At 33.6% G+C, this 139860-nt stretch overlaps 17 protein-coding genes, 2 long non-coding RNA genes and 1 other non-coding gene across 37 annotated transcripts in view; 12 read left to right on the forward strand and 8 right to left on the reverse strand.

The window, feature by feature from the left end:
• Positions 1-16028: 16028 nt before the first annotated feature.
• Positions 16029-16696, reverse strand: LOC103868410 (putative high mobility group B protein 11). Its single transcript, XM_033292596.1, has 3 exons — positions 16512-16696; positions 16334-16412; positions 16029-16254 (listed from the first exon to the last, which is right to left on the reverse strand). Exons 1-3 carry the CDS (start codon positions 16694-16696, stop codon positions 16048-16050), a joined length of 471 nt encoding a protein of 156 aa, XP_033148487.1. The 3' UTR covers positions 16029-16047.
• A 6222-nt stretch (positions 16697-22918) lies between these two features.
• Positions 22919-23025, forward strand: LOC117134552. The gene has a single exon (XR_004458736.1). It is a non-coding gene; the product is annotated as a small nucleolar RNA R71 (small nucleolar RNA).
• Positions 23026-25002: 1977 nt separating this feature from the next.
• Positions 25003-42094, forward strand: LOC103868388 (probable WRKY transcription factor 10). Its single transcript, XM_009146491.3, has 6 exons — positions 25003-33495; positions 33667-34034; positions 34370-34496; positions 34630-34789; positions 34873-35025; positions 35114-42094. Exons 2-6 carry the CDS (start codon positions 33672-33674, stop codon positions 35559-35561), a joined length of 1251 nt encoding a protein of 416 aa, XP_009144739.1. The 5' UTR covers positions 25003-33495; positions 33667-33671; the 3' UTR covers positions 35562-42094.
• An 8357-nt stretch (positions 42095-50451) lies between these two features.
• Positions 50452-53490, forward strand: LOC103868391 (E3 ubiquitin-protein ligase SIRP1). 3 transcript variants are annotated; one of them, XM_033291143.1, is made up of 3 exons: positions 50452-50562; positions 51959-52071; positions 52257-53490. In XM_033291143.1, the coding sequence occupies exon 3, from the start codon at positions 52268-52270 to the stop codon at positions 53270-53272; it is 1005 nt and encodes a 334-aa protein (XP_033147034.1). In that variant the 5' UTR covers positions 50452-50562; positions 51959-52071; positions 52257-52267; the 3' UTR covers positions 53273-53490. The 3 variants fall into 3 exon arrangements, with proteins under 3 accessions (XP_033147034.1, XP_009144743.1, XP_033147033.1); XM_009146495.3 differs by having other exon boundaries at positions 51959-52037; XM_033291142.1 differs by having other exon boundaries at positions 51959-52037; positions 52263-53490.
• A 2385-nt stretch (positions 53491-55875) lies between these two features.
• On the forward strand, positions 55876-57086 carry LOC103868392 (transcription repressor OFP5-like). The gene is made up of 5 exons (XM_009146496.2): positions 55876-55935; positions 56012-56126; positions 56203-56312; positions 56473-56671; positions 56758-57086. Exons 3-5 carry the CDS (start codon positions 56305-56307, stop codon positions 56905-56907), a joined length of 357 nt encoding a protein of 118 aa, XP_009144744.2. The 5' UTR covers positions 55876-55935; positions 56012-56126; positions 56203-56304; the 3' UTR covers positions 56908-57086.
• A 6236-nt stretch (positions 57087-63322) lies between these two features.
• On the forward strand, positions 63323-65812 carry LOC103829778 (TATA-box-binding protein 2). The gene is made up of 10 exons (XM_009105475.3): positions 63323-63580; positions 63918-63997; positions 64107-64194; positions 64422-64493; positions 64598-64648; positions 64758-64802; positions 64924-65016; positions 65113-65214; positions 65306-65382; positions 65478-65812. Exons 2-9 carry the CDS (start codon positions 63921-63923, stop codon positions 65378-65380), a joined length of 603 nt encoding a protein of 200 aa, XP_009103723.2. The 5' UTR covers positions 63323-63580; positions 63918-63920; the 3' UTR covers positions 65381-65382; positions 65478-65812.
• On the reverse strand, positions 65675-66008 carry LOC117133939. Its single transcript, XR_004458011.1, has 2 exons — positions 65823-66008; positions 65675-65759 (listed from the first exon to the last, which is right to left on the reverse strand). It is a non-coding gene; the product is annotated as an uncharacterized LOC117133939 (long non-coding RNA).
• A 323-nt stretch (positions 66009-66331) lies between these two features.
• LOC103829780 (ruBisCO large subunit-binding protein subunit beta, chloroplastic) lies at positions 66332-69969 on the forward strand. 2 transcript variants are annotated; one of them, XM_009105477.3, is made up of 15 exons: positions 66332-66572; positions 66932-67154; positions 67226-67351; positions 67435-67572; positions 67650-67745; positions 67828-68070; positions 68144-68378; positions 68465-68634; positions 68720-68797; positions 68888-68959; positions 69040-69144; positions 69213-69305; positions 69380-69472; positions 69557-69680; positions 69776-69944. In XM_009105477.3, exons 2-15 carry the CDS (start codon positions 66939-66941, stop codon positions 69787-69789), a joined length of 1803 nt encoding a protein of 600 aa, XP_009103725.1. In that variant the 5' UTR covers positions 66332-66572; positions 66932-66938; the 3' UTR covers positions 69790-69944. The 2 variants fall into 2 exon arrangements, with proteins under 2 accessions (XP_009103725.1, XP_033146999.1); XM_033291108.1 differs by having other exon boundaries at positions 66420-66532; positions 69776-69969.
• Positions 69970-70047: 78 nt separating this feature from the next.
• LOC103829781 (protein MET1, chloroplastic) lies at positions 70048-71914 on the reverse strand. Its single transcript, XM_009105478.3, has 7 exons — positions 71434-71914; positions 71179-71285; positions 70993-71087; positions 70826-70902; positions 70630-70750; positions 70497-70556; positions 70048-70414 (listed from the first exon to the last, which is right to left on the reverse strand). The coding sequence occupies exons 1-7, from the start codon at positions 71811-71813 to the stop codon at positions 70274-70276; spliced, it is 981 nt and encodes a 326-aa protein (XP_009103726.2). The 5' UTR covers positions 71814-71914; the 3' UTR covers positions 70048-70273.
• Positions 71915-72879: 965 nt separating this feature from the next.
• LOC103829782 (KIN17-like protein) lies at positions 72880-74660 on the reverse strand. Its single transcript, XM_033291139.1, has one exon. The coding sequence runs from the start codon at positions 74206-74208 to the stop codon at positions 73030-73032; it is 1179 nt and encodes a 392-aa protein (XP_033147030.1). The 5' UTR covers positions 74209-74660; the 3' UTR covers positions 72880-73029.
• A 2573-nt stretch (positions 74661-77233) lies between these two features.
• On the forward strand, positions 77234-78911 carry LOC103829784 (putative methyltransferase DDB_G0268948). Its single transcript, XM_009105479.3, has 4 exons — positions 77234-77595; positions 77716-78342; positions 78429-78522; positions 78622-78911. Exons 1-4 carry the CDS (start codon positions 77446-77448, stop codon positions 78684-78686), a joined length of 936 nt encoding a protein of 311 aa, XP_009103727.1. The 5' UTR covers positions 77234-77445; the 3' UTR covers positions 78687-78911.
• An 8495-nt stretch (positions 78912-87406) lies between these two features.
• Positions 87407-96351, reverse strand: LOC103829785. 5 transcript variants are annotated; one of them, XM_009105481.3, is made up of 6 exons: positions 96104-96345; positions 95901-95945; positions 88299-88513; positions 87930-88200; positions 87771-87848; positions 87407-87685 (listed from the first exon to the last, which is right to left on the reverse strand). In XM_009105481.3, exons 3-6 carry the CDS (start codon positions 88505-88507, stop codon positions 87635-87637), a joined length of 609 nt encoding a protein of 202 aa, XP_009103729.1. In that variant the 5' UTR covers positions 88508-88513; positions 95901-95945; positions 96104-96345; the 3' UTR covers positions 87407-87634. The 5 variants fall into 5 exon arrangements, with proteins under 5 accessions (XP_009103729.1, XP_033147040.1, XP_018508767.1 ...); XM_033291149.1 differs by having other exon boundaries at positions 96325-96341; XM_018653252.2 differs by having other exon boundaries at positions 87668-87685; positions 87771-87835; positions 96104-96351.
• Positions 88379-96075, forward strand: LOC117133940. The gene is made up of 3 exons (XR_004458012.1): positions 88379-88605; positions 92658-92660; positions 95830-96075. It is a non-coding gene; the product is annotated as an uncharacterized LOC117133940 (long non-coding RNA).
• An 8122-nt stretch (positions 96352-104473) lies between the features above and the next one.
• On the forward strand, positions 104474-104917 carry LOC103829788 (arabinogalactan protein 21). The gene has a single exon (XM_009105484.3). The coding sequence runs from the start codon at positions 104559-104561 to the stop codon at positions 104736-104738; it is 180 nt and encodes a 59-aa protein (XP_009103732.1). The 5' UTR covers positions 104474-104558; the 3' UTR covers positions 104739-104917.
• A 1054-nt stretch (positions 104918-105971) lies between these two features.
• On the reverse strand, positions 105972-116673 carry LOC103829787 (mediator of RNA polymerase II transcription subunit 13). Of its 3 annotated transcripts, none has more exons than XM_033291093.1 (23): positions 115241-116673; positions 115012-115088; positions 114779-114918; positions 114601-114687; positions 114420-114507; positions 114253-114330; positions 113974-114051; positions 113799-113878; positions 113306-113384; positions 112895-113221; positions 112618-112677; positions 112138-112372; positions 112015-112063; positions 111791-111939; positions 110236-111576; positions 109918-110095; positions 109675-109777; positions 109427-109514; positions 109245-109323; positions 108803-109101; positions 107619-108696; positions 107097-107462; positions 105972-107002 (listed from the first exon to the last, which is right to left on the reverse strand). In XM_033291093.1, the coding sequence occupies exons 1-23, from the start codon at positions 115262-115264 to the stop codon at positions 106422-106424; spliced, it is 5664 nt and encodes a 1887-aa protein (XP_033146984.1). In that variant the 5' UTR covers positions 115265-116673; the 3' UTR covers positions 105972-106421. The 3 variants fall into 3 exon arrangements, with proteins under 3 accessions (XP_033146984.1, XP_009103731.2, XP_033146985.1); XM_009105483.3 differs by having other exon boundaries at positions 109675-109789; XM_033291094.1 differs by lacking the exons at positions 114253-114330; positions 114420-114507; positions 114601-114687; ... (1 more) ...; positions 115012-115088; positions 115241-116673 and having other exon boundaries at positions 109675-109789; positions 113306-113404.
• A 261-nt stretch (positions 116674-116934) lies between these two features.
• Positions 116935-122436, reverse strand: LOC103829914 (respiratory burst oxidase homolog protein C). Its single transcript, XM_033292597.1, has 8 exons — positions 122100-122436; positions 121229-121385; positions 121069-121117; positions 120680-120793; positions 120363-120584; positions 119775-119827; positions 119068-119618; positions 116935-118875 (listed from the first exon to the last, which is right to left on the reverse strand). Exons 1-8 carry the CDS (start codon positions 122434-122436, stop codon positions 118754-118756), a joined length of 1605 nt encoding a protein of 534 aa, XP_033148488.1. The 3' UTR covers positions 116935-118753.
• A 504-nt stretch (positions 122437-122940) lies between these two features.
• Positions 122941-125808, reverse strand: LOC103829790 (serine/arginine-rich SC35-like splicing factor SCL33). Of its 2 annotated transcripts, none has more exons than XM_009105487.2 (6): positions 125689-125808; positions 125080-125257; positions 124681-124758; positions 123851-124021; positions 123625-123747; positions 122941-123536 (listed from the first exon to the last, which is right to left on the reverse strand). In XM_009105487.2, the coding sequence occupies exons 2-6, from the start codon at positions 125235-125237 to the stop codon at positions 123116-123118; spliced, it is 951 nt and encodes a 316-aa protein (XP_009103735.1). In that variant the 5' UTR covers positions 125238-125257; positions 125689-125808; the 3' UTR covers positions 122941-123115. The 2 variants fall into 2 exon arrangements, with proteins under 2 accessions (XP_009103735.1, XP_009103733.1); XM_009105485.2 differs by having other exon boundaries at positions 123625-123756.
• Positions 125809-128401: 2593 nt separating this feature from the next.
• Positions 128402-130470, forward strand: LOC103829791. Of its 6 annotated transcripts, none has more exons than XR_625614.3 (6): positions 128402-129038; positions 129183-129289; positions 129563-129604; positions 129678-129788; positions 129907-129985; positions 130147-130460. XR_625614.3 is itself a non-coding variant. In XM_009105490.3 (6 exons), the coding sequence occupies exons 1-5, from the start codon at positions 129006-129008 to the stop codon at positions 129929-129931; spliced, it is 318 nt and encodes a 105-aa protein (XP_009103738.1). In that variant the 5' UTR covers positions 128406-129005; the 3' UTR covers positions 129932-129964; positions 130147-130460. The 6 variants fall into 6 exon arrangements, 4 of the variants coding, with proteins under 4 accessions (XP_009103738.1, XP_033147044.1, XP_009103736.1 ...); XM_009105490.3 differs by having other exon boundaries at positions 128406-129038; positions 129907-129964; XR_625615.3 differs by having other exon boundaries at positions 128416-129038; positions 129922-129985.
• Positions 130471-133679: 3209 nt separating this feature from the next.
• LOC103829794 (transcription initiation factor TFIID subunit 7) lies at positions 133680-138552 on the forward strand. Of its 3 annotated transcripts, XR_625623.3 has the most exons (7): positions 133680-134026; positions 134424-134557; positions 134672-134791; positions 135061-135126; positions 135221-135495; positions 135585-135607; positions 135782-138552. XR_625623.3 is itself a non-coding variant. In XM_009105493.3 (5 exons), exons 1-5 carry the CDS (start codon positions 133912-133914, stop codon positions 135413-135415), a joined length of 630 nt encoding a protein of 209 aa, XP_009103741.1. In that variant the 5' UTR covers positions 133680-133911; the 3' UTR covers positions 135416-135743. The 3 variants fall into 3 exon arrangements, 1 of the variants encoding a protein (XP_009103741.1); XR_625621.3 differs by having other exon boundaries at positions 135585-135800; XM_009105493.3 differs by lacking the exon at positions 135782-138552 and having other exon boundaries at positions 135221-135743.
• Positions 138553-139113: 561 nt separating this feature from the next.
• LOC103829795 (F-box/kelch-repeat protein At1g55270) overlaps positions 139114-139860 on the forward strand; it is a 2068-nt gene continuing 1321 nt past the window's right edge. Inside the window, exons 1-2 of the mRNA XM_009105494.3 lie at positions 139114-139411; positions 139578-139860. The exon at positions 139578-139860 is cut by the window's right edge and continues 1321 nt beyond it. Of these exons, the coding sequence (XP_009103742.1) occupies positions 139346-139411; positions 139578-139860 (349 nt within the window). The 5' untranslated portion in view covers positions 139114-139345. The remainder of the gene's footprint in view (positions 139412-139577) is intronic.

Raw genomic sequence — 139860 nt, forward strand, 5'->3', positions numbered from 1 at the left:
CACAATTTCACTTCTTTTCTCCTCACTGGCGGATGTGGGACTTTTGTACAACTTGATTAATAATCGAAAATAAATAAAATACAAGGCCGGAAGTCGAGGTCGGGTTGATCGGAATCAGTACAATGGTCTCGGCAACTAGGATACATCGAATCGTATGTTCAATCGCGCACATATGAGTATATATACAATATAAATATAATATAAGTACAAAACTAATCTCCGATTAATCCCCGCTTAATCCCTGATTTTGTGGTAATTCGCTAGGTCCAGGATTGCCGCCCGACTAACGCTTAGTGTAGTTTCAAACAGGGATAAATACATATACCAATTTAGAGATATTTTTTTGGTTCTTAAAATGTTTAAATAAAAATTTTAAGTTTCGTTCTACGGTTTGCCTGTTCCGGCGTAACGGTAACCGTGGCTTGGAGCTGAGAGCACGGCGAGATGGAAAGGTCGTGGAGAAGCCGCTGACAACGACTGGTGCTTTGAAGAGATCGAATCGCAGAGGTTCAGGTGACAGAGCGACGAACTAGATGCGAAGGTGATACGGAGGAGACGACAAGTCTTTTATTAAATAAATGTTACATTCACCTAAAAAGAGATTTCGGCTTGTGAGATATATATGAGAAATATATATTTTATGTTTCTTTATAACAACATCAAGAGATTCTTTGATATGAAAACAACTATAAACGAAAGACTTACTATAAAAATATTTTAGTTTGCTATGAAAAATTTACTATAAAAACATCAAGAGATAGACTTACTATAAAAAATTAATGAAAACATCGAAAGATTCTTTTCAGGAAAAATTGCCAAATATGACCTATAATTTGATTTTAAATAAAAAATATTCCAAGTCGGACCAAATGCAAAATTAACCCAAAAGCTTAGTAAAATTAATAATAGTTCTTTATGACCAAACAAAAAAGTCTTCTCCCTAGAACACTTATAAAGCTTCCAGAAAATTTTCAGGGGTTATATTCGTAGAAGTACATTCTATTTGTTTTATTGTCATAAAGATATATTCATTATTTTACTAAACTTTTGGGTTAGTCTTCTCATATTGTAGATCTTAAAAATAATTGATAAATTCTATTAAAAATATTTTGATGGAGAAAAAAATTGAAATTGTGTAGTTATAAACATTTGGAAATAATATAAATTAAGATCTAGTAAAACTGAAATTTTTTTAACATAAATGAGTGAATGAAGTGAGTCATAGTATTCTTTGGTTTACATTTTGGTAACATATGTTGTAGTATTGTTTGTATTTTTAGGATTAGATTTTGGAAGCTTAAGATTTTTTTAGAAAATTAAAATTTGACCTATGTGTTTAGTTTCATGTATATTAAACACTTTTAAATTATATTTTAAGTTTAGTGAATTGTTTTTTTTTCTATTTAGTTAGTTATTTAAGTTTAGGGTATAAATTTAGGGCCTCGAAGACTTCCTGAAAGTCTTCTGGGCGAATAATATATTTAGAGGTAGAAGACTTCCAAGAAGTCGTCTAATAAAAGACTTACCTGAAAGTCTTCTGAATTGAAAATATTTAACCTAAATGAAATTTTTTGTGTCCATATATAAAGAAAATATATACATTCTCTCTCTTTCTCTCAAATGGCTGCAACAAAAATGTAATGATTCTAACTAAAACTTTACAACCTCTCTCTAATCTCTTTGAACTTGAAAACTCAAACTTTATATGAATATTTTATTTTTTTGTCCCATCTCACTAATTTATCTTGTTTTTACAGATTTTTAATCACATGGTTCTCATCTTCCACTACTTTAGTAGGTAAATCTATAAATTTTGGATATCTATTTTTTCGTGTTCTATAAAGGTAGATATATATATATCTAATCTTCCACTCATTTTTTTTTCTTTTTGAAGCTATTTAAACGTTTTTGTTTATGCATGTTTTTCAGATCTCGGTCAGACACTCAAAGACTTCTGAGAAGTCTTCTAAAATATTATGCTCCAAAAGACTTCTTGAAAATCTTCTGAATTTATGGAAGATTTCCTAAAAGTCTTCTTTCATGACAGATCTGAGCATTTTGGTAAATCTCTATGTCTGATTTTTTCCATTTGGTAAACTCTTGTTGCATAAAGCTCTTATCTTTTCCATTTGGTAACATCTTTTCAATATCTTTGAACTTTAAAAAACCAAACTTTTTATATGCATGTTTTTCAGATCTGGACCTGACTCTCGAAGACTTCCCGAAAGTTTATTTTGTGTGTTCTATAAAGATAGATCTATATAATTTTCCACTCATTTTCTCTGTTTTGAAGCCATTTAAACGTTTTTGGATATGCAGGTTTTTCATATCTGAGTCAGATTTTGAAAGTCTTCTAAAATATAATGCCCTAGAAGACTTCCTGGAAATCTTCTAATGGAGTCTTCTCCCATGTCAAGTGGAGTCCGAGCTTATCTTTGTGTAGAAATAATCTCTAACTCCATGTGTAATAGTTTTATTTATTGCATGTTTTGTGATTTATATTTCTTTTGTAAATTTGTAGAGATACTAAAAAAATATTATCTTGCCAAAAATACTTGAATTTGTTGAAGTTATTGATACAACTTCAATAGCAAAACAAAATAACACAAACATTTAATCAATCTTTACTAAAACAAAAATTATAACTAAGGGAGAAAACTTACTTAAAAAAATTACTAAAACTAAGGGAGAGAACTCTTCTAAGAAAACTTAGTCAAATTCACAAAATATCAAACATTACATAAGTTCAAACATATAACACTTTCACTAAAAGTCTTTTGGGAAGTCTCCAGAAGTCTTCCAGGAAGTCTTCCCGGAAGTCTTCTTAGACGACTTAAATTTTAAGTGGGAAAATAAAATATAAGCGAGAAATTAAATTTTAGGCGGGAAACTTAACTTTTTAAGTGAAAATTGAAATTTTAAATCACATGAAAATTAAAAATATATCTTATGATCTAAGAAAACATATTAAACCATATAACTTGATAATCTTGAAGTTACTTAACACTTTTGAAGGTTAAAAAACCATCTTAAAATTACTTAACAAGTTTACAAAAACTAACATAGACGAAAGTCTTCTAGAATTGGCAAGAAAGATTAAACATGAATATTGCTAACCTCATAATTAAAATCAATTAAGTTATGAATTTTATTCAGGAGCACCAATATCGATTAGTATACATGAATTAACAAGAAAATATTAAAAAGCTTTATAGTTTTAGAGAAAATGAAAGTTTATTAAACATTGACATATGGAAGTCGTCTGCCAGAAGACTTCCAAGAAGTCTTCCATTTTAGTTCAATTTTGCAATTGAAAATTTACAAAGGAAGACTTCCATAGAAGTCTACTCTACATCAGACTTTTTTGGAAGTCTTTCTTTGTAAATATCGGCTATTTTTGTTTTTGAAAAAATCTCAAAAATACCAGAGAAGACTTACCGATAAGTCTTCTAGGATAAACATGTTAGTTTTGCAATTGACCGGACTGTGTCAGAAATTTGACTTTTCCTAGAAGACTTACATGGAAGTCTTCCACTAGAAAAATAAAACTTCAATATTACATTTAACTAGACGACTTCCATGTAAGTCGTCTCAGGTTACTTCTGGCAGAAGACTTACACGGAAGTTTTTTGTGATAACCAAAGTTTGACAATAATCTCGGAATAAAATTCTGGAAGACTTCCGTATAAGTCGTCTTCCGGAAGATTTACATAGAAGTCGTCTAATTAAAGTTAAGTATTTAAGTTTTATTTTTCTATTGCAAAAGTAACCTGAGACAATTTTCGCCGACAGTGAGAAGACTTCCACCGAGAGTTCGGATGACTTGCGGAAGACTTTCATGTAAGTCATCTAGAGAAAGTCAAACTTCTAACACAATTTGGTCAATTGTAAAACTAACTTGTGTATCCTAGACGACTTACCAGGAAGTATTCTCTGGTATTTTCGAGTTTTTTTGTTAACAAAGAAAAGTCGGAAGACTACCACATGTCGTCATTAAAAACACACATCAAGTCAATTGCAAAACTAACTTCTGTATTGACCAGAAGACTTTCGTATAAGTCTTCTACGACCAGAATACTTATACAGAAGTCTTCTGATGAACATATCTGGAAAAAAATCAATTTCATACTTTCAACCAGTGAGATAACTTGATTAGCTTCTCCTATCACACAGAACTTCACCACCAACAAACCCACTTGTTAATTACCAAGAATCATGAGTTTGAACCTTACAAAGTTTAGAATCAAAATCTTAGTTTTTTTTAATGAATATAGAGAGAAAGTGAAAGAGATGTAGTTTGAGTGCATAAGTAATGAGATATGAAGAGTAAAAATCGAAACATTGGTGCATTAAGAGCTTCAAATTGGTTGTTCAATTTTGGTTGGTGTATTCCTGACAATGGCTATATTGTAAATAATTGATGAAGATGATGATGATAGAGTAAAACACTGATTTTCGGAAAAAAAAAAATAATGGCATTTTCGTGAATAAACCAAATTTTTGGATGACAAATGAGAGTTCCAAAAAAAATCATGAGTTAGTTTTGTGTTTGAATTTTTGTTTTGAATCATATTTATAAAAACTCTTCTTTTCATCAAGGTCTTTCATAAGACTTCTTAAGAAAGACTTAATATAAAAACATCAACATAAGGTTTATATACTATAAAAAAATCAAAGTCTTTTCATTAGACTTCTTAAGAAAGACTTACTATAAAAATATAAGAAAAACTTACTATAAAAACATTATGATATTCTTTCTCACCAAGTCTTTCTTACTTTTTTGAGTTTATTCTTTAATATCAATATCAATAAAAAAGAAAATATCAACATCCGTCAAATCAAAGTTGAGTAATGAAAATTGTTTAGACTTCTACAACATTCACTTATTCATTGAATATGTTCTCCTTTGACGTATGGAACTTAGTCCAATGCTTTCTTACAATGACACATATTTTCATGAGTCACCAAGTGAGAAACCGTCTAGAATAAATCACTTGTGCATTAGTTAACTCACTAGAAACTAAACTCCTTTAATTAGCATTGTATTGGTTACTAAATGTCTTTAGGGTTTAACAATCTAAATTAAGTTTACCATAAGACCACATAATGGTATAGAAATATTCTCATGCTAATGAAAATACTTCTTACATTCTCCCACTTGACCATTGATATAACTCATTCTATTTTTTTATTGAGAATCATAAGACTGGTATTATTTGTTAAGCCGTTTCTTTCATTTGGTCATTATGATTGGTTTAACTAATCTAGTAATCAATGAGAGTCATGGTGGGTACATATTATCTTACAACATGATTCCTTCCATGCACAACTACATTGATTACTTTTAAAGTTAGAACATAAGTAGGAATTATCATAATGGTCTGTTTTATGTGTCTTATATAAAGATTCATTCGTTATCATAAACCCAACAACAAATAATTGGTGTGCACCTTAGAAACGGAATGTAAAGATTCAAAAGCCAATAAGAGATCATATATATTGTCAAATATATGCTAAAAATAATCAAACAACTTTAATAGCTATCCATTAGGCTCATAATTATAGATGTTCTTTAATGTCTTTAGATGTAAAGTTTTCGTAAATATGTTTATGACCGTAAGTTTAGTGGATATATGCATAATGACAAAATTTCTCTTGTGACATATTATTTTAATAATGTGTATCAATCTTAATTTCATATACTTGGATCTTTTAGATATCATATCTTACATACAAATACTAACATAAAGAGTCAAACACTTACAATCTCAAACTCAGAGATAATTCTGCAATCGTGATTTACTTTATTGAAGCCTCGTAAAATTTACACATACTCAGCCTCTTTTTAGTGGACGTTTAAAGCAATTACAACTATAGGTATTTCAATAAAACGTCATCTCTTTTGATGAGATACACACTGCAAAATTTGTAATGCTTAGAACCATTATGTGCACTAAAAACGGAGGTTGAAAATCCAACCACCTGCAGGCGTTAATTTTTTATATGCGAGCATGTGATTTCTTGTTCCTTTAGATATCTTAAATTTTATTCCAGCTTTTCATTTCTTTATGTTCTATTTCATTCACTGGATATTGTGTATCCCTTTATACATAGAAACAATATTAGATGAATATTTCAGCATCTCAAATCTGGCGAGAACTTTATCAATATATATATATATATATATATATATATATATACTCTTTATAAGAGAACCCTAACATGTCAAATAATCTATAATGGAAATTATAATTCCAGTCACATAGGTTTCTTCATTAATATTTAAAGCTATTAAAGAGATATTTCTCAGTCTCATGTAATGGACCGAGATGACTATTTCTCAATAATATATCATTGACATACAACACCAAAATTATGAACTTACTCCCACTAAAACCGAGGTATATATATATAGATTTCTGTTTTCTTAGAAACCAATTTCCTTAATGGTTTCATCAAACTTTAGATACCATTACTTCAAGATTTATTTCAGTCCATAAATTGATTTCTTTACTTTGTAGACCATGTTTTCATCTAAGCTGTAAGTCACCAGTAAGAAAGACAATCTTCTAATCCATGATGGAACTCAAGACCGTACTGAGCTACCAAGGCCATGCCAATCCTTATGTCGTTCAACATTTTCATTATAGTTGAGTTTCAATCTTCTAATCAATTCATTCTTTTTGATTGAAACCTTTGGCTACACGTCTGGCTTTATGTCGTTCAACATTTTCATTATAGTTGAGTTTGGTCTGAAAGATCCACTTACACTCAGACTATTTTATCATGGAGTATGTAGTCATTCATTGGATTTTACTCATTGTTTAATATTACAACAATATGAAAATTTTCAACATTCATAAATACATGGCAACATATTATTTACCCTTATTTATTGAATGATCATTTCTTAAACTTTATTAGTCCCACTATTGTTGCTATTCCTATAAAGTTGACATTATTGGTTTCTATTATTACATACTATGGTTTGGACAATTAACTTAAATCCTTTAGAATTCTCAGGGTGGCTTTATGAAGAAACCACTGATCATTTTGAAATATAATTTATTTTCATGCGGATTATATATTCTTGGTTTAGTTGGACATCCTTATACTTTTAGATGTGTCATACTAGGTTTGTAGCCTTTATGCAGTTCAAAAGAAGTTTTGAGAACTGGTTTGCTGGGAACCATATTCCAGATATATAATGCAGTACATAATGCATCCATCCACAAGGATATACATAAGCTTTCATAAACTCATTATAAACCTAACCATTTCCATAAAAATACGGTTATGCCTTTCAGCTACACAATTATGCCATAGAGAACCAGGTTTTTTCTACTAGATACAATTCCTAATTTTTAGAGAAATTTGGCAAAAAGTCCAGGACATTGTCTCTTTTCATCATAATTGCCATAAATTCTTTATCTTTATATGGCCTTATGTTTTTTCACTTTATATATTATTGTCTCTCTACTTTAACTATGAATACTCGTAATGTATATCCAAAATTGAGACTTTCATGCAACAGATATACATAAAATAATGTGAATAATCATCAGTAAAGGTAGTAGAATGCTTTCACCTATAAAAGATATAACGTCAAAAGGTCTACAATATCTGTATGTATAATTTCAGAAAGCTTTGTATTTCTTGTGGCTCATTTCTCAGTGTGTTTCTTTTTCTTATCCTTCATGCAATTATTATATATTTCATTCTTGGCAAAATCCAGATTTAGAAAAATTCCATCTTTTACCAAGCTTTAGATTCTTTTATTAAAAATATATTTATCTCTTTTATGCCACAAGAGATATTTATCATATGTAGATGTTTTATGTTTTAGTTTTCTTTTAATGTCCAGAACTAGATGTGTTTTAAAAGTTTGATTAGCCACTGTTACCTAATATAGGCTATCAACTAATATTCCTGAACCGATTCAATAAGAGTTCAAGAATAAATAAAAAAACTCCATCTCTTAAGTAGATTTAAAAACTAGTCATCAAGTTTTCTTGATGAAACTAAAACTTATGGGAAATAGAAGGAACATAAAGTGTTTGGAATCAATCCAAACAAAATCCACTATTCGTAATGAGGAGTTTCGATGCATTCACCTAGCACTTTGTTTCTGATTCCCATAAATAAGTACGTAGTTTCACTTGAATTAATTTTTGGGAAAATTACTAAAATAGAACAAAAAAACAAGATTGTTGTCCCTTTAGTATAAAACCAACATAAAGTTGTCTCAATAGTATAATTTTTCTCATAATCCCAAAACTAACCCTATATTTAATCTAATTAAACACAATTTAAAAGTTAATTTGAATTTTAAAAAAAAAAAGTTAATGGAAAAAAGGTAAAAAACAGTTGAAAGGCAATCGAAAAAAAAGAGGTATAGATATGCATCATAGAGAACAAGAGTTTGTGAGAAGAATCAAAAGAAAAACTATGGAAAAACCATAGATTGATGAAGAAGAGAAGGAATAATCGTTTTTTTAAAAAACAATTTAAGTAAAATCGACCATAACACGTTTTAGAAAGTTAAAATATTTCTAAGAGATTTTTAGAATATTTTCTTAACTGAAATTTCATTAATTTTCGCAAAAAATCAAGTATTCTTATCCGTAGAAGGCGACTTCTAAAAGTTTAGAAGAATGATAAAAATTCTGAATACACTTTCTACTTTGAGTAGACGTAAGATTACATTGTAGAAAGCACATTCCTCGAAATTTAGAATACTTTATAAAAGTAGAAGATGCATTCGGAAGGAAAGTGGATACCTTTACGATTAGTAGAATGTGCATTCCTCTTTTTTAGAAATTTAGTAAATAGTAAAATGAACGTTCTAAAAGAAGTAGATGAACGTGTTTATTTTAGAAATCGTTTTCTACTATACCATTTTTCATAGAAGACGCATTCTACTTTTAGTAGAACGTATTTTAAAAATCTTATTTACCAAGTTTTTGAGCAAAAGAAAATTACCAGCTTGTGTATATGGATGTTTTATTAATTGTTTATATTTTTAATAATTTTTTTGATTCATAAAATTATTTATTTCATTAGTTTTCAGAAATACAAAGGATAAAAAGGAGAAAAACTAGACAAAATTAGTTTTATACTCAAGGGACAACAACCTGATTTTTTTGTTCTCTTTTGGCAATTTTCCCTTAATTTTTTTGATCATAAATAATCTATGCACGAAATTATTTATATGTACACTAGAACCATCATTTATCCATCAAGTTTTAGAAAAAAAATATTATTAGATTCAAAAACAATTACGGTAATTAAAATGTTACCTTTCTTTTCTAATTATTTTCTTCTTTCATTACAATCTCTCTGAAGTGTCAAGACCTTTTATGACTTACTTAGGTCTACCTTTTTGAACATAGTTGACAACTTTAATACTTTTAAAGCCAAACCTAGCCTACTATTGAACCATTTTACTAGCCAATTCATTCAACATCCATCTTACATAAGTGATGTTAGATTTGGAGTCATTTTGCTCAAAATCCATAGAAAAGTTGGTAATTAGCTATTTGCCTAAAACAGTGCAATTTGTGTATTACTGTAGCAGAAGATTAGGCTGAAATGACAATTTTGGGCTTCGTAGGTTTCAAGCTAAAATAATATGTATGAAGGGTAGATCCAGCTGTCAGCGAAATTAAATAAATCTAAAAAATATCTTACACAGATTTTGTATGATATACATTCACTATATATTAATTAATATATGTGTTATTCTTTTTCAACCGCCATCATAATTTTTCTTGAGAACAACCCCCACCATACTTATCATCGATTATATCACAACTATCACTCACCATCGTTAATCTGGTTACAGTTTATGGTATGCACCTTTCAATTCAGTATCTTTCTCATACAGAGACTAAATTAATGTGGCGATGCTGCAAAAAGATCCAGAATCCGTGAAGCCACCGAATAGGAAGAAGTTGCAGTCGTTGTAGAAAAAAGAAAGTGCAGTCTGAAAAAGTTTTGATGATTATAACGGTATCCGATTTTGTTTTTGCCGAGTTGACCAAGTGAGCTGGATTTGAGTTAGCTCAATATACTGACTTAACTAAGTTTGTTCAAGTTAACCAAATCATTATATTTAGATTGTTATATGCAATAGAACATACCAATGGTTTGTTTCGTACAACTAAACATTATCTTTCAATGAAAAATACTTGTTATTAGCCATGGCTTTGACTCTTTGTGCTCACCACTTCACCTTCACATTATCACGTAAGAGTAAAAATCGAAGAAGTTTCAATGAATCTGTATACAATATTTAGTTTTGAACGATGCCATTTGAGTAGCTAATTTTTAAAGTTTACAAAAATAAAAATTTGTTATTAGCTATTATAAATGTTAGCAGTCTAACTTTGATTTGACAAACATCATATAAAGTGTCTGATTGTAATAATATTGTTCATTGTTAACAACACTTCTATATAGGCCAGGGCGTTCGGTGGACCGTTCGGTATAGGTCCGGGTAATTCGGATTTTCGGATTTTCGGTGTTATGCTCAGAAGTACCATTCGGGTTTTACTAATTATTGGATCGGTTTCGGTTTGGTTCCTTCCGGATTCGGTTCGGATTGGATGTAACCAATGTTTAAAATCGTCCAAAAATATATTTTTTTAAACCTTAAAAATTGACAAAAAAAATTTCAAAATATATAAATTATTTACAAATCTAATTAAAAATTAGTTAAACTATCTAAATGAACTAAAATGTATTCAAAATAACAATTAAAACAAACTAAAAAAATATTTTGAATATCCTAAAATATCTAAATCATCTTAAAATATATAAAAACATTAACATATTTAACTAATTTCGGATATCTTCGGATCCTAGTTCGGATGTCGGTTCGGTTCGGATTATAACCAAACACCAAAGTACTAAGCTCATAAGTCCTGTTCGGATATTTTTGTATAACAGTTCGGATTCGGTTTCGGTTTTTCCGGTTCGGGTCTAGATAGGTACTTCGGATTGAGTTAAAAACGCCCAGGCCTACTTCTATATAATACTTGTTATTAATCTTGAATGTGTGCAAATTAAAAACATTCAAATTTTAATAAGATAAATAAATTGTTATATGTTATTAGATACATTAGTCGTCTAACAAAAAAATTCAACAAGTAATTCAAAGATACATATAAAATACAATCAATTTGCTATATGTTATTAGATATGTTAGCAAGTTAACAAAAAATCTCACAAAATAATGCAAAGAAAAATTTAAATATATGAATAGGTTGTTATTGCTATTAAAAAAATTTAGACATCTAACAATAGATCTTAATGTTATTAAATGCTAGCAATCTAACAAAGAATTTTAAATATAATTTGAAATATATATAAAAATGATATATGGCTAAAACTTTTATTATCTAGAATAAATATGTAAGTGACTTTCAACTTTTTGTTTATCGCGCCAAAAAGATATCTTAACAAATTAATCAAATCTTTAACACATAAATACAAATCACTTGAGGAATCTAAATTGAGTTGGAGTCAATATCTTCCATTGCAGCTCGAAGAGTGATTTAAAGCTCTTCCTCCGTTACTATCTTTGCGCCAATTATGTCTGCCACTAAAGATACACTCCTTTCTTGATCCTTTTCGTCTCTATGTGGTGATGGTATCTAATACAAAATGAGAGAATTCCGACATTGCAATCTCTTGAAACATCTTAAAAGATTCAACATACCAGAATAAAAGGCTTCCTTATTGATGGCATTTGTTCTTGGAAAGTAATTTATTTTCGTTATGTTGAAATGGTTAGTTAGATGTCTAAATAAAATATTAGCCAAACAATAATTTTGATACCCCAACTACAATATATATTAGCCGGACAATAGTTTTGGCAATATGATCAAGTAATGCTGGAGATGTATAACATTATTATTGCCGTGTAATGTTGATAAACTAGCCGAGAATCAAAACTAAAGCTTTAAATAATTGGGACGATTATCTAAAATATTTATGTCATCCTCGTCTCCTTGATCTCTTATTCTTCTTCAAATTGTATGGCGTGAGCTCTTTAACCAAGGAGCAACCTGAGAGCCCTTTTTTTTATCAACAACGTGAGAACCCTTAAGATGGAGCAAATGTGTGATGCGGAAGAGGAACAACTTTTGTAAGAGATCAGTTGATAATGATACAATATTTTGCATGAAAGAACAAGGAGCATCAGAGTAAGAACTTGCGGCAGGTCAGCCCTGTAACAATAGTGAATTCACGAAGAGAGAATCTAACAGGTGTACCAGCAAATAAAAACCATGCTTTGTGCTTCTTCGCAACCCTTAACAGTCTCGATGTAATAAAAGGACCAAAGCGCCTAGAGAAATCTTCACAATCTCAACAAGTTTCTCGAATGGAAACACTCTTATAACTTTGACGTCATCTTCATACAGCGTGTTCAGTATTTTTCTGATTGCACAAAGTTAGTGATAACTGATAAGGGGTGACCATGAAGGAACATCCTCTCTCAGAGATATGGAGAGGTGGGTTTGGTTCTGCGCCAGACTCGATTACAAAATACATAGAATCTTATCCTTCCGCTTTAGGATTAGCCCAGCTTTTTCGAAACGGACGGAGGCGTTCCGGGAAGTCCTACGTTCTCTACAACTGGTAGCCCAACTCTTAATTGACACAAGACTCACAGAAAAATTCAAATTAGAGACTAAACGAAGAATTCAGATTTATCTTTTTCTTTTTTTTTTTTAATTTCAGATTTGCAGGTAGAAAGGGAATTCAAAATTTGAAATAATATTAGGAGAGGGGAGAGAGTAGTGTAATTATTAAATAAGCAACTTGTCTGACATATCTGAACATATCTCTAAAAAAGATTTTATTTAATATATTTTATGTTTCTAGTGTCGTAGTGGTAATAGGGACAACATGGTCAATATGATTTTTTCAACAATGATGAACAGTGTAATTGTGTATGCAGCTAATTAGGCAAAAATGTACGTGTTGAGAGTGCAAATACGCTTATATTTAACTTGAAATATTTTATACCGAAAAGACAGAAAATTTAGGATAAATTGAAAAAGAAATGAATCTTCCACATTTTTTCCTAAACTCTTTAAAATGGCCGAAAATAGGTCCCTTCAATCCAATATTCATGCATAAACCTTATGTCATTATTTTATTGTTGCAAGATGTACCATAAGTTTTCCAACTAAAGATTTTCTTGCAGTCTTAAACCATTCTTCTATATACAGTACTATTTAAGACGTTTTAGCTTAATCACCTGTCATAAAGAAGGTTTTAATGTTTATAATTATTGCATCTTAAGATCATAATGCTCAATCTATTCAATTACACCCAAAAAAAAAAATTTATACCCAAGCTTTATGGAAATTATTTTTTTCCTCAGTACTATCATTTATTAGTGAATTTGACTCATCATTGAAGAGTGTCAAATTCAAGTATAATACTATTAATGTGAACTCAACATTCTCTTTCCACACTGGAAAATCAGTACCGGTAAGGACTAGAATAAACAAGACCTTATATGACAATTTTTCAATTTTTTTTTTTTGGGATACAACAAGTTTAAATTAGGCTTTTAAACATAATCAATACGTAAAAAGTATTCACTACATATGCTAACAAATTATGATGTTTATGTGGGTAGAAACAATGCATATTTTCATCAATAATCATAGTATTTGAAAAACATTTATAAGTGGTGTATCACATTACCTAGACTAGGTTATCTGTGCATATACTTAGTCGAAACAACAAACACTCTATAAGTCATCTGATCGTATTTTGTGTTCATAAGTCATCTGATCGTATTTTGTGTTCATAGTTTACATCTGGGTAACTATTTACTACACAAAATGATCAATACTTATATAAACGTTAATCTTTCATTTCAAAATCGCTTGTTTCTAACATTCTTTATCCTAATTTTACTCTCAATATAAAATATTATTTCACTATACAAATAATGCATAAATTAGTTCATTTGATTTTATACGATTTATGTATAAAAAATTTTTATGCCTTCATTATTTCTAATTTCGGAGATCTAAATAGATTTCGCACATATAAAGTATGATTCATGATTCTGAAAACCTTGTCGTTTTTTACGGAAAAACTTAAACATTGATTTAGATCTAAATTTTATTACATAAGTATAGATCTACTTTGATTATTTGAATCATATATCTATTGTACTGTACAGATAAAATAGATGGTTATAACCATTAGCTTTGATACCACATGTAAACATGTTTTACATGAACCCTAATATCTTTAACATCTAGACTAATCACATAACAGAACTATAAGGAGGTTTAGCGGAGTACTTCCTTTCATCGTTGCAGAAATCTTTTTGAACGGTTTTGACTACAGAAGATGATTTCTTTATCTTCAAGTTGGAGTTAAAACTTCTCTCCCCTTTTCTACAACCTTTCTTTATGTGTTTAATTCTCTTTAGGATTTTCTTCATGTTGCTTTGTGATGGTCCAAAAACAACTATTTCGAGGTGGGGTGAGGGACCAAACTTCCTCAAATTTTTTGTTACTTTCTTACCAAGTCTTTCTTACTTCATTGGCAAGTTTATTCTTTAATCTCAACCATCCATCAAATCAAAGTTGAGTAATGAAAAGTGTTTAGACTGTTAGAACATTCATTCACACATTTAAATTGTTCTCCTTTGATGAATTGAACTTAGTTCAAATGCTTTTCTTAAAATGACACATGTTTTCATGACTCACCATGTGAGAAACCTTCTAGAATAAATAGCTTGTACATTTGCTAACTCATTAGGAACTAAACTCCTTTAATTAAAATTTTATTGATTACCAGGTGTCTTCAGGATTTACATATCTCAATAATTTTAAGCTTAACATACGACCACATCATGGTACAGAAATATTCTCACTCTAATGAAAATTCTTCTTACATAACAAACTGAAGAAACAATATGATGCAGATAAGTATTTGGAATATTTCCAAATATCTTGTTATTTATTTTATTAGTTATATTAATTTAGATAATTATCTTTTATTTGTATTTTCTATATTTTAATGGTTTTTCTACTTTAATTAAGATTAGGGTTTTCCTATCACTGAAACAGCGGATAAATAGGTTGAACGGTCAATCAAGGAACCTTTAGGGTTCTTAGAGATCTGTTCTTGGATCAATCAAGAGTTTCTTTCGATATCTTCTTGAGACCAACTTCCTACTTGATGAATTTAATCAAATCGAACAAGGTATAAAGCAAAACAGCTAGTTTATTAATTATCAAAGTCTGAATACAACTTTAGGCTTGACTGCCTATTTATAATAAATCCTTAAATCTAGAAAACCCTAATCTTAATTAAAATATAGAAACCATTAAAATATAGAAAATACAAATAAAAGATAATTATCTAAATTAATATAACTAATAAAATAAATAACAAGATATTTGGAAATATTCCAAATACTTATCTGCATCAGAATATAAGGAAGAAAACAAATTATTGTTATGTAAAAGTTGCCAAGATTCCAGATCGAAATCACTGGACCCTTCTACAACTTATTATTATAAAACAAATTTATTTTGAAAAGAAATAGAAAAGCAGAGATGAAGTTTCAAACAGAGAAGACAACAAGAACAACAATCAGAGAAAACACTACAGGCTCTCTTTAGCTTCAGACTCAGTCCCAGCCTCGTCACCATTTGCGGCTGCAGTCGCTGCATCAATCAGATATACACTTTCCGACATCTCTGTGTTGAGCCCCTCATGTGATCCCGTCTTCATGGTTACAAAGTATCTGTTTCCGAACTTCCCATCAGTGAACCCCTTCAGAAAAGTACAAGGTTGCAGTTTGGAAGGCCTGAAAGTTTTAGAATACAAGTCACAAATGGAACACAATCAAGAAACGAGAAAGGTGACAGCCTTAGCGAGTATTTGAGTACCTATGTCACGATTTGAATATTCGTTAACAAGGCGTTTAAATGCTTCTTCTGCAAAAAAAAAAAAAAAGGAGAAGAGGTTGTGTTTTTAATCTCAGATCTTCACGTAGAATTAGATAATAAAGAAAAAGATGAATGTTGTTAATGTCTCAGATCTTTCTCCTAGAAGAAAAGACATTGGCTCTTTGAAGAAATACATATGCTCCAACTCAAAGAGCATTTTCAGATAAGTCTTCCTTAAAACATATGCTGCATTTTTCACTTCTGTCTTCAGATTAAATGTTCCAATCACTTCGTTGCATTTACAATCCCTGATCATCTAGAATCAACAAAAAAGCCAGAACAGCATTATGTATTTTAATACTTAATGTTCAATTGAAGCACTAACTTAGAGATACTTTTTCAATACCACCTCGATTTATGACCTCGATGAAAAGCTGATGCAGATCCAAAATTTCTCCACCCACATTAGGATCCCTTTTACAAATTAATGTGCAACAAAAACAGTCATGGAAACATTAAATAACACAGCAATAACAACAAGAAGAAAAGAAGAAAGGTATATGCAAAACTCACTTGACAATTCTGCCAGAATCTTGGGGCAAATCATGAAGCTTATCCCGGAACAAATCAGAGTTCGCAATGAGATCTAGGTAAGTAGTCGTACCAGAGGAATCAGCATCACTCTTGTTGTCTGAAGAAGACCCATAAGTGGGAACTAGTTGAAATTGCGAATATGTTGAATTATCATTGGTCGACATCATTTTTGATTATCAAACTTGAATTTTTTATTTTTGTTTAATAGATTTTAGTTTACCCTTCAAATGTTAGTGTTAAATTTAAAATTTCATACAAAGATGTAAACTTGCATGTCTATGATTTAATTTGAGTAAAAGAAATGTAGTATTTTCTTCTTACAAGGAATTATGTGCTAATATTTATACACATTCTTACATTGGTCTACACCAATTACCTTGTGCCTTTTTACATATTCCATTTACACATAAGTAATTAATTAAATTTGATACATTTTGGTAAAAAATTAAACTGTAGTCAGCGGATAGATTGCATAGTTATTTAGAAATTAGGTCAAATAAATAATTTTGGTATTGAATTATTTCATGTATAGTAAATAATTAATTTAGAATCTATGACTCGTACTGATGTTGAATTTGTTTTGATGTTTTTGGTAAAAACTTAAAATATAGTCATTGAATAGAGTTGTATCTATATTTATAAAATAAGTCAAGTGCATAGTTATGTGATTAGTACAGTCAATGTATAGGTAATTAGCTAAATTAAATCTGTCATTAATAATTGATGTTGAATATGTTTTTAATAATAACCACAGTTTGACCCGTGCACCCGCACGCGTGTTTGTTTTAATACAATAAACATATACAATTTTCCACAATATAAAAATTCAATGATTGCACAAACACGCGTCTATATGAGTGTTTGTTCGATTTTTAATATATAATATTTATGATAGATCGATGGTTTTAATTTTTTGTAATTTGTTGATTGCACACAATATTTACTATTTTTGTTTTAAATATATTATTTTGATAACATTCCTTATTTTAATGATAAATTCATTATTAGGAAAAAATCATTTGTGATTTTGATATTCGCCATGTGCAAATACAAATTAACTTATTTTAGGTTTGGAATATGATTGTTTAACATTAAATATATATATAATATTTAACATAAGTATTTTATGTTTTACAACATATTTTCAATGATGCCTTATCTTCCATCTTAACTTTAATATTGTAATAATTTTTATTTAGATCAATATTTCTAATAAGAATTCGGGAAACTGGCTATAATATTAGTCATTAAAATTATAAACTAAATATAAAATAAACGTAAAAATGATATTATCCATAGATATTGTTAATATGGAGTGTTAATATCTATTTATCAATTAAATATCTTAAATATCATGATAAATATACATATTAAAATATATTTTGTAAAAAATAATAGTATATATATATATCGGTAAAATAAGTTAATGTTTATTAATTATCTTAAATATCATGATATATATATGCTAAAATAAAATTTAAAATAATAATAATAATATTAATTAAATTAATGACTTATCCTAAAATCATGAAAAAAATGACAAGTAAGTAAATTTAAATTCAAATTCCTACCGTACAGCCCAACAGCTCTGATGTTAGGAGTTTTCAAGGCTCCTAAGACAAATGTTGTAGTATATAAGATTGTCGAACCAGTTCTGAGGGATATCAAAGCACTGAGAATGCAAGTACTCACTTAATCTAAGTGCAACCAATGATTTAGATGGGTTTTAAATTACTACTAAACTAGAAAGCAAATAACAGAATGATACTTTCTTGACTAAGGGAAAAGAGAACTCATGGGCATAGGGATTAGACTTTGGGTGATCAAGTATCGAACTAAGGATGGCAAATGATCAATCAAACTATCAACCTTAAGCCTAGACACAATTCTAAGCAAGCTCTATGTCTAGATGAATGCTCATTTGCTAACATATCTCAAACATCAAATGTCTTTGGTTGAATAATATGAAAGCAATCATTACTAACAAGTCTATTAGCTATCTTAGCATCTTTAACAACAAATGTCTTTGGCAAAGTATACTAAGAGCCTAGGAGAGTTGTCTCAGGCATTTCATCAAACACCTTTTGGGTGGGAAATGTCTATTGATCAACTTTTGAGTGGCCAACTCAGAAGATGCATTATGAATACTCTACTAGCAAGGAACAAGAATGATCTACACTAAAACATCCTAGAACTAACCTAATCACCCTTAATCTCCCTAACCCATGAATTCAAAAGGTGATTACTCACTAATCTCCATGATTCCTCTTAAACCCATATTGGATTTCAGATTAATCATGTAAAGAAATAGATAAGAAATCAACAAGAACACAAGAACATAACAATCAAAATCCAAGAGATGAACTTCTCAAGAGAGTTCTTGTGTCTTTCTCAATAGATCAAAAGATAAAAGATAATCTGCCACTGGTGGCTACAAAAGATGTTTAAAACATAGGTTTTTTTCAAGTGCAAAACGTCCAAAATAAATTGCAAAAAGGTCCTTAAGAAATCATGATTTTCGGCAGCAAAATAACGCGGAGCGACTTGCAGGTGTCGCTCCGGGAAGTCGCTCCAGGGCCGATTTTTGGTGTCTCCGGGCGAGAGGTCGCGAGCGACTTTGGTGTGTCGCTCCAACGGGTCGCTCTGGATCGGGAGCGACCTTGGTAGGTCGCTCTGAGAGGTCGCTCCAGGCTTCGCTTCGTGTCGTCTCTCCATAAAGACGCGAGCGACCTCGGGGTGTCGCTTTGGGAGGTCGCTCCGAGAGGGGTGTGAGATGCGAGCGACTGCACGGGGTCGCTCTAGCTAGGTCGCTCTGAGAGGTGCTTTGGAGCGACCTCATGACGTCGCTGCGGAACCTCGCTCCCATGCTCTGCTCGTCCAATGATCACCTGTTTCACGTCCTTTAAGCTCCAAATGCATCCAAATGTCCCCAAGAACTCCATGTGGCACTCCAACACCTAATGAGGACAATGAATGCAAAATGCAACCTAGACATGGCTAAATCCTAATCTATATGATGAAAATGCTAATGGATGAATGGATAAAACAATGCAAATATGCAAGATATCAACTCCCCCAAACTTGTTCTTTTACTTGTCCACAAGTGAACTTTCTAGAACTCATAGGGAGAGAGGTTGAAGGAGGGAGCACATAGCCAAAAGAAACACAACTAGCACACTCTCTTATTACACTCTAGCTTCTCTAGGCCTATCTTAACTCTTTTTGTTCTTACACTCATCATCAAGCATCCACACATTCAAATCAACCAACTCTCACATTCATTAAGCACAAAACATCAGGTGAATTCTTGCAAATGGTCAGTTGGTCCAAGTCATTTGGTTGGGTAAGGGAAGGCTTTTATTCAAGTGATTCAAGAGGTTCAAAACATATGATCTTTAAGGTGGTTTACTCTCAAAACAAGTAGCCTTGACATTGCACATAATATATCTAAGAAAGGGACCAACTCATGCATACAATGCTCAATCTCCATTGTTCTACCCTTTTCCCAAACATACAAATCACACAATCATTTCCCAATGTCAAACCCTACTCACATCTCTCACCAAAAGATCCTAAGAACTTTAACTCCTTCTCTTTGAAATCTACAAGGGATTTTTCACAACCTCAAAACATTTCTTAGCTCCTAACAACTTTGCTAGCCCCCCTTTTTCTTTTCTTTTTCTTTTTTTTTTTTTTCGATTTCTTTTTTTTTTTATATTTTTTTTTTTTTTTTTAGGTTGGGGGCCAAGACTTTTCAAAACTAGAGCTAGAGGTTCTCTACTTATCCCAGAAAATCGATTCACTTAAGCACAAAGAGTCTATCCTTTTTATTTTTCATTTCTCCCAAATCATGATCACAACACTCACCCTCCCACCTATAGCTAGACAAAAGAGTGTCCAATCTAGCAAAAATGAAGATCAAGCATTGTCGTTCCCGATACTCTCAACATTATGCGCATGTAAGACTTTCCGAAGAAGGCCTCACTCATCAAACAATGAAAGCTTAAAAGGAAGGAAAGGTTTTGGGAGTGGTCTACCACTAGAGTTTGTCAAAAAGATTGGCATAAAAGATGTGACAACTCCAGTGTGTATAGCCATGACTCAGTACACAAGGGACCCTAAGCAAGAAGCATTAAGTTCATTCATTTCTAATAAGGTTGTAGTTGGCTTCAAAGACTGAGTTTCAGCAATCAACAAGTTTCAGGAAGAGTTTTCAAGGCTCGAAACATACAAGTCTTTTTGAGAGGTGCAAAAGCTAGTCAAGTGCAACGTAGTGTTCTTTACAAGGCATTCAAATCATTGCTCCCAATGCAAGTGAATGCAACCTATATGCTCTAGACTCTCCTAAAAATGCAAATGATGCAAACTAAATGATTGATTTTTTTTTTTTATCTATGCAAATAGGTATGCCATGCATGACTCAATGAAACAACATCAAAGCAAACATGATCAAATACTTGGTACCTCCCCCAAACTTGAGTGACACAGTCTCTGTGTCGTCAAGTAGAGAGAGAGATACCGAAAAGAAGACTAATATGCAAAAATGAAATGGTATATACAAGGGAGTGTGGTGGGTTACCTTCTATAGGGAATGAGTAGAGGGAGATGCTCCCTCCTCGTCGTCCTCAGGTGGTAACTCTTCAAGGTGCTCATCAGCAGGGGTGTCCATCTCTTCAATGTAGAAGGCTTGCCCGAACACAGTTGGTTTCCTCATTTTCCTCTTGATGTCAAAGTGGAGGATGTTCTCTTTACCCAAATGGAGATCAATCGTGCCTTCCTTCACATTAACAATAGCTCCTGCTGTAGCTAAGAATGGCCTTCCTAGAATCAATGGATCTTGAGCCTCCTCACCCATCTCAAGCACCACAAAATCTGTAGGTATCTCATACCTTCCAATCTTCACAGGGAGGTCCTCTAAGATGCCCACAGGGTACTTCACTGAACGATCAGCTAACACCAGAGAGAGTCTACACTTCTTGTACTGAGTGAATCCAAGCTTCTTTGCAACAGACAAAGGCATCAAGCTGACACTAGCTCCCAAATCGCAGAGACTTTTCTCAAATACCATAGGTCCAAGAGCACAAGGTAGTGTGAAGCTTCCTGGATCCTCTAATTTCTCTGGAACATCAAGCCTCTGGATGATGGCATTGCACTCATGGGTAAGATTCATCATGCTTTCCATCTCCTTCTTCTTTGCAGCTACAACATCTTTCAGGAAATTGTTGTATTGAGGAATCAACATGAAAGCATCGATGATGGGCATTGCAACCTGAGCTTCACTCATTTGCTTCTCAAACAGAGCTTTGTATTTCTCTAGCAGCTGCTTCTTGAATCTACCAGGGAATGGAAGTTTGGGTTCATAGGGAGGAGGAACAAAAGAACTTTCACTTGCTGGAGTAACAACTTCACCATCCTTTACTGTCTTCTTCTCCTCTCCAACCTTTCCTTTACCTTTGGCTTCCACTATCTTCTCCAAGATCTCGTCATTGATCTTCTCATCAACAATCACCACTTCATCATCTATGTTGATGGCAACCCCCTCACCTAATTTCTCAGCATCCTTGGTGAGGGTTCTAGGAGGTAACTGCTTACCGCTCCTAAGGGTGATAGCTTTGGCCTCTTTGGGATTTTGGTCAGACTTTCCAGGTAGAGATCCTTGCTGGCGATTCTGGTGAGTGTTCATGGAAGCAAATTGATTCTCTAAATTCCTGACTGTAGAAGCAAGGTGTGAGAATTTGTTGTTGAGCTCATTGTAGCTCCCATCAATCTTGGAATGAAGGTTCTTCAACTCATAACCAACTTGCTTCTCACTTCTAGTCTGAGACTCCAAGATTTGCTTCAGTAAGGTATCAGTGCTGCTCTCTTGAGGAGCAGAGGAACCAGACGAGGGGTTTTGCTGAGGCTGATAGCTGCCTTGCTGGTTGTTTCTTGGCGGATAGCCACTCTACTGGTTGTTGGAATAGGACTTCTGTTGGTAGTTGTTGTACTGAAAGTTGGGTTCTTTCTTGTACCAGCTACCATTGTTGTTGATGAAACACAGCTCTTCCTGACCTTCCAAACCCTCAACTTCATGGACAATAGCTGGTGTCTCTTGGCTTGGGTTGCCGACAAAGTGCAGCTGCTCTTGGGTAGCTTTATCAGCAAGGAGGATGTCTATCTTATCCTGTAGAGCTTTCAACTCCTTCCTCGTTTGCTTATCCTCAGTTCTACTGTTTCTGTCGTGGTCTCCACTGTAGACTGCATCACTCTTTACCATGTTGTCAACCAGTTCTTCTGCATCCTCCTCAGTTCTCCCCAAGAAGAACCCATTGCTAGCTGTATCCAGTCTGGCTCTGTACTTAGGAAGAGCACCACGGTAGAATGTGCTCAGTAAGCTCTCCTTAGAAAAGCCATGGTGTGGGCATTGAGCTTGGTAGCCCTTGAATCTCTCCCAGGCTTCACTGAAGCCTTCCAAGTTCTTCTGTTGAAAGCTGGAAATCTCGTTTCTCAGCTTAGCAGTTCTTGAAGTAGAGAAGAACTTCTCCAAGAATGCTTTCTTGCAGTCATCCCAAGTAGTGATGGAGTCACTGGGTAGAGACTTCTCCCACTGACGTGCCTTATCCCCCAAAGAGAAAGGGAATAGCTTGAGCTTTAAGGCATCTTCGGACACACCATTGGTTTTTGACAACCCACAGTAGCTGTCGAACCTGTCCAAGTGATCAAATGGATCCTCTAGAGCCAGGCCATGATACTTGTTGTTCTCAATCACGTTGAGGAGTCCTGATTTGATCTCAAAGTTGTTGGCTGCCACAGCGGGTGCTCGGATTCCCAATCTATGACCATGAATGTTGGGGCGGTCGTAAGTGCCAATGGGTCGAGCTGCTCGCTGTTGGTTTTGAGGTATGTCTCCCATATCAGTACTCAATCTCTGCAAGTGAGCCTGTTGCTCTTCTTCTCTTCTATTTCTAGCACACTCTCTCTCTAAAGCTCTGATGTCTGCAGCTATTGGAACTAGGTTTGATGGACCCCTGCTCCTCAAGTTCATACACCTGTAGATTAAAGGGAGGTGAAGAAAGAGAATCAGTAACAAAAGAAAATAAAAATAACTTAGTCTCAAGCAAGTGACTAAATCTCAATGTTCAATTTGATGTTAGGAGTTTTCAAGGCTCCTAAGACAAATGTTGTAGTATATAAGATTGTCGAACCAGTTCTGAGGGATATCAAAGCACTGAGAATGCAAGTACTCACTTAATCTAAGTGCAACCAATGATTTAGATGGGTTTTAAATTACTACTAAACTAGAAAGCAAATAACAGAATGATACTTTCTTGACTAAGGGAAAAGAGAACTCATGGGCATAGGGATTAGACCTTGGGTGATCAAGTATCGAACTAAGGATGGCAAATGATCAATCAAACTATCAACCTTAAGCCTAGACACAATTCTAAGCAAGCTCTATGTCTAGATGAATGCTCATTTGCTAACATATCTCAAACATCAAATGTCTTTGGTTGAATAATATGAAAGCAATCATTACTAACAAGTCTATTAGCTATCTTAGCATCTTTAACAACAAATGTCTTTGGCAAAGTATACTAAGAGCCTAGGAGAGTTGTCTCAGGCATTTCATCAAACACCTTTTGGGTGGGAAATGTCTATTGATCAACTTTTGAGTGGCCAACTCAGAAGATGCATTATGAATACTCTACTAGCAAGGAACAAGAATGATCTACACTAAAACATCCTAGAACTAACCTAATCACCCTTAATCTCCCTAACCCATGAATTCAAAAGGTGATTACTCACTAATCTCCATGATTCCTCTTAAACCCATATTGGATTTCAGATTAATCATGTAAAGAAATAGATAAGAAATCAACAAGAACACAAGAACATAACAATCAAAATCCAAGAGATGAACTTCTCAAGAGAGTTCTTGTGTCTTTCTCAATAGATCAAAAGATAAAAGATAATCTGCCACTGGTGGCTACAAAAGATGTTTAAAACATAGGTTTTTTTCAAGTGCAAAACGTCCAAAATAAATTGCAAAAAGGTCCTTAAGAAATCATGATTTTCGGCAGCAAAATAACGCGGAGCGACTTGCAGGTGTCGCTCCGGGAAGTCGCTCCAGGGCCGATTTTTGGTGTCTCCGGGCGAGAGGTCGCGAGCGACTTTGGTGTGTCGCTCCAACGGGTCGCTCTGGATCGGGAGCGACCTTGGTAGGTCGCTCTGAGAGGTCGCTCCAGGCTTCGCTTCGTGTCGTCTCTCCATAAAGACGCGAGCGACCTCGGGGTGTCGCTTTGGGAGGTCGCTCCGAGAGGGGTGTGAGATGCGAGCGACTGCACGGGGTCGCTCTAGCTAGGTCGCTCTGAGAGGTGCTTTGGAGCGACCTCATGACGTCGCTGCGGAACCTCGCTCCCATGCTCTGCTCGTCCAATGATCACCTGTTTCACGTCCTTTAAGCTCCAAATGCATCCAAATGTCCCCAAGAACTCCATGTGGCACTCCAACACCTAATGAGGACAATGAATGCAAAATGCAACCTAGACATGGCTAAATCCTAATCTATATGATGAAAATGCTAATGGATGAATGGATAAAACAATGCAAATATGCAAGATATCAAGCTCACACGGTTCTTAGATAAGACAATCAGTAATCGCATCTCCTCTCTACATTCCAAAAACATTGGACAGTGCAGTAGCATGATGATTCACTGGATGCGAAAGAATTAGTTTTTTTTCCCTTAAGTTGATGTTCTCTCTAAATTTTAAAACTCATTCATATTGTAAACTGTATTTCTTTTGTTGATAAATGAATTTAACATTTCAACAAAAAAAAGAGCTAGATATGTCTCTAAATTTTTTAGATGCCAAATATATTTCAATTTCAGTTTTATGTTTATGTTTATTTTTGAGGAAAATATTAATTTGAAATTTATTTGTTATATTTTATAATTCAAATATATATTGTGAATTTTTTTAATCATCAAATTATTTAACATATATTTAAAATTACTTAATATGTTTTAACAAAAAGTTATGGTTTATATTTTGTATGTGAAATGAAATAATATTTGTATGAATATATAACATTCAAATTTGTATCATCATGCTGATAGCGTAAAAACACGGTGATAGCTTTACAAACGCTAACAACATTATCACGCCGATAACATCATCATACCGATAGCATCATCACACTGATTTCTTGGTCAAGTCAAATTTATCGTCATATTGATCACATCATCACCGAAAAATCTTCATACATAGTTTATATGAACTCGTCATACAAGCTAATTCATGATGGTTTGTTCATGACGACTCGTCCGTGATAGCTCATCCTCAATGGCTTGTCCATGTCGGCTCGTCCATAATGTCTCATGCTAGCCCCAAACATTACATCAATGTAGCCTTTCTGTGCATGGTATAGAAACCCGAAAGGAAGCTTGTCCACTAGAATCCTTCCATGACATTTTGTCTATGACAATTTGTCTATGACAGCGCATCCATGACATCTTGTGTATGACAACTCATATATGAGCAAGATTGAGCATCATGGTATGCCAATAAATACCATGTATTGCATTCATGACATGTCGTCTTGAAATTCACATGAGCTCATGGACTCCAAACATCGCGAAAACCTACAGCTTATGCAATAGGCCGATCACAATTCATGCCGAGTTTTTTTCTCCAAATTTTTCGATCTTGGTCAACACTTGTTATAGATGGGTTTCACATCCTTGTAAAAGCTCCTCTTGAATTAACATCCGCCCATATAAAAATGGTAATTTGGAAGTTGGAAAATAAAATGAAGCTGACAAGGAAAATGATGTTGGCAAAATAGGGAAATTGATATAAAATGAAAAGACCTTAAATAAAAAAGAAAAGGCATGTATAAGAAAAAGAAGACTGGCATAAAACTTTTATTAATAAAGAGATTGAAAAACAATATCATCTTCAAATACTTTATACTATTCTCTAATGAATAGAATCAATGGCTAAAATAATTGATGTGCTATTCTTACTCACTAGTTTAATCCAATGATTTATGAATAGAAGTGTCAAAATAGGTAAACCAACCCAAACCAAACCAAACCATATCCAAATGAACCAAACCATTTATGGATTATGGATAAACCCAACGCATTAGCTTAATGGATTGAGTCAATCCATAACTCATTTCAATGAATGGGTTAATGGTTTTAATGAGTTAATCCATTTTTATATATTAATAGAATATTAAATATTAATTAAAAGTATATAATTATGTAAATTTCCAAATGATTATATCATTTACACTTTTTAAAATATGTTTATTATTATGCAAATTTAAAAGTAACAATAAAACTAATGAAACTAAAAACATAAAATAAAAACAAAATATTCTCATCAAAATAACATTATGTCAACATGTCCATTGCATTATTCTCTGTCTTTAAAATAGACTTTCATGTAAGAACACAAAATATTAAAAAAATAACAACAGCCTTCTGAATCAACATGTGTTACATGTATTTCTGTATTTCTAAGATGGAAACCAGTAGCATATAAATGAAGCTAACACATATTTCTCAATGAAAAAAACAATCACAAGATCAGTAGCATCCCACGAATTCTTGGATTCATACACAGATGCATCACAAAGAATAAGTGGAATGATAGCAATTAGATATATAAACATCAATCTCTAATCAAACTAATGTTCCATCTGGTCTAGATAATATGTTTCTCTCAAGTCTCAAATCATAAGCATGAGAAGAGGACTAGTCAATGCAAATATGATTTGAACATGCTTTATAACTATAACAAAATACATGTCCAAGAGTATAGAATCATCAAGAGTTTTTACCTATCTCACAATGAAGATCTTGTATGGAAAACAAACACAAAAGATAATGTCGCTTCTCTTCTCCTAGATGCTTCCGAGACTTCTTTCATCTGAAACAAAACAGTGGTTTTACTTTTGAGTGTTTGCGTTAGACACAATAATAGATAAGTACATACATTATGTAAATATTTTGACTTTTATAAATAAGTTTTAAAGCACATAAATACTTGGATCACCACAGCTTTTATCTAATATTGTATATATAATATAAAACACATTAAAATTGTATAAACTAATTTAATTATATTAATGATTGGTAAAGCAAAATTATCAAATCAACTGCATAGCAATATTAGTCAATATTATTATAAACATTTCACTGTTGTCAACTATATTTTTAATAAAATAATTTGTTAATATAAAACATTTTAAAAATAATTATTCGTTAACAAAACACTTATTAAGTATATTTTTTAGTAAAAGTTCTATAAACAAGAATAAAATTCTTACAAATATTTTTATCATCAAAAGAATTATAAATTATATTTACATATAATTATTAAAAAAATTCTTAAAATGAGAAAACCCTATATAAAAATATGTCTTCTAAAACTATGTGTCCTAAATAATCGTCTGCGTGGCTTGCACTATGACTGATCTGCATGAAATAAAACTAGAAAAGTTCAACGCCATCAAGGTTGTGGCCCTTGTGGAAGAAATGCAAAATGTACCAATTCTATCTCCTTAACTACATGGATATTTCTGTTTTTTTTTTTGAATGAATGTTAAATTTTATTCATCAAAAAACCCTTCTTACATCAAGTGTAGACTTCTATATTTTTTAAAGTCTAAAACTCATTCAAATAGAAACTTTAAAACTCCTAAACCCTCCTATAATAACAATTTTCTATGGACCTTTAAACTCTTATGCTAAACCAAAACTGCAACACATCTTCCCAACCCTTCACTCTTCTTGTTCTCATAATACTCAATTTGTTTCTTATCCCCTTCACAACCATCCTCATAACAGCGTCATTAGGCAAAGGCTTTTCCTCATAGCATGAATTGTAGCATGTAAAATATATACTACATGGATATTTCAACTCGTTGCATTATAGTCATCACACTGTTATTGTGTGGCGTAAATAATGCAGGCCTAAAAAAGGGGCCATAAGTGTTGATTTGGATCTTCTAGATCATATTGAGTTTTTGTTATGGAAAACCGATACAACTCTTTCCAGAAAACACTTATAAGAAGAACAAAAACATATATTTTAAAAGGAATTCCATTGATATGAAAAAACAATTTATCAAAAAATTTGAAAACAATTAACTATATAAATAGAAATATACATAATATCGTAATGACGATAAAATTTAAATTAATTTGAAGATGCACTCACGAAAACAATATTTATTAATTGTGTTGTCAAAAAAAAAAAATTAACAAATTGTTGAATCCAATATGTTTTACCTAGTCAAACCTTCTATACAAAAAAATATGTTTGGTTATCTTTTCTTTATAGAACCTTTTATTTGCACATCGCATTACAAAACTCAATACATTTGTTGTTATTTCTTGATAGTCAACAATCAGTACAATCATTCCATATGTGTGATTATCTTTTCTTTATCGAAAATTTTATTTGCATATTACATTACAACCCTCAATACAGTTGTTGATATATCTTGATAGTAAACATTGAATACAATAATTCCATATCGTGTCATTCTAAAAATAATGATTTAAGTTTATTATGTGATCTGTTTGACCCTTGTTAGTACCCTTATGATGCTGATTCTCGGATAAAAAATCTGTTAACTCATATTGTTGTTCCAATTAAAATTCAATAATACCAAAACAAAAATTACATTTTTTAAAAAATTTAAGTATAGTTTATCTGTAATCTTATCTTCTTAAAAAAATTATTACCAATAATTTTTTAAAAAATTAAGGTAATCTTTTATCTAATCTAAGTTTTTTTAATTAGTAATTGCGTTTTAAAAATTATAATAAATGTATGATCTAAAGCTGATTAAAATTAGATATTACATATATAAAAAGCTATTAATATATACAGTGTTTGAGTAAAATGTGTAGTTTAGTTGAAGAAAAGGTAATGTTGGAAATAGAAGAATGTGGCTATTTGTTAGTGGCATCTTAAATTAAATCTGGTTTAAGTTGACATTGTTGATTGTGCATGTTTTTGTTAGATTTTTGCACTGTCAATGAAGTTAACTTTCTAGATTAGGGGTGTTACCTTCACATATGTCACTTCACCATATATTCTATATATCTATGCTTCTGGAATTTGTACGTGATTTGAGTGCCATAGATCAAAAAGAATGAAAGTATGCTAGCAATTAACGTTGAACGGGATTGAGATGTTAGTATATTGAGGCAATGAAAGATTTGAGAAGTAGCCTTTGAGAGGACATCATAAGGCAGGAAACAAACTTCAACAGGGAGATGAAATTGATATATAAACTATGAAATGAGATGATAGTATGAAATGTGATGATAGTATGAAGGAAGAAGAAGAGTTGTAATTGAAGATGGAGGTACCAAGAGTAAGATGAAAAAGAGATAAGATATGAATTGGCACAAGACTTACGCAACCATAAAAGAAGAGGAAGTGTTTGGATCAGAAATAAAATCCTCAATATCATGATGATAGAATTATGAAAATCGAATGGTGGAAATTGATAAGGCCGAGAAAGAGTATTGAACCCAGAAAAATAGTTATAACATCTTCCATCTGGTGAAAGGTTAATGTTTTTTAATTTGTCGTACATATTCTTCTTTGATTGTTGTACATCCAATTAAGACAACTTTAACCTGATATTGACTAGGGATGAAACAACAATGTGGATAAGTTATAAGAAGAAGTCAAATGCTCGAGTTGTAATGAACTTGATGGCATACTTATACAACAAAACTGATGGTAATGATGAGGAAATATTTGATAGCAGAAGAGAGAATGACCAATAAATTAATGCAAAGTTAGATGATAATTAAATGGTGGGAGATTGAAGTAATATACTGAGTAATAGTGAAGAGAAGAATTCCTTAAGCATTCAAAGACAAATTCTATTGAGGGGAGAGAGTGTAATAACCCTCAGTAAAAATAAGGATCCATACAAGCCACGTGTTATCACTAAGATAATTCTTAGAATTCTTAGAATTCTTAGGAAAATAAATTGGTACATATAAATATATATTATACTTTTTATTAAACTAATTATCAAATTGATTAATAGTGTACACAATAATATTCTAAATTATTTTCTTAAAAAAAAGCTACGGAATTAACTGATATGAGTAACATATATATGAAAATTAACGATTATGGATAAAACATATTTGATATAAAAAAATTGTATCCTCTCTCTTTTTTGTTTAATTTTATATTATTAAAAAATAAAAAATCATATTAAGCGTATAAGAAAAATTTTAGATTTTTTCTTATATGTTATATTTTAAATGTTTAAAACGACTATAAATTATTAAAAATGGTAAAAGTCCTACATTGAAAATTTTGTGATCAATGGTTTTATTTATTTTTTGTTCAAGCAAGATACAAATGATCATAAATCGTACGAATATGAAATCTCATTATTAGACATCGTATTATATATATATATACTAATATCATTTAAATTAAATTATATAATAAATAAAAATATAAAAATATGTTAATTTCAAAATCAAACACTTCTTACTTTATACATTGTTTACATATACTAGAATGTTAAAGTATTATATATGTATATTTTTATTGGTATACTCTTAAGTAACTAAACTTCAAAAACGTAGGTTAATAAAATAAGTAATTTATTTTTGTTCTTCTAGAATTAGATGATTTTTAGACTGAACTGGTGAATATATATACTAGACATACATTTATATTTAAGTCTTCACTTATATTCTATAATGGCTTGATATATTAGATTTGAACACTAACATGTGAATAGAGTTTGCCGGTGATTTTCTTCAAAATTTTGATTCTTAGATATGTATCTGGAGTGGAACTATTTTTTACATATGTCCATCTTTTTAAATTAACACTTATGTAATTCACCGAATTCACATAAGAAGTTAAAAAAAAATAACTCATAGCAGTGAAACAGACACGAGAACAAAAGCACAATTTTATAGATGTAGAAAATGAAAACAGAGTCAATAGTAAAAAAATCGAGAGCAGAAAATATAATTATTTTTCGTCATTTTACAATCGATATTGCCTATCTTGTTTTTGTGATTTGTGTCAGCCGCAAAACTTAATTTATTTTTACGCATATGAAGTGTTAAAAATAATTAAAATGATTTGTAATACGTTAACGCTTCAACAACGATGCTACATTTAAGAAGCCACCATTTGTATTCGTCATTTTACAATCGATAAAAAATTGTAGTATTACAAAATGTTAAAACTATTTAATTAACACACATTAGTATAAAAAACTTATTCCGCGCGCATGAGCGGATTATCGTCTAGTCATACAGTAAAGAGGATAAGAATAAAATTAATTTGAGGATGATTTCACTAAAGCTTTATTTGTTAACAAATTTTTTACTTTGCTATTTTTCCGTAGTCAAACTTTCTATACAAAATTAGGTGTGACTATCAACTTTTATTTACACATCGCATTACAAAACTCAATGCATTTGTTGATATCGCTTGACAGTCAACAAATAATAAAATAATTCCATATCGATGTCATTCTAACAACAATGATCAAAGTTAATCATGTCATCTGTTTGACCGTCGTTAGTTACCCTAATCATACTGATTTGTTAATCAATAATCTGATTACATGCTTGACTCATATCGAAGTAAAAAAAAACTTCAAACAGTTTAAACTGATTATAATTAAAGTATAATCTTAAATTTTTAAAATACAAGTACCAATAAATATAAAATCACAGTAATATTATTTATATATAAATTTGTTGTATTAATAATTTTTTTACAAGATAATAATAAATGTATGATCTAAAACTGATTAATATATATATATATATGTATATATATATATATTACCTATGTACAAAGATATTAATGAATACAGAATCATAAAATATTATATTTGGTTTAAATATATTATACTAATGACTATTATTTGACAGAAATAACGATTTAAAACTATCTAAAAATGATTAAAATATACGAATAACCTCAATTCATTTTTAAATTAGAAATATTATATAAGAAATACTAACGAAGTAGTAGTAGTAGTTTCATAGCAAGGGTTGGTCGGAGATAGATTATAAAATTATCATTTATGGATTTGATTTCCATTAGAAATTAAGTTGTTGGTGTCTGGCGAGACGAAGACACGCCTATGTTTTAACTTCATTAAAACATTCGAAACCAAACTAATTGTCTTAACTGACTCAATAAAAACCAGTTACCTTTAGCACATACAACGGTAATATCCCGATTTCTGGTATACGTGGGAAAAGACTTAACAAAATTAGTTTAGCTATCTATATCACCAAAGTACATTTATATTTTCATTCACACATCCGTTTAGAATTCCAAGATTAAGTGTGTTTGAATTTGAAATAGTGAAAAGATGGGTGATCTATCGGAAAATGATTCACGATATCGTGCGAGTGAGGCTAAAGCGCGGGAAAAGATCATGTGGTGATTGTAAAGTCAGTATACAAGATTTTTGAGCCTCTGAAAATTAACGCACGTTCCGTCGGAATAAATAAGGTCCATGGACCGAGAGCGGGACATGGAAGGTCCATTAGCCATGGACGATCGGGTGTTATAAGTGATATCAAAACTAAATATAATGACATTGGTTACAAAACTGATAATTAAATAATATACAATAGATTGGTCTTATGTTTTTTTGTTAAAGAACAATAGATTGGTTTTAAATCTGATTTATTTTGGTTATGTAAATTATATATTAATTTACTGATTTGATAAAAAAATATTATATAGCAGAATATAGAAATGAAAGAAAAATTTATTAAAAAGTCTCTTTCCTAAATGACAAAAGTTTGACCATATAATTTTTTTTACCAAAGTAAAAAGGTTACTAGTTTTATTATATAAACACCATCTCCCCTCTTATGCAACACACATCTCTTCTGTCTTCTTCTTTTCCTGCTAGCTTCTTCTGAATAAAAAAGGTTTCTCCTTCACCCCTATTTGCAAATTAAATACATTTTTCATTCGTTTACCAATTAAATCATTCAAATATATATCCCAAATATATCGTTATTTCAACTAGATATCCGTTTCCGACGATCTTTGCATAACTTTTTTTTTTATTAATGTTGTCTTGTTTCTTGACATCTCAGGAGAAATGAATGCTTTTGATGGAACCTACAGAGGTGTGAGGACGTGTTGGGCTGCACCGTCTAGTCCTAGCCCTAGATCGCTACTAGCAATGCTGAATCAAGGCGACAACAATGATGTTGTGGATCAGATCAACGAGATCTTCCCTCAAGCTAACCATCAGCCTGAACAAAGATCCAGTCTCCGCGAGAGAGTAGCCGCACGAGTTGAATTCAATCTTCCACCGCTCGAGACACAGAACAACCGTCCATTTGCTGCTTTCTTCAGGAACCCGTCGACCACCGTTCCTTCTCCTCTCGTCCTAATCTCTCCAGGATTCAGCCCATCTGCTATGTTGCAATTTCCAAACACGTTCATTGATCCTTCACACGTAAGTAACAATGTTTATGATTCTTTCATAATACGATATATAATCATATGATAAACAGTCGAACAAAAATGTGGTTGGACAACATACAACGGAATATTATTATGTATGATATTTTAAACAATTAGGCGTAAAAAGTGAGTATTATTTATCGTGTTTTTTAACGAATATTATTTAACAATATAGAATCTATCATTTCCTTTTTGTTCACGTTTGAATACATACTCTATTTGCGTTTACAATTTTCAATTCGATAACAATTTAATACAAAGTTTATGTATGAACCATAAAACTATACTTTGTTATATTTAACGTGTCGCTCTTTAAACATATTTCAGATGATCCTTCCGTCTCCAGTCGCCAATGGCGGGCCTCCAGAGGCGGTTGAAAGTTCTGGTGCCGACCATGCAACGATGATGATATCCAACAACGATCCGATGCACGTTGCTCTGCCTCCTCAACAAGGTAATAGAGTTGCTTCTGTCTCAAGTTTGCTTCCATTTTGGATTCTCCTAGTATTTTTTTAACATGCTCTGATGATATTCCAAAGACTCCGTTTATATCCCATCTCATGTTGATTCCATTGATGCTCCTATAGTCGCTGCTTTTGAATCTGGTCCAGCCCTTAACGAAACCGACCTCATCAACATGGAAATCGATAGGAAGAACGAGGACGAAGAGGAATACAAGGAAGATGAAGACGAAGAACACAACATTGTTGATGAGCTAGATGCTGAGCCTTCATCTCCAAAGAGAAGGTCCCAAGATAACATCAGTATTTAATAACAATAAACTTAATATATTTGATTAAATTAACCTAAACTACATAATTCTTTTGCAGGAAGTTTGGGGAATCAACCATGATTGGAGCGACAAGATCATGTAAGAGCCAAAGAGTTATCCTTCAAATGGAAACTGAAGAAAACAATCCTGACGATGGTTTTCGCTGGAGGAAATACGGTCAGAAAGTTGTCAAAGGGAACCCAAATCCAAGGTTTGTTTCTTTCATTATGCTCTTAATTTTTTTTTTTTATCTTAGATTTTATATTATGTTAGATTTTTATATTTTTATTTTGGTGCAGAAGCTACTACAAATGCACATACACAGCGTGTGATGTGAAGAAGCATGTGGAGAGAGGAGCAGAAGATGTCAAGTTTCTATTGGTTACATACGATGGGATACACGAGCACGATCCACCAGCTGCACGTGGTAGCAGTTCTTCCGGTCTAAAGGGCCAGTACAGTTCATCAGTGTCTCAAGACCATAACAATCACCGAACCGTGCCGCCTTCTTCCTCTTCGGCCTCTGAAGCCCTTAGGTTTTTCCCTTCTTCGTTGGACCCACCAGTGGATATGACACAGTTCTATATGACTGGACTCGCTAAGCTGCCGAGTTTACCGGTTTACCAGAACCATGGTTTGATGAACTGGAATAATGAACCAGAGATTGATCGTGTGATACCGGACGGTACAGAGGTATTCAAAGGGATCAGGGATCGACTTAATCTCAACTTTGGTCTCAACCTTTAGATCGTAAACTTTTGATGTCACCCCTTCTTTCTGTCCTTACCCGTATACCGTAGTGATATACAATAATAATACAAGATATCCAAAAACTTGTACTCATCATCAGCTTTATTATGATTTTTAATACATTTTACTCTTGGACTTTGACCAATTTAATTTCTATCAGTTAGAGAGGCTTAATATTGTTAATTGGAACCAATCCTATCCAAAGTAAAATAGAACGAAACAATTTTTTTTTTTTGTTAGCAAAATTTTTTTTAATTTTTTGTTTAATTCTAACTATATTTTTAAAACAAACCCAATCCGAACTAAGCTAAAGAGAGTGAGAGAAAATTTTCGATTATAACTCAATTGAAAACGAGCCCAGAATTAAAGTTCTGATTTCTGTTTTGTATTTTGTCATGTAATTTAACCAAATCCGTTTTCTATTTTGCCATGTAATTTTTCTTGGTTATAATGAGTATCCTTCATTCAAAAATAAAAAAGAACCGACACATGAAATACAGTGAAACCTCTATAAATTAATAATGTTGGGACTACACCAAAACTATAACTTTTTTATTAATTTATAGAGATATTAACCAAAAATTCAATTTGGGACTATAAAAATATATTATTTTATAAAAAAATTTAGTGTATATTAATTTATAGAGTATTGAGTTAAAGAGGTTATAATGTATATGAATTGAATCAGAGGTTGATCCGTTAAACGTCCAGTACCTATCAGAGCTGTCTGCACGAATCATAACTAAAAAAGTAAAATTAGGTCTTTTGTCAAAACCACAAATTTATTTTGTTCATGTCAAAACTGTAAAATTATGTTTTTTTCAACCAAAACTATCAAAACTACATTTTCTGCCAAAATCGGAGAATTACACCAAAACAGTAAAAATACGTTTTTCCACAAAACCGTAGAATTAAGATTCCCCCTTTTAAAACATAAATTAATGGTTCCACTAAATCCATAAATTTTTCTGTAAAACCGTAAAATTACGATTTTCCTCCAAAAATAAAATTATGCTTTTCACCAAAAATGTATAATTATGTTTTTACACGAAAGCAGTAAAACTATATATTCCCACCAAAATCGATTGGAAAATTACACCAAAACAGTAAAATATGTTTTTTTACCAAAACCGTAAAAGTTATGTTTTTTCCACGAAACCGTAGAATTAAGATTTTCCCCTAAAACATAAAATTATGGTTCCACTAAATCCGTAATTTTTCCGTAAAACCGTAAAATTACGATTTTCCTCCAAAACAATAAAATTATGTTTCTCGCCAAAATGGTAGAATTATATTTTTCCACGAAAGCAGTAAAACTATATTTTCCCACCAAAATCGATTGGAAAATTACACCAAAACAGTAAAATGTTTTTTTACCAAAACCGTAAAAGTTATGTTTTTTCCACGAAACCGTAGCATTAAGATTTTCCCCTAAAACATAAAATTATGATTCCACTAAATCTGTATTTTTTCCGTAAAACCGTAAAATTATGATTTTCTTCCAAAACAATAAAATTATGTTTCTCGCCAAAATGGTAGAATTATATTTTTTCACGAAAATAGTAAAATTAATTTACCCACCAAAATCCAAAACTAGGTCTTATGCCAAAACCGTAGAATTCTGTTTTTTCCATCAAAATTATGAAATTATATTTTCCGTCAAACAGTTAAATTATGTTTTTCACTAACGTTGTGAAGTTATATTTTCATGTCAAAAGCGTAAAATTTGATTTTTCGCCATAACCATGAAACTATGTTTTTCGTCAAAATTGTAAGATTAGGTTTTATGTCAAAATCATAAAATTTAATTTTTCACCAAAACCGCGGAATTACATTTTTTCTACAAAAATCATCAAAGTATGTTTTTGGTAAGCTCATGGACGCTCATAATCAATTTGGTATTTATTCAGTTAGACTATATACCAATAGGTCTTTAGCCTAATTAGACCAATATGTAATTGGATGCGACTGTGACCCCTCCAAAATGAATTAGACTGGGTTTATCATGGACGGTCTGTCCAATTGACAGCTATAAATCGAACCGCTTGTGGGCTTAGTGATTGAGCGGTTAAAGAGCACAACCCGGGTTGTTTAATATAAAATGGGTAAGGATATGACTAACTTTGCGTCCAAACAGGCCTCATCTTTTATTCGCGTCAACAGAGCTCAGAAGCATTGGAGGGAAGATTCTGGGATTGAATTGATGAAGATAGAAGGAATGGAGGAAGTGAGGAGTTCTGTGTTAGCGGATGAAATACTGAAGCGTTAGAACCTTTGTTCCGTCGCCTGCGTCTCCGCCCCTTCTCTCACATCTCTAGATCTCTTTGTTTGTACATAACTATAACTGGTTCTCTTCCTCAACTTGTCAAACTGGAGACCATCCTCAAAAAGAGCTATTTCCTGACAGTGACTTGACTTACAGTGCGCTTCAGTCTTTGGGCTCTTGTCACCAACTTACAAGCCTCTCCCTAGTTCAAACATGTTACAACCCGCAAGATAAGTGAGACTTGCAAAGATTTAGAGTCAGTGAGACTCGGTGGGTTCCCAAAACTCAGCGACGTTAATTAATTGGTTTCGCATCGCTCCTGAAAAGGTTTGAAGTATTAGGACTTGCTTCCACGTGACAGATTCTTCGATACAGGCTGGCGCTGGCTACAAGCAAATAGTTGAGGAAGCTCAATGTCCATAACTGTGTGAGCATGACAGCTGGAGCTCCAAGATGGCTGAGCAAGCCGTGTCAACTGCAGGTCTTCATTGGCTCGGATTGGGACATACATTGTTTGTTGGTCGAAGAGAGACGGTCACAGCTATTATATGTCAGAGACCATGGATCACCTTGTGTTTTGATGGGTGTGAGCTTGGATGCTATCATGGCTGGGAATTCCACACGTCTCCCAAATTTAATGTATTGTATAAATTATAAATTCGATTCAGAAAATGATCCAATAGAATGTGTAATTTATTTGAACTTTTTTAAAAATTGATTGTAAGCTAAGTTTAGGTGTTGTGCTTAGAGTATAGTAGAGAGCTCCACATGGCTCTAACACACAAAGTTTTTAGAAGTATGTAAAAAACATAAAATCTTAAAGTTTTATATCTTAGCTAGATTTTGGTCCGTGCGTTGCTACAGACTTTATTTGATACTTTGAGTTAATAGAAAAATATTAAAAGATCATTTTATTGTTGTTTTAAAATTGTTTTTTGCATATGTTATGTGAAATTTATTTTATAGTTAAGAACTCGTTTTCACACATAAGTTTCAGTTAATATTTGTTAGAGATAGAAAAAATATCCAAATGTAAAAATTTAAACCGGATCCAACCCGAAATAATAATTTTTTTTTGTTGAAATGTTAAATTTATATATCAACAAAAGAAAAAATGTTTACAGCACAATAGAGTTTGGAAACATTTGTAGGGCTAGAATGGTAAACTAGAGAGCAAAGTAAAACTTATGTTGTTCTTCCCAGCCACTCAAGCATCATGCTGCCATAGAAAGCAACATTCTTGTGACGCAAGGAGGACACTCTGTTTTGAATAATCTTGTCGATCTTCTTAATGAGCTCTGGTGCTGTATTGAAACGATTGTTGTGTTTGCGTCTGTTCCGTTCACACCAAACACTGTGGATCACGGCTTGGAATGAGAGACGAAGAAAACAAGTGACAGTGGCTGTTCGACGCCGAGAGAGGAGCATTGTGATGGTGATGTTCCACCCGAAATAATAATTATAATGAAATAAAAAGGAATTTGGAAGTTAAATAAGGCCAAGAAGCAATGACAACATTATACACTTACTTATGTACTAATTTAATATTTTATTAAACTTATTATCTGATGTTAAATAATTTTCTTGATTCATTATTTATTAATGATATATTTTCATAAAAACATTTTAATTAAAATGAATTGTAAACTACTACATAGTAAAAAAAAAATGTAATAAGATAACAATGAAGCTTGATTTGTTTTTGACTAAATATATGTACAGTGACAATAATTTTAATTATTTTTTTATGAGCAAACATGAAAATATATATATCAAACATGCGTTTGATTTTCGTATAACCAAACACTTAAATACCAATCACTACAACATCCTAAGTTTTGATTTTTGTTAATTTAATAGCTTTAGCATCATACTTGTCATCAATTTTTGTTTTAAATGCTATTAAATAGGTATGTTTACTTTTATTAGGATTTTTTTAGAAAGAGAAAACAATTATATTTTATAAATCTCGTTTTTATTTACAATTAAAAAAGAAAAAATATCAAATACTTTTTTATATTTTTTTAGGATTTTAGAAAATAATGTAAACTTTTACAATTATCTCCTGTTTAGAATTTCAGAAATTTTTTATTGCTATCAAATAATTATTTCAAGCTACTATTAAATAATTTTAAAATTATGATTTTTAAAGTTCATATCAATACTATTTTACACTTTGTTTTTTAATTAAATAATTTTTAGTATCATGTTCATCATAAAATCTAATCTATTAAAACAGAGTCCTATTTTTTATCTACCCAAGAAAGTTCATTTTAAATTTTGGACTCTTTCAGTTTCCTTACTAGGCTACCTTATATATTGGACCCGTATAAGTTTGTTATCATAATAACTATATACACGCTGTTTAAATAACATAACCGGTTCACTTTAACTAGACCAACATCTAATATACTAAGCCCTTCCAAAATTAAATGATATGTTAAATAAATAACATAACCCGTTGAATTTAATTAAACCAAACTCTACCGTACAAAACCATCCAAACTTACACGATATATTATTAGATATAATAAATTTAATGTCAGATTATGAGTTATTTGGTTCATCTTTCAACGTACAGAACATTCTAATAGGTGAAAAAACTATTTAAAACAACATTATACATTGCAGACAAGCTACTCTCATATAGAGTTTTGATTATGGTCACTGTTTTTTTTTTTTTTTTTTTTTTTTTGATAATCCAGGTATCCGGACCTCTCACTTAGTCCGACTATTCCACCGCGTCCAACCGGAACTGGCGAGAAAGGTCCTGGAGGCCAAACAGAAACCATGTTAAATCCGCTGAGGCCGGAGCTAGAACTCGTGATGGCGAGCACCTCAGCCGAGGTTCCTTTACTACCATACCACGAGGCCCGGTTATTATGGTCAATGTGTATATTACATATGTATAGTTTGATCTATTAAAACCAAAATTTCAATTAAACACTTCCAGTCATATCAATGGTCTCATTCAGATATTTTTAGATTATAAATCGTAAACTAAAATACTCTAACCACATCAATAGAGAGATTTTAGCAAATTTAAACTAACGTGTCTTGCAAACGAATCCTATAAAATATGAAAACCAGAATATGCTATAGATATATTTCATTTTTATTCAGAATATCTTCACAATACATTAATCTAACGTGACTTGCAAACAAAAACTGAATATCTAAACTACCTTTAACAGCTCCTAAAAAATATGAAAATCGGAATATGCTATAGATCTCTTTCTTTTTTTTTGAATTCACAATATTTTTATCAATACCATTAAACCTAATTTTATAACCAAATCACTATAAAACATCTTCCTTCGCCTCATATTTTCTATAGTCATGCCTTGAAAGGTCATAGTCATGCTCGATCTACAAATAGAGTATAAAGATCTATCACATCAAGATACCAAACTAATTTGGAGGTTTGATATAACCCTGATCATTTAATATGATAGTATACAGACAAAAACAATTCTACCTTAATGACAGTAGATCGATTGTGAAGATGATAGAGTGAACGATTTTGAATTTCTCATCAGCAAACTGGGGTAGTTTCAACAGATTTTGTTTGTTGTTATCGAGAAGACGATTAAGAGGACGGGATCACCGACAGAGAAGACCAAAAAAATAAAGTTGTTAAGTTTTTTTTTTCGACACGTTAAAGTTGTTCACCTTCCCGGAAAAAATAACTTTGGGCTTTATTTTGTTTTTCTTGGTTTTCTGTAACTAATGGACCAATTTCATTAGACTAAAAGTTTAATTCCTTCCAAATTAATGGGTCCATCACGCCTATCAATTGATCATATGGCCCAAAGGTGTTTATATTCGTTTGATTAAATTAAAAAAAAAAGGCAAACAACCAAATGTTTGCATATATTCATGACAAGTCTTAACAACAAAACAAAATTAAATTATATGGAGTTCTCCAAAAAACGTAAATTGTAAGGAAGAAGTATATTATAAATAAAAACTCAAAATGAAATAATCTAATCTCAAATAATTTAAAAATATTATTTAAAAACAAAATACACAAAAATCTGAATCACCAGAATATTTTTATCAAAATATAAACGTCACTGAATTATCCAATTTTTTTATCCGAAAACCAAAAACCTGATATTTAATAATATAAAATACCCGAATTTTATGATTTTAAAATCAAATTAACAGAAAAATAGAATATTACCGGAACCGAATATAATCTAAAATTATCTCGGATATTAGCTGATTCTGAATTTTGTTACCCAAACTGAAAACCAAAAAATAAGAACCGGAACAAAATCAAATTTTCTAAAAATCCGAATGGATCTTAAAGCTCTAAAATAGAACCAGGGAACCGAAACCAAAAACCAAATGCCCATGATTAATATGAATAATTCTAATAAAAATTTACAAAAACAATATCCGCGCACAGCGCGGGGCAGTATCTAGTTCTCTCTTAAAAATATACTATCAAATAACTTCTTACAATTCTCTTTTGGTTATGAATTAAAAAATATGATACAAATCTCTTTTGTTTAAGATTTTTTTGTAAAGGAAAAGAAATATCAAATTTTTTTAACAGTTTTAGGGTGTAAAAAAATAAAATTAAAATTACATAATCTTTTATAATTATTTTTTCTAGGATTTAGAAAATTAAAATACTATCAAATAATTATTTCCAGCAAATATTAACTATTTTTAAAAGTTGCTATTTTCAAAATTCATTTTCACAACATCACTATTATTTTTAATTAAATATTTTCAGTATGATATTTATCATTAAATTTTAAAACTAAAAATTACTTTTACAATTCTATTTGGTCATGATTTAAAAGGAAAACAAAATCTTATTTGGTTAAGATTAAAAGAGGAATAAGTTATTTTTCAAATTTCTTTTATTTAGGATTTTAGGAAAAAAAGTTATTTTCACATAATGATAGATTTTTATTCTAAAATTCTACAATTTTATTTTATTTTGTACAAATGTCACAATTATATTGGGTGAAATATTTGAATTTATTTTTGGTTTATAATTTTTTAACACAAAATTATCTATTAAAGAGAAAAGTTCGTTATTTATAAGAAATAAATTACTTTTATTTTTTTAAAGGAAAATTGCAACTATAATTCGTTTTTGTTTAAGATTTTTATACAACTAATATATTTTCAAGACCGGGTGATTGTAGTCGAGTGGTAAGGAGACGGGGCTGAGACACCAACATGTTTCAGGTTCGATCCACCTGCTGCACGAAACTAGGTCACAATTATCCGGGTCACCTAACACGGATAAGGGTCCATGCTTTAGGGCCCATTTGAATACCCGGAAAGAGGGTCTATCCGTGGGCTGCACCTCCCCTTAGGGATTAGTCTGGGCCTCTCCATAGGCCTGGAATACCCCCAGGTTAATCAAAAAAAAAAAAAAAATTAATATACTTTCAATAAAAAAAATTATGTTTACAAAATATTAGTGATATTGAGAAAACTAATTTTAGCCATGATTTAAAAGGAAAAAAAATATTTGGTTAAGACTAAAAGAGGAAAAAAATATTTTTCCAAATTTCTTTTATTTAGGATTTTAGGGGAAAATTTTATTTTCACATAATGATTGATTTTTATTAATAAATACACAATTTAATTTTTTTTGTACAAATGTCACAATCATATCGGGTGAAATATTTGAAGTTAATCTTGGTTTATAATTTTTTAACACCAAATTATCTATTAAAAAAAGTTAGTTACTTATAAGGAATAAATTACTTTTATTTTTTTAAAAGGAAAATTGCAACTATAATTCGTTTTTGTTTAAGATTTTTATACAACTAATATATTTTCAATAAAAAAAATTATTTTTAGTTAATTATATATTGTGACTTATGTTCCTCATATTTACACATAGGTACAACAAAAAAATCATAATTAAAAAAACTTGTGTTAGCATCATAAGATATAATAAGGATGATAAAAAATTGAGATGCTTAAAGAAATTAAAAGAAAATACTCAGATAATATTTTCCCTGTAAATACTATTTTTTGTGAAAATAATATGAGGAACCTTAAACCTAAATATAGATGTGAAAATAATATTTATTTTGGTTTATATTTGTGTAGCATACATTTATATGTTAAAAAGGAAAGTTAGTTATTTATATGAAAATAATAAGAGTACTTGTACATTTTTATTTTCTTAGGTTTTAAAAAAGGAATATCACTGATTTTATAGTTATTTTTTCTATTTGATTTCTATTAAATAATTTCTTGTACTTGTAGAATTTTATAATTAGTTTTTATTTAAGTTTTTTTTAAACAATTAATATTTTCTCTTGTAATATATTTCTTTAGTATCTTTAAAGATGAAAAATATACAATATATTTTAAAAAGAAAAAAAAACTTTCAAATTACAATTATTCTTTGTTTATAGAATTTTTTTTAATAAATTACTATCAAATATTTTTAAAAGACTATAAAAAGAACCATATAAATATAATTGTTAAAGACTATGTAATAGTAATTTTCCTTTTCTAAACTCCTAAAATGAACAATAAACTATATTTTTTGTAAGAATTTTCCTTTTCTAGAATGTCCAAAGAAATGTAATAATAATTTTCTTTTTCTAAATCTTTAAAAATCCTAAAAAAAAAAGAGAATTGTAACATATTTTTCACATATGTTACAATCTTAATAAATTAATTGACACATGTCGTGATCATGTTAATTAGCAACTTTGAAAAACCAAGCTTTATATAATAAAATTTATATATTTATTAAAAGAAACTTTAGTTGTTATTTTATTTTGGGATCGTATTCTTTTTCAATCACTCCACTTACACATGATAAAAGACAACTATGATATAGAGATATTCATCAAAATTTTAACATGGTGTAACCCTAAATTCTTGGTGTATTTAGAGCCTCACGAGGTAGTAAAAGACATGGTGGAGAAATGGAATAATGTTTATCTTATTTCAAAGTTAAAGAATGGTACAAGATCCTAGCTTCTGTTGTGATTATCTTTCATGTTCATTATCCTTTCTCTGCCGTGTTTTTTCAATCAGCTTATTGACATTGTCACAAGATTTTGGAAATAACCAACATGAAGTCAGTGCCAGTCTACCATTCTCGGATGCTCTAAGCAAAAAAATAATAATTTGTAAGATTTTCATATTAAATATTTTGCTATTATAAAAAACGTTTTAAAGCACAGAGATACTTGGATTACCACTGCTTTTATCTGATATTGTATATATCATATAAAACACATTAGAATTGTATAAACTATTAAATTCTATTAATGATTGATTGGTAAACCAAAATTATCAAATCAACTGCATAGCAATAGTAGTCAATATTATTATAAACATTTCACTGTTGCCAATTATAGTTTTATTAAAATAATTTGTTAATATGAAAAATTGAAAAATAATTATTAGTTAACAAAACACTTATTTAATATATTTATTAGTAAAAGTTCTATAACCAATGATAAAATTCTTACAAATATTTTTATTATCAAAAGAATTATAAATTATATTTACCTATAAATATTAACAAAATTCTCAAAATGAGAATATGTCTTCTAAAACTATGTGTCATAAATAATCGCCTGTGTGGCTAGCACTCTGACTGATATGCATGAAGTAAAACTATAAAATTTTGTTGACAACAAGGTTGTAGCCCTTGTGGAAGAAGTGCAACATATATCAAAATTATCTCCTTAACTACTCGGATATATCAACTCGTTGCATTATAGTCATCCCACATTTATTTAGTGGGGTAACAGATGTAGGCCCAATAAAGGGCCATAAATGCTGACTTGGATCTTATAGATCATATTGAGTTTCGTTATCGAAAACCAATACAATTCTTTGAAGAAAAACACTTGCAAGAAAAAAACATACATTTTAAAAGGAATTCCATTGATATGAAAATAATATTTTATCAAAAAATTTGAATACAATTGACTATATAAATAGAGATATACGTAATATAGTAACGACGATAAAAGTTAAATTAATTTGAAGATGTTTTTTCTAAAACATTAGTTATTAACAAATTGATGAATGCAATATGTTTTACCTAGTTAAACCTTCTACACACAAAAATATGTGTGGTTTTGTCTTTTTTATAGACTCTTTTATTTACAGATCGCATTACAAAACTCAATACATTTGTTGATATCTCTTGATAGTCAACATTCAATACAATCATTCCATGTGTGTGATTATATTTTCTTTATCAAAAACGTTATTTGCATATTACATTACAACCTTCAATACAGTTGTTGATATATCATGATAGTCAACATTCAATACAATAATTTCATATCGAGTCATTCTAAAAAACAATGATTTAAGTTTATTATGTCATTTGTTGACCCTTTTTAGTCACCCTTATCATGCTGATTCTCGGACCAAACATCTGTTAACTCATATTGTTGTTCCAATTAAAATTCAATAATACAAAATAAAAATTACATTAAAGAAAATAAATTTAAGTAGAATTTATGTGTAACTTTATATTCTTTAAAAACTAAGTACAAATAAAATTTTAAAATCAAGGTTGTATTATATATAATCTAAGTTATTGTATTAGTAATTGTGTTTTAACAATTATAATAAATGTATGATGATTGATTTAAAGCTGATTAAAATTAGATATTACATATATAAAAAGCTATTAATAAATACAATGTTTCAGTAAAATATGTAGTTTATTTGAAGAGTAGGTAATGTTGGAAATAGGAAAATGTAGGTATTTGATAGTGGCATCTTAAATCTGGTTTAAGTTTACATGGTTGATCGTGCATGTTCTTGTTTGATTTTTGCACGGTCAATCAAGTTAACTTTCCTAGATTAGGAGTGTTACCTTCAGATATGTCACTTCACCCTATATTCTATATATCTATGTTTCAAGAATTTGTACGTGATTTATATTCAGATTGATGGCATCGAAAGAGATAGAGATTAACGGCATTAGAGAAAAGAAGAAGAAGAAAACACAACATAATATAAATAGTATTCCATTCAACATCATGTTGTAATGTATTTTATTTGATGTTATAATAAATTATATTCCATTTATATTTAACTATACTATTTCTCTTTACAAAAGCATATACACATCAACATAAAACTCAAATACATACCAATACAATGCACACTATTCTATTTAGTTTTTTGGTTGGTATTCTATTCAGTTCACAAGAACATACACAAAGTAGTAATAGTATGAACATGCACTCTTCACACTTATCCATGTTACTTGGGTAACATAGACTACTTGAAATTAGCATAGAATGAAAACAACATGCCAAACACAAAGCCACACACTTTCGGTTTAATGTGTTTACAAATAGCAAATCAGACGAAGAACAAAAAATTACTTCAAACTCAGATTTCTCAAAGCTATTCTATTTGAAATCAGATAAGACAAACGAATTGAAAGTAAAATAGAATGAAAAGTAGAGTCCAAACACACACAAAAAAATACTTCAGATTCAGAGATACTTGTTCCGGCGTTCTCTCGACTATCACAAAACGAATCCGACAAGCATCCCATTCCGTCAACGACAAAGCCTTTGAAATTGGAAAGTGTTATTCGACCTTACCACTACGCTGTTGTCGTGACCGTTAATTTCCGAATCGGTGAAGCCTTCCACTCCCATCACAAACATAGGCTGCACAAACGGTTTGGTCTTCTAAAAAACTTCTTCGGGATTTGAAATTGAAAAGTGGTATCAAATTTGTGGTATAATTACAATTTCCCCATAAATATATAAATAAATAGTTTCAAAATATGAATTTTTTAAAAATAATGTTTAAAAAATAATTTTTGATTTCTAAACAACGTTTTTAAAAAAAAATTATAAAAAAGTTCAAAGTTGAAAAAATAGAATTCGAAAACATAAAAAAATTATTAATTTTTGTTTAAATAACAAGGGTATAAGAGTCTTTTGTCATTTAATGAAAAATGTATTTTTTAAAATATCTCTTTAGTAGTGGTAAACATGAATAATTGTATCAAGAAAGTGGTAAACATGAATATTTCCCTATAAAAATAGCCTCAAATGAAAAAATGACTAAAAAAAGTTTTATTAAAAAGCAAAAATACATTTACATCCTAGGGTTTAGGGTTTAAAGTTAAGGGTGGAATTTTGAGAATATGGTTACAAGTTTTAAAAAATTAAAAATTAAAATTTTCAAAATAAAAATAAGCTATTTTAATCAATTTTTATTGAATGCTATTTTGTGATAAAAAAATATTTATTTTCTATTTTATAAAATTTTAAATCTTAAACCCAAATCTCCACCCCTTAACTCTAAACCCTAAAGTTTGGGTTAGTTAACCATAGAAGAATAAGTGTATATTTACCTATTTAATGAAACATTTTGGTCATTTTGATTATTAGAGTTTATATTTATGATAAAAAAAAATTAGTGCTATCCTAAATATTTCTCAATTAAAAATGGTTATTCTTGAGAATTGTTTTTTCAGTATAGAGAATTATAAACAAACTGAAAAGAGGAAGTGGGCATTTCTATTAGAAAGGAGAGAAGAGAGAGAAGAGAGAGAGAGGGTTCCCGGCCGACGGCGAGGCTCCTTTAGCCACCGTCGGTCCGGTCATGTTTTTCAAGGTTCTTTTAAACGGGGGTTTAGGTTTTTAGTTTGTGGATCTGTTGGGTTTAGTCTCGGCGGCGCACCTATCTACGGTGGCCGTCCGATTTTGTCCCGGGAAGTGATGGCTTTCTCAGCATCTTCTTCGCCGGTTTCTGTTTCCGGGAGTCGGTGGCTTCTTCAGCACCGAGATCGCCGGCTTTGGTTCCGGAAGGCGGTGGCTCTCTTAGCACCGCTAGCGCCGGCTAGTTTCTCGAGTTACCTCACCGCGATCTACGAATCCGAGCCTCTCTTGTTCATCTGCCTCTCGTTTCTGAATCTGGTTCCGCATGCATGTATGTCGGAGATGATGATCGATTGTAGGCGGGTCTATTCTCTATTAAATTCGTAGATCCGGTTAGTTATGATTCTCGGTGTGCGTTGGTTGTTTACGAGTTGCGATGGAAAGGTGGGTTTGAATGGTTTCGGCTCAATTCTGATGACGGCGTAGCGGTTAGGCGTCGTATCACGGAATCCGGAGCCGAAGGAAGAAGATAGGGAGGCGCACGCTTCGCGTGGATCGAGCGGCGCTAGCTAAGGTTTTCGGAATTTGGGCCTGTTGGCCCATAATGGTAGTTGTGCTTTTGTATAATGTATTTGGGCTTTTGTAGGTGTTCCTTGTAAGGTTTGGGTTCTGGCATTTTGGGTTTTAACCCTTTTAATTAATAAATTCAGATGGAAAAAAAAAAAAAAGAGGAAGTGGGCCTAGTGAGAGCAGAGGAATTATTCCAGTCCTTTATTTTGATTTGATTTAGTTTCATTTTAAGAGATACTGATTTGGTTAGTAAAGAGAATTTGTAATTTCTGAGGAGAGAATGATTTGATTTGATCATCTCCGATTCGATGTGATCCCGCCAACACAGAAAAACTCTTATCGATATTTATGAAGGGGGCGAGATTGACTGAAGATGCTTTGTGGTTCTTTGCGAGATCGAATACAGCCTTGGCTTCGCGACTATGTTAAACTCCAATCTCTCGCCGTCATCCTCATCTACGCTCAGGTCTCTCTCTCTCTCTTCAAATATGTTTTGATTGGGTCTATCTATTTCTAGGGTTCATCGATCCGAGATTGTTATCCAGATTGGCTGCGCTCTGATAGGATCACTAGGGGCCTTATACAATGGAGTTCTGCTCATAAACTTGGTGATTGCGTTGTTTGCGCTTGTGGCAATCGAGAGCAATAGCCAAAGCCTCGGCCGCACCTACGCTGCTCTCCTCTTCTGCGCTCTTCTCCTCGATATCTCCTGGTTCATCCTCTTCACCCAAGAAGATTATATATGTTGATGACGACAAGTAAGCACCGTTTCTACTTAGCTTTTTTCATTATTTATTTTGTATGAAAACATTTATTTATTTGGGGGTACGTGGTTAGAATAGACTATAGATTAAGAATCTACCTGATGATTCTTTCCGGGTTTATCTTTTGTGTGTAAATGGAGCTACTTTTTTTTGTTTTGTTTTGTTTTGGGTTTCAATGGAGATAGTATAAAGATTGGGGGGTGTATAGGTGTTGTCCTTGTGTGTTTGATATGAGTTTAGAGGGAGATGATCTTGAGAAGAGAAAAAAATACTTATAAACTAGCTCGAATCTTGTGGATTGCTCATACGTATGAAGATTGTAGTTACATGCTGTGGGGACGTGATATGATGGAGATTGTTGCATTGTACATTGTTCCATGTGATGTGAGGGTTTTGACATGTTTTGAATCCGGTTAATATGGAAATGTTAGATGCGGTTTGGAGACTTAATCGAGTTTTCATAAATTAAGAGTTCGCTCCGACGATTTAAAGCAAAACTTTGCCATCGTTCGGATTTTCTACAACACCGTGTAAAGCCCATAGAATAAATAAGATAAAGCCCAAGAGAAAGTGGAGCTAAAAAGCCTATATTAAAGTATTAAATAAACCCCAAAAATGTCATGGATTTTTAATAAGTTTTTTAGAGAAAAAAGTCCGACTGATTTAAAAATGATGTCGTAATCAATCAGCAGAAAAGGAGAGAAACCGAGAAGGATCTGGAATCAACACTCCTCCACACAAAAACTTAAACCCCCTTTGTCTCTCTTTTGCTTGCTTCTAATTTTCAAAAATAATCAGAAACTAGATTTTGACCCGCGCAGGCGCGCGGGTGTACATTTTGAAAAATATGTTGATATTTGTTTTTCATGTAATTATTAAGGTTTTACAAAATGAATCCAAAGAACAGAACCTATACCGATCCGAAAATATAGTACCAAACCCGAACATAAATTGATTAAATATTCGAATTATTCAAAATTTTGTTATTTAGAGAACCAAATCTGATCCGAACCGAAGTATTCGGGTACCCGAATTTATCTAAAAATAGATTTATATACTTATATATATATTAATTATTTTTAGATTTAACGTATATAAAACATTAAGAATGATACTTTTAAATTGGTTTAAATACTTGAAAATCTATATATAGATAGTCAAAAGTAAATATCTGCAATAGTTAAAGTATACTCAAATCACCAAAAATACTTAAAATAATTATTGATTCCATATCCAAAATTTTAAATCAAACCAATTGATATGTTAAGCTTAGGTATTCTGACATATGTTATTCAAATTTATAGGTAATATATTATTTTATTTATAGATTTTGAGAAATTTAAAATAGATAATGATTTAAAACTTTAAAAATAATTTAAATGGGTTATCCAAACGCGAACCAAACCCGCAAAGATCCGAATCAAACTCAAACCAAAATTTAGAAACATCCTAACAGGGCTTAAATTTTTGACTCCGAAAACCCGAAACACAAACCGATCAGAACCAAACCCGTATGGGTGCCCGAAATCTCATCCCTATTCATTATTATATATCGTATACTGTCATCATATAATTAATTGTATTTTATACGTACCATCATATAAGTAATCATATAATTAATAGTATTTTATACGTACCATCATATAAATAATTACATATATTATATTTATAAAACTTAATAGGAAATATAAAAACGATAATTTGAGTTAGTATTTCAAATTGGGCTTTGTATTGTATTTTTATTATATATATTGACAACATTTTTGTATAATGGTTATTGAAAAATAGTTTAGTAAAAATCCATTTTTGAATATATGTATTAGTTTTTAATCAATTTTTGATATAAATCAACTTTAAATTATTATTTTGATTTGAAATATGTGTATAAAGTTTAAATTTTGTTTTATGGTTAGTTTAGAAAAGAAAAAGTTTTAGGCGATTAGATTGACCCGTTTTCGTATATTTTAAATCTCGCCCAGATAGATAGTTTTTTATAATATGATGGACTTTTAATTTTTCTTAAAAACATAAGCCCATTACTCTTTTTTTTCTTAATACTACTATCCTTGTTTCCAAACAAAATTAATTTTTTTTTAGAAGACTACAATTTATGTTTCCAAACACTCCAAATTTTTTTAATAGTCCTATTCAAGTCTCCAAACACTCCAAATTTGTACTTGAGTTTTAATAAGATAGATTGCTCCTTATTTTTTCTTTCGTCTCTGTGAGATTCATCTGCTGTTCTGTTGAAGAAGACTCGGAGTTTAAGAAAAAGGTGCTTTACTTTCTTTCTTGCATTTATCGTTTTGGTTAGTATTTTATTTTTTTTGTCATTTTAATCTCCGTGACTAGCCTTATTTGTTCTTCCTCTTTGTAAATAATACCAAAAAAAAAAAAAGTTTGTTATCTAAGATTAATAGGTGAGTTTGAGAAACGGGTTTTCATCGAGACTTGTTCTTTCTCGCTCATGGTAATCTTTTGTGACTATGAACAGGAATAGAGGCCATGGAAGAAGCTACTAATGCAACGAGTTATTGGTGCCACATGTGTTCCCAAACTGTGAATGCTGTGATGACGGAAGACGAGATCAAATGCCCCTTTTGTCGAAGCGGCTTTGTTGAAGAGATGGATGAGGACCGGAGAGCAACAACCACTTCTATCTGGGCTCCCATCTTGATGGAAATGATGAACAACTCTGCCACAAGGAACCAGAGTGCTGAGTCTGTTGAGAATGAAAACGGAAACGGTAGAGACTTGGATTCGCAGCTTCAAGAGATTCTTAGGAGAAGGGGAAGACGTTCTTCCGTTTCCGTTGTGCAATTGCTTCGTGGAGTAAGAGCACTCCAACCTGAGAGTAGTAGTAACAGAGATGATGATGACAACAACCATCCGTCAAATGAACGCTTGATCGTCATCAGTCCTCATCATCAGATTATCGCCGTCCCACGCTCTCTCGTTACGGATTCTATGCCTGATGGTTCTTCTCTAAGCGACTATTTCATCGGTCCTGGATTCGAAGCGCTGCTCCAGCGTTTAGCGGAGAATGATCCCAACAGATACGGAACACCTCCAGCTCGTAAAGAAGATGTCGAGTCTTTGGCCACTGTCAAAATCCAAGAGCCTAGTCTGCAGTGTTCTGTGTGTTTGGATGATTTTGAGGTTGGGGTCGAGGCTAAACAGATGCCCTGCAAGCACAACTTCCATGCTGACTGCTTGCTCCCGTGGCTTGAGCTTCACAGTTCATGCCCTGTTTGTCGGTATCAGTTACCTACAGATGAGACCAAGACTACTGCTGACTCAGCAACAAATGACAACAATGGAGTTGGTGAGTCTTCTTCTGCTTCAAGCAGCAGCAGCAGCCAGGGAACTGAGAACAGCGATGCAAACCGTCACGAAGGAGAAGGAGAAGAGGAGAACGATGATGGTAATAGGAACGCATTCTCGATTCCATGGCCGTTTAGCAGCTTGTTCTCGTCGTCCTCGTCTCAAGACAGAAATTCATCGGATTGAAAATGTTACGTGAGGCAACCGAAGCTTTTGATATGATCATGGATGGGTTCAACCTTTAAGCTGTTGTTTTTTGTCTGTAAATAAGCTTTCTCAGATTTGGTTGAGTGTTACATTTTGAAAAACAAAAGTCTTATGAATGTGTGTGTGTGTTTATGTTATGTACCACCACCACTGTAGGAGTCCATAGACTTTAAGAAACAGTGCAGTACCTTTGTTTAGTCAAGGATCGCGTTCCTATGAAATACTTTTGCTTACGCGTGAAGATTATTAGGTGGGGATTCCTACAAGCCAAGAGTATCACGTTTGTAAAAACACAACATAGGTGTGGCTTTAACACACTTGTAGTTTTTATAGACCATCCAGATCTACTTCTCTATATATATAGTATACAACTTGTGTGAACTTATAACACTACTACCTCTCTTGGAGTAATACTCAACCAAAAGAAAATAATGAATCGTCTGGCTTTATCATTAGTCGCTTTGATTCTTCTCTTACTCTCTGCCTTCAACAACACAACAATGGGCCGAACCTTGCTCAGTAAGTGACCTTCTTGTTGAACTCTATATAATATTTTTTTCACTTGTAAACAGATTTCATTATTCAATTGATTTTATTTTCTACAATTATCAAGGGGAAGGAGTACCTGCAAGTTTAAAAATTGATGTCTCCAAGAGTGTGTCGCCGCCAGCTCGTAAAAAATCACCTAAACCTCCTGGTCCTGGACAACAGCATCATTGATCTCTTCAAAGTTTTCTTTGATCTTCATGAACACCAAATAGTTGATCATCATAGTTATCGCTTATGTTGTAAAATCATATTATTGTACATGTTTATATCCAAACAATAAACATGAGAAAAATAAAGTATCTCTTGATACCCGAGCAAGATGATATATCATGTTTAATGTTTTATCCGCAAATACGAGCATACTTTTTTTATGAATACTTATTAACTAGCTTAAAACCCACACAATTGCGCGAAATGAATGTTATATATAAAACTCATTTTTATCTATTATTATTTATTTGTATTCATTTACGTATTATGTATATAATTAAATTAGAGTAAATACATAAATCAAAACAATACATCTTGTTTATTTACGATACTTTTTTGGTATATAAATCAAAACAATCATTTTATTTATTTTATATGGTATATAACTAAATTTCAATGACATGGACATAGATATACAATATATTTTAATATAAATATTTAGTATTGAGAATTCATACTCATATGATAAACACAAAATTTCTAATGTGCCATTATTTAATGCAAATTTCAAAATTAAAATATTAAGGTTTCAATACTTTTTCAATACAAATTTAGAAATTATCATATTTAAGTACTATTCTATATTATTTAGTTTAATTTTAAACTATATTATAATATAATATGAATGTCTAGTAAATGAGACTTCATATTCACACGATTTATGATCATTTGTATCTTGTTATACCAAAAAAAGTTAAACCATTGATCACAAAATTTTATTGTAAGACATTTAACGTTTTTAATAATTTATAGTGGTTTTAAAAATTCAAAATATAACATATAAAATTTTAATTTTAATTTTTTATTATATGGTTAATGTAGTTGTTTAATCTATACTATATTAAAAGGGTTATATGAGCATCAGAGAAGATGTCCACGTCAGACAATAAAATCAGCCAATAGGAAAACAGCTCTCCGCCACGTCAGATAGGCAATGACAAATCTAACTTTTTCCAAAATGAATCCCGGCCCCTTTCTCTTCGTCTTCTCCGTCTTTCGACATTCCTAGATCCAGATTTTGTTTCTCCTTTTCTTTTCTCATTCTCTTCCTTTACTTCATAGTTGATAGTACTTTCTGATTTGTGTTGAGAGTAAGCAACGCGGCAAGAGATGTGGAGGTGAAGTGTGCCATGGAAGACGACGGTGGCTTAAGATCGTTGAGGTGTAGCCGAGCACAGCGACGTCGGACCTGAAGATAGTGGACCATAGCCATCTATCCCACCGACCACCGTCATCTCTATCTCTCTCTTAATTCAACGGCGGAGGAGGATAAGTATTAAATCCCGGTATGAAAGATACTACAGGTATGAAAGATTGTCCGTTTTATCTAAAAACTGTTCGGTTCGGTTATGGTAGACATGGCATTTACAATCAACTGTCCTACTCATTCCCCACCGATTGTAAGGTGCAGTTTTTAGATTTATGTTTTTTTTATCAAGTTTGAGAGTGATTAGCCATGTCCATTTCAGTGGGGTTAAACGTTTTTTATTTTGATTATCAGGCCAGAACTTTTAATTGGAGATTTGATAAGAGAACTCAGAAGCTACACGACAAAAAGTCAAGATATATGCCAGTGAATATGTTAACTAAACTGAATGTGATTTTATGTTTATACTTTCTTGAATTCATTTTAGGTTTGGTTTAACGTTGTCTTCGTATTTTGATTCTCAGGCTAGAACAATGGATTTGAGGGCGAGCAGATCCACATGGATATCAAGATCCAAATCAGAAGCCAAAGATTCAGGCGAATAAAGATAAGTAGAGATGCGAGAGACGTGACCAACAGCTTCTCGAACAAAATCCAAAGAGACCACATAATTTCGCAGAGGAGAAGCTACAGTAGAGAAGATATGTGGTCAGATCTCTGTTGGTCGAAACATTGGGTACGTTTTCTTCTGTGTTTAGTGCTTAGTTGATCGCCACCTGTCTCTGTCTCATTAGTAGATTTTTATTTGACAGTACCACTAGAGTTCTGAGATCTGGTTGCAAGATTAACTTCCTTAAGAGGAGGAGGCAGAGATTAGCCTCACTCGAGAAGAATAGAAAGAAGCTTGCTCCTGCCCCCAACAAACCGGTTAAGATTTCATTAAAAACCCTTAGTGACCGAGATTAGTTTCTGTCAAAATGCTTGAATCATTTTTTGCTTGCAGGACACGTTTTTGATTGCTCCTGGAGTTAGCGTCCTGGCCGGGACGCTTTCTGCTGCTGAAATTGCCTCTGTCATTAACAAGTATGGATCTCCTCGCCCTAGAATGGAAAGGTAAGACTAGAAGAAAACAAAAAAAAAAATTGCTTTGATCAGAACGAAAGAAAACATCAAGGTTAGAGTTTTTAACAAAGAGCATCTAGAAATGCAAAGTTAAGAGCTATTGAAGACTTAAGGAAGGCTAAACTGAGAGCTCAAACTTTTGATGAAGCAGCAGATGGAGGAGAACGGAAGTCTTTGCAGTAGCCAAATGGTCGAGCGCTCCTCAAAAATATTTTAGAGATGCAGTGATCGAGATGATCATAGAGAATGGTATCAACCACCAGGAAGAACTCAAAGAGGTTCTTATTTGTTATCTCAGATTCAACACCGACGAATATCATGTCGACATGAACATCAATATGTTTCAGCAGGTGCACATTGATTTAATTTTCATTAATTTTGCCGTAGAATAGTCATATATCCCTATATATAAATGTGTGTCTGTGTGTTGAATCAGATGTTTAAGACATGGGAAAAAAATATGGAGGAAAGACTAAGGGGGAAACAAAATGATACTTATAGCAAACTTGGGAGTGAAGAAACTGGTGTCTCAGTGGAAAAGGTGAAAGCGAAGTGGTGGGGGAAGTTAAGGAGTACTAGGTATTAATGGCCTGTTTCTTTTCTCGAGATGCAGATCTTTTTTTCAAAACACGTTTAGTGTCATTTGAGGTTTTGGTTTTGTTGCTGAGAAGGTTCCATGGCATTAAAATTGAGTTATGTTTCTCATGGCCATCCAAATCGTATATAAAATTTAGTAAATAATTTTTATTAAATTTGCATCTATGATGTCAGAGGATACAAAAACATGTGGCTGGCCAGCGTTGTGGATTATTTTTGTTATCTGGAAAAAAAAAGACATGGATTTTCAAATCAGAAATCAGTTTTTTAAGACTTTAACCATCATATTTTACAACTAAATTTGAATTTTTATTTTTCCAGAAATTCCAAAATTTTATGTATAAGGCCACATAAACTCAAGAATGCACGATTCATTAAATAATTACTTTTACGTTCAAATAAAATAAGTTGTTTTAGTGAATATTTTATATTGACATTTTCCTCTTTTCTGCTATATGACATATTCATGTTAAACACAACAACATTAGGTGGTTAGTGAAATTCAACAATCAGAAAAAGATTTTCAATAAACAAGTATCATCAGATAAAATTTAAATTTTATAGTTGATTTGGTTACGAAGATAGAAAAACCCTTCAAAAACATATTTCTATGAAAGATTTTGCTCATGCAAAATGGTCAATGCTACATATATTACATTATTTACATTTTAAATGTATAAAATATATATCAAAATAATTTATATAAATGGCTTGCAAGTATTAAAAATGAGAAAATAAAAGATTCCAATTAGCCGAAATAAAGCAGTACTAAATACATATGAAGAACTCGACCATAAAACAGTTTTACCTTTTCAATTTGTAAATAGTAAAAAAAATTCTCAAAACAAAAAAATATATAATCTAATATTTTTATAATTATATTTTCTAAATCTACTTAAACTTATACATACATATACAACTAATTGGTTGGCTAGCTATATGCTAAATGTCCTCTAACTGTTAATAATGATTAGAATGTACCAAAATTTGAATATTTAAATAGAAATCTAAAGAGAACAATAAATAAACTAATTATTGGAAAACTAAACAAATCCATAAAAATAAAGATAATAAACTGGGGTCAGTGGCTACAGTCAATAGTTTAAATCAAGTGGCTATAGTCAATAGTTTAAATGTCAAATTTTTATTTTGCCATGAAAAACAAATTATTTAACTAATTTATTAATAATAAATTAGGACTTTGGACAAAAATTAAGAAAAAATAATTAAATAGCAATTACTATTTATAAAAGAAAGTTTTGGCTATTAAAAAAAATTTTAAATCTAAAAAATTACATTGCGAAGATTTTCTTTAATTGTTACCTCCAGTCTATTATGTATATACTATTAGATTTCCATCTTTTTTTATAATATTATACCAATTAAATTTGTGTAAAGGTCAATTTAGGTTAGATCATTACCAATTGATGCATTTGGCTTCTCGCTATACTACCTCCATCATAAACTGCTTAATATTTAACTTTAAGAGTCTAAAATAATAATCGAAGTATGTTTATACTCTAACATACATACGATATTGCAAGGTTGTGTATTTTATACACAATACTAATGACAAATATATCTGCATGTGTAATGCACATAATCAATCCAAAGTACTTTATGTAGTATCTAAGCATGAAATCGTTTATAATGAAATCTTCCACAAGTTTCACAGTATTATAATAAACACTTATTTACAAAATAATAAATACCAAACACATTTTAAAATTGAACTATCATATTAAAACAAATAAATGATATAATATAGCACATAATAAAAGTACTCTATTTTAAACTTTTCTATGTTTAAGTTATACTCCCTCTATTTCAAAATTATCAATGTTTTGGATAACAAAAAAAGTTTTAAAAGATATCTATTTTTTTTACATTCTCAATGTATTTTTACTAGGTTATAATTGTAAATTGTAAATTGTAAACTTCGAAATAAGCAAATTGTGATTACTGAATTTTGACCGGTTAAAAATTATAGAAAATAGTTAATCACAAAGAATAATATATTTATAATCAATATATAAGATAAGTTTTTATATGTATGAAAATTTAAAACTTACATCTTTTAAACATTAATTTATAAACAAACAAACCGCGCGTAGCGCGGTAAAATCTCTAGTATCTTTTAATAATATAAAATTAAACAAAAAGAGCTAAGATACAAAAATTATTATCAAATATTTATTATTCATAATCATTAATTGTGATATATATGTTAATCATATTAGGCAATTCCGTAGCTTTTATTTAAAGAAGTACGAGAATATTATTTTGTACACTATTTATCAATTTAATAGTTAGTTTAATAAAAAAAATATAATATAAGTTAAGATGACCAACCTATTTCTCTAAGAATTTTGAATTTCATTCTCATGGTGACATGTAGCTACAAAATAATATTATAATGTTTCTCAATTAATATATAAGGGATGTGTGTTTTATTAGTTCAAAAACCAGCATAATAAATTATTATTATAAAACTATGAACTCACTGATTTAATGTATGTGGGTGCATTGTTCATTCACATGGTAGAAAAAAAGAGAGGGTAATCCAGTAGGGAATAAACTTGATAGGACTTTGATAAATGGGACTTGGATGCATTAGTACCCTTATTCTTATGCTAGCTGCAATAATGGGGGAAGTTTCTGATCATGCTAGATGTATGGTGTTATTATCGGATATAAGAGAAGAAGTTAGAAGGCCGTTTAAGTTTTTCACCTTTTTGGCAGATCGCGAGCAGTTTCTACCTACTATACAGATACTACAGAACCCTTATTCGACTCTAGAACTACTCTCAGTCAGTTTCATCACAAGTTGAAGTTCCTTAAGGAGTTGGGAGCGCTGAATAATTATTAAGAATCACTTTGGAAACATTACGGAGAGAACAAAACAGGCGTATGAGGCATTGTGCTTCTAGTAAAATCAGGTCCTACTAGATCCAACTCCCTCAAACTTTGCTGTGGCTGATGAACTTTCAAACGTAAGGCACAAATTGGCTAGTATTGAAGAACATTTCTTTCTGCAAAAGTTTTGTATCAGATGGCTTCAAGCAAGAGATCATAGTACTGCTTTTTTCACATAACAGTCAAGGCTAGAAACTCAAGGAATTCAATCAAAATTTTGATTAATGGGGATGGTGTGTCTCTTTCTTTGGCGCAAAATATATTAAAAAAAAGAAGTTGTACAGCATTTTTCAGAGCTTTTTCCAACAATATCAAGATGTTAGTGAGGATATTTCAGTTCTCTCTCTCCAGAATTTGTTGACCTTCAGATGGTCCGCTGTAATGGATGCAAGTTTAGTGGCATATGTCACTCCTCATGTGATATTTTCTGCATTGCACTCCCTCCCTAATGATAAAGTTTCGGGTTATGATGGCTATACAACGGAATTCTTCATTGATGCATGGTCTGTTGTTGGAAGTGAGTTTATCACTGCGGTCCAATACTTTTTCCTTCCCTACAGGGATCAATGCTACCATCCTGTCTTTAATACCAAAGGTTGAGAATGCTCTGAAATAGCATGCTGTAATCTATTACATAAGGTTATCTCTAAAGTCTTGGCTGGCCGCCTCAAGGTTCTAATACCATAAGCAATTGAACCTAATCATAGTGCTTTTGTCTAACAAAGATTATTTTTGGAGAATGTCGTGCTTGCTTTTGAGTTGGTCATTGGTTACCACAAGACATCTACATCTCCTCATTGTGCTATTAAGTTTGACATTTCTGAAGCCTTTGACATAATTAGGTGGCCTTTTATCACATTCGACTTGAAAGCCATGAATCTTCCCGATCAATTTATTCATTGGATCAGTGTTTGTATATATTTTAACGGCAACTTTTCGGTGGCGGTTAATGGGAGCTTTGAGGAATTCTTTACATCAGATAAGGTTGCTCTCTCTCTTTCCCTATGTATATGGGATCATGAACAATGTTCTTTCCAAGCTTTTAAATGAGGCAGAAGCCAATGGAGAATTTGAGTACCATCCGCAGTGTTGAGTAGTGAATCTGACGTACTTGAGTTTTGCCGATAATATTTTAGTCTTCACGGATGGGTCATGGGTCCGTGGATTCACTGGATGAGTCAATTTGCTAGAATTTCTAGGTATATGATCTTCAAACACGTTACTTGAGGCAACAGAAGACTTTATAGGTATATGATCTTGACCACGGTTCAACCTTTAAGCTGTTTTTTTGTTGTGTCTGTACACAAAGCTTCTCAGATTTGGTTGAACACTAGCTAGTCGTTGAAAAACAGAAGTTTTTATCATTTGTTTTGAACAGTTCTTGGGAGAATTTTGTAAAAGTCAGCTTGTGGTGTTTGTTGCGCTTTGACTTTAATTAACAGTGTAGTACATTGTTTAGTCAACGATCGCGTTTACGCGTGAAGATTAGATTAGTAGTTGGAAATTCATAAATAACAAAAGGTGCGGCTTTAACGAACTTGATATACCAAATGTTTCATCATCTCCTCCTTCTCTGTATAAGTATAGAACTTATAACGCTACCTCTCTCAGAGTAATCTTAACCAAAAGAATAAGCAAGCAAAGGGATGAATCGTCAGGTTTTATCAATAGTGGCTTTGATTCTTCTCTTACTCTCAGCGTTCAACAGCACAACGATGGCCCGAACCTTGCCGAGTAAGTGTCTGCTTTGATTCCTCTCTTAAACAGATATCATATTCAATTATGTATCTCATTTTGTTTTTGTTATGTTTTTGGGTTTGTTTTACAATTATCAAGAGGAACGAATATCTGCAAGTATAAAAGTGGGGGTCTCAGAGCATCTCCAAAAAGTAATTCTATTTTGAAGTTTCCAAAACTTTATATTTGAAGTTTCAATGTGTTCTTCTCCAAAAGTAAAACTTCAAATCTAACTTCAAAATTATTTATATTTTACACTATGATCCTTATATTTGTCATAGTTGATGTAAATTTATAAAACTTCTATAAATAACAAATACATATATATAAATATTACAGAAATATTAATTAAAAAAAATCTTACACTAAAATATAAAATTATAAATAAAAGTACATAATTAAATATTAAACTGCAAGCAAATATTACATTATTGCATAAAATTATTTCCATAATGCTCCCATATATGATCAACTAGTGCATTTCGAAGTAAGAAATGATTCTCTTTATTTTTTATTTGTAGATTACGAGCCAAAAATTGTTGAAACCGGATATCCTCATAATATGTCTGCTGATAGTTTGATATCATCAAACGAAAAAATCCTTGATCTTTTAAACGAAAGTACAACAAGCAGGGAAAAAGGTCATGAGATGATTGAATTACGACTGCAAAATGAAGCAAAAAAGTTAGCTTTTAAAGAAATAAAAGAGGAAAATAAAATATTGCTAAAAAACTTAGCTTCTATCGATGATGTTAATATTCGTGAATACATTCGATCTGAACAAGAAAGAATCATATGAAAAATGCGTCAAGAGCAACAACAACAATCATTTTCGGTTACACAAAATTTGTTGAACAATATTTTGGAGATTTTGGAGGTTCCGGAGCAAATTTACCAGACTATTAGTGTTGTTATAATATTTAAATTTGAGTAATAATTATATCTTCATGTGTCTTTTTAATAAGTTTTTATTATGGTTTTTTGTAATATTCTTGTTGTTTAATTCTAGTTTTAAAATATTATAAATCTTGTTTTAATTTTTTTTATTTAATTTCATGTGTAAAACTTAAGTTTATATAACAAATTTGAAATATTTATGAGATATAAAAGTTTTAAGGATTAAAATAATAAACAAAAAAAATATTTAAGAATTTATAAATATGATGTATAATTGTAAGGACCAAAATGCAAATAAAAAGATGAAACTTCAAATTTGAAGTTTTGAAAAGTGAAACTCTATATTTGGAGTTTCACTCTTCAAAACTTCAAATTTGAAGTTTTGAAGTTCCTTTTTAGAGAGCAAAAAATTCTATATTTGGAGTTATAGAGTTTCTTTTGGAGATGCTCTCAGGGAGTGTATCGGGCCAAGCTCGTAAAAAGGGACCTGGAGCTCCTGGAAAACAAAATCGTTGATCTCCTTAAACTTTTTTTTCTTAAACCTATATATATTCATCGTTAATCATAGTTACTATGTTTTATGGTGTGTAAATCATGTTTATTACATAACCACACTCTAGTTTGATCAAGTGTCCGAAGCGGATTTGATTATTTTAACCAAAATGTACATATATTGCAATAAAATTAAAGAATACACGCACGAGCACAAACACGTGGCGGACAAAGAGTGGTCGTTGACATATATCTCCAGCAAAGACAGTAATGTTAGGTATATCCACGTGATTTCCCAGAACTACCCTCGTTCTACATAATGAGGGAGGGGTAGTTTAGGAAAAGAAGTCCATAAGCTCCTCATCAGATCCAAAACACGACCCTCACAGAACAAATCTCATCCCCAAGAGGCCTCTAGAGAGAGAGAGAGAGGGAGCGATATCTAGAAAACGAGTCTCTTCCTTTATAAATCCCATTTTACAAATTTCTTTTCCCTCTCCAAATCTCCTCTTCTTCTGTATATATATAAAGCCTACCCCTTTTTTCAAATCTTTCTCTTCCAATCATTTGGGGCTGACGAAACCCTAGATTTGAGATTCCGAACTGCAAACTAGCGAAAGGTCTGATTCTGTTTCTTATGGGTTCAATTACTCGGATCTGGTTTCAGTTTCGTCCTACCTTTTAAGCTGTCGTTTCGAATTGGATCTCATAGTTCTTTCGATTAGTTTCATACCTCTGTTAACAAAAACGGTCCGTGTCTGATTGTGAAACAATTGTATAAGCTCTATGCTCGTAAAATTCAGTAATCAAAACCCTTTTTTTATTACAACCTTATTTGGTCAATGAATTCGATTTAAATCATCTGTTGTCTCGTGTATGTTTGTCGGCTTAGATCCACATGAGTTTCAGTTATACTGTCTGTGTCGAGATCTCTAGCTGATTGTTTGTTTGTGTTAGAGAATGGCTGAACAAGGAATGGAAGGGAGCCAGCCAGTTGACCTTAGCAAGCATCCTTCAGGGATCGTTCCAACTCTTCAGTGAGCTCTCTCTCTCTCTCTCTTGTCCTTTTTAGATTCTTGAGTTTGTGCTTTGTGAAATGACTAAGATTTTTTTTTTTTAAACTTTTTTTGTCATTGTGTGTTTCAGAAACATTGTATCGACAGTGAACTTGGACTGCAAGCTTGATCTTAAAGCCATTGCTTTGCAGGCTCGTAATGCTGAATATAACCCCAAGGTTTTCATTCCTTTTTCTTTGTTGATTTGGACCTTAATTAAATAAGTGATTCTGAGAGCCATTTGTCTTTCTTCACCTCTGTATTTAACATATGAAATGATTTTTTTACACACGTCACATTTGCTTGTTTTTTTTTTCTGAACCTGATTGGCCAAATGAAGTTTAAAGTTAATTTTGTTTATATTTTTCGGGATTCAATTTAATGTTCCGTGTGTTTCATGTTCCAGCGTTTTGCTGCGGTAATCATGAGGATAAGAGAGCCAAAGACCACAGCTTTGATCTTTGCTTCTGGGAAAATGGTAATGCTATATCGTCTTTACAGCATATTTGTTCACCTTTTTCTTGTATTGATCGATCTACCCTGTTCTCGTCTTAACGCGGCTTCTATGTTGTCTTATTTCAGGTGTGTACTGGAGCTAAGAGTGAACATCTTTCGAAGCTGGCTGCAAGAAAGGTAATTTTTCTGTCTTCTAGGAACATTGTGGTGGTCATAAACATGATAGAATTTCAGTAGGTGTTTTGTTTTCTGTTATGTTAAAAAGAAGTCTTATTTGTTTGTTCAGTACGCTCGGATTGTCCAAAAGCTTGGCTTTCCTGCAAAGTTCAAGGTATTCAATGATCTATCTCTGGTTTTGATCCAACACACACTGATTAATACAGCGCCATTCTAAGCAGAAATTTGTACGAAACAAGTCTAGTAATTAAAAAAGCTGATTACACACTTTGCAGGATTTCAAGATTCAGAACATTGTAGGGTCTTGTGATGTCAAATTCCCCATTAGGCTTGAAGGTCTTGCATACTCTCACAGTGCTTTCTCAAGTGTAAGTGATAACTGATAACCACAAGAATCGTATTATCATTGTATTTGTTGGAGATAATAATGTCTGATCTGATGATTCGCATCTCTCTCTCTCCAGTACGAGCCTGAACTATTCCCAGGACTGATATATAGGATGAAACAACCAAAGATAGTACTCCTTATTTTTGTGTCTGGAAAGATTGTTATAACTGGAGCCAAGGTAAAATAAATAATCTTACATTCTCTCAGAAAGAGTTAAACACATTTTGTTATGAAAATACTTGGGCTCATCTGATGATAATCACTATCAGATGAGAGAAGAGACTTACACCGCCTTTGAGAATATTTACCCAGTTCTTACAGAATTCAGGAAAATCCAGCAATAATTGTAAGCCCTCCAACTTTCTATATCTCTCTTTGTATTTTTTTTTTATACATCTTAAACTAATCAATGGTTTGATTATGATCCTTTGATACAAGCAGAGCCCTATTTATGAAAAGAAACAAAAAAGCATGTTTACATTTGGATTGTCAAGAACTAGGGATCTCAGGGTGGTGGAAAAGCGCTTGGTGAGGTTATCATCTTTCAACAAGGACTTGGTTTGATCCAGATTGAAAACCAAAAACTGTAAATACCGAAAGGAGATGCCAATGTAATCTCTCTTCTTGTTTTCTTTTTGTTCTATGTTTCTTCCACGTATCTTGTTTCCTGTAATGTTTGTTTCACTGAGTAATACCATAGTAACTTAGAACCTCTGTGCTAACCTGTTTCATGTAATGTTTGTTTCAGTGAGTAATACCATAGTAACTTAGAACCTCTGTGCTAACCATCTTGTAATAAGACACCTAGACTCTGTAATAAACTCCTTTTAAGCCGATTTGCAGTTTTAGTGTCTTAAATGTTTCGAGTATCATAGATCATTTTTAACGATTATTTGTTAGCTTTTAGTGGCCACATATGGTATTAGGCAATTAATGGCTTATTAGTTTATCAAGAAACACTTAGTACCGTGTAAATAGACAAACTATATAGTTCTTTAAGTTTTGTGAAGAAACAGATAGAACGGCTAGTACTTGAAAGTCGACTTGATTGCGTCCAAAATCTGCATCAAACGTGAAAAGAAAACACATGATTTGCTAAGAAAATGGGTTTTTGGACCAAGATGATGATGAGTGACATGACTTGCCTTGTTCTTGGTGGGCATGTAGACCACAAACTCTGCTTACTGGAGCTTCTAGCTGCATACCAAACGGTAGTTAAAAAAACACTTGAGAGAGTGAATATCTTGCAAGAGAGAGATTTGTTGTTGTATCCGAAAAGGGGCCAAGGATTAAGGCCCAAGTTGAAGCAAAGGCCAGGGAAATAGATCCAGGATACGATTACCAATCTGGAGCGTTGAAACCAACGGCCATGATTAACTCAAAAGCTTGAAGAGCTAAGGGAACGTTAAAAGGGCATCTTCCAAGCGAGCGAGAATAAAGAGATAAACCTACTACTACTTCCCTTCCAATTTTCTTATCCGGAAAAAACCCTTCCGGTGAAGAACCTCCTCCCCTGCTTCGCTTCTTCACTCCTCTGTTAGTTCCTTTTCTTCCTTACCATTTATAATCATTTTCAGTGGCTCAGTTTATGTTTGGTGTTGTTATGTTGGATGAGAATTTGCTGTAACCTTTTTATAACTCTTTTCCTTAAAGTAGTAATTCATTTCCCTAACGTTTCATTGATATAAAAATGATTGTTTCCTTAGTGTTTTTAGTGAGCTTTGCTTTGAAATGTGTGTTGCCTTTCTTCTTCTTTTCAGACATTGTTGCGAGTTTTCATCCAGTTTACCTTTATTTTGACTATGTTTATCCAAATATTGACGAAAAGAAGAGATTTTTTGTTTTCTTTCATATCTTTGAAATGTTATCTTACTGTCGAATTGTGTGTGTTTTAGTGACAAAATGGCGTCAACTTTCACAGCAACGTCTTCCATTGGTTCAATGGTTGCTCCAAATGGTCACAAATCTGATAAGAAACTTATGAACAAGTTGTCTTCAAGCTCATTCGGAAGGAGGCAGAACGTGTGCCCCAGGCTCAGAAGATCCAGTCCTGCAATTGTATGCGCAGCCAAGGAGTTGCATTTCAACAAAGACGGGACTACCATTAGGAGACTTCAAGTGAGGTTTCTGTTTTTTTTTTATTCTTTTAGTATTCCCAAAGTTTACTAAAGGTTTTGCATTTCTACTAGGCTGGTGTCAACAAGCTTGCAGACCTAGTTGGTGTTACACTTGGACCTAAAGGGCGAAATGTTGTTCTTGAGAGCAAGTATGGATCTCCAAGAATTGTTAATGATGGTGTCACTGTTGCTAGGGAGGTATGGAATCCTTACCCGCTCTGATTATAATGTTTATATTTTTAATTGAATAGACTCTTGTAACTCCAAACTTTCAACTGTAGGTTGAACTGGAAGACCCTGTTGAGAACATTGGTGCAAAGCTTGTCAGGCAAGCAGCTGCCAAGACCAATGACTTGGCCGGTGATGGTACCACCACATCTGTGGTTCTTGCACAAGGTTTTATTGCTGAGGGTGTCAAGGTATGCATACCGTTCTTCTTTCAGCTTTCTCTGATGAAAAAAATTGTGATATTTATCTGGGAATTTGTATTATTCAGGTGGTTGCTGCTGGTGCAAACCCTGTATTGATCACTAGAGGCATTGAGAAGACAGCCAAGGCTTTGGTTGCCGAGCTCAAGAAAATGTCTAAGGAGGTTATAATACATATCTTTCTTTCATTTACTATAATACGAATCAAAAGTATGATCACTTAAAAGTAAGACATGTCTGATGTAGGTTGAAGACAGTGAACTTGCAGATGTGGCAGCTGTTAGTGCGGGTAACAACGAAGAGATTGGAAGTATGATTGCCGAAGCAATGAGCAGAGTTGGCAGGAAAGGTGTGGTGACACTTGAAGAGGGAAAAAGTGCAGAGAACGCACTCTACGTTGTGGAAGGAATGCAATTTGACCGTGGTTACATCTCACCTTACTTTGTGACAGACAGTGAAAAAATGTCAGTTGAGTTCGACAACTGCAAGGTAACTGTGTTTCCTAACTCTGACCTCAATCCATCAGATGAATGTTCTGATGCATTGTTTGTTTTGACTGCAGTTACTTCTTGTTGACAAGAAAATCACCAATGCAAGGGATCTCGTTGGTGTTCTGGAGGATGCCATTAGAGGCGGATACCCAATTCTAATTATTGCAGAAGACATTGAGCAGGAGGCATTAGCGACCCTTGTAGTTAACAAGCTTAGAGGTACACTGAAGATTGCAGCTCTCAGAGCTCCAGGATTTGGAGAGCGCAAGAGTCAATACCTTGACGATATTGCCATTCTCACTGGAGGTAACTTGCTCAGCCCTTGTGTTTAGGCATAATCGTTGTGGTCTTAATCATGTCCTGTTTTTTTTCTTTCCAATCTGTGCTTGCAGCAACTGTGATTCGTGAGGAAGTTGGTCTTTCACTAGACAAAGCTGGAAAAGAGGTTCTTGGACATGCCGCAAAGGTCGTCCTCACAAAGGAGACGTCGACCATTGTGGGTGATGGGAGCACACAGGAGGCAGTGCAAAAGCGTGTTACACAGATTAAGAATCTTATTGAGGTATTCACTCGAAGTTAACTTGTAGTAGAAATCTCTATTACTTTTGGTCGGTACTTAATAGTAAAGTGGTGTTTGGTTTGTGCAGCAAGCAGAGCAAGATTATGAGAAGGAAAAACTGAATGAGAGAATTGCAAAGCTCTCTGGTGGAGTTGCTGTGATTCAGGTTACTTACAAACACAATTGGTATTCTTAAATATAACAAAAGAATATGCTCGAAAGATTTTTAATTAAAGATACTTTGTATTGGTTAAAGGTGGGAGCACAAACTGAGACAGAACTCAAAGAGAAGAAACTGAGAGTTGAAGATGCTCTTAATGCTACAAAGGTGATTGATCTTCTTTTTATTCTGAGGTTTTGAAAGTGTACTCGTGAACAATACTGATCAGCATGTCTATTGTTCTTCAGGCTGCTGTTGAGGAAGGTATTGTCGTTGGTGGTGGTTGTACTCTGCTTCGCCTTGCTTCCAAGGTTGATGCCATTAAAGCCACCCTTGAAAATGATGAAGAAAAGGTAAGTTGATCAAGCATTCAGTTTCTAATCCCTAAACACTTCAGGTCTTCTAACTTCTCTTACTTCAGGTTGGAGCGGATATCGTGAAAAGAGCACTGAGTTACCCTCTGAAACTGATTGCCAAGAATGCTGGAGTCAACGGAAGCGTAGTTAGCGAGAAGGTAGTTTAACCGATAACCTCGTGCTCTTGGTTTAAGGCAGATGCTTGAAGAGCTGTCTTTTTATTCATTGTCAGGTGCTTTCTAACGAGAACGTGAAATACGGTTACAATGCTGCAACCGGCAAGTACGAGGATTTAATGGCTGCAGGAATCATTGATCCAACAAAGGTCAGTAGTTGGCATATGCATAAACTGTCTTCACTAGCTAATTTGATCATCAGAGAACCTGAGTATGCTTTGGTCTGGATTTAGGTTGTGAGATGTTGCTTGGAACACGCAGCTTCGGTTGCAAAGACATTCTTGATGTCAGACTGTGTTGTTGTTGAGATCAAGGAACCTGAGCCAGTTCCCGCAGGCAACCCAATGGACAACTCAGGTTTGTTCAGACGCTCAGATACTTTGAATCTCCGGTGAAGATCCACCAAAAAATTCATGTCTCATCACTGATTCTGTTTACTACTATTGTTTCAGGATATGGATACTGAGTGGATCAAGTAACTCTGCCGCATATTGATTCCTTTTAGCTTGCAATAGATGAGCGCTAAGTGTAATGGTTTTGAACCAAGAGAATGTGATTTGTTTACTGAAATTTTGAATCTATCTTATTAATAAAATCATGATTCCTTAAATGTTTGGAAATAATGTATGTATCTTGAGTTCATGTTGTCTACAACTAATGCATGCACATAAGCGTATCTGAATTTAGCATGACATACTAATACAAACCATTACGCTACATGTCTGGTCGTAAAAAGAGGCTGAGTTTTACTTTCATTTCATATGAGAAAAAATACAACTGAGACTGCAATGGTAAAGAGAGAGATTCACAGGTAAAAGAACACCTTTAAGATTGAATACAATTCCTCAAGAGTATATATATATATATATAAGCCAAGAAGAGAGGAGAAGCGAAGCTATGAACAGAATCACATCAAAAAGACATAAACTTGCAAGTCTTTAGGTGGTGAACTATTTCTTGTTAAAGCCAAACAAGGATTTGATGGCGTTAATGGCACTTTCGTTGATGAAAGATTCATCAAACTGCTTCATGAGTGGATCAAAAGCTTCCGACTTCCTGATGTTTTCCAGATCTGGATCACTTCGGATTCTCTGCAAACAAAACAAATCCCTCAACAGCTTCAACAGACAACAACATGTCTTTTAGGGAAACATGACAAGTCATCGAGATTACCTTGAAATCTTCATATCCTGACTTCAATGCTTCTTCCAGAGCAGAGAGACCAGCTTGAACCTATCAAAGGAAGTCTTATGAACTCTAAAAACTCAAAATGCTGCAATATCTGAAAGATTATAGTATTTTTTACCTGATTAAGTTTAGAGTAGCAACAAGCAACATTGTAACTTGCAATTGATGCCTCATCTGGTGTTGGTTTAGAGCCTAACACAGACTCAAACCTCTCCAGTGCTTCTTCATATTTACCATTCCTACATCAATTAGAGATTACAAGTCAACATTCACTTTCAGAGTGCTAACTCACAAGAGAACTTGAGGATTTTAACTTGGAAAACTGAAGCCCTTCACGAAGATCCTTCTCCCGTTGAGCTTTCAGTTCTTTCTTCCTCAAATAGTTTTGCATCTACCCCCATACATTTCACAATACATTATTTTGGTGTAACAACAACATAAACAACAATACTTTTAAAGAAGCTTTCAATAAGAATCTAACCTGAATCTCTCTCAACCTACTGCTAATGAATCCGGCATTTCTCTCAGCTCTTATTATCTCTTTCTCTGTTAACTCACCAGAATCATCCACCTTACCTACAAGAAACAATACAAGTTTCTTAGAGAACCACAAAAGGGAGAGAGAGTAGTTTTTTGGGAATGTTAACAAACAAACAAACAAACAAACCATAACGCTTCTCCATCTGCATAAGCAAAGGACCAATTCGCTGACGGATGGTGTACATAGTCCTACCGTACTCAGCTGCAGGCCAAATCTCTGTTCCAAACACTGCACTGCACACTCAAAATATTCAACGTTCTTTAGTTACACAATGCAAAGATAGATACAGGGCCAAGTTCGAAGGTCCTATAATTGAGATTCCAGTCACAATCTCTATAAAGGTAATCAAAATTCAAAGGATGAGAAAAGAAGAGAGCAAACCTTGTGGCAATAACTCTGTCTCCGACTGTGAATTTTCCAGTTTTATCGGCAAATCCACCAGGCAAGATAGCATCAATGTAAGTACCACCATCTCTTCCTTTCCTGAATTTCAAACCATAAGGCTGCTCCACTTCTATCTCATATGTTTCGTACTTCTCTTCTTCTTCTTCTCCTCCTCCTGCTTCAGGTTTGGCTGTGGGCTCTGTCTCCGATGCCTTCAGAGCGAAGTTCCGGCGTTTTGCCACATGGGTATTGCACGAATTGCTCGAAAGGAAGAGACTTTTGGCGGAAATGAAGATGGGTTGAGTGATCAAGGCAGGGTTTTGCTGGGTTCTTGGTAGTGAATAGAGAGATGGATAACTGGTCGGAGCTAAAGACATGGTTGATTCTTATCCTCTTTAGGTTCGAGCTCAGACACAAGGTAAAGAGACAGAGATTTACTTGGATTTTGCCATATGGAGGAGACCTTGTGTGGTTTGGATTACAAGTTTGCATGATTTAGTGGCTATGGTGTGTTTTGCCACGTGTCATCTTGTAATGGTACCAATGAGGTTGATCTTTTTTTTTTCCTACCATACAAAAAAATTCGCATCTGCCCCTCACTTTGATTCTTTTATTACAATACCAATCGTGCTTTCACTCTTAAGTACTGACCAATTCTGCAAGAAGAGAAACACAACACTACAGCAAAAAGTGGTATGTTCAGCGAAAGTGTCACTGGCTCTCTAAAGAAAATATCTCATGATGATCCTTAAGTTGAGGCTGCAAACAATTACTCAGGAAAGATACTGAGATAATCACATAGCAAGAATGTATTCACCTCTTCCTCTTGGATTTGTATAACAAATTTCCCCGCCTGAGTTTTTCACTTTTCAAGCAGTTTCTCGGTTTGGACAAAAACAAATTCTAATTTCCCCGAAGAACATACTTGTGGACTCCGTAGATCAATTCACATTATTTTCTGAAATTCACTAAGCTTCTTGTGGACTGGATGAAACCAAAACAGGAGCTTCGAATACTCTGCATTACGACCTATCAACCTTGCTTGTTACATGAAGCAAACTTTGATAACATTTGCTTCAACCTTGACACAACATAAATAGGAAACTTATATATGGAAGGCGCCAACACAACATCCCTGACAACTATATACACACAGTGTCTTAATATTATAAATGTAAAAAGAGCTGCGTCAAACACAAGATGCTGACAGATTAAAGTTTCATGTACACATTTGATCTACATGGTGATGTTAAATTCATACGAAACTAAATCGCATAAGTAGAGATACTGGTTGCTACTAAATAAACCAATTAAAACAAAAGATAATCCAGTCAAGAACATACGGTCTGAAATAGAGTCATCTGCAGTACCTTGGTCATGAGATGATCTGTCCGAAATCAAAATGCTTCAACCTCTGAGATGCAACCCTGTTCGCTACAAAGATTTGACCAGACAAAAGAGAATGAAAATAAACAAAAGAGATTTTGAACACTTTGTGTTTATTACAACATTGAGTGTCTGAAACTCACTTGCAGAAAAAAAAGGTTCACGTAGAAGTACAACGCACAGTAAAAACATGATATGTCTAAAGATCTAAGCAATTTTGCATACGTCCTCATACTCAATGGCTTTTATGACTCTTCCTTCATAGACGCCTTTCTCAATCTGAACTTTAGCGCAAAACTTGTCTGTATCCACACCCAACAACTTGGCGTTTGAACCACGATAAGCCCCATTCACAATCTTCACCAACCCTCCAATCTGTGGAAGCACCGTCTCAAGCTCCTCCTGATCAACTCGTAGCACGTGCTTAGAATCAATCATTTCAACCTCCCCAACGTAATTGTCAATCACTTTCCTCACAACACCCTTTTGCTTATAATAACCTTTCTCAGCCAGAGCTTTACTCATCACCTTCACAGTGATCCCTTGACACAACCAGTAAGCTTTACGATTCATCCTCTCCTTCATCTTCTCTTCCTCCCTCATCAACTCAGCCAAAGCCGATCCCCTCTCCGAGTCTCCTCCGCTTCTTTTCCTCTTCTCCCCTCTCTCGTCCTCTTCATCCTCAAACATATGTTTCGAGCTCTCCCCCCTCGCTTGACCACTAGTAGTAACAGCCTGTTTAATAATCCCTCCACCAAGAGAGAACCCAACCTTAACTCCACTCTTCAAACTCAAGTCTTCGTCTTTCTTCTTCTCACCATCATCACCAGCATTGAACATATCCGAAGCTCTTTCGATCTGTCTCTGAATCTCCCTCTCCTGCTTCTCCTCCTCAGCCAAATCACTCTTAACCCTCTTATTCTTCAACCTCTCCTTAAACAAAGTCTCAGAATCTCTATCGATGTAAGTAATGAACCAACCTTTAGGAGTCTCGTCGACCTTGCACTTGCCAGTCTTCCCCAAGTACTTAACAAACTCCGTCAAAGTCGCCCACTCCGTGGAGTTCATGTGAACATGGTGCCGGTCGTTGATGTACTCGTTGTAAACCACGGTGGCGGCGATACGAGAGAAGCGGTGGCTACGGCGCATGAGATCGAGGAAGGTAGTCTCGAACTCCTCGGAGTAGCCTTCGAGGACGCGAGTGGGGTTCTGGCCGAAGACCTGCATCTGACGCTGGTGAGACTCGCTCATGCAGTGGCACTTGAAGCCGTTCTCGTCACGGCACTGTTTCTGGCACATCTGGCAATACCATCGGAGCTTCTGAAGACCCTTCGCCTTCATCCGATTCGCCATCGCCTTCGGGGTTAGAAAATCGTTCTTCCCCATCGCTCAATCTCCTCCAGCTAATTAGGATTGAAATCTAGGGTTTACGCAAACGATCGATTCAGGTGGATAATATTGCAGAGAGCAGAGACCGATCTGAGTTTTTTTTTTTTTTTTTTTTTTCTCGATGGCGTAGAACCGAGTTTTATTGCTTCTCCAAATTGGACAAAATATATCTTACTTTTAAATTTAACCCTTGTTAAATAAATCTCGTCATTTTAATCCTTAATTTTTCAGTAAATCACAAATAAATCTCGTACTCCCGTTAACGAAATCATTCTATTCTGCGAAAATTCTGTTAGTTTATGTTTAACGGTCGATCTCTAGCATGACCGAAATAGTTTAATCAATACAAATATAAAATGATATGTTCAAATAAATTTAAAATAATATTTTCTTAAAATTGAATCGAAGATTAAAAGTTTTGTTCAACACATAAAGTAATTTAAAATACAATATATAACCATACTATATAATAAGTAAATGCTTAAACTCAAAACGAATTAAACATAAATATAAAAATAACAGTTATCTTAGTTATGCTTGTGAACTTCACAATGTGAAGTGTTTGTTTACCATTGGTGTAATGATTCTATTTACAAAAAAGTTATGTATTGACTAAAATAATAAATATAACTCATATAAAGTTGAACACATATGCAATATGATCTGTTATACATCATAAACATAGCATATCTACTCTATTTATTTAGATTCTACTTTTTATCTACTATAAACAAGTTTTACTAGGATTATTTGATTAATTATTTAATATGGCATAATCATTATTTTTAGTTTAACAAATATGTTGAAGAAATATATATTTAAACTAACTATAATATCTGTTGAGAAAAAATATATTCAAATCTTGTTAAAGTTTTAAATATTTTTATAAAATAATCCAATACTGAAATATATCACATGTGATTTTAACCATTTGACAAATTGCTTATTTTCCTTTTATCCACCTCATTTGCAATGAAACCAAACAAAAAACGAAACCAAACTGAATCAATAATGATTCCTATATTTTGTAAAAGAAAATTGAAACCAGATCGGAAGCAAATCAAGAACCAAACTTTGCAAAATACAATTTATATACCTAAAATAATATTTATCTTTCGTTTTATAATTATCAAATATTCTAAAATACAATTTATAAACTAAACTACCCAAAAATTTGGATTACCCTAGTACTTTTTATCCAAAATGTTCTAGATTATCTTAATTCTCCAATAGAACCGGATTCCAAAAATATTTACTCCAAAATATTTAAATTTATCCAGTATTTTACCAAAATGTTTAAAATATAATTTTTTATCTGAATTATTCAAAATTATCCGAAAATGGAAACCAAACTTGAACCTAATTGAACTCGAAACTTTATCGGATTCTTAACATTATTTTTGTTGGTTTCGTCGAGGATGGCTTATTCATTGTTTTTTTTTACAACGAACATCTATTCTATTACTGTGCTCATTCATTGCTTATCATTGTATTTATTTGAATTATATGATTCATTTTAAAAAAAAATTATTTTTAAGTTTGTTTAAAACATTTAGAAAAATGCTTAAGTAAGTGATTATAATTAAGATGAAAAAGATATAATTTTAAGTAAAATATTTTTAAAGAAATCGTTTTAATCTTCAATTTTTAAACTAATGTATTTTTATAATTATGTTGAATAAGTTATCTCGATTATGGCAAAGTCAACTGTTAGCTATAATTAATATAACCAAATGGTTTTAGGGGAGTAAAATAGTTTGGCTAAAGAAAATATGAGATTTATTTGTTCTCAAATGAAAGTTGAAGATTAAATTTGTGTTTTTATGAGTAAGAGATTTTTTGGTTTAAATTTAAAAGTTCAAATTATTTTGTCCATTTTCTAAAAAGTTTATGCCTATAATATCATTAAAGCTCAGTATTAATAAGGTCCAAAATAGTATTATAGGCCCACAAGCTACATTACAGATCACTTATACTATTAATTAAAAAGAAGCACCAATTTTTTTTAAATATCATAGTTAAATCGTTATATTTGTTTAACTTTTAATTATTTCTCTATAACTAACTTATTAACTATACAATCAAGCCTAGCATATATATATATATATATATATATATATATATATATATATATATATATATATACATATTTTTGTCATCAGCCTAACATAGTATTTAAACATTTTAACCGGGTTTTTTTATCTCTAGTGGTAAAGAGCTTACAGCTGTGAGTACTGCCACCTGGATTCGAATTCCGGCCACTGGAGAATTAACATTTCGACATCGCCAGGGATAGAAGACCGACACGTGACAACACGTGACTAGTCTGGATCAATTCAGTGGGACCATAATACTTCTGTCTAATTCAAAAAAAAAAGTATTTAAACATTTTCAAAATAAGATGTCTTAAAAGATACTTTTAAATATATATTTTTTTCAAAATTACATTTAATAATATATTTTAATATATTTTTATTTATTATATAGAAATATTACATTTTAAATAATAAAATTATAATAAATACGGTACATTTATATGTTATGTGATACAAACTATAGTTTCTTACAGAATATTTATTAAGTATGAGACAGATTAGATGATATATAATTAGTTTATATTATAATAAATTATATTTTGACTAATATTAAAAAAGTTATATTATAAATTTTAACCTTTAAAATATAGGTAATTATATATATATATATATATAAGAATTGTTTTATTTTCATAAAATATATATTTAAATAAATTTCAGTTTAACTATCTATATTTAAAAAAAAGTGTTTTATAAAAATATATGTATAAATCTCTATCTATATTTTAAAAATAATTGTTTTATAAAAATACATGTATAAATCTCTAATTTTTAGTAAATAATTTTCGAATAAAAATTAGTTCAGCACCTTAAAAACGAAGATAGTACTAAATGAATAGGCCCGTTATTACATATCTACCACCAATCATAAGTTGTGATACGGAAGAAAAGTCAACAATGTACAGACGAGATATTTTAAACATTCATTTGGTTTAAGAATATGGAAGAAAGACCAGCTCGTGGGTTAAGAAGAAGAAGACTCGTCGCCAGATCTGACTTTGTCAACTTTGACTTGGTTCCATTCCATTCCATCATTCTTCAATATAAAGATCAGTGTTATATTCCCTTCTCAAAAATGTAATAAGCAAGACAAGATCAAGAACAAGAATAACAGAGAGAGATCAAGAAAGAAAAAAGAATGGCTGCTTTGTCTGATAAACTAGCGGATGCTTACCAGAACGCAAGGCCAAGGTACCCGATCGACTGGTTCACGAAGCTTGCTGCTCGAACCGGTCAACACAAATTGGCTTGGGATGTCGGTACTGGAAATGGTCAAGCCGCCATTGGTGTAAGCTTCTTCTTTCTTCCGTCTAAAAGTTTACTTTTTTTTTATCTTCACTAGATCATTATGATGACACAAGAACTAGATCGTGAAGTTAACATAACTTCTTCTGTTGTTTAACTACAGCTCGCAGAGTACTTCGAGAAAGTTGTGGCTACAGACATAAACGAAGCACAACTGAAACGAGCGGTGAAACACGAGCGAATCAGCTACCATCACACTCCAAAAGAGTTGTCTGAAGACAAAATGGTCGCTCTAGTCGGCGGAGATAACTCCGTTGACCTCATCGTCGCTGCACAAGCCGTTCACTACTTCGATCTCCAACCATTCTACAACATAGCCAAACGTGTTCTTCGCAAAGAAGGAGGTTTAATCGCAGTTTGGGTATACAACGACCTAGTCATCTCCCCTGAAGTCGACGCCATCATGAAACGTCTCGTGGACTCCACGTTTCCGTATAGAACTCCCGTTATGAATCTTGCGTTTGACGGCTATAAGACGATGCCGTTTCCTTTCGAAAGTATTGGGATGGGGTCAGAAGGGAAGCCTATACAGCTTGACATTCCACATAAGCTTTCTCTTAAAGGGTTTGTAGGGTTCTTGAGATCTTGGCAGCCTGCTATGAAAGCTAAAGAGAGAGGTGTTGAGCTTGTAACTGAAGATTTGATCAATCAGTTCGAAGATGCTTGGGGTGATGATGATGATGTTAAGGACATTTTCTACAAAGCTCATATGATTGTTGGCAAACTCTCGGTAAATTGATTCATTCATCACTTTGGTAATATTCGTAGTATGTTTTGTTCATCTTCTAATGACTGATTTGTTACCTAATGGCGCAGTCTGCAGATATAGAACGTCATCGAAAGAGATTTGAATCAAACTGTGTGGTTACTAAACTGAAAGATAGTAACAACTCAGCTGTTATTGCTTCAGGTTTGTGGCTTTATATCTTCAATATTAACTATTTCCAAATTAAACCATTACAATCTGATTTAACTAAATTAAGTTGTGTTTGTGTTTGTCAACTTGTAGTGACGGCTGCTGCGTTTGCTGGAGTGGCAGCTTACTGTGCCTACTCTGCGAGGAAGAACACGTAACATATTGATATATACCTTTTGATGGACAAGAATCGTTTTAATAAAATCTTTTGAAGGCTATTGCTAATAACTCTATCGAGAATGTATACATGTAGTCATGTATTTGTGTGTTTGTCATTGAACGGAACATTTCTTTTACCATCTCCATCCCATTTATGCGTGACTTTAAATAGACCATTGTGTTGGTGCAAGGTTTTAATAATTATTGATATCGCTTATGGTCTTCTTGATCATGTGTTCCAAACTTCCAATATTAACTGAAATAGAAAACAAAACCCATATATAAGAACAGACTAATGAGTAAGATAGACATTAGATGGCTTGAAATGGATATAGTTAGGGATTATCATACTCTTCGCGATTCGCCATAGTATCTTTGACGTCTAAGATGCCTTAAGAGAGGAGTCAAATTTAAGATGATAGCGTGTTGCTTCTAGGTCGAGATTATCCCTTGTCACATGGATCATTGCATTATAAAACTCGGAACTGAGAAGCTGCAGAGCAATCTGTCCCATGTGTGTTGAAGTCCTTGCTTTGCTTGAAGAACAGAGACTGTTTTATAACAGAAAGATAGCTAGCTAATATCTTTCTTACATTCGTAATTAACTTTGTTGTAATATGTTGAGAATATCAAAGAGGCTTGCTGCTTGCATAACTTGTATGGTGATCAAATAAACACAAAAAAAAAACATGGATGCATTAGAGGTAGAAAGTAGTGATGAATTCAACTTCAAGTCTCCAAGTGCATGACGCTCTCACTCTGATCCATAAACATAAAGTCAAAACGTATGTCCGCCTTCTCCACTCTAAACCAGTGGTCATGTACACCTTTGATTTCGAATCGCATATCATTTTTTTGCAGATCATAACAAAGAATGTGAGATTCCATATTGTCAATCTAAATCTAACATTAAGAAAAATTCAGATGAAGAATTATATTATCACCTTAACAATTCTATTCAATCTAACAATTCATCCTTAACCTTAGAAAAACTTTAAATCTAACAGCAAATTGATCAGAGATATTCAAAGAGCACAAGATCAATAATAAAGTCTGAATAATTATATTAAAGAGAAAAACATGGCTTTAGAAAGATTCTTTCAGTTTCCCAGAGCTCTTAACCTCAAAGGATCATGCAAAATAAATCTTAACCCAAATAATGGCTCAAAATAATAGATATATGTCTAAAACACATCAGGGACTTGTTGCAAATAAATAAAACTTTTGGGACAAATTGCAATTTTTGAAACTTCATTAAAAACTCGTGAAATTTGCTTGTCCACGATGGGTGTTGAGTATCGATGGTGTCAATCCACACTAGGTACATAGATATCTTTCTACTTGGTCTTTTCAGCTGCAATTTTGATCATGCTCTAATATGCTCAAAAATCTTCAAATTTGTCCAAAACGTGCATGAACCAACGACTCGAAATATACATAAAAACTCTAAAACAAGACTTATATCATTGTTAAAAACCCATAAAACCATGATATATCAATGTGGAAGAGGAAGGTGTGGCTTAAGTTTCGTTGAAAACTTATAAACTCTAATTTGGCCTTTAATAAAATATTACTTTGTCTCCTTTGTGTTGTGTGATTTGTTTAATCAAGTGAATGAATATCTCTTCCTTTTATCAGGAAGTTTCACAATATTAACTTATTTAATCGGTAATACAATATCTAATAAGTGAAAAAAATTGCATTGAAATATGAAAACTACATTTTGTCATCAATATAAACATACTCAATTAAGACTCTATAAACCAAATATGTAACTCTGCATCCATATGAACGACGAATGGCGGTTGTTTCATGGCACTGCGTGCCAGACTGTCCGTCATTTTATTATGTGTTTGGGGTATATAAATGAACTCTAAGTGAATGAAGCTTCCTTTCAGAGTCTTGATATATTTCAAGTAACTTTCAAAGGCTGGTCATTCTTATGGTTCTGAAACCATCTTCACCAATTGAGAACAGTCCGTTGAAATGTAACATAAAACTGCCGTAAATTTCTCTCATGCACTCAATTGCCCAAATGAGCGCTTTTATCTCCGAGTGTAGGGGAAAGGGTATCTCTCGTATTCCTTGCCTCCATTGGTACATCAAACCTTTCTAACGTGATAAACCATCCTTGTCTAGAGCTATGTTGATCTTTCTCTGACCCATCCGAGAAGCACTAGAATGGGTCATGAAAATTACTTATATTGTGAAACAGTTTTTTTACTAAAGCTACCTATAATATGAAATAGAGGAAGTATATATTTGGTTCCGGTTCGACTAAAGTTTATCTTGGCATAGAGAAACAAGAACCATTCAGATAACTGTGAATATTGGTTCGTTTTAATTTTGGTTTAGTTCTGTTTTCTTTATGATTTTTCGTTTAAAAGCCAGGACTAGTTCAAAGGTTTGAACTTTTCGGTTGCTTTTCGTAAAATATGAAAACTGTATATTAAAATAAAATAACAAAACATAATACAATATAAATTCTATAAATTAATACTTAATATATTAACACATGATAAATTAATAAAAGAATCGGTTTCGAGTTGCCTATTTAAAATATAACAAAAAATCGATAAAATAATAAGATAATAAATTTTTTAAAAATCTATATAAATATATGGTCTCATTAAAATCATAAATTAATAATTCATATACATACAATTTATATAAGTATAAACAAAATTTTATATTATTTGTTTTATATTCACAATGTAGTTCATTTCTATTTTTTCTTAACATTTCAATAGATTTTGGTAATACTAAATAAAATTATATCGAAACTTTTTTAAATTCTATGAAACATATTTAATCTATAAAAAAATATAATAAAAACTATATAGAAGTCAAATTTCTAAAATTTAATAAATCTATATACAGTTGTCAAAAAAATTAATCTATATACGGTAAGTCAATCATTTTTTTATATTATAAAAAACATATATTATATGTTAATAAGTCTATAAATTAATTAAAAATTATAGTCCAATATTATTAATCTATAGAGTCTTGACTACCCGGTAGAAAAGGTGCTCAACGTCCCAAAAGGACATTCAAATACTTTAGTAGCAAGACGCACGAAACGTTTTCAAGACGAAAGTCAAACCAACTAGAGAGAGAGAGAGAGAAAGAATCTTTTGGTTATGGTGTTCAACAGTGCGGTGGTTGTGGCTGTAGCCGACGTCTCCATCGACACATGGCAGCTGATATGTAGGGTTCCGCCGTCGCAGAGGATCAACACAAGGGAGCTTGTGGACATGGTGTTTTGCTACCCGTTGCACGAGTTGGGTCGTTTCCTTCTCTGTTTATGGAGTTTTGTGAGTATACCTCCTTCTGATTCCTTCTACTCCAACACCTACGAACCCATATCTACTTTCTGATGATCTTCGATCAGCTTCGTTTGATTGACTTTTGATCCTTCCTATAGCTTTGTGATCTGATTGATTAGGTGATGCCCCTGTTTCTTGAAAAAGTTACAATCTTTGAAAAAAAATGCTGTTACTTATTACGCTTAGATATTCAGAGTTACTGAAACAGATAATACCAAACTCAATAAACTTTCAGTTTCATATTGCTCTTTTGGCAAATGGTTGTGTTCTTTTCATGTTGATACTGTGAATGCTAATTGATTGATTTTGTGTTAGAAGACGTTTCAAGATAAAAAGATGTTTGCTTTTAACAGCTAGTGTTGATTCTTATTTCCAAGTAAGACCAATAAAGCTTTGTCGTTTTTGACACTTCTTAGATTGTGATCATGAATTCAAGAATTTCAAGGACTGGTGTTTTTTTGGATAAAAATTTCAGCAGAAACTTTTGTTTCTTTTGTTTTTTTTTTGGTTCTTCCAAATCCTCATGTCTGCATAAGTGATCGGATTTGTCTATAGCACATTAGGAAATAGTCTAGTAAGTATATGTTAATATGTTATGAGGGAAACATATATTCTCTGAAGAATCATAAAATCTTTGTGTCTTCCGTACATGAAGACATAAATCTTGTCGAGTTGATTTTTGACATGTGTGAGCAATTAATTCCATCTACAGAGGAATATAAGTTGTTTACTGTTCAAACACACGTGAACACTTTCCAAAATATCGATAATCCATACTTTGTATCTTGTAAATAACAGAACAACTTGTGTACAGTTGATATCTCGATCTGTTTATACAACTATCTTATACAATTCGGATATATCTCTAAGATATACTATCTGCTAAATAAATATCATTATCCAATAAATCTAGAAGAGACAACGTTGTTCCAAGCCGGATCACAGTTTCTACAAACGCATTAAATCATGATATATATCCCAAGTTTCTATTCTTCTGGTTTCTGAACCACTTTTGATAAAATAATAGGTTGTCGCAGTCTGGGTAGTCGTACTTAAGGCAATTTGTCTGTTCGTTTCATAGACGCCACATCCAGCGGCAGCGGCAAAATAGTACGGTAAACAAGACAAAAATAAGAGTAATTTGACGTAGCGGCAATCGCTGGTGGACTTCTAGAGACACAAGCAATGAGAAGCAGATGCCGCTGATATTTTCTGCGTCCGTTTTATCCTCCGTTTGTTGCCGCACGACTGCAAAATCAGTCAGCCGTGCTTCATCTGTGCTCTGTGTTGTTATCGTTAAAGCTTTAATTTTTTGACCCTACCGCTGCGTTCGGCGGTGATGAAACTAACAGAGATAATATCATCTTGCATATGGGCTGGTTTAGGTCAAATGAATTATGTTTATACTTTGGCCCAGTCAAGGATAGTTTCCAGCCATAGTTGCCTCTTTTATTTTTTCTATATTTTTATGTTTTGGTCAGTAATCATCTTGATTTCGTTATGATTATTATAAAAATAGTATTATGTGAACTTTAAAATGTATAGTCAGAAAGTGCATGACTTTTTTAGAGTGAAGCAACAAAAAAGATGCGCACATGTTTGACATTTTGCGTGAAAGATAGTAACAAGTCAAAATTGGATTCAAAAGTTTTCATCTTTGCATATTAGTTCATGTGGTTCACCAGGAAAAGACAAAAAAAATAATAAACAACAGGAAAGAAGTCACATGTCTCGGCAGTCTTTCCATGAAGACAAACGCTTCCATCCATTTACATGATCATCTCCATACATCTCTACTCTGTCTTTTTTAAACATCCAGGATGATTATATTGAACAGAAGTTCAACACGAAAGCGAACCATTTGTTGATGACCAAGAATCTTAAGCTTAAATGTCTCTATGAACCGTAAAAAGTTTAGAATCAAAATTTTAGATTTTTTAGATGAATAAAGAAAAAAAAGTGAAAAAAATGTTGTTTTAGTGCATAAGAAATGAGATAAGAAGAGTGAAAATTGACTTTTATGTGCATTAAAAATTTCAAATTGGTTGTTCATGGTGGTTGGTGTATTGATAGCAATGCCAATATTGTAAATACGTGAAGAAGATGAGGATGGTAGAATAAAATGTTTTTTTTTGAAAAAGATAAAAAAAATGTAATGACACTTTCGTTAATAATCTAAACTTTCTAGGTGAATAGGGCAAATGAAAGTTACAAAAAAGTTATGGGTCAGTTTTGTGTTGGACTTTGAGTTTTGAGTCATTTTTGCAACAAACTCAATCTTTATTATTCAAAATAAATAATTATCATATATATGTTAATCATATTAAGTAATTTCTTATCTTTTATTTAAGGAAATAATAAAATATTTTTTTTGTATCCTACTAACCAATTTGATATTTAGCTTAATAACAAATATAATATATGTTAAAATTGACTAACTTATTTTTCTAAAAATTCTAAAAATGATTCTAGTTTGGATACTTGAAATGTTGTAATGTTGTAATGCCTATCAACTAATATATAAGTGCTTTTGTAGTTTTCTCTATTAAATGATTTCCACAAACAGAGGTTTCAAATTTAAATAGTTTCCAACTTGCTGCAGGGTGACTGAGTTCCCGTGATTCACAGTTGTTCTATATTGGAACGAGGATCCTTAAAACTCGTGGACATGCTGCTGCTTACAACATATTTCTTCATGAATCAGTTGGTGGAACAGACTATGTGAATTCCCGTGAGTTATCATGCAAAATGGTTCTTGATCCTGATCCTAAGGGTTATACTATACAACCCAGGGGAAGAATTACCTTTTGTTCTTTCAGTCTTCACAAAAGAATCCATTGTCCTTGAAGCTGAGTAGTTCCCTTATAGGCAGATGGCTCTCTCCTTCTATCTTTTCACCAACTGGCACAGCCATGAAAATTGTTCAAGTGCTTGTGTTGTTTAAGGAACCAGACGGCTCACGCCAGCGATCAGCGCAATCGTAGAAAAGGTTTTTTTTTTTTTTTACTAACCTGGAATATCCCAGGTTCATGGAAAGGTTCAGACTAGGTATAACCCATAGATAGACCTTCTCTCCGGACATTCAAATGGATCGTAAAGCATGAGCCCATATCCGTATTAAGTGACCAGGATAATTGTGACTTATGATATCTTGTATATTTCCATTGTTTTATCCATCCATCCATGTGCATTTTGATCATATAGATTAGGATTTAGTCATGTTTAGGTTGCATTTTGCATACATGAGTCCTTATCAGGTATTGGAGTATCACATGGAGTTCTTGGAGACGTTTGGGTGCATTTGGAGCTCAAAAGAAGTGTTTAAAGTGATCATCGGACGAGCAACACACCGGAGCGACACGATGAAGTCGCTGTGCCTTACCTCGTGGAGCGACCACGTTGGAGCGACGTCCTGAAGTCGCTCGCTCTTTTGACGAAACGGAGCTCAAAACTGGAGCCGGAGCGACCTGCCGCAGCGACACCCTCAAGTCGCTCCCGAAGCCCGGAGCGACGTGCTGGAGCGACCAGCCGAGGTCGCTGCGCGTCGCCTATCTGCTCGAATTCATGTTTTCTCAAGGGCCTTTTGGTCATTTCATTATGCACGTTTTTATTCTGAAAACCTAAGTTTTAATACTCTGTAAGCCACCAGGGGGAGATTATCTTTTGTTCTTAAGAAAAACCACTAAAAACCTTTGGAAAGTCATCTCTTTGAATCAATTGATCAGTTTGTTATTGAAATTCTGTGTTCTTATATCTATTTTCTATATTTCTCTACATGATTAATCTGAAATCCAATATGGATTTAAGAGAAATCATGGAGATTAGTGAGTAATCACTTTTTGAATTCATGGATTAGGGAGATTAAAGGTGATTAGGTTAGAGGTAGGATGTTTTAGTGTAGATCATTCATATTTCCTTGCTAGTAGAGTAATCATAATGCATCTTCTGAGTTGGTCTCTCAGTTGTTGATCCTTAGGCATTTCTCACCCGAAAGGTGTTCGAGGAAATGCTCGAGACAATTCTTCTAAGCTTTTAGCATACTTTGCCAAAGACATTTGTTGTTAGAGGTGTTAAGATAGCCATTAGACTTGTTAGTAATGTTTGCTTCTATATTATTCAACCAAAGACATTTGATGTTTGAATTGTGTTAGTAAATGAACATTCATCTAGACATAGAGTTTGTTTAAGATTGTGTCTAAACTTAAGGTTGATAGTTTGATTGATCGTTTGCCATCCTTAGTTCGAAACTTGATCACCGACATTCCATCTAATCGTGGGACACACATCAAGTGTACGGTTATAGGTATTTATCAAATGTAGAACAACTAAGTGTTTTCTGCACCATGTGAAGTAATATTTTTTTAAATAATTTAATTTCATTTAAAAATATTTTTTTACTATTATTGTAGATTTTATTATTTTTTTACCAATATTTTAATATATGTTAATCATTAAATGTATTATATAGTTTCCTAATTTCTTCTGTCATCGTATTATATTTTTAACATAAATAGTTTATATTTATGAAAATAAAATTTATAAACTTATCAATTTAATATAGTTTTATCATATTTATTTTAATATAATTATTGTATTTTAACATGATTATTATAAATATAATTTTAAATTTTGATTTCATTAAAGATAAAAAGGCAATTTTGTTTATTTTAAATTATTTTTTAAGAATAAATTCTCTTAAAAAATTATCTATTTCTTTTGGAAAAAACTTATCAAAACAACTTGTATAAAATTAATAAAAAATTGATATAAATGTTTTATAATTATCAAAAAGTAAAACTAAACAGTATTTCTAAAATTTGTTAATATATAAAAATAATATTATGATTAAAATTTTATAATTTTTTAAAAATTGCAAAAAAAATTGAAATCTTTTTTAGTAATAAAATTGTGTAATTATAAAAAATAAAATAAATAATATTTTTGAAATTTACAAAATATTATTATATTTCTAATATTATATTATTTAATGTCATATTTGAGTTGATTTATTTTAATAATGATGTGTAATTTATTACCATATTATAAAAGAATTACAAAAATTCTAATAAATCATTAAATGTAATTGTCTATATCACATTTAACCGTAAGTTATGTCTTTAATTCTACCATGTCATATAGGAAATTGAGGAAACAAAAAAGGAAACATAGGAGACTCGTTAGGTAAAGGGTTGGTAATTGGTAATGGTAGCTGCAGTTTTGGTTGGTGTATTATAATATTCAGACACTAATCTGTTTTGCATATTTCATTTCCACTCTAATATATGTATGTAATCTCTTTCTTGATCTGTGTTTGGAGTTCTCATCCATTCCTACAACAGAGATTCAAGAACCACTTCTCACCCACTTCTCACCCTATAGCTCTGTATACATGAAATAACTGCAGAATCAACTGATGGTTAAACATTAAAAAAAAGGCTGAGAAATAGAGATTTTGATAAGGAAAGACTAATAGATTAGCTTCAAAAGCAAAACATCAGCAGAAATACAAAGTGCCTCATTGTTTGTTTGAAAGAAACAAAACAGATTCTTGTGCGTTGTCTCCTCCCTTCTAGCCCTCACCAAAATCTGGAATGTTTTCTCAAGTCACTGTTTGTTCTTCACTCTGAATCACTTTCCATGCTCCCCATTGCCTTCAGTCCTCTTGGCCGCTTCATATTAAAACATGAGTAATTATCACATCATCTTTGCATCCACAAAGAAAGACAAGAAAGTGAAAAACAGTTAGGTAGGTACCTTTTTTGAAGTCTTCTTCTCTCTTACTTCATACCTCTCTTTGCACAGATCTGATAACCAAGTACCTGGACTCACCAGCTGCGTTAAAACATTACATACTCATTAGCTTTGCATCACTACTAGACGGGAAAGATAAAGTTTATGATGAAGGAGACTTACAAGCAATGTCTTCTGAACCAATTTGGCTCGTTTCTTGGGTCTTTGAGGAAGCTTACACCCTTTCATAGCCAAGAAATCTTCTTCCTTCTCTTTATTTGACAAATTTATAAACAGCTTTGGCCACACATGCTTCTTAGTTTCCTTCACAGCTTCCTTTATAATTTTCCCACTCTCATCTATACCCATAGAACCCCTCGTTGTGTAGTATCTATCTTCCTTCTCAGGGGATGCCACAAACGATCTCCTCACATTACCTGGAGACTCTACCATCCTACATAACAATGCTTTTACATCAGAAAACTATATATATATATATATATATATATATATATATATATAAAGAAGAAGAGCTCTGAATCGGTGTTTTACTTGTTTGGACGGTTAAGATGGGGAGAAGGAGAGCCTCTCTCAGAAGACACAGCTCGCGAAATGAGTTTGCGCTTAGTCAAAGAATAAGATGACTTGCGGCTTTGATCTTTCTTGACTTTCATGCATCTAACTCTTTTTCTCTCCCCCCATTGCAACACGAAATCAGCATCTGAGGTTCCATTTCCTCTTTGTCCCTTCACTTCTTCCATTACAACCTTACACAACCCAACAAAGAGATATCAAACGTTCTTCCCAAGAAATAGACTAAGAAAGTTTCAGCCATTTTATAGATTAAATGCACACAAAAGTGCGACACCCGTCACCTCCTATCTGGAGGACAGCGTGTCACCACCGACGCGTCATCATACAACAATGTGACATCCGTCTCCTTCTCACTAAGGACGACGGGCCACCAACAATATCCCATAATATAAAAGCCCATAAACCCAATAACGCTCACCCAAGCCCAAATAAAATCCGAAAGAAAAGTCCAGTAGCACCAAGTCCGTCCAAATATCACATACTTATTTGTCTCACCTGAAAAAAAAGGGAAGAGTGAGGGGTGAGCGATAGGTGAATCGCCCAGTGAGGTATGGGGGATGCTACCCCGAAGTCCATGGACCCGGACATAGCACTCCGAATAAATATAAATTAATTCTAATGCATGTCAAACACGGTACCTAAAGTACCCAAGCAACAAACAATGGTCCTAGCGAGGTGCACACTCGCCGCCCACTAACAGGCCAAACAACACAACTCGAGATAGTGCTCGGACACCGCCCGTGGACGATTTATCGACACTTCCAGGCTACAGCTCAACCGGTCGACTATAGTTGGCCATAACCTCATACAATCCGGCATACAGAAGTCCGTCTCTGTATCCGTCTCCACACTAAAACAATCCTAGCTAAGAATTTACATTAAGTGAAGCAATCAATATTGAATCATCTAGCCCCCTAGTTCCGGTTTATGCAAAGAACCTAATAACTAAACAAGCAATGACAGACTCGATTTCAAGCAGACGGAACACATTAGAAATAAATTATACTTATTCGAGGTCCTAAGCCGTGTAAGAGGAGTTCGGGAATAGACCCTCACCTTAGCAATAGAAAAATAGTGTTTATGAACTCCAGCTGCTCAAATAGACTCCATATCTGAAATCAGATCGAAATTCTGAGTCAGACGCCTTTCGAACGGTTAAAAACGGGACTGGTCAAGGTTTGCGAAAAAGTCAACTCGCTGGTCAAAGGTCAATCCGGTCAACTCTTGACCAGAAATCGATTTGACATAACCGGCCGGTTTACTTTAACCGAACGAAATTAATTTAAACCGGTCAAACCAGTCAACCAACCGGTTTACCGAGTCAACCGACTTGACTCGCTGAGCTGACTCGGCCGAGTTGACCGAGTCACCGGCGAGTCACCGGTGTCGGTCACCGGCCGCGACGGCGGAGGGCGGCGGCGTCTTACCGGAAAGTTTGTCGGCGGCGACGGCGGAGGCGATTCCCGGCGGCGGCGGAGCTGCGGCGGAGGCGACTTCTGGCAGCGGCGGAGATGCGGCGGAGGACGGTGGCGGAAGACGGCGGAGGCGATATCCGGCGGCGGCGCGTGGAAGAAACGCGCGCAGTCGGCGTAACTTTTGGAGGCGCGTACGGCTTCGTCTGAACTCCGATTGCGGCGTGGTCGGTGTCTACGGCTTCGTCTCGACGAGAGGAACACGATGATGGTCTTGCATGCGAGAGATTCTCAACGGTTATGGAGATATAGCTGATTTACTGAACGGACGAAAACAAAGCTTAAGAGGCGGCGGTTTCCGGCGATTCTAAGCTGCGGTTGATGGTGATGACGAGCTTGGCGATGTGCTGGCGTGTGGTGGTTCCGGCGATCTCTGGTGGCAACATGCATTGGTTTTTATCTTTCTTTCTCTCACTCTCTCTCTCTCTCTCTCTCTCATTTCTTCTTCTCTCTAACTTCTGAGTTTTATTTTCTTGTTGCAAAAGGAGAAATCAATGTAGAGGTAGGTATTTATAGGCAAATAATTGTCTTACAGGTAAATGCATATGACTTAGCTGGCTAACAAACTCCAAAACCGGGATCGGGTCGTTACAATTCTCCCCCACTACAAAGAATTCGTCCCCGAATTCGAGTCGTCCGTTAATTCCCCAACATCATTGAAACGAACTTGAATAATCAATATGCTCGCTTTCTCAGGTCTCATCTCACTCTCAACATACTCTGACAAACACAGTCGATTTTCTCTAAACTGCTTTCGCTTGATGATCTGAATTCTACACTAGCTGACAAGGCGAGTACAATCTTCTTGCGGTGATTTGGCGTCTGCTGCAAAATAATTCTGGTCTTCTTTCAACTTTTCTCAATGCTGACACATGAACCACGTTGTAAAAATCTGATACACTGCTAATAAAACAGCTGCAAGCAACTGCTCTAATCCGCTCCTTCGAAGGATACAATCCCATGTACCTTGGTTCCTTTAGCTTCTGAGTCTTAGATCCCTCCTGAAATGTCCTTATTTTCAGGTATACTAAATAACCTATATGTAACTCCAAATCTTTATGGCGCTTAGCTGCATAAATTATCTGACGTTATGTGCTTCCCAAAGCCAATTTTTGAGCATATCTATTTGCTCTACCGTCTCTTGAACCATTAGTAATTTTAACTCATGTCGCTCCCCCACTTTGGTCCAACAAAGTGGTATACGATAAAGCCTACCATAAACAGCCTCGTACTGTCCATCTCAATGCTTGAATGATAATTGTCGATATAGGTAAACTCTATTAGAGGTCGATGCTTTCTGAACTTCCATCCCATTGGAAGACGCAATCCCTGAATATATCCTTTAAGTTCTGAGTAGTCCTCTGACCATTTGTATGTTGATAATAAGTTGTATTCTTGTGAACGCTTGTCCCAAACGCCTTCTGAATGAATCCAAAATGTAGAGGTGAACTTTGAATCCCAATCCGATACAATGTTGACAAGAGCTTCATGCAACCTCAAAATCATGTTGATGAAAATCTGCACCAACTGATCAGCTCTCTCTGCCTTCTAAATTATTTAGGAGATGGATTCACTCGGTAAGTCTATCCATGACTACCCATATGGCATCCTTTCCACATACGGTGATTTAAAAATCCAGTAACGATATTCATAATCACCATGTCTCATTCCACTTTGTCAAAAGCATGCTCAACAATAACCTGAACCGTATATAATCCTCATGGAAAACCAGCTGACTTACATATCCTTGCGACGCAATGTGGCTACAATCTTTTCATAATAGGTCAATGATAGTAACGCTTAATATCTTTGAACTCCTTATTATTTCCGATGGGTAGAGTAACATAAGTGATGTGTTTGCTGTAAGATCCCTTTTCTTAACAGCTTATCGTCCAACACACAAACTCGGTTTCGATATAGGTACGTCCTGCTCAAAGCTGTATGATCTCCAATATTCTCAATCTCGATCTATTCAACGAAAACCATAACGCTAACCTGCGCATGGTGTATCTTCCATAGCAAAACTGCATGCTCCAATCCTCAAGGCAATATGTCTTTCCCTTGACAATACGACACACAATTTGAGACTAGCAACTGTCCCAGTAAACTCCTGACCTTCCTTTGTTCCAAATACGTCGCTCATATGCCTACCCAAGACATTTGTCACCTGGTTGTCCTTACCAGATGGCATGCGATATCCAAACTGCAGCCTGCTACAAACTCATTCCGACTGCACTGCCAAATTGTAATTTTTAATGTGTAGATAAATGTCAGACTCTAATGATCCCATAGAATCTGGACTTCCTTCTCGTACAATTACGATCTCCAAAACTATAACGTAATTACCACTACAACCTCTCTGGCGTGATGCATATGAATGACTTAATCTTCTTACCTCAATTTAAATCCAAGCCAGTATCTGACACATCAGAGTAAGCCTCAGCCTCTGCAGAACCAAAATTAGTGTCTTCATTAGTTGTGCTTCTATTCAGTGAACTCCTCAAACAAAAATCTATCCAACCACACTTAACGTCTTTACATGTAGACTGTATCTTCAACATTACTATAACGGTGAAACCCTTGATGAACTTCTAGTAGTACACTGTTAACCCAAAAAGAACGGTAGATCTCTGTAGTGTTCTTAAGTTTCGACCTTCCCGGAACGGTATTAATCTTCTTTGGATCAATCAAAATTTTGTTTCCAAAACCATGTTACCCAAAAATTCAACATTCCTCTGCCAGAAGCTACAATTCCTCAACGTAGCGAACAACTGATGCTCTCCAAGCTTATCCAACGCAATCCGCGAAATGCTTATAAATCTCCTTTCTACTCCAAAATAACCAGGATGTCGTTGATGAATACAATCGCACACCTATCCAAATGTTCACGAAAACGTCATTCATATCTTCATGAATGCAACGGTGCCTTTGTCGACCCAAATGGTATCACTACGAACTCATAATATCCATAACAGAAATCTGCATTCCGTACATACTCCTCAGCTATAGCAAACTGATGGTATCCTGATGCCAAGACAAACTTCGAGAACGATGAACCTCCATTAATCTCATATAACTACTCATCAATACGATGGTTACCATGTTCAAGTCTATGTAGTCGATACAAAAATCTGAAACTCCCACCTTTCTTCTTTACAACAACAATGATGCTCTCCATGGTGATGTAAGCAATCTGATAAATCCCTTATCAAAGAGTTCCTCCAATTGCTTTCTCAACTCGGTCATCCCTGCTCGTGATAGATGATAAGAAACTCGTGAAACCATTGATGTTTGCTCCAAACAATTCGCAAGAGCGTCTCATGTGTCTTGTAGTGACCGTTCCAAAGGTCACAAATATATCCTCATACTCTGCAATAACCGGAAGATCCTGCAGCTCATGCTGTCCATCATCCTTAACCATCGAAATGGTTGCCGAAAATTTCTTTGTTCTTATATTCCATAACTCCTCAGTATGTAGCATGCATGCAATAAAAATTTCATCTGCTCCAGCAATATAAACTCGTGCCTTCAGGCAATCCAACACTACTCGATGTCGTGACAACCAATCCATCCCAAAAAAAAACAATAACATCATAAAACTCTGCTCCATCTCTCTGAGGGGCTCCAGATAACTCGACTCCACCAAGCATAACTGGTGCGACACCATGAATATAAATAGCTCCCAATGTCATATGTCAGCTATCCGAACCGGCACATCCCAATTCAAAAGCGATCTCCACGAGTTCACAAGACAAATATACCTCCAAAATAGATAATATACTCGTACACATGCCAACCAATGGCTCATACCTCACATCACATAATCTCCAGTAACAAAACTCGTGGAACGATTGCTTGAAGTGGGCTGGTGGCAGAAACGTCACATATCCACTCCTGGATAACCTCGAAATCATGACCGAAGAAACTGATAACTCTTGAGAAAACTGAAGAACTTAAACATCGCCCAACTGCTGAACATCTGGCGAGAACCCTGTTAGTCGAAGGACGAATGACGATGATTTTACTCATCGTCATAGAAAGAGACATTTGAGTTAGTAATTAATGGACAGAATGGTGCTAAAAGAATTTCGAAATATATTAATAAATATTTTTTTAAAAAAAACAAAAAGAACGTTGAAAACCGATGAAAACCGAATCCCCTGACCGCCATCCCGGACGGAACCGGGATGGAACCCCGCTCTGATACCAAAATTGCGACACCCGTCACCTCCTATCTGGAGGACAGCGTGTCACCACCGACGCGTCATCATACAACAATGTGACATCCGTCTCCTTCTCACTAAGGACGACGGGCCACCAACAATATCCCATAATATAAAAGCCCATAAACCCAATAACGCTCACCCAAGCCCAAATAAAATCCGAAAGAAAAGTCCAGTAGCACCAAGTCCGTCCAAATATCACATACTTATTTGTCTCACCTGAAAAAAAAGGGAAGAGTGAGGGGTGAGCGATAGGTGAATCGCCCAGTGAGGTATGGGGGATGCTACCCCGAAGTCCATGGACCCGGACATAGCACTCCGAATAAATATAAATTAATTCTAATGCATGTCAAACACGGTACCTAAAGTACCCAAGCAACAAACAATGGTCCTAGCGAGGTGCACACTCGCCGCCCACTAACAGGCCAAACAACACAACTCGAGATAGTGCTCGGACACCGCCCGTGGACGATTTATCGACACTTCCAGGCTACAGCTCAACCGGTCGACTATAGTTGGCCATAACCTCATACAATCCGGCATACAGAAGTCCGTCTCTGTATCCGTCTCCACACTAAAACAATCCTAGCTAAGAATTTACATTAAGTGAAGCAATCAATATTGAATCATCTAGCCCCCTAGTTCCGGTTTATGCAAAGAACCTAATAACTAAACAAGCAATGACAGACTCGATTTCAAGCAGACGGAACACATTAGAAATAAATTATACTTATTCGAGGTCCTAAGCCGTGTAAGAGGAGTTCGGGAATAGACCCTCACCTTAGCAATAGAAAAATAGTGTTTATGAACTCCAGCTGCTCAAATAGACTCCATATCTGAAATCAGATCGAAATTCTGAGTCAGACGCCTTTCGAACGGTTAAAAACGGGACTGGTCAAGGTTTGCGAAAAAGTCAACTCGCTGGTCAAAGGTCAATCCGGTCAACTCTTGACCAGAAATCGATTTGACATAACCGGCCGGTTTACTTTAACCGAACGAAATTAATTTAAACCGGTCAAACCAGTCAACCAACCGGTTTACCGAGTCAACCGACTTGACTCGCTGAGCTGACTCGGCCGAGTTGACCGAGTCACCGGCGAGTCACCGGTGTCGGTCACCGGCCGCGACGGCGGAGGGCGGCGGCGTCTTACCGGAAAGTTTGTCGGCGGCGACGGCGGAGGCGATTCCCGGCGGCGGCGGAGCTGCGGCGGAGGCGACTTCTGGCAGCGGCGGAGATGCGGCGGAGGACGGTGGCGGAAGACGGCGGAGGCGATATCCGGCGGCGGCGCGTGGAAGAAACGCGCGCAGTCGGCGTAACTTTTGGAGGCGCGTACGGCTTCGTCTGAACTCCGATTGCGGCGTGGTCGGTGTCTACGGCTTCGTCTCGACGAGAGGAACACGATGATGGTCTTGCATGCGAGAGATTCTCAACGGTTATGGAGATATAGCTGATTTACTGAACGGACGAAAACAAAGCTTAAGAGGCGGCGGTTTCCGGCGATTCTAAGCTGCGGTTGATGGTGATGACGAGCTTGGCGATGTGCTGGCGTGTGGTGGTTCCGGCGATCTCTGGTGGCAACATGCATTGGTTTTTATCTTTCTTTCTCTCACTCTCTCTCTCTCTCTCTCTCTCATTTCTTCTTCTCTCTAACTTCTGAGTTTTATTTTCTTGTTGCAAAAGGAGAAATCAATGTAGAGGTAGGTATTTATAGGCAAATAATTGTCTTACAGGTAAATGCATATGACTTAGCTGGCTAACAAACTCCAAAACCGGGATCGGGTCGTTACAAAAAGATCCATCTATTAAACTGAAATAACAGAAGACCAATTTGAACTAATTAGTAGAAACAAAGACCCCCACTAACCTCAAGATCTGCGGCTTTGGCTACCACAATACCAGAATCACCCCACTACAAAAGAAGCAATATCCAAAACAGTATAAGAAAAGATTAACAGCAGCTGAATCGATTCTTCAAAAGTTCTAGAACCCCAAATCCACCATTCTATTCTCTAAGGCAAGACAAATACAGAGACACAAAGAAGATCAAGACGGTAAGAGAACACTTACAAGACTGACTCTATATGTATATATATATTCTGGGAAGATAGATAGATAGAAAGATAGATTCAAACTCAAAGGAAATGTATAGATTTTTCAATGTTTTTTTTAAATAAAAATGGTGGATGAGACCAGAAGATCGGACACTGTCTTTTATTTGTTCTCTCTCTGTAGTCTTGTTCTATATCTATCTTCAGCTTTAAACACACACACAAGAAAAGAAAGCTTACTGTTTACCCTCTTCTAGTTCGACGCTCACCTTCTTTAGCCATTTTTTCCTTATTTTTTTACTAATACATTTTTGTATTTTCTCTTTTAGTTGTTTATTAATAACAGCCGTTTGATATAAAATGGACCGCTGGATAGAAAAGTTAAAAAGCCTTAGCTTGTTTGTGTTATTTACGATACATTTCGTTATGGATAATAACAAATTATATTTTGCCACGTGTACAATGTGACGAGCACGTTATAATCTCTGACGATAAAATCTTAAATAAGATTTTGCGTTAAGAGGGTAAACAATTGTCACGCGCTACTGACAGTCATATATTGCGGTGGTCTTCACGCCTAAACGATACGCGTGTGGTGGTTAAATAGGCCTTCCCCAGATCTCTCTGGCCTCTGTAGTATCGATTGAATTAATAAACTTTTCTTTTTTTTTTGAACAACGAATTAATAAACTTTTCATATTCACAATTTTATGTTACTTTACTTTTAGAGTAATTGCACTGGATATACACAATTGAAACATTATTTAGCTAACTAAACAATGCACTGTTGATAAAATAATAATCCCAAACTTTACCCCTATGGAGGTATTTCTCTCTTCTATTTGCCAGTCGGCCAGGTCAATGGTGCGTTTGACCTCCATGAAAGTTCTTAGCTCTGGTGGCTCGTCCGTTGTACGGTGGCGCTTCCTGTTAGAGGGCGACGGGAAGGCTGTCTGAAGCCGCTTGTCAGTCATCGGGGCGGGGCTCGTCGCCGATTGTCGGGACTAATTTGGTGACGCGGATCTCCTCGAGGGATGGCGGTTCTTTTTGGGTTGTTTTTCGCCGAGCCGGAGCTTTCCTTCACCGTTCTGAGAATGGAGAAGTAACAGTGTCTCGGACTGGTGCGGTGACGGATCTTGCGCAGACGGCGGCGTTAGGGTTTCAGAGTTGGTACCATTGTGTATTCAGCATGTTGGGGCCGTGGAGCGCTTCTGGGTTGCTTGATTGACAGTGATGGTGACAGATTTTGCGCGACCTTGGACACTTCGCCATGAGAGTCCCAGAACCAGAACCGGATCGATAGTCGCCGGTGTTCACAGAGGAGGAAGCAATCTTCCTTTGCCTTCTTTCTTTTGCCTTTCACTCTCTCTGTTTTGCTGTTTGTTAGCTGTTGTTTTTTAGTCATCTTGATGCTTGTAACCTAACATGTCGTTTCCTTATCAGTTCACCAGAATTGTAGCTCCGATATGCCTTTTTGGAGATGAAAATTAATATATATTTATTTAAAAAAAAAGTTCCTTGAATACAACGGGACTTGTGAGTAATTTGCCTATACATCTCTCTCCAACTACCTAATTATCTTTTGTTTGCATGAAATCCTAATAAACTTCTCTTTCATGTATTTCCAGCCAAATTGGCCTTACTTTTATTTCCTTCAACAATTACATATTCATATTAGTTTTCTTATATTTTTAAATTTCTATAATTTAAAAGCATCAACATTGGTAGAATTTTTCAAGATGAGAAATATTAAAATATTAATATTCTAAAATGATATAATTATGTAAATTAAATTAATTTATGAAAAATAATGCTACAAATATGAAGAGAACAAATGTTATGGAAGTTTCTTAGCCATATGTTGTGAGCCCTTTTTTGTTTTGAACAACAGATAACTACGATGTTTGTTTTCTGTTTTATATATATAGATTTTTTCTGATGATTAGTGATATATATATATATTTTAACATTAATCATATATTTAAATGTTTATATAACTATTTCAAATATATTAATTTTATAATTTACATGTTATAATTAATCGATTGTTTAAACTGTATTTTTCACTTTTTATTATATATTTATTTTATTATATTTGAATTTAGTTATTAAACAAATTAACATATTCATGAGAAAACATATTTAAAATTATTTGTATTTAATTTATGTTAAATTCTGACCCGCTCTTCAATGTTGGATTTTTTTTTACCAATATATTTTATGCTTCTTAATTTTAGATAATATATTATTGTATACACAAAAGTTTAAGATATGTTAATTTTTTAGACATGTATTATATAGTTTGCTAGTTTTAATTCGTTCTGTCATCGTATTATATTTTTAAGATAAATAGTTTATATTTATGAAAATAAAATTTATAAACTTATCAATTTAATATACTTTTATCATATTTAGTTTAATATAATAATTATATTTTAACATGATTATTATGATTATAAAGTAGATAAAAATATTTGAATTTTTTTATCTTATAAACGATAACTTAGTATATATTAATGCATAATAATATTTCATTGCTAATAAAAAATTAGTGAAAATATTTACATAAACTTTTTGAAAATTAAGATATTATTAAAATATTTTTCAACAGGATAGAATATTTATTTTTCATTTTATAAACGAAACTGAATATATTATTTATAAGAATATTTCAAAATTAAATTCGAAATTATTTTAAATATTTAAAAATAATTGTGAAAATTAAGATCTTGTGAAAATTAAAATCTTGTTAAAATCTTTTCAAATATTTTTAAATAAATATATTTATATTTAAAATAAAAGATATCAAAAGATATTATGATTCAAGTAGTTCAAAGATTCTATATATTATTAGCTTAGTAAAATATATTTAATAAAATTTCTAAATAATGGCCAAATTAAAAAAAATCACACATGAAAAAGATTATAATTTATATTTTAATAGGTAAGATGCACTAATCAAAAGCAGTTTAATACATAGACAAAGTAAGATGCATATCATTTTTGCCAAAGAATCAGCTAACAAGTTTTGGTCTGGTGATGAAAGAAAGTAGACAAACTTGAAACACGAAGATAGAGCTCCATAATAAATGGGCTTAGCTTGGCTCTATATATATCTATCTTTCTTTTTTCAACACTCAATGACATTGTGGCTAGTATTTATTTACATTGAGTCAATGTTCTATCATCTAAGGAGAAAAACTATTTTTTTTTCTCGAACTTTCATATATTAATTTTGTGATCGAATATGATCATAGTGCAACAAGTGAGTAATAAAGTTAGGTACATAGAAATGAGATACAAACAGCCTATTATTATTATTAATTCCTTGTTTTGCAAGGCAGTCAGCTACTTGGTTTCCATCTCTTCCAATCCATGTGAATGATGTTGCTTCAAATTGTTGCTTCCACCAATTGATATCACGTATCCAGTTATATCCAGCAAAATGTAAATCTTCATTGTTGAGCAGATCAATCAACTTTCTGCAGTCACTCTCAAACTGTATCTTTCTATATCCTTGACTCCAACAATATTGCATAGCCATGATAAGAGCTTGCATTTCACTTTCCAACGCATTGTGAGCTTGATTTCCAATAGCCTGTCCCGCCCCTTTGAAAGTCCCATTTTCATCTCTGATTACCCATCCAGCTGAGCTCATATTTCTTTGATTTGAAAAAGTGCCATCCACGTTACACTTTAGCCAGTTTTGAGAAAGGGTTTTCCAGATATTTGTTGAGCTCCTTCGATCATTAGTGGTATTGGTATTTATATCTTCAATACTATATTTCCTCCATTCTCGAGCGTCTTGTTGAGCTTGTTGAATAATCATTTCCCAGTAAATTCCTCTATGCTGAAATATAAGTAGGTTCCTACTTTTCCAAATCCTCCAAAGTATCCAAATCGGAAGATTCAGATAGTGTGTAAGCCTGGTTGAAGTTGAATATTGTAGGCATGCATTTATCTAAGGAGAAAAACTATTTATTTACATGAATTAGTCCCTTTTTAGATTTCATTATATTGTGGCTAGCCTGCTATCAGACCCAATAAATTTAAAATTATAGTTATAGTATAAAATTGTATATCAGACCGTCATATATTACAAATGTCCACGTTTAGTTTTTCAATACTCATGAAAAAGTCAGCAGTCAGCAGCATTATCCAATCAACAGAAAGCTACTACAGAAGTCTCGGGTGAATATTGAATCTTGAAAGTGTTTAATAGTATTCTTTTTAAACAAACTCGACGAAAATATATATACAAAGGATGAGAAAGCTAATATGAACATGTAAGTGATGAAGTAAAAAAAACACTAAAAACATATAAAATTGTGAACATAGGAAAACTGAAATAGTTTATTAATGCAATGGATATAAAGGCCAGAGAGATAGATCTGGGGAGGCCTATCTTAGCCCAAGTTTGATGCCATACTGGGTGGGGTTCAATATCCAAGTACTTCCTATGATTATTCATAATTGTATGTTTGGTATTTCAAGGATTTTCCAGCTAGTTTTTATTTATTATCTTCTTCTTTGGTCAGTTTGATTTTGTTAAATATAAGTACATTTGCTATTGATATACAGAATTGCAATGATCAAAGGAGAAAAATCAAATTAAACGGTCATCAACAAAATAATTAGTTCCTTTTCTGCAACGTGGGATAGTTGGTCATTTTCAAAGTTTGGTGTGAACTTTGATACAAAACTTCACTGATTTCAAGGAAACACTAAAACGGCTAATTGACTCTTTAATGAAATGAAACCAACACTATAGTATAAAGTGATTCTTAAAGAAGTACTATTATTTGTAGAATTAGGGGCTGAATATTATTTTATTATTTTAAAATATGATTTTCTGATGATGTGATGATGTGGTCAGTATTTATTTGATGTTTTATTAGGTTATATAGTAGTAGGTAATAAGTTAATATATTATGTGTTTATCTTTTTAATAATATGTTATTGTATGTATAATACTATTTGTTAGTGGTGAAGTGAGTTTCTGATGTAAAACATATTAAATTTCAATAACTTTGTCTTTAGGCATTTGTTGATTCTAAGATTAACGGCATCAAAATTGTATTTTAATTTTTCACATTTTTTCACATTTCTCTTTTTAGATGTTTTTTGCACTCTCCCCCATCTTTTGACCTTAAGCGATCACCATCTATATATTTTGTTTTTCTCTCCGGTGTGCAGTGCTTCTCACCATCACTGGGAAAAGACTCACCTCCGTACTCTTGTTTTTCCTCACCTTCTTTTTCTGTGAGATTATCTGGTATTTGTTATAGATCAGACATATTAGTTCCATGTTGTGCGGTTGTTTCTTACGACGTTGTATGTTATTTCAATCAATATTGGTCCTCTTTTTCCTTAGGTTTTGGCTAAGGTTAGAAACTACATTTCCTCGTCGCTGGTTTGCCGTCAATAGTCTCTGCTCGTCTTGGTTTTCAAAATCTGGTTTTGGGTGATCTAACTTCTTTGTTTTTTTTTCATAGCTCGAGGATGGCTCCACGGTTTATTGATTTCATTTTATCTCTTTTTATCTCTTTGTTCACTCATCTCGTTGCAGCTTTCATCGCTGATCACGTCTCTGGTGGCTCTCTCTTTCGCCATATTTGCTACTCCAGGTTTGGATACTGTTTTTCTCTGTGTATGCTTTGTGCACTTGGAAAGTTGTTTATGGTCTCAAGCTTAAGCTTTGGCTTCTCGGTGGTTGGCTTCAATTCTCCCCCATTCAGGTTGTTTATCTTCTTCTCATGCATCCTTTAGTGTAGGTGTGCAGAGTTAGTATTTTGAAGCTTTGGTTTCTTTTATTCGGAGTTTTGTGGTTCTTCGCTGGCATGAACGCCTTGTATGTGCTTGTCTAGTTTGTGAAGTACTTATTATCTCTTAGCTGGTGGTTGTGCTTCCGGTGCTTTAGACATGCGTTTTTTTGTTTCGTGGTGACTTTATTCTTTCAATGTATTTTTTTTATCCGCTTTTTTAGTTTTTTGCGCTGGTGTTTGATCGCGATCCTTTGTGTTTCGGAGATTGCTTTGTCTCATATTTTATCTTTTTATCTTTTTCTGACATCTGTTTTGTTTTAGCCAAGACATTCTATGGTAAGATGAGATAGGTTAGTCTTCTTTGTTGATCATTTTTCAGCTCCAAACCTTTATTGAGCTAATGTTACTATGGTATTTTGCTTTTTTTTTAACTGTGGAAGTTTTATGTTTAGATTATGTATTGCACTCTAATTTCTTCTTATTAATTTGGTCTTTTTATTTTTTAATAGTTAAATAAATGTATAATTTGTAAATTAAATAATAGAAAATAATATAAAAAAAATTTGTTATTTTATTTATTTCTTTATTCATCTTGTAGTTTAGTGAACAATAAAACAGATTATCAAACTTCATACGATAATAGTTAGTACGAAAATGATTAAATAGTTTACGATTAGAAAACTTGGTCAAATTGCAATAATCTGAAAGAAGGACTAAATGTAAAAAATATATACATGGATGACACGTGTCGCAAAAGCACCCTGCCACTTGTTAAAAGAAGGGGAAAAATCAACTTTATATATATATAGATATAAATAGTTTTTTTTTGCTGTAAAAATAAAGTTTTTTTGAAACTTTCTAGAAATTAAAAGTTTCGATGAAGATAGTTTGCGGCAAATATGTTAGTATGATTTGTTTTGAAAATGCGTTTGTTGACAAAAACAAAGTTCAAATGGTTTAGTAGTCTTTTTGTGACAAAAAATGTTAAGTAGACTTGTTTGAATATTTTAGTTTTTTTTTAAGCAAAAGTAATTAAAAACATATACACCAAAAAAAGTAATCTATACCATTATTTATGAAGTGATTTAGCTTATTTGTCATAATTTTCATAATTTTAGGTAATTTTGCTTATTTGTCATGTTTTAATTAGGTTTAAGCTGAGTCATTAATTAATTAATAGTTTTTAGTTGAGTTCATAATTTATTAATTTAAATAATATAGCTATAAAATATGTAATTAGATATATAATTATTTTGATTTTGCTTATTTGTCATTTTTTCATGATTTTAGTCAATTTTGCTTATTTGTCATGTTTTTATTAGGTTTTAGCTTAGTCATTAATTTCTTAATAATTTTTAGCTGAATCACTAATTTATTAATTTAAAAAATATCCATAATGAATTTATATATCATTAAAAACGAATTTTGATATAATAATATTTTGAATCTATATGTTATATTAAAATTCTTATTTTCTTATTTGTCATATTTTATTAGGTTTTAAGCTTTTATATAGAGGTCATTGATTTATTATTTGTTTTTAACTGAATATTTATTAATTTTCACAAAACCCGTAATGAATTTTATATATAATAAACACATAAATTTATTTTATGAATATTAAGTTTATTCATTATATTAAATAATTAATTATAAACTAATATAATAAAATTGTGAAAATATATTTAAAAATTAAGAGAATTCTTATATATATTGTGTTGCTATCTGAAAACAATATTTTTTATTATAAAGTTAAGAAATTAAGATATAAAACAATTTATGATTAAATATTAGTCAAACAAAAATATTTATATAAAGATATTTTCTAAACTATTTCTAATATATGAGTGTTTTAAAACTTTTAACACAATAATAAGTACATAGTTTGATGAACGTTTTTTTGACATATATAAATAATTTGATGTTTGATTTAACTATTTAAAATCATAAATAATATTTTAACTTGTGACTGAGTTCAAAACAATTTTTTTTGCTTTTACTTTAAACATGTTTAAGTTTAATCCGTGAAACACTATTGATTCAATTAGTGACCACTAGAAGAATGAAAAAAATGAACTAAATAAAAAATAAAATTTTATTTGAGGAATTGAAAAAATAAGAAAATATGAATTTTTGTTCAGTTTGTTCTTTATCAAAATTGCATAGGGAAATTTTTTTCTTATAAATTTATTCCTCACGGAGAATTTAGAAGAAAAAAGTGGGATCTACCTTTCAATAATTTGACTAAAATTTTAACATAACTGATATAGATTTTGAGGAACAAATAATTCACCATAATTTTTTTCTTTCAACATGTTCACGAATTAGAGTTTTATTATGCCGATTTTTGGATAAATAAGACATAAAATAATAAGTATTCGTAAGATGATTATGCATGTATGTGCAGGCAAAACACCTAGTTAAAAACATATAAGAAGTTGATGTGTAATCAAAACATAAATAATGTAAAAGTATTTTTAAAATATAATTGTGAGGTTGGAAAGAAAAAAAGGACAGTGGTTGAGACCACTTGAGACTAAAAAGAAGAATGTGGTTTGAGCTAAGAGACAGCCAATTTGCCAGCTGTGAAAGTCTCCTTCAATTGTTGTATAAATAGACACAATACCATCCCCACAGCTATTATCATCGCAACACAGCGCACACACAAAATATTAAAATCTTTCTTTCATCATCAAAGAGAAGCAAGTAATGGAGGCAATGAAGATGATGGTTGTTTTCATGGTCGTTGCGGTGGCTTTCTCAGCCATAGGACAAGCGACGGCCGCCACCGTGGAAGCTCCGGCTCCAAGCCCAACTTCTGATGCTGCCATGTTCGTACCGGCATTGTTTGCATCTGTTGTCGCTTTGGCATCTGGTCTTCTCTTTTGAGTCAAAACAAACATTTCATTTTTTCTCTATTAGTTTTATTGTTTTTTTCATGAGTTTGTGTGTGATTTGATTCTATTTTGTATAGAGTATTGTGTTATTCTTAATGTAACCATCTGTTTCTATATGTGCTTGTATGTATATCATCATTCATCAGACTGTTTATGAATTCGATTACCTTACAATCTGTGCACAAATCCATGATGGGCATCACATAACTTTTTAATGGAAGTTACAAAGTATCAGATCTCATTGATTTGGGTTCACACAAAGATCAATAAGAGAGAGAGAGAGAGAGAGAGAGAGGTACTTTGGAATTGTCTAAGTTGGTGGAATCAATGATGTAATGAGCTGTATTTGGGAGGATGTGTGGGGGCACTATGATGCCGACATCAACCATCATCATTATCATGGTGCCTTAAGACAACATGAATTTCCATGTGACTCGCCACAGGAAGAAAGCTAAAGAACAACGCTTAATGACCCCACAGCAAATGATATCTGATGAATGAACCAGGCAACCTCATTTGCAGTATTCCATATGTATAGCTCGGAGACAGAAATCAGATTAACAAGTCTTAGATAATAAAGAGTTAAAAACCTAATCTGAACCTCAAATATGACCGCAAACACCTATCAAGTTTATCATAAGTACAATAGGATTTGACTGTTGGAAACTCCAAAATCAAAGGATATGTAAAATTTGAAGCCATTTCCGTGGAAAACATTTTCTTCCATTTCTTTTTTCATCTAATAGGAACTTACCCTGTATATATACAATAATAGAATAAACTACAGGCTAAGATTGGGTTTCAGACAAGAATCTGTTGAAGCCATGTGATGCATAGAAGAAAGAATGGGACCATACCATAGCATTTAAGTTCTCATGACCTTTGCCTGGAAAACGTTTTTGTAACTGGCCGCCACCTTTATTGTCCAATTACTAGCTAAAGAAAGATTATACTCCTTTTATGAAGCAAAATCTAAAAAAAATTAAATAGTTTATTAACACAAGAAACAGGAGCAACTAAATATTGTAAAGAGTTCTCTTATAAATATAGCTTACCAAGTACCAACATAAGATACCCGAGGAAGCTGGCAATCTGTTGGCTGACAAAAAGAGAGCCGCAAGTAGGTCCCGAGGAAGACGTAGAGAGACATTTGAGTATTGAAAACCTTATCTACTGTCAGAATCTTCAGCTGCACAACTCACCCAAATAGCCAAGACTCATTATGTGATCAATCAAAGAGTAAACCACTATGTTTAGACTCAAAAGTAGACAGAGTTTACACAAGAGAATAAGTTTTGCCCTGAGAAACCAATATTAATAGAATGTGCCAAATTTACAGAGGAATGAATGAGCACTAAAGTCAAAATTACAAATACAAAGGGGTAATAAGAAAACTAGCTTATTCACCTAACATGAATCCGAACCAGTAGAGCACGCCGTAAATGCTAATTTCTTTTTAACAGTTTTCGTAAGCCCCAAATAAGAAAACCTGGACTACATCTAGTAGATCTGCACCAATTCTTCCTACTTTATAACGTATAGCTACTGAACTAGCCCGTGAAACCTAAGCGCCTTAAGTATGACAGACTACTCCGGATGGTCAGGATAAAGTTCACAAAGGTTGGTAAAGGTTGGTCTCATCTTGTATTCTCCTGGACTGTTTCAAAGTCCTGGTTTATCTGGTAGTCTGGAGTTCTTTATCCGCAAAATGAAGAAGACGTCTCAGTCTGAGAACCTTATCACAGTGAAAAGGCAATGCCGTCCGCCTATCCAGATATGCTGGACTTACAGTCATCCATGATAGAGCGTGGAGTTCTGCCGCAATTGACTCAAGGATAAGATGGCTTTCAACCTCAAAATCTCTAGTTTCTTGGGTCCCTCCACCGCTTTGCTTCATGATTCCATGAAGAATTTTGTCATGAGCGTTGTCATAACCACCATAGTAGTCAATGAGACTAACAGAGAGAACTGATGGCCATTCTTCTTTCATATTTATTCTAGAGTCTTTTCTCATGGAAGGCACAGCTTTTGAAACAACAAACCCGGTAGACAAGGGTATTGCACAGCCTTTGCTGTGAAGAAGGTGAGCAAGCGGAGGTGATTCGGCAGTTAAACATGTAGGAAGCTGAAGAGGACTTGGGTGAAGAAAGCGCATGTTGGGTGATGGTATCATCATGTACGAGTAAGCCGTTGACCCAAGAGATTTGACAGGAGTGAAACCTTCAATGTAATTTGATGAACTCATACCAGTACCTCCTGCATAGTTGCGCAAGTCAGTATCTAGCTCCCTTTCTTATGGAAATTTAAAATTGATTAGACATACATATGAGAAAAACAATCAGAAACTGACCTGGAGATACCAACTCAGCCGGAAGAACAAGATGCAGAGATTGATCAAGTGAAATAGAAGTAAAACTAATGCTGTGAACCCACTGAAACAAACCCCTTGGAGTACCAGAAATGGTTTGTCCACCCATTATCTGCTTTCTTCCAGCAGATTGCCCCATACTGCCTTTCACGAAGTTGGATGGTTTTGAGTGAGAGCTGTAGAGTGTGCTACTTGACGAGGCTCTCTCTTGAATCAAACTCATATCCGGCGGTTGCAAGGAAGATACGCTGCTATTGGTGGCTATGCCAGAAGGCGCAGAACGTCGAAGTTGAATAGGCCACTTTTTAATGTCAGGACCTCCAGCTGAGTATATTGCCTTTTGCCACTCTGTTATATCAGTTGCAAGTAGACAAAAAAATAACCAGAGTTATGAAACACGCAATACTAGAGAATAATTACATTTCCCGAGCGCAGTTGGAATACGAAAGGGATGAAAAAAAAATAGATTAAGAACGGATGTAAGGGTAAAAGAAGCTAGTTTACCTAGGTATTCAAGCTCAAAGAAATTGCCAATGCGTGTAATGACAAAGTCTCTGGGTTTTGAAGATCCATTGTCAGGGGAGGAACATGCCTGTAGGATTTGACATCCTTGCTGCAGAACTTGAACAAAAAGACACTGCAGCCCTTTCGTATCCTGTCTACTGCTAATTCCACCAAAGGGAAATATATGTGTGTCAAGCAGTTCACCCCTGGCATCTGTCCAGATGCTTACAAGCCATCGCCAGTCCTCTGTCCAACCGTAGCAGCAATGTAAACTTGGAATATTCTTTCCTTCAACCTGGGATGCATCCCCCTGTGAGCTTGATCCTGATGGTATGCCTTCCATTGCATTGACGCCAAGTCCAGAACCTCTGCCACCATCCTCAGGTACTGGCTTTGAAGACTCTGAACCTAAGCCGCCAAAAGTAGGTGAAACTCCACGCTCCACTGAACCAGGCTCGGAAAGAATGAAAAGCGGTTCAAATAAATAAAAACTTTCATCATTAAGGTAAAAATCTTCATTTCTGTTTGGGTCGCAGCTTAATCCTCCAGATCTTGTCATTTGCCAGCTATCCCAACTCGTTCTCATGCTACTATCCCTTTCACCATCTCTTGGATGTGTAGAACCTGTCATTCGAGAACCAACACAGTCTTTCCAGCTTCCTGAAATAGAGCTCATTGGTGTCAAGGCTGAAGACGATCTGCTTGATAAAGAGGACGACTGAAATGCATCATTAGGCATTCCTCGTGAGATTTTACGAGCCTTATTGTATACAGAAAAGGCAGTATCCTTGAGAATGACAAGCTCATTAAAGCTCGGACTTGTTATCCGGAAAATAGAATCAACAGACACCACCTGTAGAACTAGTTTGGGGACACTAAACCCCGAAAGCACTGGAATATGAGATATTGATGCTTCGTCTACAGCAGCAGAACTAGCAAACGCCCTTGCAACCTGACTGTTAAGTAACGATCTCCTGTCTTTATCTGGCTGTATTCCTGATCCAAGTGCAATAGACGATTGGACGATCGTCCTTAAAACTGCCGAAGGGTCGGGAAATGGACACACTATGTACACTACCTGAAAGAAGAGTAGAAGCCAACAAGTATCAACAGCTACACTTGGTAGAAGTGGGTAAATAGTTAATTATCCCAGTTAACATTTGTAGTTTTTAGCTAACACTTACGATGCAAGGACTCGTAGCTGATCCTTCTTTCTGGTTTGTGTAAAGGCAAGACTCAAGCTTTAGACCTTTCAGCGCTTTTGATAAAGACTTCAGATAGCTAGTCACATTCCACCCATTCGACAAAGACAGAAAATAATCGCTGAGAGATCCCAGAAGCGATGTGTTATTGCTTTCAATCTTCATCGACTGAGGGCAATCAAGCAGAACAAATCCAGATGAGGATAATCTTCCAGCGTCAGTTTCCATTTGATTTCCCAGAATATGTGGCAAATGGGTTCCCAGTCTGCACGTCTCATAAACTATGCAACAAAAGGTTCATCAGAACATAATGATGAGAAAATGTCCCAACTTTTTGTTCCTCTAGAAACGTTGTTTAGCAGAAACCAGTTCCTGTCAAATTTGAGAATAAACTCTTTCACAATAGAGATATTCGTTGACTCACCAGTTCCAAGTTGTTGGAAGAAATCAGTGGCAGCACTGGTTAAAGGATCTATATCCGGGCATACAACAGTATAGCTCATCTGAGAAAAGTAACAAAGAACAACTTAGTGGAGAAGATTATCAATTGGCCTAAATTGATGAAAACAAAAGCATCTCTCTCAGATGAATTCCTTGAAAACGCACATTTTTGGGCAGAGCATATGGCTCGAAAGGGGCCTTTTCCCAATGTGGCAAGGCGTTAGTTGATATCTTAAGCCAGTCATCTTGGTACCTGTCACAGGGGATAGACGCTAGAGAGCTTAAACTAGCCAGCATTACAATATGTGACAATCCTAACAACATGAAATTATGAATACTAATAAGGGGATCTTGATCAACGTCAAATTCTATTTAAAAAAAAAAACTCTGACTGCTAATAAGAACATAAATACCCGACAAGTATAGAAGGTGACGGAAGAACAAAAAGTGTCGGTCGGAGTAATTCTGAACTGTATATGTCTTGGCTCTGAGCAGTCTCCTCTCGTTTCCCACTATCTATTGACATCGCTTGTTTTCCAATACATTTATTATCAATAAAATCATCAGAGATATTGACTCTATCAGATATTAATGAACAACCAAAGTAGGAACAGTAAAGTTCCAACGAGATAAAATAATCAAAACTCATGTGCTACCTTCACGGAGGGATGACTCAGCAGTAGATCCCTCAGAAATAGATCCCCCATCCATTGCGTGATTCCGGCCCTTGCACCAATCTGTGACAGATAATGGACCATCTGACTGACCAAATGCAGATTTCAGAGCTGTTTTGATGTCAGATTGCAGCAGAGTAATGACAGACGAAGGAAAAACCTGCAAAAGAAAGAAATCTTCACAATCAGGTTTAAACGAATAAGCTCAAATCTTTATTCGATAAATTTGTGACGAAAATGTAAAGACATTGAGTATCCTCAATTCATTTCTGTGCATCTTACACCAATTTGAAAGCTTACCTCAGCAGAGAGTGGGTCAACTAGCTTGACACCAGCAATGTCCAGAGAATGGCAGGAAGCCAAAGTTCCCCCACAACCTGCATGGCCAGCAGAGGGCCCACACGAAAGTTCCCGTCTCCATAACTCTTCCAGCGCAAGCCAGCCATAAGGACCATCTCCACAATCTGAATCCAGAGCTAAATCAACAAAAGAAGTAGCTTGCTGTACAAGTAGCGCTACTCCATCTAGGAGTTCCTGCAATGGCTGTCTTTGGCCATAAGAAAGCAAGCTGTCTTCGCTAAATGAACTATGGGGCAAGGATGAGCCTGCTTCAATATTTGGCGAACTAGCAGGTTTTGCTGTTTTTGGGACTGAAACAGTCCGCCACACGCCAACTGGTGCACTCATGTGGCTGTCTATCATTCCTCCGTCGAAACCTCCAGCTATTCTAGTAGGTATTTCTTTCTTATATATCTCGTTCCTTGCAGATATGTTGTCTGTCAGACTACTGGGCTCATTTGACAGCTGGTTCAGAAATAGCTTTCCACTAAGCCTTGTCAGACTAAATGGTGAACTGTGCTTCGAAGAAATGATTATGTGCCGCATCCTAGACATGAAAGCTTGGAACATAACGCTTCCCACGTCTGTTGCCAACAAGGTCTTTGAAGATAATAAAGTACTAACAACAGCAGATATACCGTCAGACTTTTTCCCCTGTATGGTTTTAACAGCACTGAAGTTTGAATATTTTAATTGAGAAACACCCTCCTTTGTACTACTGTTGTCACTAATTACAGTAGGTAGCATCTTATGTTGGTCCTTTCTGCCTTCCACTTGAGTGTAATAATCTCTCGACTGAAACAAAGTTCTGCCATCATTGTTACCAATGCAGGCTTTTGATCCAAGTAAATTCTTGTCGGCTGCTCCATCAGAATCAGTGGCCGGTGGTGTGGGTCCATAAACATAGTTACTCGTTCTTGAATGTGAACTCTCCACTTTATGAGATTTGGGAAGATATGGGCTTTTGAAAGAGGAAATCTCGCTCATAGGTACTTCAACAGCTCCATACTCAGGAGCAAAAGTCATCATAGCTTCTGCTTTTATCAAATGATCGAACTCACCAGTAGAAGAGCTTGACATCTGATTTGAAGTTGCTGAAGTGACACTGCTGTTGATGACTTCTTGACTTTTGATAAGGCACTCATCTATGATCGGGGGAACAGGATTAAAGCTCTCAAAAGAGGAAAACCCATCGGGCAAAACAATCTGATCTGATACATCCATCATATCAACTGGACTGCAACCTATTTCAGCAGAATCTGGAGGAATCATTAGCGTATGCGACTCTGCTGTTCCCGGTGGCTACACGAACATAACAGATAAAGTGATTTGTTAAATTAGGATTAAACACCAAAGACAATAGGACAAAAGCACAATAAGAGGCATGGCAGGAAACGGGAAATCGAGACACCACCCTCTCCCAAATGTTTATTAGACAGTGAAGGTATCTGAACTAAGCGGAATATCATTCACCAGCATAGAGAAAACAAGTAATAGTAACAGAAAACGGGATTACCTCCCCAAAAGGCAATGCATCGTTCTCAAAGAAGTCACCAAAGTCTCCAAACTCTGAAAGAAGTGCCTTGATATCCATACCAACTCCTCTATCATCATCATCATCGTCATCATCATCCCAATCCCAGCCAATTTGATCATCTGTAATGCCTGGAGCACCACTTATCTTAGTAGAACCAAATCCTGACTTATATGCTTCTTAAATACGTGTATTAGAGACAGTACCTACTTGACCGAAAGACTCTGTCCTCCCTGTTCGCGACCGCTTAGAACCCTGCAAAGAGTGTTATGTTACTTAGGCTATCAGTACTATGAAATCTCCACCCTTGCCACATATAAATGACATACCGATTTTGGGCGATCATCATTACAAGTTAGACCAGATTGCCTACACGTCAACGAATCTGCATCAGCATCAAGGTCACCAGTTCTTGAAGCCATTCTCCAACCACTCCCGCTAGAAGCACTACTTGTAGAACTAATGCTGCTATTACGGCTACTGCCGCTGCTGTTATAACCATTTTTTTCATAAAACCCATCACTCTTATTTCCAGACGATCCAAGGAATTCAAAATCACCAGCCCTGCATAAAATGAAGTATAAATGTTCAGTAATCATGAACAGACTGTTATAATAACAAAGAAAATCGCTCAGCTTTATATTCAAAAATCAACAAATGCCACAGATCTCAATCCCATGGAGCTACCAATCATGAGGGTTTACACAAAGTTTGGTTTCTCAGATAAGTTAGGATGGCATTCCAGACCTCTATTTTGTGAGTTCCCTCCGATGTTCAGAATGGATACGAGATAGAAGAAAAAGACTCACCAGTGCATAGATAACGATGAGCCTGTCAGTGATGGTCCTATCCAGTTTTGAAGCCAAAATCTGCTCGTATAATTTCACCTTGCATCAGCTCCAAGGTAAAGAAAGAACACAAGTAGTACATCTTACTACGACCCTACAAAGTCGATTTTCTACGTACATACATGCACATCCTGACACTGTAGATAAATTGAACAGAAGCGATATAAATTGTCCATAATTAGCCAATTTGGATCTCACCGTTAACTACTCAACAAACTCTAAATAACTGACAGTTTACCTTTTCAAAGAAAATTTAGCAAATGCCGACTGCAAGATTGGCACAAGCACTGCCTCAGCTGGATATATGAACTTTTTTTCACGCACGGATGAGATATCTTGTTGTCCTTTCCGGTGATCTCTACTCCCAACTGATGGTTCAGGACGCTGATTATGGGGCAAGTTTACCGCAAAGGTCGAATTAGTTTGACTTGCGTTGTCATTAATACTTTGGCAGCAACCAAGTGTAACTTCCACGTAACAATGATTGTCATTTATCAGACGGGACCCACGACCAACATGAGAAGGGAGACCAATATATCCACTCGAAGTCCCTATGTTTCCAGAACTGTATGAGACAAAATCTAATCTTAGTTGATAAAATTGCTTTCATTAGATTAATATCTATAGACAGCATATGTATGAATTGCACCTGAAGTAGACTTGCTTGACAAGGTCATTGGGACAGAATCCAGTGAGGCTGCCCCGCATACCATGAGGAGAAACAATCACTGGTGGGAACAACATAAGCCTGTGAGAAGTGTTTCTATCAACGAAAAAAGCTCCAATCTTTTTTCAGGTCTCATTATCTCAACTAAAAAAAAATTGGCTTCAAAGAATTAAAAGTATCACAATAAAAATAAAAATAAGCTCTTGTGACGTGCAAAAAAAAAAGAGAGATGCTACATCTCTGCTCGAGGAACTTAGGCAGCACTAGACTACACTAGCTTCTTTCGGAGTCGAATGAATTGAAGATTGAGTTCATAAATGTCTCATGCTCTCAATATATTCACTAGCATATCAGTACAAAGCAGGAATAGACTAACGAACATCCAAACCTAGTTAATTTCATCAACCTTTTTTAGTTTATCGTAGACAAGTAGCAAAATTTAGAATTGCAAGGGATGATGGAAGAAATGACTAACCGGGAAGCCTATAACTGGAGTTTTTCAAAGAACTCCTTAACAGTCTCTCAGCATCGCCACTTGAAAGTGCCCGGACATTCCTTCGCACATTAAAAGCAGTGTTAGTTTCACGATAAGTATAAGAAGCATTAAAACATAATTTCGAGCATATATTATGACAAAAGGCTTTACGGACTTGGCAGATACAATGACATGGACAAAAACTGCCTCCTCGGTAGCAGCAAAGATGAACTCAACAGTAGGCTGTCCCCTCCTGCATAAATATTCGAGGAGCATTAGCCACAAAGCTAATCATCGACTTCTTTTGGTTTCAAAAATTGCACTTAGGAAACGAAGTTCTTGCAGGCTCATATATAAAGAATAAGCAGAAGCTATGGGATGAGATATGGTGGAAAGCAGCATGTATGTCTTCTTAAGGGGAATAGGTAAAGAACCAAACTCAGGGCTTAAATACCTCAAATAATCTTCACTTTGAGGGCTGAATTTTGAAAAAACATCTCCAAATCTCATGTAGGAAAGTCCACTTAATGCTCTGCCGCAATATCAAACAACTTAAAATGAGATATTTCATCAATCCAGTATAGCCATAGTCCAACCATCTTGGCTGGGGATCATACTAACCTTTCAATGCAATTACGTAAAGACTGTGAAAAGGCAACTGATATCTCTTCAGAGTCCCCAGGTGCTACCCAAATTCCAGAAGCAACAACTTTTAACAAGAGAAACAAAAACTCATAAGAACCAAAATAGAGACAATATGTTGAGGCAAAAAAAGATCAATGAATCATCAGGAAAATAGAACCTCTAAGTTTTGAGACTGCAGCCTGAGCTTTATCAGCGATTGATGAATGACGCCCAGGAAGAAAAAGCCAAAGCTTGATCTTTTCATCTGAGAAGCAGCGAGGAATGATCATCAGATATATCCAGTTAAAAACTTACAAGATTGAATGACAACGAGAGTGTGGTGTTTAGCTATTTACCAGGGTTGTATAAGCCTTGAGAAGGATCCCAAGGTCCAACAAAAGAATTGGTCCATGTGGTAAGAAAGCCTTCCTTCTGAAGCCGAAGATGAGATGAAAGCACAAGATAGGTTGCAGCATCATTCTGCTCTGCTCTTGAACTGAAATCTCCATAGTTAATAGTTAGTAACTACACACAGTCACATAAAGTACAGAGAAAATTTTTTTAAAAAAAAAAGGCTCAAAGGTTGAACCTTGTTGTATCAGAGGCAGGACTCAGCTCAGCTTCACTAGGAAGAAACTGAAACCAAGAAACATTATGGAGACCTCCCTGTGGAAAATCAATTAGGTGTCAGGAGTTCATCAAAATTAAAAGGAAAAATAAAACAAAAACTTTCTCCTCTCTAGTCTCTAGTCTCTAGTATCTCCCAATTTAGTGTTCGAACAAGAAAAGTGAAACGAGAAGTAAAGAGTGACACTTACAATTCTGAAAACATTAGTCCACATCCCCTTTTGTTTTCTCCAAAACACCACTTCAATCGCTCAGGATCGCGAGGGAAACACGATTCTCATCATGTATCCCTGGAAGAGTGATGCTGTTTTATGAATCGGAAGATTCTTCTTGTCTGTCTCTGTTCCTCCCTGATCGGTAAAATCTTGGATACGTGTCAAATAAAACTCTCGTACCAGATCCAAACGCGCCTTTAGGTTCTTTTCTGTTTTCTTTCTTTCCTTTGGTTTCAAACCTTCACCTTTGCCTAAACTATTTTAAAACCCTGATATAATTTATCGATGATTATTAAACCCTAATTTTAAACTTTTTTTTAAATAACCTCTGTACTCTAACAAAGTGAACTAAATCAGAACTTTATTAAAACAAACAAAAAAATGTAAAGCTGATTTTATTTCTTAATTTAAGTTTACAAGGGGTTTTTAGATCACTATTTTCCTTTTTGTTTTGTAAAATCATGAATTTACAACACATATTTGATACTATGATAAGTACACAAGCCTATATCTCAAAACAAAACAAGCTTTCTTTGGAAGTCAAACCTCTTGTTTCTCCATCAGTAACTATAGTTTCAAATTTCAGAAAAGGAGAATTGTTCAAGTTAATTAAATCATTATTTAAGATCTTCATCATGGTGCAAAAATAATCGTCTGACGTTAATTTAATACAGCTTAATTAAAAGTGACGCAGTTGTACGTGAATTCTCATAAAACATTTAAAATTATCAGTTATAATCAACCAAAATTAAAAATAAAAGAAGAAAGAAGTTCTCTACCTTTCGGAAAGGCCAGTATGCGGTAAAATCCTCTAGGTGGACCTTCTAGACGGGGAGATGGTCGAAAGGGGTGGAATCGTCACCAAGTATATGCATGAACCTAGTTTGGATCCTAGTTTGGTTGGCTCTCTGTTGATCAAATCATATATATACAATATAAATTTTATAAATTAATACTCGATAAATTAATAAACACTATAAATTAATAAATTTCTCTACTTTCGAGTTGGACTGGTTCAAAATATGATACAAAATGATAAATAATAAAATAATACTTTTTTAGAAAGTCTTATATAAATATATGGTCTCATTAAAATCATAAATCAATAATCTATATACATATATATTTTATATAAGTACAAACTAAACATTATATTGTTTATTCTATATTCACAATGAATTTATTTCTCTTATAAAATTTAATATATTTTGATAATGTTTAGTAAACTTATATCTAAAACCAATATTTAGTAAAGTTATATCTAAAACCACATTTGAATTCTATGAAACATAACAAAATATATACATCAAACAATATATAAATCAATCTGAAACTCTAATTTCTTAAATTTAATTAATGTATATACGGTGAAATCAATTATTTTTCTATTTAATAAATAAAAAATATTCAAAAATATAAAAAATCTGAAATAAGAAATTTTTTACAAATTAATAACTCTATAAATTATAAAATACCATATTTTTAACATTATTAATTTATATAGTCTTTAGGCTTCAACGACTGAAGAGGAGAAATAAATAAAAAACTGTATGTTTTATATAGCACAAAAAGTAACATTGTTTTGTTTAAAAAAACAAAGTAACATTGTTTTGTTTAAAAAAAACAAAGTAACATTGTTATTCTTATTCTTTTTTTTTTGTGCACAAATCTTCCATTAATTTAAAGCTCGATACCAGAAAGGTAGAGTTCAATAATACAAGCAAAGTTAAACATTAAAAAGCTTGAAACAAGATAGGAATTTGGATAAGACAACTGCGAATCCGGCAAATCTAAGAAGAAATACGGATGCATTGAAGAAGCAACTTCGAACGTGACGAAGAGCAGGAGAGACGGCAACATCTATTCTATTAAAAGGGAAGCAGTCTTGATAAATCTACTTATAAAAGTTGTTTGGACCCTTTCATTAGATTTATTTTTTTGGTCTTACCATATATTTTTGTAACATTACACGTTAATTAGATTATACCACATCTATACCCGTTTTTTGCTCTAACAAACAAATCAATAATATTACACCATATATTTACAAATTAATAAAATATTATACCAAAACTATATCAATTCTATTGGCCACCAACGACTTCTAAACATGTCCCATTAAGATTATAGCGTGACTGATCTATCCTAATATACAAAATTATGTCATTCTATTGACCTACGAACTATGAAACATTACACTCCATCTTGCCATTGATCAGACTGTTTTTTTTTCTTAAATGAAAGAGCTCCTTAATGTCTTATGTTGAACTTACTTCTCTTCGAAGAAAAAATACAAGATGTCAAAACTCTTATTCAAATATCACTTATTCAAAAGTCAAACATGACTATGTTAAAGACCTAGACCACCATTTGACACAATCATACCACATTCTTCATCACACTGTTTGTTATACAATCGTACTCTTACATTCAAATACATCAAAACGTTACATCACATATACATATTATTGAAACAGTTACATATTATTTAAACCATAAGATTGGTTGATAATTACAAATTTAAAATTAAAGCTTTAAAATTGTAACAATATGTTAACAAAAAATGAATATATTGTGAATATGCTAAGTAGATATATTCTAAGATTCTTTTTGTTAATAATATACTAGAGATACGATTATCAAAACAAGAAACAAAAAATAATTATCTTACTTGGTCTACAAATTTATTTATTACGACACTAATACATCATTTTCCTTATTTCTATCAACCAAAGTATCAAAACAATTATACTTATATTTTTTACCAAGATTTTCGGTAACAATAGATTTAACTCATTTTATAATTTCTATATGATAATTTTGGATTTAAAAGGGTGTACAAATTAAAATATTTAATAATTCAGATAATTTTAAAATTCAAGTACCCATTTAATTCTCTGTTCGGTGTTAAAATCTTGGTCTTAGAAATATATGATTTCCTTGGTTATTTATAATATTCAGTTATATTATACTTTTCATTTTCTTTTTCATTTTTGTACGATTCAGGTTGCGGTTTCGGATAAATGTGCCCAAGCCTATACACAAACTTATATAAAAATTTATTTTTTAAAAAAAATATTTAATTTCAAAAACAAACTCACGTTTCCCAAACGCGGGTCAAAATCTAGTATGTCGTATATGTCTTGCCTTTGATAACTGGCTCATATCTTCGGTTTTCGTCGAAACGAAAAAATTCTTATTCTTCTTATTCTTATTCTTATTCTTATTCTTCTTTTTTTGGTGTAAATATTCTTATTCTTCTTCTTCTTCTTATTCGACTTTGTGACAACAAAAAAAATTCTTGTTCAACCAATTGTGTAACTAATATTAGTTATTATTACATTACATCATGTTAAACATGATTTTCGAAACTGAAAAATGACTCAAACACACACGCACGCACACACACGTCCAATACTTAATCATCACAACACACTTTCTTACTCCAAAATTATTTCATTAATCATCTTGTTGTACCATCATTATTTATCAGCATGGTGGGTAGAAGTTCTCTTTGTGGAAGGAGAATCTAGTTTCTGTCTTGTGTGTGAACTCCAAAGCTAGCTGCCTTAACTCCTCTGCCAGTGAAACTTCTCCACAATAAAACACTCCTGCATATACAATTTCATTTTATACCATTATATGTTTTTATAGTGTCATTAATTAATTCAATCAGAGGATGCTATTACATTCACCAATGCTTTTCAACGAGTGAAACTTAACTAGAAATTACATGATGTGACAGTAACATATAATCATGCAATTTTACGCAAACATTGCTATAACAGTGAGACAGAGCTTACCAACATGAGAGCCATAGTGATCCATGGCTATCTGTTTGTAGACGTTTTTCCAGTTAGGTTTGGCGAAGTGGGTCATGACCCTTGTCCCAGAGACAATGTCCACGCCATTTTTGGAATGGTTTAGAGACTGAAGCATACGTATGAACACAGAACGAACATCTCCTTCTTCGTAGATGCTAGTGCAATAGTTATTTACTTCAACGACTCCATTTGTGTCCCGTTCTGTTACCTCGTTCATGATGTTCTGAAACCAACTGTATGAGCCTTGATCCTTTGTTACCCAATAGAAGTAAGCCTTTCGAGTCTTCATACTTTCCTTTTCACCTTGTTGATGTCGTTGTGTTCCCTCCTCCATTTGGTTGATTTGGGAATGTTCCTTGGCCTCCACATTGTTGATGATGTCCTTGATAATGCTCATCATTGGAGCGGTCCCAATCCCAAGCCCGACCAGTAAAATCACGTTATATTTCTTGTAATTTTGTGCAGGTGCGTCATATGGACCATCAATCATGATTTTGGGAAAACTGTATGGGTTCATTTCCCTTCCAATATTAACATTGTTATAAATCAAAAATTAAAATAGTTCTGTAGTTACAGACAACTGTGAAAATGTGATATTTTAGTACCGCCAACAAAGTATATAAGTATATACTGATCATTTTCTTTAGGTTTGTTCATTTTATATGGGATTGTTACAAGATACTTACTCGCAGCTATATGCACGAAGATACTTGTCTCGGACCGGAGGTGGCTCACACACCTGATACATATACCCAACATGCTACTCAAACTAATTTGCCTCTTTATCATATACATTTCGAAAGATTTATAAGTAAAATAAGCGTTAGAGAAAACTTCTTTGAGAGCATTTGTCCAGTCTCCCGCTACTTTTATATGAATGCTCAGATCCTCGTCTTGAGGCGCAGAAGTTATTGAAAATGGATGCCTACAAATATATATATCATGTGAACTTGATTGTCACTCAAAATAGTTTAGGGTTTCCTGACTCTTGAGACTTATTACATTTTTACGTACCACTCAAATGTTGAGATAGTTGGGCAGGTTACAAACATGTATTGACCGCTTTCATATTTGAAGTTTTTTGGCCTTGACAAGTGTAAAGTCAGCACGTTTCCAGGATAAATAGCGACTTTGCGAATTGTTACCGTGCTGACACTGGATCTGAATGGTCTTATTAGTATCTCGCATGCAGGGAAAGCTACTGGTACTGCCAAGTACATCGATGTCTAGAAATAATTTAAAGTCTCTGCGTCAGTTACATTTCTAAATCCCTAAGATTGAAGATTCCTGTTAATCTTGAACCTCGAAGTACTCACCATTTGCAAGCTATCTGATACGAAGTGTCTCAGTCCACTGTACCATCCCTTCAACGGTTTAGGGTCACGGGTAGTATTAAGCTTAAGACTTAGCATGTGGCTTAGCTTCTTGCTACCTTCACTATCTCTGCGTATATGTTGTGTCTCCGCATACGAAAGCAAGGTCTCAAGACTCTCTATCTGTTTTAGATTCACCAAAAAGTTACATGGAGAAAGAGTATTGAAATATATATTGGTTCTCAAAGATTATTATTATCGTCAAGTAAGCTTTTTACCATGATGTATCCTATATTATCTTGGTCAAGCTCTTCCATTATCATTGCAGCATATTCATCTGTCCGTTTTTGGATGTTTGGCAAATTGTTGGTGGACGAACTAAGGTTGATGATCTTTGAAACACGCACAGAGAAAAAGACAGATTAGATTTCACCTTTATTAATCATTTTCACATTTTACAGAAAACATTTGTGAGAATGATGATTATTTGTTATTCCAGTTTATTGTGTGATTTTTTTTCTCTAAATAATTTACAATATTCAGCATACATATTTTCGTTTGTGAAGATATTCATATTTATGAAGCAAAAATATTTGATATTTAAGAATGAAAGTTTTTTCATAAATTAACATTTGACACAATCATTAATCAGTGTTAAAATTTTCACCTGTCTGACTTGGTCTTCAGTTAATCTACCATTGGCGTCTGAATCAATCCTGCATTTCACAAATCTTGTGTCTCAACTTTACATTTTATCACCAAAGGTTACAGAGAACAAGATAAATGCATACAAAAGGTCAAAATGGATAAAGATTAGAAGTCTTAACATGTCAAAGAAAGTTTGAAGCCTGGAATCAAAGCTTTGAGCACTTATTTGTTCCCAGAACTCCCTTAACTGGTCTCCATCGATAGTGTCTAGTGTCATAAGCCTTCTTCTAGCTAATGCGTCGAACAGTTCCAAGGCAAAGTCTATTGAATCCATCCCTGAAATCACAATACGAATTCATATTTTGATCCTAACCATTTCTTTGGTTCTAGTCTTTTGATTTAATGACTAAGGTTATTGGTTCATGGACCCCTAATCTTTTTTTTAAGGCTATTTCTAACTGCATCACCAAAGCCGTCCTATGAAAATTTTTCTCCCGAGTCTGCATAATTGTTTAATAAATCGATTTCTTCGGGAATTGCAGCATGGACCTACTGGTATAGAAACATAATGAACTCTTAGTTAAACCACTGTACTAATGAGATCCCTAATCTTGTAGGATGAAAATTTTAACTTTCTTTTATTTTATTTTTTTGTAAATCTTTAGTTTTTCATTAAAAGCTTAAATTGGGTTCAAGGTCCATAAAGCCTGTTTTGCACAATAGTCAGCTCTCACATTCAGAGCTCTAGAAATAAACGTAAAGGAGATTGTCTTAAAGGAGGAGGATAGGAGGTAGATATCATTAAGTGCTCCAAAGATCTCCAAATTTCTCTCCTTCCTCGAAAGCGTTTTGATAAGGGTTTGAGAGTCTGAGAAGATTGCAATGGATTCTAGTCCATTGTTTTCCTTTTAGAGATCATGTTTTCCTAACGCGACTTAAACCTATAATTTCCAAGGTCACTATTATGTAACAAATGAGTTTTAACTAGTGGGCCTTGGTAAATTTTCGAATTTTTGTAAAATTTTACCTATGCATTCTCCAAATTTTGACCTTGGCAGCAATCCACCACTAGTGGCCGTGATCTCAACAAACCGATTCTCGACGGCGGTCCAGCCAGCAGCACCGTCACTCCGTCAGCCTTACTGATGAACCTGAGCGCTGTCAAGGCGGTTGAATCCTGCCGGTCCAGTCGAGCAGCTGGCTCTCTCTCTCCAGAGACCGATGTCAAGCGGTTAGAACTCCGCTTCTTCATGAGACTTATCCGTTTAGCCTTCAGTCTCTTTCCAAGGTTTGACGTCAGCGGCGATGATCCGCTCACTGAACCTAGGTCGCTGCTCTTCTCTGTGTCCCACTCATAGTCCGTTACATCAAAGCTCTTTCTCTCCATAGATTCGTAGAAAACAAAAATGATGATTAGATGGAATAATTTCTTTCTTGCGTCTCAAGTCAATGATCTGGCCTGACTTAAAAGAAAGAGAAAAAAAATGATAAGGAAGGTTTAGATGAAATAATCAGACAATGATCTGGCAGTACTAAAGTCATCTTTGTATGTTTCGTCTAATCATATACAAAGATGGACTTTAGTACTGCCAGTGCATTTATCACAATTGTCTATGATAAATTTACTATCCAATAGATTTAAGAATAGATTTTAGTAATGTTTTTAATAGTTTCTTTCTTTTTAGAATTTTTTTAATAGTTTCTTATTCTTCTTCAAATATATGTATTCTTTAGCTTAGTAACATTGATTTTGCGGAAACCATCCAAAGCTTTTAAGTACCTTCAAAGAGAGGCTTATTATCTTTTTGAATGGCTTTTGAAAATTTAACTCTCGACTTCTTCAACCCTTCTTTGAAGACCGGCGACTATGACCAGCTTAACGAGGACACAGTAACGGTAAGTGTTCCCAAAATACTCAATAAACCATCAAGACATAAAAGCCAACATTCGACCTCTACGTAGATCTCATCTTTTCAAATCATCATAACTTTTGTCTTAGGATAAGAAAAAAAAAAGAGAGACAACCATCAACTAGAGAAAACACTATTAAGAGAGTGAAGAAACAATCACTGGCTTGGTGAACGGTCTTCGTACTCCTCCTCACGCTGGCTGCGGTTTCTAGCTGGTATAGGTGTGTTGCTCCTCTTTCTCTTAGGGCTGCGGCTTCTGGCTGGTATAGGTGTGTTGCTCCGCTTTCTCTTAGGGCTGCTTCTGGTTGGTATAGGTGTGTTGCTCCTCCTCTTTCTCCTTGGGCTGCGGCCTCTGGCTGGTACAGGTGTGTTGCTCCTGCTTCTCCTCGGGCTTGGACTACGGCTTACGTTTCTTCTCGGACTAGGGCTAATGCTTCTTCCTGGACTTGGGCTACGGCTTATGCTGCGTCTCTTACTTCTAGCTGGAGTTACACTGCGACCCCTGGAGCCATTGTAGGCGGGTGAGCGCGAGTATGACCTCCCTCTAGCATATCGTTCTTCCCTGGGAGAGATAGACCTACGACAACAGAGAGAGAGATGGTGAGCATTAAAAAGGTTAATCGAGTGGAAAATGTTAGTTAGTGTAATGGAGATCAGACAAAAACCTTGAGTGATGTCTTGTAGAGGGAGGAGAATAATAATCACCACTCCGTGATCGAGATCTACCACGTCGAGGTGGAGGAGAGCGAGAGTAGTAACGAGGGGGACTACGCCTCCTGTCTCGAGACCTGATGCTCCTACCAACACAAAAGGTCAGGTTATTGGCATCGCTCTACATTAAGGACTCTTATTGATAAACAGAAACATTAAAAAAGAGAAAGATCAATGTACCTTCCTCCACCACGCTCCCTTGCTCTCATTTCAGTCGGTTTCTTCCTGTTCTCTTCTGCAAACACAACAGTCAGCTCACGCCCAAGTAGATGGTAACCATCCATTTGATATTTTGCCTCCGCAGCATCAGCAGGATCCACAAACTGTACGAAACCAAACCCTCGCGGATCTCTGCATATTGAAAAAAAAACAGGATCTCAGACTAAGAACCAAACATACAAAATGACAGACATAGATGCACCACTTGTTTGACAAAAAAAAAAAAAAAGATGCACCACTTTACAACACAAGCCTGTTAAGGGACAGTTGGCAATATGATCCCCCTGCAACAGACAATATCACAGGATAAACATGAAATAAGCAAGCACTTGCCTGCTTATTGAAGACCTTGATTCATCTTCAAATCGAAGAAAAACTCAACTTCACTTCAACTCTTTCACTACGATACACAACATCTTCATAAAAACTCTAATTGATGTCTTCAATTCTTTAGATTCACTGCTAAACCTCAACAACTTCAATTAACACACACATGAAACATATCAAGCAACAATGAATCCTTCTCCTTAAGCGACTAAAAAGTACAAGTCTGAACAGGTGCTAAATTCAAAAAACCTAATCCATACACACTTTTATCGACACTGGATAACTGAAAACTAGGGGGGGTTTAAGGCTTCAAATGAAGATCTCATCTCAAAGAAAATGGAGGCTAATTTTGGTTTATGGAATAAGCGCATATTAGAAGATTCAAGGATGAAAAAGAGATATTATCTAATCAGTACACAAGTAAAATAAAAATAAAACAATAGATAACTATCAAACATGCTCACCCAGTATAGTAATCCCTAGGCATATAGATGTCCTTAAGAGGCCCGAACTGCTCGAATGACCTCCTGAGATCTTCTTGCCTGAAAGAAAGGGAAGATAAATTAGAGAGAAAGTAAAAAAAAGGCAAAAAATGAATAAAGATTGGAGTCATAGTCAACTACACCAGAGAAGTATGGTTTTCATGAACCGCAAAAACGTAAGAGTATCATGTTGCCAGAATTCTATCACCAAACATAGTTATCAAGATAGCTTTGATGACATACATAAACTTTCTTAACGTCTTCACAGTATATAAAAGAGAACATCATGACTAGATTTGCTTAAGAGGTATCCAAACAATTATACAGTCCTAAGCAGAAGAAGAAGGGAGTTGTAGAGAGAGAAATAAAGTATGTATATACCTGCAGTCATGGCGTAGATTGCGAACCAAGAGACTGGTCGGGAGGTCCAAGCTACGAGCTCCACCATAACGGCCTCCTCCTCTAGGGCTTGGGCTTCTTCGATCCCTCCTCCCATAACTCCCCCTTGGTGGTGACGGAGTGTAGCTCCTTCCCCTCATTGCGGCAAGCTTCAACTTCTCTGTCAGCCAATCAACACAAACAAACCAGGTAAGAAAACAAAAGCACAAACGTCTGAATGTTTAGGACACAAGAGACCACAAAGGCAAGAGCTGTAACACTAGAATCTGAAAGAACTTCAAAGAAGCATTCGCTTCTCTAGAAAGATTATCTATGTTCCAATTGAAAACCTAAATTATATCGAAGAGACCAACCTATTAACTTAGATCGCAAACATTTAAAAAATCCAGCATAGACACAAAAACACGACAACTTTGGTCTAACGAAACGGTTCAATCCTTACTACGATTAACAGATAAACAAAGAACCTCGATCCACTACGGAGACTTGTACAGGATAAAGGAATCGTGGCTGGATTATTCGACCGACAAAGACGAGGGTTTAGGGTACATACGGTAGGAAGACGAGAAAGTTATCAGCGAGAAGACTTACCGGAGAACGAAGGTCGGCGGCGATAGAACAACAGGAAAAGCGTTGCGCGGTACGAGTTGGTCCAAGTATTAGCGTTGCTGTTAGGGTTTTATACGGAGATTGTTTTTCCATTTTAACCACCCCCCCAATCTCTATGATATTAATTTCATAAAAAAAAAGGTCACAAAATAGTAATATTACATTTAAAAAATATTTTTAAATAACATAAAATATTAGTTTAAACTAATAAAATACTTTCTTTATATCTATATTTCCTTAGATGAAATTTATAAATTTCTATATAACATGATTTCATTAAAACACAATTTACACATATAATTTTGATATTAGAAACATAAATATTATTTCTTCTAAAACATAATTTAAACAATACAAAAAAGTTCAAATTAATAAAAATATTTTTATATACCTATATATTTTCTTAGATGATTACATAAAATAATTAAGTAACATAAACTAATATATGTTTAATTATATAAAAATATTTTATAATTAGAAATATTGAAATGTTTTATTTATTTTTCATAAATTTAGTTAACTATAATATCTTTCAATTACAGCAAAAAAATATCGATAAATTATATTTTACTTATATAATATTATTTTAAATACAATCACAATTTTTTTACTGCTTATTTTTAAGAGTTTCATAAATTTAGTTGACTATAATATCTTTTAATTACAGCAAAAAATGTCGATAAATTATATTTTACTTATATAATATTAGTTTAAATACAATCACAATTTTTTACTGCTTATTTTTAAGAGATATTAAAAAAAAACTAAAAAACAAATTCTAAAATAAACATCGTTTGATCAAATAGTTACAAAATAGTTTAATGAGTTAGATATATTATATTTTATCATTATTAGAGTTATTTTTTCTTAATATTAAATATGCTTTTAAATTTTATGTTTTTTGTATTTTGGAACTTAATAAAACCATAATCAAAATACCAAAGCAAATCTGAATTCTCATTTTTAAGATTATTCAAATAAATTTTAGTTTCCATTCAATAAATCAAAGGCATAAAGTTATTTAGAATTTTTAAAATATTTTAATTATTGTAAATATTGATATGTGTACATGAGCTTTCAAAAATGTATCAGCTACTTACGCATGATCAGCTACTTACGCATGATTCTAAGAAAATATTTTATCACCCATTAAAATATTTTTACAAAATTTTGTAATACACGGGATGATACATGTTAAATATTTTATTTAAGCTGTTACGCATGATCAGCTACTTACGCATGTATACATGTGTACATGAGCTTTCAAAAATATTTTAATTATTGTAAATAATTATATAAAAGTTGACTATTTTACATACATGTTCAATGTCATGGTTTTATTATATTAATTCTACTTAAATTTTATTTGAAGTAAACTTAGTTACAAAAATACAGAATGTATAAATTATGATATTTTAGGTGTTATCCAGCTCTAGAAAAAATGTGTCTAAATAAGTTCAATTGTGATAGAAAAAAAAACTAAACTGTTGCACTTTGATTTTTTAAAAAACATAATTTAAATGAAAGCAAAAATTTTACCCGTGCTTAGCACGGGATGATATACTAGATAAAATATTTTCTTAGAATCATGCGTAAGTAGATGATCATGCGTAAGTAGCTGATACATTTTTGAAAGCTTATGTACACATATCAATATTTACAATAATTTTATCTATTTAAAGTACATAGTACGGGGCTAAACACTTTCAAAAATGTATCAGCTTTCAAACATGTATCAGCTACTTACGCATGATTCTCTCACCCGTTTTTGGTTTGAAATTTTTTAGAGGTCTACAAAAAGTTACAATTAGGATTGTGTTTGAGCGTATTTTTCCCTTCGTGAATGTGTATTTCTGGTGAATATGGTTCAAATTCATTTACGTATCTCTGTGTCCTTTAGATTACAATGGCTTTAAACAATTCCAACCAATGGAAGGAATTGAGCATAATTTCCATATAATTATGTTGTTTTTTGATCAGCGAATTTGGAATCCGAGTATCACCCATTCATGGAGAATCGACGAGGCAATACAAGAGAATATATGGCTTTATTGGTTTCAAAGCAAAAGAATTCTAATCCCATGGATTGTTACAAAAAGTATGTTATCTCCTGCAACGAGAATATTTGAAATAGATTGTGATGTAATAGATGGATCGTATCTAATGATCTTCTTAGAGAAAAATGCATTTACTCACAAGAATTGAGAACCAAAAAAAGATCTTACAATACCAAGAACGAACCTAGTGAATCAGTATATCATAAGAATGCGTTAGAAAGCATCGTGTTATTGCTATCTATGTTAAAAGTTCTTAACATGTATGATTTAATTTCTTATTCATGTAATAAGTTACGTTGATTTGATATCAATAAAGATAAGATGTTATAAAAAAATCTTCCTTTTAAAAGTTTCCTAGAGTCTAATTTAGGTTCATAATGTTATCATCAATATTTAGAAGAATATAAAGCAACTAGTATTCACCGCCCGTGCTAAGCACGGGTTAATTTATTGTTTTTTTAATGGTATGATTTTTGTCATAATTTTCAATCAAAATTATTTTTTTTTGGTGAAAAAATGTTAAATCAATCAAAATAAATTCTCATTTTGAAATAGTATATGAACAGTTGCACATAATTTAGAGGTGCTTGCTTTGAATCAAAGCCGGTGAAAGGGGGAAAAGCAACAACATGTTTGTAGTCTAATAACATAAAGTAGAGAGGGACTCTCTTCTCAGAGAAACACGTCACTAATTGGAAGCACCAGACAATGACGCGTGTCCTGATATTAACACTCGGGCGTTTTATTAATTTGAGTCGTGTTTTTGTATCTCTGGGCTGGGAAAATGGTAGGTTACGGTTGATTTAAAAACAGGCCCATAACCTGAATAAGGAAAGCCCTAAGCTTTTGATAAGAAAAAAAAAAAAGGAAAATCCTAAGCGTGTCGTGTTGTGGTCTCCTTCGAGACTTCTCATCTTCGTCTCTATCATCTCAGCACAGAAACGCTCACGATTATTTCTTCGTCGTGTTTAATCTCCATTAATTCAATCAAGCACGATGTGGCCTTTAATGCGTGCTTTGATTCGAAGTCGGTGTATCTACGAGTATAAATAGGCGAGCATTCTTCCTCTTGCAACCATCTTATCAATCTGTTTAAACAGCAAACACACATTTATTTTCTGAGATATTGCTAACTCCAAAAATTTTCTTTTCGATTTGAAGTCCGATAAATGTTCTTCTAGAGTTCAAGTTAGATTGTTGCGATTCTGGGAGGCGAGATATGTTAGGCCCAGTGGTGAACTCATGTCCGTTCATATGTTCTTGCCTGATTCGAAGGTGAGTCTGTTCTTATACTTCTGACAATAGTTATGTCGATTTCCGGTGACCTACCGTTAATATTACGAATCTGTTCTATAAGAGATTTTGTTAGCCATGTATGATATGCTTTGCTATTATAATATCTTTCCAATAATGTTTCAGGCAACTATCATGCCAGCCACTGTGAATGCTAGCCACTTTTCCCGTTTTATGGTGCGAGTCCAGCTCAGTCCTCCTTCAAGAAGGCTCCGGCGACTTATGGGATCGCGGTGAGCTTGGTGATGAATTTGGTCGTGGCCATTTTTAACACACTTCTGCTGCTATGTTTAAGAGAAATGATAACAAAGCAAAGGTTAATGCTTTTTGATTTGATGTCTTCTGGTTCTGTAGTAATGATTTCTGTAATTTGTTCTGTAGATGAAAGGAGAGTAGTGAAGATATTGAGAGCTTTGTCTGGTCATGATATAACCTTTCTCAGTTCTATGATGCATATGAGGATCATGATAATGTCTATATAGTGATGTAGTGATTTGTTGTTTTAGGCTATGGGAAGGAGGAGAGCTTTTGGATATAATACTTTCAAGGTAAGGGAACAATACACTTCAGACGTAGGATTGTTTGTTCTATACTGAACTTAGTTGTGTGTTTTATGTGCAGAGGTGGGAAGTATAAGGAGGAGGATGCAAAGTTTGTTATGGTACAAGATATTGTAAGTGATTGCATTTTGTCATCTCCAAAGTGTTGTACACCGATATCTCAAACCCCAAGGTGATTAAAAGACTCTTCACTTCTGCTTATACATTTGATGTTTTATCACCATCTTATCAATGTTTGCTACATAATTTTCTGTTAACCTCAAAAGACACCTCTCAGTTTAAGGCAATAGATTTTGGCTTTTCAGATTACAATAAGAGGACAACTAACTTATAAAGATTGGGTTTTAGGTAAGAGACAAGTTCTTATAGGTATATATCACTATCTCTCTATGCGGGATGATTAAACCAAGTTAAAAAATAGAATCTTCGAGCTTCATAGAAACGCCAGTTCAAATTCATCATTACCCTTACATAAAATCGCTAATCTGCACCGTTTCTTGACTTCAAGTTTCTCTTTTGGTTTGCTTCAGGGTCAAAAAAGGCAGCACAAAAATTTACCTCTAATAGAAGCAGCCATAGAATTCTGAAAATGAAATCCAATGCAACTCACGAAGAGTTAATCAAATTGTGAAACGTAAAAGAATATGCAGGTTTCAAGTATGCTCTGGAAACTTTGGTAGAGACACCTAATATGACTATTAGGGTTGCAAAATGGTTGATTTGTATCTTTTTAGCTTCGCTTATAGAAATACACTTAAATTATGTTTTTACTATTCAATCATGGTAGTGTAATGCTAACGATTGTAATCAACTTTGCAAAAATCCAAAAAGCAATCTTAAACCATTTTTAGATATAAGGAATGAGACTTTGTGAACCAACGTTCATGAAGTTTCACAAAGAAAGTGCTACAGAAATGGTGACTTGAAGTTGTACGAAACTAAGTTCTAGAGTTTTTTTTGCTTGAAACACTTGAGTTCTAGAGTTTATAGGGATTTTAACCAATGTTTTAGTTCCTGCCTTCCTGGACTTATATTTACTGTGTTTTTTTTTTAAACGTGGACCATTATGATCAACTTTATCTCTTAAAGCTATTGAAGAAAAAATAAAAGAATAAAATTTCACTGATACACACATACATGTGCTTATTTATGTCTCCTGAATCATGAATGTTTGTTTCAGTTTAAACATATATTTTGTATTTTGACCCAAAAAAAAAAACTTATATTTTGTATTGAGTTGATCTTTCTTTATCCGTGTACTTTTCTACTTTTGTTGTGCACAAAATTTTAGTTGGTTAACAAAACATGAGTCAACTTCAGATTTGCTTGATAAATTTTCTTATACAATGAAGACTAATACATTAAAACACTTTGAATAGATCATTGATTTGTTTGGTGATGTATATATATAGCTCAAAAAATTTATCTGGACATGCTTTGAATAGAGGCCTCCAAAATTGGCCCCAAGACAAGAAACCTTCCTAGCCATCGGAACACTTGGAAACAAACTCTTCCCAAGGACGAATATAAAGCAGAGGCTACCAAAGTTCTCACTGCGATTAACACAAATAATACTTTTGAGAAGAAGAAATTGCTTGAAAATCCACTTCCTCTGGGTTTGACTGTAGGAAATTTATTTCATATAAAATATATTTCATAGTTGACTACCGTTCAAAAAAAAATACGTATATGACCAAGTTATTTGGTCATTGCTTTCAATTGCAAACTCATGTGACAGTCAATTCACAGATATCAGTAGAACTAAATAAAGCTATAACAAAATTGAAAAAAATACCGGCGGTTACGAAAGAAAACAGAATATGACTAAGAAAAAAGCGGCAAAAGTGGAATGGAAGACTCGACCTTAGATAGGACATAGGCTTTTAACTAAACTGGGCTTTAATTGAAATTAAGCTTATTATCCATATATGGCTTCTTCTAATCAACTTTTTTTTTTGTAAACTAATCAACTTTAATCGTTTCTTTGATAAAAGCAAATATTACAAGTTAGAAAATGGACATTGATCAAAATGATTTTTTTTTTGGTCATTGTTTTGATTTTGAAATTATCTTTGTCATACAACAAACACCATATAGCACAAATCTTATAATCAAAATAACAATTAAATTATGGGCTATGGAGTTACTGTCGGATGAGGTGGTGCATGTTTCTACTTCCACGCTGAGTAACAAATTTGCCATTATTTTAAAACTCGAACCGAATTAACAGTCGGACACATATTCGGGTCGGCTGGATAAAATTGCGTTTAGTTTTAATTTGTTACTAAAAAAACATTTGTTGATTGTTTTATCTTTTAAATCATCAAAACTTTTATAAATAAATAATATATTTTATTATATTTAATGATAAATATTTTATCTTATAATTTAAAATATTGAATTTATATTTTATTTTTATTTGTTTTTACTTAAATTTATAGAATATATGCAATGAAAATATATAATTATATACATCACATTTAAATCAAATCCTGCGCGTAGCGCAGGCTTACCCTAGTATTTTCAAAAAGTAAATAAAAACGTATTATATACTTAAAATAATTTATTTGATCCATAAACTTTATTCACTAATTTCATACAAAATACAAATACTTAATTTAACATAATGTAAATTTAGATGCAATGAATCTATTAAATTTACTGCTATTTATTTTCCTGTAGTTTACAATATCAATTCTATTGTCATTTCATGGTTAGTTACCTAACTTATTTTCGGAAAGCAAATGCTTATAAACAAAATAAACCAGCATTACTTTTGATAGTTTGTTTGAATTTTAAGATTAAAAAATTACAAATTTTTGTTTGCTTTTTTCATCAACAAATTTTAATTTGCTTTATTAAAAAGAAAACAGTTTTTTGATTTATTACTCAAAATCTTTCAGGAAAAATACTATTGTAACTTTATACTATTTTAATGTTTTAGATAACTGCTACAACTATCCAGTAACAAAACCTCAAAAAATTCAAAATTAATTACAGAAAATTATTTAGAAATTAAAATTTATTTTTGAGTTAACAGAAGATTTTGACTAACCCACATTCACAACTTAGATGGTCAAAAATATTTTTTTCGCATTAAAGATTACGGCCCTAACTTTTTTGGTGCAATTATTAATGGCAAAATCAGAATTAAAAGTATAGCATAATATTTTTTCACTTTAAATTCTAAAATGTCAAAGGTTGTGCAAATCTTACCTACCTAATCCATCGTCTTGAAGTTCAACCTTAGCCAAGTTTACTGTAGAACATATATATCTAAAAATTTATCTGATCCCTCATATGTTATTTCTGAATCAGCTTTTATTCCCATACATGTCTGCATCAAACTTAAGTAATTTCAAAACTGAACAATACAAATATTTATGCTATACTTTTAATTCTGATTTTGCCTAAAAAGTTTGATATGAACACACCACCATAAATACCCGAAGATTCTTAAGCCCTGCAATAAAATCCTCAAAGTTTTCTGAATCTCTCCAGAATCACAGTAGCACTGTCAATCTCTTCTCAACTTGATTTTAAACTCTTCTGCCACATCCAACTTTTGCTTTGAAAAAAGTTCTGTATTCCGCCAGTATCAATCTTGAAAACTTGACTCTTAAGTATTAATACAGGTGGTGAATAATTAAATTTTCGAACTGGTGTAGAAAAAAAGAAAGTAGATATGAAGAAACCTATAGACATCAAAACTGAAATTTAGAAATGATGAAAAGATCTGTGTGTTTTGATTCTTTCATAACGGAGAATACAAAGAAAAATGAAAAAGAGAGTAAATTTGTTATAAAAAATTTATACAGAAGAAGAAAACAGTTTGATCGTGGTTAGTTACCTTTAAACGTGGATAAAATATTCTGAAAAATAAAACAAAGTTTTTTTGGTAAAAAAATAAATAAAACAAAGTTGCTGAAAATTAGGGATTGAATTTGTTTTTTCTTGCCCGCTAACATTATTTTTTGAACAATTTCTTTAAAAAAATATATTTTCCATATATCAGATTTTTATTTGTCAAGTGACTATAATAAGGGATGAATTAAAAAGTATATTGGTGCAATTTGGGTCAAAAAAATTAAAAACTGAAACTGATAGGGTGAAATAGTAAATTAATAAAGGGAAATTTGCCAAAAGAGTATTTCTTCTAGACGGTTGGTTTCACATGTCTCTCTCTCTCTTCAGAACTTCTGATTTCTTACATAACAGAGTTAATAATTTAATAATAGTCCTTCGTGATTCAATAGATTGTCTTTTCCGTCAAAGCCAAGCTCTTACCTTTTACAATGGAGGAACAGTTCATACTTAGGGTTCCACCCTCTGTTTCAGAGCGAATCGATCGGCTCCTGAGCGACGAGGCTTCTACTTCCGACGACATCCCTTTAGATTTGTGCTTTTCAGGTTTGGTTCCTCTCCAATTTGAGTTTTCATCCTTTTTCAATAAATTCATGGAAAACTATCTCTGGATCGTATTCACGGATTGATATTTGATACCTTCTTGAATGTTGGCTGATATAAGTTTCTTGAATGTTTGATAGAGAACCCCCAAAAGATCAATCATTCTTGAATCTGTTTTAACATTTAAAATACATTCCTTCTTGAATCTGTTTTAAAAGTTAAAAGGGTATCTTATCAGTGTCTCCTAGAGGAACTTGATATTGTGGTTTGTTTGGGACTAGTTCAGTATTATTGTCAGAAAGACATTCTTGTGGCATCGTTCTTGGAATCTCTGATTTTAGGATTATAATTCGTCTAGAGATCCATTTTAACATTGTGTTTCTGTTTTGTGTGTTGGCAGAGGATGGGAGAAGCGGGACTTTTGTAATTGGAAACGAAGAGTTCCGGGCTTCTCTCCTGGATCTTCCTGCTGTTGTTGAGTCCTTTAAAACTTATGATGATTCTGCACTAGTCAAAACTGCTGATATTGGTCAGGTATAATCAAATTTTACTTTTGACTTATGATCATTTTCAAAACTGCTGCTATATGTATTTGTGCTAACTGTTTTGACTTTAAAACCATATAATGAATGCTTTGGTTTGGCACAGATGATAATGGTTAGGGAGCCGGGTGATCCCACGCCTAATACAGTTGAATACAGACATGGTTTAACTCCTCCAATGAAGGATGCTCGCAAGAGAAGATTCCGTCGAGAGCCTGACCTTAATGTAAACTTGCATTTATTCCTAGTATATTATCAACATGTTCATTGCTTACGCTATTACTTGTTACATTATAAGAAGAAAAGCTCTGTTAATCCTTGGTAAACCCCAATAGGTTGTATTTCTGAGTGAGAACAAAAACATAAAAGAAAGAAAGGGTGTAGTGTAAGATTCTAGTTTGAAAGTTATGATTGAATCTTGATGCATGTAGCTGTTTTGGAATCCGTGGATAGTTTTTTCTTTTGACGTTACCTTTATTGTCAAAAATGTTGCAGCCGGAGCTTGTACAGCGCGTTGAGAGAGACTTGCTGAACATCTTGAGTGGCGGAACCATCGGACACGTAAGTTTGTTTACGTCTGATTATTGGTTAAATTGATATTTAGTTGTCAGTCAGGTCCATTTTATACCTGAACTTTCATTTGGTGTGTGTGTAGGCAAATGAGCAACAAGAGGAAACAGCTGCGAACGAGAATACTAGTGATAATAATGCAAACAAGAAAGTGTCTTCACCTGCTGAAAAGCCTGAAGCTGCTCCTGAGACAGGGACTAATACTAGCAATAATAATAATAATGCAACCGAAGCTGACCCGGAGAGAAGTGAATCAGAAGATTCTGATGATTCTATGTGAGAGCTTTTTTATGTAACCAGCAGCTAAAGCTAATATGATACTATAGGATATGGTCAAAAAGCCAGGAAAGTTGCATAAAGGTAACGAACCCAGCTATGATAAGTGTGTATGTCAAGAATTTGGCCGCTATATATGGTTACCACTAATCATTTATTTGATTCCTTTTCAGCAAGAGAAGAGTGTTCCGGTCTGGTAATAATACCTTCTATGAGTTTGTTGATTCTAGCTTCTGAGCCATTAGCATCATATATAATAAGAAAGCACACTTATAGATTATAAACCAGTTGTGAAAGACCACATTTTGATTAACTAAAAGAAACTTCTAATTGTCAAATGTACATAAACATGAATCTCTTTCTTCTCCAGTGGAACATCTGGATTTCTCTACTTGTCGCTCATAAGAGATCAGTTGATGAATTGCAAGCACAAACCAGGATCTTCATGATCCAAAAACTCCTATCAAATCTGCAGTGTAAGACTCAATATTCCAGTTGTCGATTTGAGCCGTTAGAGGGTTACAATGGAGAAGATCTCACTGCATTTGTAATCACCCCAAAAGAGATAGTGGCGGTGGGGACTTTAAGGTTTCTTGTGTGCAAATTAGCCCTTGTTTTGGCTGCGTTTAAGCCCTTAAAGGATGGGTCTTAACGCTTCAAGAGGACAATGCTTTGTCTTCTCTTCTCTTCTCGCAAACTCTCACTTGAGTGTTCAAATCCTGAAGATCGATGTACATAACTTTGTATACTAAAGATATAGATCCATGTGTATCTGACATACATCATATAAGTTGGTATAAATTCACCAAGGCAGAGTTTGATTCTTAATACAATTCTATGTATTGCTATCATTGATTTTTAACCCAGTGTTTTTGTTGTTTACTTTTTTTTTTAAAGAATGCATGTTATAAGGACAAAGGAAAGTGTATGGCATACCAAATTAGTTTGTTTTCTTGAGGGTTTAGTGGGATGTCATTTGTCAAGGAATTGATTGGGCAAGCCACGACTTATGAAAGTATAATTAGGAGGAGGTTTGTTTTCTCAAATATAAGATGGACACTTTTATTTATCATAACTACTAACAACCATTATGTTTATGAAAGGGTTGACTAGCTATTTTCCCACGAGAACTATGATATAGCACCAAATCTCTCTGAAACCATTGCTTCTGTCTATATGTCCATGAGACTAAAGTTTTATAGCTATTTTCCCATGAGTTCATAGTTCGAGACCTATTTCCCCACATTCATCAAATTAGACGGTTCAATATCGGTCTATTGTTTTACCTAAGACTAAACCAAAATTACGACCAAAAGTAAGATCCGACCAAAGATTTACCCGACCAAAAGTAACACCTGAGCAAAACACAAAAACCAACCTGGCCCTTACATATGTTCCTAAACCCAAAACACAAAAATCCATATTTCTCTGACTAAAATAAGAACTCTAAATTCACTTTTTGGAATCTCATCGTGTTGAATTGAAGGCTCGTTCACGAAGTTTTCAACAAGTTGTTCGATTTCGAATCCGTCTATCTCCACAGCTTCTTCGTCGAACTCATCTTCCACAATTGGACCCTCCACGTTTTGTAAAGCTCCAGAGACTGACTCCATTGATCTCTGCTTCCAAATCAAATGAGATTTTGTTTTCTAGGACTCAACAAATTGGAATTTTTTCAATTAAGGGTTTCAATGGAATAACGGGTTTGGGTTTGAATCATTTTTTTTCTAATGAGTCTGAGTTTCAAATCGGATTTAAATCGATCTTATTTGGTTAACTATCAATTTTAATCGATTTAATCTCATGTAAAATAGTAAACCGATATTAAACGTCTAATTCGATCATTGTGGGTAAATAGGTCTCGAACTATGAACTCAGAGAGAAATAGTTATAAAACTTTAGTTTCAGAGACATATAAACTGAGACAATAGTTTTAGAGAGATTTGGTGGTATATCATAGTTCTTACGGAGAAATAGCTAGTTGACCTTTTATGAAATATAGTCAACTTTACTTTTATGCATTCGTATAAAAGTTTAATTAAAGTGGGGTTGAAAAATAATCTCTTTAACTGTTTCCAGTTGCCATCATTGGTCCATTGACATGCATGCTTGTGTCTTGAAACTCATCATTTTATTTCTTTCTGTCTGGATAAATTTCAAATCTTTTCTGACATTATTTTTTTGTTAGGTTAACCATACTAACATTTATATTACTGTATTGGACTGTATGACTTTTGTTCTATATATATGATCAATGATATCTCGTCCCTATGTTTGTGTCTCTGTTTGCATGCACATAATAATATCTAGTATATATAAAAATATACTGATCTTTAAACTATAAAAAGTTTTGTCTATTGAATAAAAGTAAAATTAATATCTAATTTCAGCTACAAAATAAATTGTTAGCAAATTACTATCGTTCACCTAAATGTTCAATACATAAACTTCGGTTTCTACCGTATGTTTGGCTCTTTTCTCTCATGTGTCTTCTTGAAAAAGGGCCACGTTCAATACATAAGCTTCGGTTCTCCTGTATGCTCTACCGCATGTTTGGCTCTTTTCTCTCAATACATTACGATAAATATCCTTTATACACCTCAATTATTAATGTGGATACATATATGTCGTTTTGTATTTTATTCTACAATCTAATAGTATTTGAAAATTGTGGTATAAGTATTTTCTAAAAATTCAGTGTTCCCATCCCATAAGACAAAATCGCCCCCTTCTTTTAAATCTTTATTGATGAAGTGGTTGAACAATTGACGTATAATTTAATGTATTTGAATTAGTTTTTAATACAAAAATCGGTTGATGCTATATAGTTCCAAACAGGCAAACGTAGCAGTCGTAAGGCATCATCACTTTAGCGTAATTTGTTGTCCAAACAATTATACTATTTAAATACCTGACAGATTCTGCCATTATACTTTTTTTATACAACGGTTTTGATTGCTTGTCCATTTTTAAATCTTTTAACTCAATAATTAATATGCACCCCCATCCAAGAAAAATTAAAATAATTATGTGATATAGCTAGAAAGATCGAAGTACACATTTCAGTTACTAAATTCCAAAAAATGTTTTATATTTTCAACATTGGCATGAAATTGTTATTTCTTTCCACCGACTAGCATTCACAAACTTTGAGTTCAACTGTTAAATAAATGATTATATATAATAGAATAATGTATAATCAAAATATCTTTTGTTACTAAATTTAGAAACATATTGATAGATACAACTTTTTTTACGTTTTGAAATCCATAGTGGAAAATGTTTGTTACAAAACCAGTGGTGGTAGTTCAGTGGCGATTAAGGGACTAAACTCAATACGGTGAACCCTGGTTCAAACCCTGCTAGCCACATGGATATGTATTATTGCTTTCGGCTCATTTGAATATTCAGGAGATGGTCTATCTGTAGGTTGTACCTCCACCCGAAAGTTAAGTCTGTATCTTTAATAGATCCGGGTTTAACCCTTTTATTTTACAAAAAAAAAATGTGTGTTACAACATACAAATTAAATAATGTAGTAGATTTATGATTTACCTATTATTAATCTTAGACATGGTTGACTAAAAACAACAACAAAGCTTACACCTTTTTGACTAATCACTATCTGAGCTCCATTAATTTCCAAGGGTCTATAAATGAGAAAATTTAATCATGCATTCAATAACACAAACTCTGGATTCTGAAATTACCATAATGAAAAAACTCGTACATTAATGGAGTATTAATAAATAAATACCAACGCTTTACTTGTGACTTGTTAAAAAAAGGCGGAGAGACCCACCCACCACTCCCATTTACCGTGTAGAAAGAGCGAAGTGGAAGGTCGCTCACGTTTTGCTCCTTCTTCTTCAGAGATTTTGACTGTTAGGTTTCTCGAGGATCTGTGTCGTATGAGCCTCGGGTTTTGAAGAAGATGGATCTATCTTCCCACCGACAATCCCCAAATGGTTCCAGGGGGTTTCGCCTTCAAGCTCCATTGGTAAGCTCTCTTACTCCTAGATTTCGCCAACTATCCTTCATTCACGGACTTTCTATTTCAGGACTATGCTTTTAATTCACTTCAATTTCTTTCCTTTTTGAGAAACCCTAGCTTTATTTGGAATGTTTTCACTCTTTTTGATTTCTGAAATTTGGAATCTTTTCAGGTGGATTCCGTATCTTGCTACTGCAGAGTAGATTCAGGTCTCAAGACCGTTGTAGAAGCTAGAAAGTTCGTTCCTGGCTCAAAGCTTTGTATCCAACCCGACATCAACCCCAATGCTCATCGTCGCAGCAAGAACTCTAAGCGAGAGAGGACAAGAATCCAACCTCCGCTTCTCCCTGGCCTCCCCGACGACCTAGCCGTCGCTTGTCTCATCCGTGTCCCTCGTGCAGAGCATAGGAAACTCAGGCTTGTGTGTAAGAGATGGTACAGGCTTGCTTCTGGTA

This window comes from Brassica rapa, chromosome A05 (genome assembly GCF_000309985.2).
Source record: "Brassica rapa cultivar Chiifu-401-42 chromosome A05, CAAS_Brap_v3.01, whole genome shotgun sequence".
NCBI classification, from domain to species: Eukaryota; Viridiplantae; Streptophyta; class Magnoliopsida; order Brassicales; family Brassicaceae; genus Brassica; species Brassica rapa.

What these genes read in the sequence shown, in the direction of transcription:
- LOC103868410 (XM_033292596.1), bottom strand. Translation starts at nt 16,696, where the DNA reads ATGTCGACCAATGATAATTCAACATATTCGCAATTTCAACTAGTTCCC. An exon ending in GATTCTGGCAGAATTGTCAA is followed by an intron (nt 16,413 to 16,511) that starts GTGAGTTTTGCA and finishes AATTTGTAAAAG; the next exon opens with GGATCCTAATGTGGGTGGAG. An exon ending in ATCGAGGTGGTATTGAAAAA is followed by an intron (nt 16,255 to 16,333) that starts GTATCTCTAAGT and finishes TGTTGATTCTAG; the next exon opens with ATGATCAGGGATTGTAAATG.
- LOC103868392 (XM_009146496.2), top strand. An exon ending in ACATCAATATGTTTCAGCAG is followed by an intron (nt 56,672 to 56,757) that starts GTGCACATTGAT and finishes GTGTTGAATCAG; the next exon opens with ATGTTTAAGACATGGGAAAA.
- LOC103829788 (XM_009105484.3), top strand. Translation starts at nt 104,559, where the DNA reads ATGGAGGCAATGAAGATGATGGTTGTTTTCATGGTCGTTGCGGTGGCT.
- LOC103829781 (XM_009105478.3), bottom strand. Translation starts at nt 71,813, where the DNA reads ATGTCTTTAGCTCCGACCAGTTATCCATCTCTCTATTCACTACCAAGA. An exon ending in GACAGAGTTATTGCCACAAG is followed by an intron (nt 71,286 to 71,433) that starts GTTTGCTCTCTT and finishes TTGAGTGTGCAG; the next exon opens with TGCAGTGTTTGGAACAGAGA. An exon ending in GCTACTCTAAACTTAATCAG is followed by an intron (nt 70,557 to 70,629) that starts GTAAAAAATACT and finishes TTCCTTTGATAG; the next exon opens with GTTCAAGCTGGTCTCTCTGC.
- LOC103829778 (XM_009105475.3), top strand. Translation starts at nt 63,921, where the DNA reads ATGGCTGAACAAGGAATGGAAGGGAGCCAGCCAGTTGACCTTAGCAAG. An exon ending in GGGATCGTTCCAACTCTTCA is followed by an intron (nt 63,998 to 64,106) that starts GTGAGCTCTCTC and finishes TGTGTGTTTCAG; the next exon opens with AAACATTGTATCGACAGTGA. An exon ending in TTGTTATAACTGGAGCCAAG is followed by an intron (nt 65,215 to 65,305) that starts GTAAAATAAATA and finishes AATCACTATCAG; the next exon opens with ATGAGAGAAGAGACTTACAC.
- LOC103829780 (XM_009105477.3), top strand. Translation starts at nt 66,939, where the DNA reads ATGGCGTCAACTTTCACAGCAACGTCTTCCATTGGTTCAATGGTTGCT. An exon ending in CTACCATTAGGAGACTTCAA is followed by an intron (nt 67,155 to 67,225) that starts GTGAGGTTTCTG and finishes CATTTCTACTAG; the next exon opens with GCTGGTGTCAACAAGCTTGC. An exon ending in GTGTCACTGTTGCTAGGGAG is followed by an intron (nt 67,352 to 67,434) that starts GTATGGAATCCT and finishes TTTCAACTGTAG; the next exon opens with GTTGAACTGGAAGACCCTGT.
- LOC103829790 (XM_009105485.2), bottom strand. Translation starts at nt 125,237, where the DNA reads ATGAGGGGAAGGAGCTACACTCCGTCACCACCAAGGGGGAGTTATGGG. An exon ending in CCTAGGGATTACTATACTGG is followed by an intron (nt 124,022 to 124,680) that starts GTGAGCATGTTT and finishes TTCAATATGCAG; the next exon opens with AGATCCGCGAGGGTTTGGTT. An exon ending in TCTACAAGACATCACTCAAG is followed by an intron (nt 123,537 to 123,624) that starts GTTTTTGTCTGA and finishes CTGTTGTCGTAG; the next exon opens with GTCTATCTCTCCCAGGGAAG.
- LOC103829785 (XM_009105481.3), bottom strand. Translation starts at nt 88,507, where the DNA reads ATGGAAGAAGTGAAGGGACAAAGAGGAAATGGAACCTCAGATGCTGAT. An exon ending in CATCTTAACCGTCCAAACAA is followed by an intron (nt 88,201 to 88,298) that starts GTAAAACACCGA and finishes ATTGTTATGTAG; the next exon opens with GATGGTAGAGTCTCCAGGTA. An exon ending in AGAAGAAGACTTCAAAAAAG is followed by an intron (nt 87,686 to 87,770) that starts GTACCTACCTAA and finishes TTTAATATGAAG; the next exon opens with CGGCCAAGAGGACTGAAGGC.
- LOC103868391 (XM_033291143.1), top strand. Translation starts at nt 52,268, where the DNA reads ATGGAAGAAGCTACTAATGCAACGAGTTATTGGTGCCACATGTGTTCC.
- LOC103829794 (XM_009105493.3), top strand. Translation starts at nt 133,912, where the DNA reads ATGGAGGAACAGTTCATACTTAGGGTTCCACCCTCTGTTTCAGAGCGA. An exon ending in GTCGAGAGCCTGACCTTAAT is followed by an intron (nt 134,792 to 135,060) that starts GTAAACTTGCAT and finishes AAAATGTTGCAG; the next exon opens with CCGGAGCTTGTACAGCGCGT. An exon ending in GTGGCGGAACCATCGGACAC is followed by an intron (nt 135,127 to 135,220) that starts GTAAGTTTGTTT and finishes GTGTGTGTGTAG; the next exon opens with GCAAATGAGCAACAAGAGGA.
- LOC103829914 (XM_033292597.1), bottom strand. Translation starts at nt 122,436, where the DNA reads ATGGAGAGAAAGAGCTTTGATGTAACGGACTATGAGTGGGACACAGAG. An exon ending in TTAACAGGAATCTTCAATCT is followed by an intron (nt 119,828 to 120,362) that starts TAGGGATTTAGA and finishes TATATGTATCAG; the next exon opens with GTGTGTGAGCCACCTCCGGT. An exon ending in CTTCGTGCATATAGCTGCGA is followed by an intron (nt 119,619 to 119,774) that starts GTAAGTATCTTG and finishes TAACAATGTTAA; the next exon opens with TATTGGAAGGGAAATGAACC.
- LOC103868388 (XM_009146491.3), top strand. Translation starts at nt 33,672, where the DNA reads ATGAATGCTTTTGATGGAACCTACAGAGGTGTGAGGACGTGTTGGGCT. An exon ending in CGTTCATTGATCCTTCACAC is followed by an intron (nt 34,035 to 34,369) that starts GTAAGTAACAAT and finishes AACATATTTCAG; the next exon opens with ATGATCCTTCCGTCTCCAGT. An exon ending in CCTTCATCTCCAAAGAGAAG is followed by an intron (nt 34,790 to 34,872) that starts GTCCCAAGATAA and finishes ATTCTTTTGCAG; the next exon opens with GAAGTTTGGGGAATCAACCA.
- LOC103829782 (XM_033291139.1), bottom strand. Translation starts at nt 74,208, where the DNA reads ATGGGGAAGAACGATTTTCTAACCCCGAAGGCGATGGCGAATCGGATG.
- LOC103829791 (XM_033291153.1), top strand. Translation starts at nt 129,006, where the DNA reads ATGTCCGTTCATATGTTCTTGCCTGATTCGAAG. An exon ending in TGTTCTTGCCTGATTCGAAG is followed by an intron (nt 129,039 to 129,182) that starts GTGAGTCTGTTC and finishes ATAATGTTTCAG; the next exon opens with GCAACTATCATGCCAGCCAC. An exon ending in CCGATATCTCAAACCCCAAG is followed by an intron (nt 129,789 to 130,146) that starts GTGATTAAAAGA and finishes GGTTTGCTTCAG; the next exon opens with GGTCAAAAAAGGCAGCACAA.
- LOC103829784 (XM_009105479.3), top strand. Translation starts at nt 77,446, where the DNA reads ATGGCTGCTTTGTCTGATAAACTAGCGGATGCTTACCAGAACGCAAGG. An exon ending in TGATTGTTGGCAAACTCTCG is followed by an intron (nt 78,343 to 78,428) that starts GTAAATTGATTC and finishes CTAATGGCGCAG; the next exon opens with TCTGCAGATATAGAACGTCA. An exon ending in CTCAGCTGTTATTGCTTCAG is followed by an intron (nt 78,523 to 78,621) that starts GTTTGTGGCTTT and finishes GTCAACTTGTAG; the next exon opens with TGACGGCTGCTGCGTTTGCT.
- LOC103829787 (XM_009105483.3), bottom strand. Translation starts at nt 115,264, where the DNA reads ATGTGGACTAATGTTTTCAGAATT. An exon ending in GGACTAATGTTTTCAGAATT is followed by an intron (nt 115,089 to 115,240) that starts GTAAGTGTCACT and finishes GATTTTCCACAG; the next exon opens with GGAGGTCTCCATAATGTTTC. An exon ending in TTACGTAATTGCATTGAAAG is followed by an intron (nt 114,331 to 114,419) that starts GTTAGTATGATC and finishes ATATTGCGGCAG; the next exon opens with AGCATTAAGTGGACTTTCCT.